Raw genomic sequence first — 144,179 nt, 5'->3', positions numbered from 1 at the left:
AGGGGTGATGGGCTCAAGCTACATCAGTGGTGCTTGGACTACACCTGAAGAGAAACATTCCTGCAGCAGTGAGGCAGTAGGAGAGGTGGTGGGGATGTCTTTAAGAGCAAGTTTAACAAACCTTCACTGGGAATAATCTAGATACAGCTGAGTCCATCTTGGGCCCTGAAGGCAGACTTGATCTGCTGTCTGTCCTGAAAGACTTGCTTCCCTTTTAGTAAGGGTGCCAGCGAGAAGTGCAACATCTGAGCCATTCGAGATAGGAACAGTCGCTAGACTTAGTTTGGAAGTCGTTGTCAAATATCCCCTTCCCTCCCCCACCGCCCCCTTCTGTTGGATAGTGTTGGATATACTGTGCACTGTGGAGCACAATACTGGTTTTGCACTCATAGAGCTGCTTTCCTTGGCTTTCTAGAGACCACCATCACAGCAAGGGTTAGCTTCATGCTGTGACAGCAGGGCCAAGAATGTGGCCATTGTCCTACTCTGAGTGAATGACAAAATAACAGTAGAACTTAAACGTGTGGTGATCTCCTTGTTCCTAACAAATATACCTTTTCTAGAAACCCATTGATTAGGAGAGGTATTGTGGGTAATTTGTCCTTCCTTGCAGGAGAGCAGATGAGCACTGTGTCCTGTGCATGAAGAGCTGGAGAGACATTTTATGTTCACATAACCCAGGATGCAGTGGCAGCAATTCTCTTGGGTTAGAAACTGCTGTCATGAGGGGACTCACCAAGCTGAACATGTTCAAGTTTCTTACAGTGTCATTACCTTGGTATTTAATAGTGACTCACTAGCAGTGTGGCAGTGATGGCAGCTGCGTTAATGCCTGTGGCTTCTGTCACCCAGCAGCACAAATATTTTTACCTCTGCCATCTTGAAAATAACGTATGAAATACGTGAGCTTTGTCTAGAGAAGCTGTTGTCTCATTCCAGGTGCCTTCTGCAAAAAGCGTTCTAAGTTTTCCTGATTTGATGCGCTGTGCCTATCAAGTGGAGATAATATTGCTGACTTCCCCAGCAACTCCTTAATGCTTGAGAAGCCTCTTGCAAGATTCATTTCTGCAAGATTTGCAAGGAGGCAGGCAGGTGATGGCAGCAATGCTTATGCCAGTGCTCTGCTGATACCTTACAAAAAAGCAAACTTGACTTGAAAAGCACTTCAATGTCTAAGTGCAGAAAGTCCTTGACATTGTTCTGCTTTCCCTCTCACATTCCTTGCTCATTCCAGCATATCACACTTGATCTAGTCAGTGCTGGAGCATGGAGACCATGTCCTTCTTTTTTCTCCAAAAAACATTTCAGAAACTGCTTGTCCAGGCCAAAAATAACAATGAATGCATGAGTGTCTTTCCCTGGTAAAGGGAGTCATATGGAGCAACCAAATCTGTGGCACCCTGGTCACATCACCTCCATGATGAATTCCAGGAGATGATGAGCTGCCACAGCTCCACTTGTAAAATCTTTGAAGCTTTGTGGCACCTCTCACAGAAGTTTGCAGCCACAACCCCCCTTCTTCCACAGCTCCAGCGGGGTTGGGAGCTGGCACTCGGGCCTTATGGCTTGCTGCGTGGTGGTGCCAGAATACCTCATGAGCATGTTTCCTCAGAGTGTGCAATCTGGATATGAGTCCTCTAAATCACCTCTTTTTTCAGCACACAACACAGGTAATTTATGTTGCTGTTACTAATTCATTATGGATCACAATCCCACCCAGAAGTGGGATTCTACTGATGCATTCTTTACCTTTTCCAGTGCAAAGCCTTTACAGCAAGATAAAAAATACAAAAAGTTGGAAGGTTTTTGTTTGTTTGTTTTCTGGAAAACAAGCAAAATAACATAATTTTTAAAAATATTCAGTTTTGTGGATGCAAATCTGGTTTTAATTATCAAAATGTCAACTTTAAAGTAAAACATCTGATTTTCTATGTAACGTCAATCAGTTTTCAGTTCTCATTCATATTAATGCAAAGTGTGGAGGGTTTATTTTCATTTTTCTCAACTATTACAGAGCAATGTTTAATTTCTCTTCAAAGTTCTGCAAGGGAAAAAATACCTATATCCACCACATCTATCAAGGACTGATCTAATTGTAATATCAGCTGACTTTTGCATTTGTATGTTTACTGCATTAAGGAAGCAGTGATTAGCAGCCCCAGTTCCCTCAGGGAACTGTGAAGTATTATTGCAGTATAAAATAATTAATTTGTTGTTAATTAACAATAAGCTGGGGCCAGGTCCCCACAAGTGCAAACCCCATGAGGAGCCAGCAGCGAGCAGGCAGGGGCCCCCCACGGCCCGCAGCAGGGAACAGCTGCCCACAAACACCCCTGCCAGGGAAGCCCTGCTCCCATTTTGGGGTGGGAGGTGGACACAGTCAATACTTTCTGCCTGAGCATAGGTTGAAAACAACCCTAACATGTTATATAGAGGCTGGAAGAGTAATCCTTCACAACAGCAGTGCCAAAAAAGGAAAAGGGAGGGATGATATAGAAACCAACATTGTGCTGTTTTGTTCTGCATTTTATAAGAAGAAAACCCCACACCTGTTTGCTCATGGAAGTTTCTCCTTGCTTTTGCAAAAACAACACTACCACACACTGGTGATTGGGATTGTACTGAGACAGCATGACACATGCACAACGACGCACAGTGTTTCAGTGTGTTGACAAAGACAATAGGGAGCAAACATGCACAGGGTAAGGATCTTCCTTACGAATAAATTGCAGGGAGTTTTGTTCAGGAAGTCAGCAAGTCAGTATCAGAGTGAGCCTGATTCTCACTTGTAAACCAGTTCCCCCTCCTCATCTCATCTTGCTGTACAGCTAAAGAGACCCTCAGTGCTATGAGAATTGCATCCACCTTGAATGAAGAACCTGCCAAAAGTTTTGAGCTTACTGTGTTGGGCTGACCTTGCCTGGCTGTCAGGTGCCCACCAAGATGCTCTATTGATGCCTCTTCAGTGGACAGGGAGAGAAAAGTATGATAAAAAATATGATGAAAGGCTCATGGGTCAAGATAAAGACAGGGAGATCACTTAGCACTTACCATCATGGGCGAAACAGAGAAATTGATTTAATTTATTGCCAATTAAACAGATTAGGATAATGAGAAATGAGGACTAAAAGACTAAAAGGACTAAAAATGCCTTTCCCCCACTCCTCCCTTCTTCCCAGTCTCAGGCTTCAGTCATAAAGGACCGTCTTCCGTGACTGGGACCCCACACTGTACATTTACTAAAAGTACTGAACTGTCAAGAGAAAATGGGCTCAGGATATTGAGAGGTCATTAAAAAAAGAAAACAAGTCTGAGAGTTTAAATTTCTGCTTCAGATAGGATAATTCAAAATCTTTCACCAAATCAGGACAATTAAAACTTTTCCTCTGAAAATCCAAAACCTCCAATACACAGACTGATAAAATAGCTCAGGAAAAGACAGATGGTGTTCTCTGCTGTTGTAGTTAATAATATGCTGTGAAGCCTAAAACCGGTAAACAGCTCCAGAATCGAGGCCAGCAGGATTTCTTCTAAACCTCTGGATGCAAAACAAAGTGTGACAGGACAAGTGCCCTGCTTGCTTTCACTTGGCTGTTTCCCAGCTGCTGCCTACTGGTGTACCTAACACCCCCCCACCTACCGCTGATTCACATGCAGTGAAGACATGACCCTTTCACTGTTTTATTCCTATTGAGCTTTTTTGGAACATGAATGTAAAGAAGCTTATTATTCCAGATTGGGAAAATTGCCTGGTTTTACCTCCATGACTCAGAAACCCTTTAAGTCACAGATTAGTGGCATGGCTCAAGGTGACACGGTGGAGTAGTTTTTGGTGTTCGTGGCCCGTGTGGGTGTGCTTATGTCTTCTTTCACACAGGTCACAGTCAACAGCGCAAGGCCTACCCTGATATGACATTTTGGTCAGGTGAAGAGCAAAATCAACAAGCTTCGAGGAAATGTCAAACAGCGAAAAAAGCTGTCACCGGGCTTGTGCTTTCCACTGAGGAGCACAACCAGTACTCACACTCCTAAGCCTCCATGGAGAAATACTTTATGCCATGTTCAGCTATTCATGTACTGCAAAATCCAGAGGTGTGTTTAAACAGCGTTAAGATTTAAAGGGAGAAGAATACATTTTGTATTCTTTTTATTTGTCTTCTGAATATTATTGCTGTATCCCCTAGCCTTTACCTGTACTACCTGTCTAGGTTTACACTTCTCCACCTGTGTGCTGTACCACAGTGGGAACAGAGAGCACAGTAGAAAGCATCTCCTGTCTGTCCATGGAGATGTGTGCTATGATGAAACCTGTAAAACCAGTAAGTGACTGTAATGTAACACAGCCTAGGTTAACAGGACTGAAAAATCCTGCTTTAGATTAAAAGCCGTTCAGGGCAGCACATTTCTCCTTGCTCAGGGGTGTAAAGGGCTCATCTTGGTGATACCATGGTATTGTTTGGGACCTTCAGTAATACTGCCATAAAGGTAATCGGTGGTTTTCGTTCTAGTTTTGTACTGTTCAAACAAGCAGCTAGGAAATGGGAATTAAAAACAAGAAAAAAACAACTAACCAGCACCTAAAAAAAAGGAAAACACAAAACCCACTGTAAATCTGGGAAGCTGTGCTGAAGTAAGACAAGGATGAAACAGCTCTCTCAGAGCAGGAGCAAGTTCATCTGACACGCTCTTCTTTGAGGCTCCTCCAGACCTAACACACCTCCCTTTCCACCTACCGCATTGGCAGACCTTCCCAACCGTGTGACTAGGAGAAAGGATGAGACAGTCTGCTCCACCTCAGCTGGACAAGAAGAGACTGCACACAGAGCAAGCTTCCCACACAGCAGAGACATGGACAGGGTTCAGGAGGTCTGGCCACAAATGTACCTACATTTAACAGCAGAAGGAAATCTCTTAGCACAAATGTGCACAGCCAGACTCCAGCCTCAGTGTCTCTCTTGAGAGTTGCCTTCCCTAAAACTCCATGGGGGCTTTGCATGTATAATTTCAGCAACCTTCGGCACAGGGAAATCCACTGCAATGTAATGCTCCCTCTGTCTTTGATGTCTTTAAATGTACTTCTTTTCTGCTACATTTCTATTTCAATATTTTGTTGCTAATTTCTATTCAAACAGTAACAGAATAAAAAATGGCTCTTGGAATTGCACAATGGAAAAATCCAAACAAGATCCTTGAAATGGATTAATCCAACATTGACGTTAAAAATCTATGTAGATGGAAGCTCCTATAGTTTTGGGGTTTTTTAATGAGGATTTAAATATAGAATACTTCAAATATTTGAGGATGGGACTTTCTCTGCTACTCAAGTGACAGAACTTTGTCTTCTTGTATGTACAGATCAGATTTTCTTTCTCTGATATTTGAACTTAACATTGTCTCATAACTATCCTGATTAATGCAGTGGCCGACTAGCAAAATCCTATCATCACCCATAATCAAAGCACTTTAAGTATCTGTCCCCTTTGCATTTTCACAAAAGGCATGATTAAATTTCATTTCTCCTTTTTTCTCCTCTTTTGGAGGAGTGCCTTCTAGGGAGTCATTGGCTAAGCCTGCTGTGTGGGTAACCCTTCCTGATTTTGGGGTGTGGAAACTTCAGAGGCTTAATAGCACAGTCAATCGCTGTTAAATGTTGCCCTTGTTAGCGCTTGGGGGAAGAGGGGCTCGAGGAAAACAGTGGTGTGTAGGTCCATGACTTGAATACTCCTGTAAGTCTGCATGGGCATCCGTTTGGTGTATGAAGGGCACTGAGTGTGTAGGGCCCTGCTCCCACCTCATCTTCTTGCAGCCTGTGAGGGAGGGTGACAAGACCTGTGCCCATTTAATGTGCACCCAAAAAGCCCAAGGGGATCTGGGGAATAAGCCTTCAAATTCTCAGAGGTCTTCTGCATGGCATAGTGGAATACGCCACTCCCCATGGCTCAGCCAAGCAGAAATAGAAAATGGGTGGGAATTACAGCAGGATTTCTGGGAATGCCACAATGGGAAACAAGGGAGTGAAAGAGCAGAAAGCATGGGAACTGTATTTGGGGTTTCTTTAAGGGTTATGGTAGATGAGGAGGAAAAGTACAGAGAAATGTGCATTAGGAGCAGTCCTGACCTCTTCAGTCTGCTGTGGGACAGGGAGACCAGAGGTATCTGCTGGTCCTCCCTGAGCCTGTTTTTAGATGTGTACAAGCCAGTGGAGGTGTGTGTGTTTGTCGGAGCCTGTCTGGCTGATTGGAATGTCTACAGCAACATTAGAGCTACCCTAAACAAGTACCTTAAAACTTCTGCCAAAGCAGGAGCTCCTTGCCTCCCACTGAAGCCAGTTTGAGTCTCAGTGGACTGCTTTGAATGCAAGGGAAAGGGGAGTCAACCCTTAAGTCCCAAAGGAATGACTGCATATCAGCTTTTTAGGGCAGGATTATCCCTTCTTTGCACACATGGTCTGAAGCATGTCTATAAAAACCACAGAGAAGAACAGTTTTTGAGCACTGCAGAAGGGAAGCAAGCAGACTCAAACATTAGAAATGGCTGTACGCCACAGAACTATAATGAGTCACCTGTCCCACAACCAAATGGCACGAGGAAACAGTGAAGGCACAGCCAGGCATAGCTAGTCATGACCTCAGATCTGCAGGCACATGGAGTGAAAAGCCTACTCCAGACCTCACCCCAAAACTTGAATGCAGGAGCTTTGTGGCCCAGAAGGGGAAATGGCTGACACCATACAAGCACTCAAAAAGGACCATGTAAACATTTTGTTCAAGGAGGCATGTACCTTGCCTAAGTCAGGGTGGTGGGACAGGGCAGACAGCAACAACTTTCTGCAGTGGATCTCTCTCTGGGATGCTCTAATACATTGAGACAGTAGAGAAGCACCATTTCTCTGCATCACGCAAAGCAGGAGACATGCAGCAGCCACCTACCAGCAGCATCCAGAGCTCCACCACAAGTCTGCTCCAAGATCTCAAAAGAAATAAGAAGGCAGAAGTTTCTCATGCTGCCCAAGTGGGTCTCAGCACGCTCCTCACCTCACCACAAGGAGCTTGCTGTGAGATAAAGAATTATATCGTCAAATGATGGAAGGTGAGGCAAGACGAGGTGAGGCAACACAAGGCAGAAAATGAGAGGAGGGGAGAGGACTGTGTACAGTCACAGAGAGGGGTATGTAAGGCAGCCCCAGTGCTCACCAGCATTTGCCCAGGAATCGTGAGTTTTATCTTAAGGATCACCATTTGCCAGGGATGGTTCATCTGTATTGTCTCATGTGTCAGAATGGTCTCTCCACGGTGTGTCTGACAAATGAGAGGTCTTTGTGCAGGACCCTGAGCCTCTCCTGCTGCAAACTTTGCCATTTTGACACCAAGGTGAATTGTGAAAACACATATCCTGAGGTGACCTCCCTACATGTGTTTAGTTTAATTACCAGTCTTCATTGGTAGAGGAAGAGGAAACTTGGAAATTCATTTGTAAAACACCTGCAGGTTGTTGGCTGATGCATTCAAATTGATGTTTCGATCAATCAGTCCAATGATTAGGACAGGAACATGTGAGCGGGTACTCAAAGGGTTAAATTTCCTGAGATTCATGTGTTTGGCAGGCAACTTGGATAAAAGGAGGTTCCCTCTCCAAACAGATTTTTCCCAAGCTTTTCCAGCCCACAGGACAAAAAAGGAGTGAGTGAGATGGGGAAGTGATACAGGCTGAGCAGGGTGGAATAAAGAGGTGGAGGCTGGGAGGCTGCTGCTGAACCACCCCCAGCATCTTCTTTCAGTTGTCAAGAGGCTTTAGGGGTGAGGACTGGGAAATGCAGCATGACTAACCCCCAGATTGGAAAGCCAGGAGTTTCCACCCTGGCAGCACGGGCTGACCTGAAGATTTTGAGTCTGGAGCTAAGTGAGTGCCTGATTCCCAGAAAGGAAGCTCCCGCACAAATGCCAAGAGCTGCAGGGACTCTGGTGACATATTGCATGGAAACAGCAATGAAGCAGAGGGGACAGGGTTTAAAACCAAGTAAGCCAGAGATTCCCAGTACCTGAATCATATGTTTAACATCCAAGTCTGAGTTGTTATTACTTTGTAATTCTCAGGCAGCTAACCTTGGCCCAGATGGTGTTCCTCCTTCCAGTCCCATTTGTACACTGGAATTAGAGGCTCAGAAAGCAGGGCTGTCCTGTTTCCTCTTCTAATCCCTAGGACACTGTTCCTACTAAGTAAGGAGGTCAGGTGGTGGACCTGAGGTTGTGGATGGATCTGAGCCAGGGTGAATCCAGGAAACGCAAAGGTACAGGTGTGGGGCCAGTGTGGGGTGAGAAGGCATGCTGGACAATGGCTATGGGGACAAATGGAAGAGCTAGCCCTGTGCTTTTCACACTTACTGATTCCAGAGAGAGGCAGGGAAAAATGCTTCAGGAAAGCCTCTCTCCTGTAAGAGATTTCCTCCTCGTGCTTCTCCCAGGATGGGACATAATCCTGTCCTACGCTAAGATCATCTACACAGATTGAAGAGGAAAGGATGAACCACATAGCTTTTTCACTGACCAGAACAAAAACTGGTGGAGTTCAAGTGCCTTCCACTTTCAGTCCTTTAGGAAAATGGATCCAAAGGAAGTGGAGAGCAGACCTTCAAATGCCAGGAGTTTCAGTCTAACTTTGATCTCACTGAAGTCAGCAGGAATTTTACTCCTGGTTAACAATGGGAACAGAACGAAGTTGGGGATGAGCAAAACCCATCTTTACAGAGCAGTAAAAGTTCTTTCCCTACAGAGCTAAGCAGAGAGAGATGTGTTTTGGATCATCAGCAGGAAAGCCTGTATTTAATGTTAGCTGAAGGGGAGAAAGTGTTAGTGTTAGAAACCTCATAGAAACCCTGGGATGTAGCAATGAAACAGGAGGCTGTGCTGAGCAAAGGATGAAAAGATAAACTGGGTGAAGGCAGTGTTCACACAGACTCTGACAAAGAAAGATGGAAGGAGGGAAAGAGGGAGCAGGAAAGCTTCTGGGACAAAAGAGCAGACTCTGCTCTTACCCGAGCTGAAATAAATCCTGCTGAAGTCTGTGATAAATGCATGTAGGAGCAAATCCCAGGAGCAAATCTAGGAAGGACAGAACACTTGCCTTGTCTTTTGTTTGTCACAAGGGAGTATATTTATACTCCTATCAGGCGTCATAGCTGGGTCACACGGATCCGGGTGCAGCAAATAACCGATCTCCTGGAAAGAAAAAAAAGATAAAACCCAAGAAGTGCCCATTACCAAATCAAGAGGATGACATTAGTAAGACCAAATTGCATACAACCTAAAAACACAGCGACACTCTCTGACTTAACATCTATCACTATCAGGCACCAGCAGCCATTTTACTTTATATAGTTATTACTATCTAAAGTTACTACTTTTCAATACTATCACTGAAAAGTAATTAAAAGAAGTAAAATCCAGGGAAGAAAATGCATTGCTTGCCTCTTTCTTTGTAGTATTTGTAGTGGTGAATAGACCTCTAGTGGCAACAGTAAAAATATCCTATATCAAGTATAAAGAAGTTCTTAGGTAAGAAAATATGCTGATAAAAACCATCTGAACAGAGGTGAAAGTGAGGAACAGGCACCTTGAGTAATCAAATATAAGATTTTTGCTTGGAAATAACAATATCATCATTATGCTTTGTGTGCTATTAATTGTCCAGTGGTCTTTGCTGGAGCAAATAATAGTGCTAGTTGTGAAAAACAGTGGAAAGTGTACTCCTAATAGCTGTAATTCATTTAGTGCCTCTTATAATGATTATTTTATGCAATTGCATTGAGATTAGCTTTTGTTCTTGAAGCTGAAATTTATACCTTTAAAATGTGAAAGTCTGAAACAGTGCAGAAGATCAGTGAAGGTTCTACCCATATTCGTGGCAGTAGGACAGCATTTCAGAGCTGTCCAGCTGAAAGATTTTGCGTACTTTACAATCTTAGATGAACGAAGTGGGGAAAAGTTTAGATAAAAATCTAAGTAAAAAGATTTCCAATTACTTCTTCTTGCCTATCATTGAAGTAACACACGAGTTTCTCACTGGGAACAGCATTGGCCTATGGATTCATATCACTTATGGCCCATTGAAGACAAGCAATTTCTGTGTCCTTTCGAAAAGGGAATAAGAAATTTAAAATCCTAAGTCTTACCCATTTTCAATAAGGCATAAGTTCGCAAGAGGTTGAATAAGCTTTGAAAATTATGGTGAAGCATATGAGATTTTGTGTTTAAACCTCTAACCGTCAAAAGTCCCTGTTTTGCAACTAAAGAAGAAACACAAGTATTAGAAGAGCACTGTTACAGCAAGGGCATGTGTGGACTAGGAAGGGGAGGCAGAATGAAAAGCAAATACACAGGGAAGATGGAAATAGATAACCTAAAAGAAATGTAAATACAACTATACATAAGTATACACGTACTCCAAATAAAATGTCCATTTGTGCCAATTTGGCAATATGCCAAGGGGTATTGTCTAAAACTAATATGAATTATAGACCTCTGTTTGGCTTAAAATCAACATTTTAGGGTCAGATTACAAACTGCCCCACACATAGTCTGGAAGAATGCACAGGGCTGTCTGTCCCATGGTAGGCTGGTGTCTTCAGAAGCGACTTCAACTGGTCTCCCCACCCTGCTTGTTAATGGTACTGGAGCAAGGTGGAGTAAGGGGAACCCAGATCCTCAGGGCTTTGTGGACAACAATGAAGAGGATTTTGGGCCATGGGAGAGCTCTCAAACTGTTCCTGCAGCTTCTCCTCCTCAAGGTCCCCAGCTGGGCTTCTCAGAACTACTTCAGTTTGGCTACAAAATCTTTGAATGTCAGACTTTTCATTTCTGATATTGACCTCAAAAAACAGATCCCCACCTGAAATAAGATTCCTTTGTGCTACCAGAGCAGCAAAAAGCAGCCACCAAATAACAGAAGAATAGGCCCAGATTGTTTCCATTAGATTACTAATTGAGATGCTGTGAGGGGTCCTATTGCAACATGAACAAGTCTTGAAGAAACTGTAATGAGCCCAGTTCTGCATAATACTACCGTGCCTCAATGGGAGGATCTGAATACCTCATGCTTTTCATCTTCCTTTCATTTTCATTGGGAGGGGGTAGTGGAAATATTCCTTTTTCTCAGGTGGAGAACTGCAGCACCAAAGGACCAAACAACTCCATATGAAACACCCACAGGTGGAGCATAGAGCTGAGTTGTGGTATTGGGTTTGCCCCCATCAACTGTCCTCCCCAACTTGCACCCCAGCAGGAGCCAGAGATGCATCAGCTATCCGTGGTTTAAGCACCACCACTTGCAGTGGGATTATGCAAGCACCCACAATTCCTTAAGTGAATAACTACTTGGCAGAACATTTGCTTGCTTGATTGCAGACACCGTCCTGCACAGTATTCTTTCACAAGAGTGAAGCTTTGGTGGTGGTGTCTCCATCCATGCCCGATAAAGTGCATGAGCTGGATCTCTTTTGGTGTGGGAACCAGCTCTGAAATGGGGCAAGTGTCTGGCTCTCTGAGTTCTATTAGTTCAGTTCATCTGGCTGTAGACACAAGGAGTCACCTTTGTATTAGAGATGCCAAGTTGTCTTTGCATCTAGAAAGGGCTAGAAGTCTCTCTTCTTACTTATTTCTCACAGGAGAATAAATCCAGGCAGTGTAACCTTACCTTTTAAAATTTCCTTATCCTTTTTTTTCTCATTTCTGCTGGAAGTTAATAATATCACAGTTATCATCCTCTCTGGTGTATTCTCCCACTTCTCACACTTGTCTTCTCACTGATGTTTAAATATTCAGGTGACAGAGCTAGCCACAGTGAATAGCACACACCCCTGCTCAGCTCCAGTGAGTGGTTCAGTATGTGCAATGACAGGCTGCTCTTCTCTTCAGCATGGCTTTCCCTTTTAACTACTCCCACAGCACAGACAGGTGAGAGTGGAGCATGGCTGCCCCATTAGTGACTCCTGAAGGATAGGAAGGTCTCTCAGCAGGCCCGTGGCTGCCTTTGTGGCAAGCTCCACACCTCCGTCCACACGTGTGTCAGGACTGGCACTTTGCTTAATCCTACTCCAGTCTTTACTGTGTCTGTATACTTGTGCTTTATTGTTGGTGTCCAGTTTTGCATTTCTGCTCAAGTTATCACAGCAGGAATAGGTTTCCCTCCTCTCCCTTATTGCATTTATTTGATTATCTGCTAGTGGATGACTGAAAGGGAAATAATAGTATATTCAAGTTTAACTTGTACTTAAAGTTTGCTCTTTGACCTCGAGGGAGATGCATCACATGCATAGCTCTGCCAGCCAGAGAGCTGCCATGCTCTGAAGGCTTCTGTTCTTCATCTTATTTCTGACTGTATCACTATTATCTAACTGTATCATTATTGATTAATCAATAGAGTAAAGTAGCCCAGACAGCTCTTAAACCAAGAACATAGAATCATAGAATCATAGAATCGTAAGGGTTGGAAAGGACCTTAAGATCATCTAGTTCCAACCCCCCTGCCATGGGCAGGGACACCTTGCCCTAAACCATGTGGCTCAAGGCTCTGTCCAACCTGGCCTTGAACACCGCCAGGGATGGAGCATCCACAACCTCCCTGGGCAACCCATTCCAGTGCTTCACCACCCTCACTGTAAAGAACTTCTTCCTTATATCTAATCTAAACTTCCCCTGTTTAAGTTTGAACCCATTACCCCTTGTCCTACCACTACAGTCCCTAAGGAAGAGTCCCTCCCCAGCATCCTTGTAGACCCCCTTCAGATACTGGAAGGCTGCTATGAGGTCACCACGCAGCCTTCTCTTCTCCAGGCTGAACAGCCCCAACTTTCTCAGCCTGTCTTCATATGGGAGGTGCTCCAGCCCTCTTATCATCCTCGTGGCCCTCCTCTGGACTCGCTCCAACAGCTCCATGTCCTTTTTATGTTGAGGACACCAGAACTGTATGCAGTACTCCAAGTGGGGTCTCACAAGAGCAGAGTAGAGGGGCAGGATCACCTCCTTCGACCTGCTGGCCACGCTTCTTTTGATGCAGCCCAGGATACGGTTGGCTTTCTGGGCTGCAAGCGCACACTGCCGGCTCATGTTAAGCTTCTCGTCAACCAACACCCCCAAGTCCTTTTCTGCAGGGCTGCTCTGAATCTCTTCTCTGCCCAGCCTGTAGCAGTGCCTGGGGTTGCCCCGACCCAGATGTAGGACCTTGCACTTGCCTTGGTTAAACTTCATAAGGTTGGCATCGGCCCACCTCACAAGCGTGTCAAGGTCCCTCTGGATGGCATCCCTTCCCTTCAGCGTATCAACCGAACCACACAGCTTGGTGTCATCGGCAAACTTGCTGAGGGCGCACTCAATCCCACTGTCCATGTCACCGACAAAGATGTTGAACAGGACCGGTCCCAACACCGATCCCTGAGGGACACCACTCGTTACAGGTCCTCATCATGCTAGGCTCTATATAAAGCACTCTCCTTCCCTGAATGAGCTTGAAGCAGAGGTGTGGGTGGCAAACGAGCCAGATTTCAGGCTGAGAGCACTTCACAGAGCCACATGGAGAATGGTGAAGTTCACACCAGGTGTTCTAGTAGAGAGCTGGTGCGGCAAACCTCTCCTTTTACAAAGCAAAAAGGGTAGACCAGAATGAGAACAAGCATTTTCCAACATCTTTTGGTAAGTTTCTTCATGAATAAGATCCCTAACAGAATAAATCTTTCAGGAGCTAATTCTCTCCACTGTCACCCTCATGCAAACTAGAAATGCCATAGTGCTGTAGGAGACAGTGGGGGCATGCTGCGGAAGCCCGGTTTCAGGTTCTGATTAAATGATTCCCATTCATTGTTACTTTCAAGACTTTCCTGGCATGCCTCAGGTGGCATGAAACTGACATCATAGTTGTCCTTATCCAAACTCGGCAAAGACATCAAAGAGGATGGATTGAGTGGACAGCCCCCCTCAGCCCCAGAAAAATCTCTTTCTCAGAGGGGGCAAGAAGCGCATCTGGGCAGGTCTGAGGAAGCTTACACTGCTGCTGCTTTCGCTTTGTAGAGGATGGATTTGACCAGTTTGAAGGATGTGGTGCAGATTGAATGCTCGTTTCTGACCATCACAAAGTTATTATTAGCCACGGTGCTCTAGCTGAGCGGATCTCATATCTCCCGCCTTATCACTGAAAATGCAAAACCAAGTCAGGCAAAGAGTTTAGGTCTGCAGCACGAGCTTCAGATGTAACTCACTACAAGGAAATTTTTAGAAGGATGAAAGGGAGAGCAAGCAAAATGAAGCGTACTTTTGATCCACTACTGACTAAATATCACATTTTGACGTCTCATGTCAAAATGACATCTGCTACCCAAACTCTTTCTGCTTATTTATTTGCTTTCAAAACTCGAGTCTCAGATGAAAATAAATGTTTTAATTCAAGACTAAACATTTGGTGTCTCTAAATGAGTTTTTCCCACTACTTCCTGTTTTATAAGGGAACAGTCAAACAAAAGTTTTACAAATTGTCACACAGCCGGTAAAACTAAAATAAGTGTAAAGACCTATTTTTCACAAAGTTTCAGGCTTACCAAATTCTAATACAGTTAAGACACTGCAAGTTTCAGCATCTCTTGTCCTCTCTTTATCTTCAACCACATAACTATTGTCATATGCTAAAATACACATGAAAGATCCACATATTCAACAGTGTCAAAGAGATGTAGGAGGATAAGCCACACTGAAAAAGAAACCCACTAAAAAAGAAGTGGATGTCAACCTGGATTTATATCTGCAACTAGCTGACTAAATGTTACTTGTAAACCTTATGTGGCCCTCCACTCTTCAGAAATTTAGTTGTAAGAAAATGAGAAAACAATCCCTACTTTTCTTTTCATGCTGTCTGCCTCACAATCTTTTATGTAAGAATATAGTACACGTTAAACAGCACTGTGGGGTTGGTGGTGTTAGATACATCACTGTATGTATCTCTAATACCCAAATCAGGCTTTTGAGATCTATTCAGGATTCCAGCTTCTTCAGAGATGTTAGAAAGAAATAAGCAAAGAGGTTTTCAGCCTCCTCACAGAAAACACCCCTTTTGGTATTTGTTTGCCCATAAAAAGTTCACTAAATGTTCAAGTGTTAATAAGATATTGAAGTCCATATTTGCACTGTAATAATAATTAACATACTACCAATGGGGATCTGTCCGTGTGTGAACAAATCCTTGTATGACAATTAATGTAGTAGTGAGGTTCGCTCCTACAAACAATTAGGATATAATTGGATGAGTTTATCCAGAAAGCATATGGTTTATTTATAAGGAGGCAGAGAGGAAGAAGCAGCTACTTTCAACATGGCACAAATTAGAGCACGAGAACATACTACACTATTGCACTCTAATTAATTGAACAGTTAATGTCTATTTTTAATTTAGTTTTCATCACAGGGAGAAAATCACCTAATCATATAATTTCACAGCCTCATTTTCACCTCTACTACTCCTTGTGCGGACAGGTGATGTCACCTTCAAAGAGATAACCAAAATAACCCTTCATTTGTTGTATGCAACACTGCCACTAATATCTCACTTCACCTTGTGGCTTCATTTGTGTGAGTCAGCTTCTCCTACCACTGGTACAAGTTAATGCAAGATAGAGCTCATCACATGGTGGCAGGAGTATGATTTGCACACAAGAGAGCCGGAGCTGTTGGAGATAATTTAAAAGATGCCCTGGGGACAGGCAGGTACTGGAGTACACACTGAGCCTTCCTTCTCTCTGCCCAGCCAAACGTTGTCTCCAGAAAGCTAACAGAAAGAATAGCCTGGGGATTAACCTGCTTTCCTGGGAGAGACACCGGTTCATCTCTTTTGCTATGCCACAGGCATCCCTCCTGACCAAGGGCTGGATTCACTGATTACCTTCTGCACTGTCTGTTGACTGTAAAGTAAGATGACAACGCTGGACTGTTAGAAATCCAAAGTTAGGGTAAGGTCAATTCCATCTAGGTCCATTATGTGATTTTCTTATTTATGAAATAGAAGGCAAAGCATTTGCATCTTCCCAGCAGTTTCTGAGATTAAGAAATTGAAAGAAATCTTATGATGTGCACAAACTCTGCTATAACAGGGGCTGTAAAGACACAACCAAGAAGAAGGTAGGTAAGGTCTCCAAGATGTCTTAGATAATTTGCTTGAGGATTGCATATATCCTGGAAGTATGAGGAGGTCCAATGAAAACACCCGTATTGCCAGTGCTAGGAGGTGATTGACGTCGTGCAGAGACAGTACTAGAACATGGCTGTAATAAGAAAAGTGTTGGTCTAAAAGACCTGCTAGACTCCCTCCCATATGAGCCTGGGCCTTTTGAACATAAGAACAGTCTCATTTCTTTTGGGCTTGGTGGTTATCCGAAACAAGGCAACACCATGAATACTGTAAAAGCACTCCTACTCTTGCAAGACAACAAGCAATCAAACACACCCCCGAAATCCCACAGTAAGTAATGGTCTGAAAATTCAAGGTAGCATTCACTGAAAAGAACAAGATGAGCTCACACCACCTGAAAGAATCTTTATGTTCGTAATTGGCAGAAAATAACTGGATTCAAAGAAATTCCATTCTCTTTGACATCCTGTCCTAACTGAGAAAATAAATTTCTCAGGTACCACGAGAAGTTAGGTCCACACCACTGCTGTGCATAGACCACCTGAAGCCTGTTGGCCTCCATCCCAGTCATTAGAACTGGTTTGTGTCAACCGTGCATAGGTCTGGAAACTCCTACAGGAGGCAAGCTACATTCACAGTGTGCTGATTTTGGCTGACTGGAACCTCCTGATACCTGACTTGGTATCAGGAGAGCAGACTTGTGAACAGTAGTGCATTTTGCCATTGGGCCCTTCAGCTACTAATTACTAATCTAAGTCAATTTTCTCATGGAAAGGAGCACATACTACCTCAGTCCTTAGTAAAGCCTGAAGAAAACTTCGGATTACTGCAGACAAAATATTAGATAGACCCTGTTTGTTCTTCACGTATTTTTAACGACTTCTGCCTGCTGCACTGGGCACGATGTAAAGGGGTTATGAAGAGTTAGCTATGCTGGCACCAAACACTTTTCCCAAGCAATGATATCAGTTACAGCTTCAGTGTAGTTTTCCAGCCTGAGTTGTTTGAAAGGACAGAAATCTTACCTACATGCTTTCCAAGGGTGGTTATTTTACAAAACCAGAGGAGACAAATTCTAGAAAACAACAAAAATGGAACTCTTGAAACACGTGTGGCTGCCTGCATGGTACACTTAAGTGAGTCAGTATCCCATGAGAAATCAGGGCTTAGCTACTACTGCATGAGAAAAATGTCCACGTTTTTCTATAATGAAATGTGTGCTTCAGAGCTGAATCAACAACACAATTTCAAACTGACAGGGTAAACTGGATCTTGGTGCATTCCATTCAAACAGTGAGATAAAACATAGGTACCATGGCTTAAAGAAGTTCTGAACTTGAGCAAACTAGTTCAAGTCCTGAAAAAGTTGGAGGTTTCTTATATAATGAAGCATCAGCTAAAAGAATCAGTAATAAATAGGTGTCTTAGGCCATATCTTTGACTGGTAGAATATGCAGACACATCCATTATCACCTTTTCTTTTTTTATATGAGCCCTTCCACCTCTGGCTGTTGCACTAAGAATGAATTCAAGAATCAAAGGAATTCATAGGAGCAGTGGGGAACATAAAGACCTGTATTATGCATACAAAATACTCATGGTAACAGATAGTCTTGGGCAATCTGTGTAATTACTGGTGAATATTATAGGACATTTTGGACCACTGTCAAGTAGTAAAGAGAGTGAAGGAATGACACTTTAAAAGTTTTGTGCCTTTTCAATGCCGAGTGAGTCACCATACTTTGGCAGCCTGTGAAAGTCACATTCCTGGTTATATTGCTTGGTGAGGAAGAGATTCCTAATTTCTTTAGTGATTTTGGTGAAACCCAAAGCCAGCCTGGAACCTCAGCTATAAGCCAGGTCTGCATCTAAACTGTGCCTCCTTTCCTTACACAAATCTCTGTTCCTATGATCCATGTCTGAAATTGGCATTTTCCTGCATGAGGCAAAACTGAGACATCTTTGTATGCTTCCTTTTAGGGAGACTATTCAGTGAAATGGAGATTACCTTGGCATAATAAAAAGTCCATTTGCAACAAGATTTGTATAAAACTATACTCAACATTTGACTATTCAATATTTTTACTGACTTGAGGGACTTGCAAGTAAGTTCATCAGCTTGTAGACGGTGAGAGGAGGGCCTGTGGGATTTGAAAAACAGGCTGTGGATTCAAACTGATCTTCACAAAATAGAAAATTAATCTGGAAAAAGGATTTTAAAAGTAACTTGTCTTAAAAATTAATAAAGAAAATAAGGCAAGAATAATCAACAGTACAAATACAAGATAAAAATACCTGGGTAGGTGGGGTTTATAGCTGGCCACAAACAATGTAAGCCAAGAGTCAGACAGAGAATATATGCCTAAGTACAGGAATACAGCTGTTATGTCAAAGACATCTGGAGTCATCCCTCTACTTCTTCACACTAGAAAGGCTTTATGCGTGTTTACTTTACTGAGCATTTCAGGGCATCAAATTTCAAGAAAAATGTGAATCTATTGCAGTAAATGCAGAGGAGATGGACAGTGTGTTTGAAAGGCTGGAAATCATGACCTGCAAAGATAGACTGAAATCATTGGTGGTTGTTCAGCTCGAGGAAAGCAAAGGAAGGTATAAGAGTACTCCTCAGATATGTCCCAGGCTGCTCTGACGAAGAATGGAATAACTTGTTTTCCGTTTCCATTGCAGATGAGACACAAAATTATGCTGTTAATTGCAGGAAAAGGTCTTTAGCTCCAGCTTCAGGAAACAAACATTCAAACATCAATAATAGCTGAGCCTTAGAGCATAGGAATCACACCTCTAGCATTGGAGAGATCAAAGAAGACACTAGGCAAACATCCATCTTGGTTAACTAGGGCAAGGCTGAAACAGCCTTGAAGCACAACAATAGAGTAGCTATATCTTCCAGGCCTGTATTTTGTGGTTTCCTGATGACAAATAGACTTTTTAAATAAATCACCTTCATCAGAAAATTGTTTTAGTCTTTGCTGTATGTATGAGTTACTGGTGCTCCGATTCTCCATTTTTCTCAGACGCATTTCTGCATTTCACATTCCAAGCAACCTGAGAGTAGACTTTCCTAGCTGTCTGATCACTGCAAGCATGTCATTTGTTTGGAGACTGGCACAGCTGAAGATGGTAGCATAAGAGGTGCTCACGATATGTAAGGTGGAGGTATCCTGAAGTCTCCCATTACATGGTGACATTACTTTCGCTTAATGAGTTGCTTGGTGTAAGCTTAACCCATAGCAAAATGGAAAGCGAGGGAAGAGATCTGCTGTGAGGAGTCTGAGCTGGCCTTGCTGGAACAAGCCAAGGGTGCTCTGCACAAGCTACCACAGCTCAGCTGGTACAAGGCATCTCCTTAAGCCATGGCTGGTCATGTGCTTGAGCCCTGACTGTCCTGACGTTACTTCCCCAACTCTATTTACTTATGAAGAGCTTGAAAACCCTGGGGCAGCGTTGTTTGGAAAGACTGTATTCCTCTCAAAATTTTGGTGCTGGAGGTCTACATGGAGGCAGAGATTTAAATTTCACTCTTATTTGACAGAGACTAATTTTAATTAGTGAGCCTTTATTCCCCTCCCTAAATATCCTCACATGATTAAACTCCTACTCCCAGTTCTTGTGAGTCTAGTAACTGGGAGTGCCCAACTGGGAAATTATGGCTTTGCTTGCCAACTGCAGGGAAATCAGTGTGAAATCAACAGTTTGAATCCCTGTGGATTGTGTTCCTGCAATGGATCATTTCCTCTGTGCTGGGCATTCAGATGCAAGATCACAAACACTAATTTAGATTAGAAGGAACTCTGCAGCAGGGCCATGTGATAAGAGGATTCAGAAACCAGTGATGAGGGGACAAGAACAGAGTCAGAAGTAGGAAGGGGTAGGAGGAATTTCCTGTTGAGCACAGAGAAAGAGAGGGGAAAAAAAAATAGCAGCCAGAAACTTACAAAACATATGGCTTACCCCAAAGCTGATATTCATTCTTTATGATTCCTTAAGTGACAGGAGGGAGGGATGCATACATTGTATGGAGGGTTGTCAAACCGTCACCCGATCCAAAGCAATTTCTGTTAATGGAAAGACACCTACCCACATTAGTAGTTGTGATGTTTTTAAGGGCTTGATCTGATTTGTGGCAATTGTTGGATAGGAAAACTTCTGTTCCATCCATCAGTCTGTGTGGATAAGGGCCCACATCCTTAGCTGCTGTCCAAAAGCAGTGTAGCTCATGATTGTCTGTACAGATATGCTTCCCCAACACAAAGCTTAGCTGGCTGCCAGCAAAGTTCCCTCATTCTAATTTTGGACTAGAGATAGGAGAAACATTCCCAACAGTGTTGATGTGGCACGTGGATCAAAATGAGTGTTATCAGGGGAAGGGGGAGGAGGAATCAAACAGCTTTTTCCCTAGCATCTCTTCTTTCTCCTTATCTTTTGGTTTCACAACCTGAAAAGTTATAGCTAGAATATGGAGGATTTTTTGTTGTTGATTGGTTGGGTGGTTGGCTTTTTGTTTGTTTGTTTGTTTTTTAAGAAAAAGATAAGCAGGAAAAAAAACCCTCCGAAACACTAGCTCAAAAAGCCTAACAAACTTTCTGCTTTGGGACTTTCTTCGGAAAAAAATTGTTTTTAGGAAACCATCCTTTTCGGTTCAGAAAAATATCCAACGACACCTTCTTTCCCTCCAAATACAGCATTTCTCATGGTCAAAGCAACTTGTTTAAAGCAGCTTGATATACATAAATATCAAGGACTATCCCAAAAGGGTTATTTCTTCTGAAGAATATCAAAGATTTGAAGTTCTTCTTACACCACATTTGATACTATCACTATTACTTCATTTCTCTGGCAATGGCACATAGCAACCTCAATAATTTTGGCAGATGTTAAGCAAATATATAGGTTCATTTACACATATCTGCATGTCAGCCACTGAAATCTTATGGTCTTGTTGGGACTTATTTGCAAAGCTGGTTAGTGTTACTAAGCTACCTGCCTTTCAGACACCCTTCTCTCAGCCAGATCTTTCAGAGAGCTTCTCTAAGTATAAGCAAGCCAAGACTTGGTTGAATCTCTCTTCAAACTGTGATACTCCCTGATACTGTTTTTTCAGTTGCCCTTAGGCTTCCCCTTTTCAAAACCGAATGTACCAATGCAGATAGATCAGAAGAGCTCAATGCTTTATAAGCACTTGCTGGGCAGTATGTCATTTATATTCCCCTCACTTTTAGAAACCCTTCTCATTGCTTTGTTTGCTTTTCAACTGCTGCCAAACATTGTCCAGATGGTCTTAATGTCACATCACTGTAGGCCTTTTATTTTCTAGTCTGTGTTCTGTTTTGTCCTTCCTTCTAAGCTAATGTCTCTAGGACTATTTCTGGCCCCTTACTTCATTTCCTCTCCCTTCTGTACATCAAGCTGGGTGAGTCACACTCATCCGTCCAGGAAGCTTCATCTCTTACCCCAATCGTTTTGGATTGAAAAGAGGAGAAGAGCAGACATCTCCAGACAACATCATTTGCATTACCCCAAAGTAGCTCACCAAGGGTTTATGTACTTAACACCAACTATTTACTCTCCACACACACAAGGCTGTCCTAGGGTATGAAACAGCACTGACTGCACCTCCAGGAATGTGCTTTGGAGAGGGAGCATCTTGCCAGGACCCTGCAGTTATCACATGCTGCTGTATTTTTTAACAGTACCAGGAGATCCAATTCTCACCTAAACACACATGCAAAAGGTATCCATGGATGCCAACAGAAGACAGTATACAAATGTCCAAGTGCAAGCATTCATCTAAGATTGCTCCAAAGGCAGAGTAATAAGGAAAAGTGTACACACAATCCTTAGATCTTAAAGTCAGACAAGTGGACACTTTTCTCTAGCATTTTTCTTACCAACATGATCATTAGAAACCTTAATTTCCCTCTTTGGTTTCTCTTCTGTATTACAAGGAGCTATCCACTTTAAGTATAACTCCATCATAATGATAACTTTTCCATTCCTTTGGTCCCATTCCCATTGTCAGGGAAGAAAACCTTAATGCTTTCTACTACTTCCAAATTTTGAGATACCATTTTTCTAAGCCTGTTGCTTTCATCGTTGTGCTTAGTTTTGATGCTGCCCTGTCTGCTCAGTTTTAAAACCAAATCCCTTCTAAATGTCACATTCCTCCAGGACAGGCAGCTCATTCTCTGGGATGCAATCATCAATATCAGCAAACATGAAGGCAAAGAAGTTATTTAAGCCTCAATGAGCAGCTACTACCACTCTTCAGAGGTGGAGCACGGGAGATTTGTGGGTTTTAGAAACAAGGCTATGCATGGTGGCAACCTAAAGTTGTAGACCCATTTGCAACCCTGATTCATGAAGGGAGTGAGAAAGATTTGTGTCCTGGCTCTCTGTTGAAGAAGAGCAAGGCCAGGTCTCTCACCTATTTGCTATCAGGCTCTGAATAATCATTGCCACACTCTACCCCCAGCCTCTATTAACTGAAATGTCAGGTACAATGATTTGTACTCAGTCATCTGAACTTGATCCTACTCCATAAATCCACATATTGAGATGAAATGGCAAAAGGAGGATGCAGATTTTCATTCAATACAATCAATACAGTGTGAAACAACACTTAGCACCTCTAGCTGTCATATTTTGATGGCCAGGTGAAGCAGTGTATCTTAGTGAAAGCGTAATGCTCTGCAACTTTAAATATTTGGAAGATGAGGCCCATTGCATAACTAGGTCTGAACTTGCCATCCCTCTTGCGGTTAGCTGGCCTCTTGCACTGTGACCAGTTGTGTGAGAGATGTCAGGTTTGCTGAATAACCAGTTGGGTGCCATTCAGAGATGTTCAAGCCAGTACTAACCAACCTCGCTCTGGCATCAGAATAACTCCATTAGTGTCATATCCAAGCTAACATAACTAAGGGAGCTGAAAACACTTTGTAAATAGAACAGTTGATTGACACCACCTCAGGAATCCCCATGTTGTGTTCAATTGCCATCAGACTTTGTATGAGCCAAATTCTCATATTACTTATCTACCAGTGCAGATAAAATCCCCTCTCATTCCAGAGAAATTCATTTGGAGCCACATACTGCTATACTAGATAGTTCCCAACAGGAGAACTTGATGTTTGCTCCATCACCCACCAGCTCCAGAATTACAAAACCAGCCCAGAAACTCTGCAGAACTTTCAGTGGGAAACAGCCTTTGTGTGCTTACCAACTTAAAACATGCAGCAAAAACTTCTGCAGCCAGCAAGCTAACAAGGTAGCCGCTGAGGATTGCAAGCCCCTCATACAGATTAATTTTGATAAAGAAAGAAGTTCTTTCCTTTCAATCAAAAAAAAAAAAAAATTAAATCTACTTCACAGAAACCCCAGGCTGACCTGATTTCTAATGAAAGCACCCAATTCCCATAAATCAAAGGCACCTGCAATCATTCAACACCTCTGTGAAATCAGGACAAATCTTGGGCTTTTCTTATTTCCAAGAATAACATAGCACAGCAAATGCAAACCAAAGGATCCCTCCCAGCTTACCTGGTAGTCTCCTGAGAGCCATCCCATATATCCTAACACAATGCTGTCAGCTGGCTGATGGGATCAAATAGCATCCAGGTTAAAACTGGCGCAACCTAGAGAACAACGGTTTCAAGCTCAGTGGACTGGGAAGTGGAAGCTATGGTGTTCCTTTCTTCTTCATGCATTCACAATGTGACCTTAGGCATAGTTTTCATGCTGAGAAAATGAGAGTGGAGGTCTCAAAGGTCACACAGCACCTGCCCTGCCCTGACCCGCAAGGAGACCTGGGACCTATCAGCTGGAGCCAAAGAAATGGCTACAGGAGCTTATCAAAGCTGTATTTAAACCAGAGAGAGATTTTACAAAATTTAAAGGAAATGCAAAAATATATCCTTTTTTCTTTTTTAACCTCTCCAATCCCACTCCCCATTTTTCACCAGGTTGTAAGTGGCAGGGAACTACAACAATACTGGCTTGAGACTGCAGAAACCAAAATCTCCAGCATAAAAATTGGCTTTGGATTTATCAGTCTTTCATTTCTAGAAAGTAGACACAGCAATCCTGACAACTTTGGTAAGATCGTTAAACTCTAGAAACTGTACTGTGTTGTACTGTTTGCATCTGGAGCCTGACTCAGGGTCCTGGATCCAGCCATCCTGGATCTTCTGCAAAGGTTGCAGATATAGCTGTCCTGAAGAAATCATCAGTATCAGTGCAGGTGTTCTATGTGAGAAATTCCTCAATGGGTGAGGAAGAGTACAGAAACAACAAATCCATTGGTCAATATTGGCCAGCCTCTCACTACAGTAGAAACCCAAACACTCTGAAGGGGGTTTTAGAGGACTCTGTGGCAAAAAAAATTTAAGGAAGGATTTGGAGGAGAAGAGCAGCTTTGCAGGCTGTGCAGCAAATGGGAGAAGTGTGGCAGTAAACATCAGGTGTCTGTTTAAAAGCCTCACAAGCAGGAGTGTGGACTTAATGGGGTGATGAGCAGAACCTGAGAGTCAGGGTAAGCAGCAGTCTTGTGTCTGATGCTGGGGAGAAAAAGCAGCTAATGAAAAGGTGCAAAATCGATTAAATAGCTAAACAGTCACTGCAGGATGGTCTGGACAGAAATGAGTAAGGCAAAGTAGTGTTTGTTAAGGTCAGAGAAATGTTTTGGTAGTAATTGGAATGCAAGAGTTTTATTTGCATGGGTGTGTAGAAAAGGTTGAAGTGCTATGCAGACTGAATAGGCTAAGTCAGAGCACAGCCTGAACACACAAGTCTGGTGAGAATCCCAAATGAAAAACTTACGCATGGTTTTCCCCCACCCCTACTATTGTTATTGTTGTTATTACTGTTGTTGCTAATACTATTATTATTATTGGTAGTGGTGATTTTCATTGGTATTATTACTTGATCAATTCTAATGGTTACATTTATTCTCCATCTGCCAGGCAGCTGCTGCAGATCAGGGATCCGCTGTGTATATGCATCTACTTTGGTGAGCCAAGTAATTATAGCAGTTCTTCATAGCTTTTTTCTTCCTTAGGCATCCCTGAGGCAGCTGGGTCGGGGTTTGGTCTTTGTCTGTGGGTCATCACTAAATTGTTTCCTGAGCTCCTGTCGCCACTCTGTAAAGATTAATGGGAGTGGAATGAAAAGCAGTTTTCCTCTCAGACCTTTCACTTCTGTTGCTTACAAAGGAGAATGAACACATCCCACATGGACTCAGCACTTGAGGTAGAGCACACAAGCCGGGCAGGTAAGAAATAAGGGGCATGCCATTGGACGTTCAGGCGTGCTGGATGGGAAGGTCACCAGCAAACTGAACACGCAACTCCACAGCACACTTCTCCAGGCGCTTTTGAGAACAGAGCCATACTTCAACAGGGCAAGGCTGAGCCTTGGTCAGGGATATCTCTTTGTCAAGAAGTATGTATTTCTTGTTTTCAAACCACCCAGAAGCAGAACACAATGCAGGTGCCGCCATTCTCCTACCATGAGTTGAATCCTTTGCACCAAGTAGCACTCAACCTCAGAAGCCAACGCTTAGATGCAGCTGAGTCCATACTACTCATTCCACTTCACATACAGATACTCAGTACTATTACACGAGGCCACTTAGCTTAGCAGAAGCTCCAGCAATGCTCTATGCTTTTGAAATGATGCATGCAGCAAGCTCATGGAAGATTCTGTTTTTTGCATTCCAGATACTAGGAGCAGCGACTCACAGATCTCAGATTTACGAGCCACAATTTACTTCACTGCAATCACCGTTAGGAACATTAAAGAGCTAGATCTAGCTAGCTATTTATAGAGCGACATCTGAGTACCTTCCAAATCACTGAAAAATCTCCAGGCTGACTCATTTTGCCACTGGAACCAAAGGGTGGAATTTCAAAGTACCTGACCATGCAAATCTGCACCCTTGTATAACCAGCAGGGCAGCAAAGCGTAGCGCATGCCGCTGGCTAGATTCTTGGGGGGCACAAAGGGAAGTAAATCCATCAGAGTCAATTGAGAGGTGCTGATTTATTCCAGTGGAAGAGCAGATGCCCTGGGGGAACTTCGCAAATGCTTTAGTCACACATTCCAGTTCATCAGGAAATTTCTCTTGCAAAGACATTGCAAGATGCATGTGTGTGCATGTGTGAAGATAGCAAAGTCTTTTTTTTTTTTTCTGTCACTGGATGGAAATAGCTTTTTCCAGGCTGCTTATGGACTGCATGCCAGCTATTCAAAACCAAGGTCTTTCCCCACCTTCCCGTTCCATGCTCTGGTGTCCCCATCTTTCCATGTTCATGACCCCTATTAAGCCTGCTCTTGCTGGGCCCTCACCTTTCTCATTTTTCCATGACCAATGCATCTTCTTAACCTCGTGTTCTGCACCACCTACGTGCCACATCTCTGTCACGCAGTACTTGTCCTGGCAATATCTCAGGCACTACAGAACATGATATGGAACAAAAACTTAGTGCCACAGCTGCCCACATCAGAGGTCAGCAGCTTCTCTGTCACTGCTGTAAGCTGGGAAATATTCAGGAGGTGTACAGGCCTCGTGTAATATTCCACTGCATTGTTCTTTCTCTTATTGCAAAACTCTCTCAATAGTACTCAGGGGTTTATTGTTTCTATTCAATCCTCCTGGAGATACTTTGACAGATCTCATAATCTTCTTTTTGTGCACCATCATAGAGTACTGGAGGAGGTAAGAGCTGACCAGTATGGGTGAGGAAGGAGATGCTGACAAAATTTCTGGGTGTTTGTGCATTCTCCCTCACTGTGAGGAACAGGCCACAGACATGCAGTTGAACAAGGTATGTGTCCTTGTAAGGGAGCATTGCAGTTCTGGGCATCGTGTGATCCTCAGCCCTTCCTGAACAAAAGAAACATCTGTGTAACAGGAAAGAATATTTAAGAAGACCAAGTCCACTGACAGTTGAAAACTCTATTTATTGCCCTTGGTTATATCTCTGGCAAGGCACAGACGGAGGAGAAGACTCCAGTTTTCAGGCAGGAGTTGGTAGTAGCAGGCAACTCCTGTGGGATGCTTACGTGTCTTATAAGGCACGCTCCAACTCTCTGACACATTGGTATTTTTCAGCAGGAGAGTGTGACGTGCATGCACTTCTTCAGGGTCCACTGTTTGTGTAACTCCCTGGTACACTCTCTGGGCTTCAGAAGGTGAGAAACTGACCCTAGTGAGGTCATGGAAAAACACCAGGGAAACGATGCCTGACATGCTCTGCCTTTCCTCAGCCTGCGCTGTTTCTGTAATCCTGACCTCATCCTTTTCTCTGGTGTCCAGCCTGGATCCAGAGATGGTAACAGAAGCTTGTCATCTCAGTTGCCTGCCACTTTACCAAGCTTCAGAGAAGTTGTCAGTGTGAAAGCACTGACTCCCTGCTTCCTCTGTTGCTGTGGCTGAAACACCACCAACCTTTAAAGCCTCCTTCTCCCTGAGCCTCTGTTCCAGGTCTACCACAATGAGATAATACAGCTTTACTCCCTCTTGTTCCCTCTGCTCCCACTAGACACCCACACCCTCTGCACTACCTCTAATAGAAATTGGAGAACATGGATTCCTACTGGAGAGTATCTGTTTCATTTAATTAAGTCTTGAGTTGTTAAAGGGTATCAAGTGTACAGTGCACTGAGACAGGCAGATTTGTGGGACTTGGTGAAACAGGAATGCACAAAACTGGAGAGATCTGTTTGGTCAGGGATAGGCAAGAGTATTGACACCAAGCAGGTACTGCCAGAGGACCTGCTTAGATAAGACTCTCTGCTCCCTCTGCGGGCATGCTGTAGGCTGTGACACCTGCAAGGAGTAGAGAGCACCTAGAATTTGGGGTCATATTTATCGCATGCACAAGGCAAAATGTGATCAGATCCTGCTAGCCTGTGTTGCACCTCCTCAGTCTCTCCACAATGGGGACCAGGACCATGCCCACAGCAGGCAGCGGGAAGGAGAAACTAGAGTCCACAGTCAATCTGAGAATGAGTGCCAAATCCCAGCACCAACTCTGTGGCAGGTTGAAGCCATCACTCCCCACCCAGTACCCTGCCAGTCCAAGCAGCTGCTGTGCCGATGGGAGTTACATGCCACACATCCACAGAGCAAATCACTGGGACCACTCCTAATCCTTCACCACCTTGAGGTTGAACTTTGGTTCCTCATACATGCTGGCAAACAGCTGGAGCCAGTGAAAAGGTGACGAGGTGGAGGGGTCACTCCCAGAGAGGAGAAAGGAAATAGTGTATTTCAATAAAAATTAAAATCTTCCATTTCAAATGGCATTTTCAGCAGCATATTTTCTACGAGCAAAGACCTTCCGTTTCAGGACTTCAAACAATTTAAACCAATTATTTTGACTTGCAAGGAGATTCCAGCCAGAGCAATGCTCTTGCAGGGCAGGTTTTGCATTTGTTGAATCAGCAGCTCCCAGCAGAAAACTTTGCCTTTGGAAAGTTTCCAACCACCTCTGCTTTGGAAACAGTGTTTAGGGCAAATCGCACTGCCACATCAACACTGAATCATAGCTCAGATGGAGATAGAAACCTAGAGGATTTCGAGAGCGTTGTTTCACCGCACCCTTGCTGCAAAATCTTTTTGCCACTTCCAGTTCTTTCAAAGGGCAACAAGCATTGTTTTAAGTGTTTACATTGTTGCTCTCTGTGAAATTAACATGATCATTCTCACCACCATAGGAGCTTCTAGGTAATGCAAATTACTTGCAAGAAACAGTCTTCAAAGCTGTAAAAGCAACCAGAATAAATGCTTAAATTTAACTGTAACCCCAGTGACAAACTCTATTCTAACAAACAAGCTTAAATTGTACATTTTGTGGCAACACCCGAATATCAGATATTTCCAAGTTTTGTAAAAGCAAATTTTTTTGAGCACGTATTTCATTGCTCTTTGCTCTTTCATACAGCATTCCATGGTCTCTGCTCTATCAGAAGGTAGTTACTGAGAAGTAAGCAAAGAACTACCTAAAATAACAGTTGTGAACCAAGTTTATACAGAGCATTTGTTGATCATCTGCTCTTCAAAAGTCACCCTTTGCCAGCCTTGAACTTCCTAAGGAATTCACTTTGACCGTACTCCTGCTCCATAGGATAGCATTGTCTCCACTGACTTCAGCATGAACCATGGTGTGGTACAGAAGACTGAACACAGTTCATCTGAACCTTAACCCCCACACCTGATCTTTAAGACTATTTTCCCTCTTTCAGTTGTGTGCAGCAAGTCTCAATATATCATCGTCAGTGGGAAACATGTAACCGCATTGAAGGAGGAAAATAATGGGAGACATGCAAGTAACTGAGACAATGCAGAACTGCCAGAACCATGGCAGCTGCTCAGGGCAACTTTATGGTTCGACATTATGCACATCCAGGTAAATTATCATTTTCATATGCATTTTCATGTTGGCACAAGAACTAGCTCAAATACACAAGCCATTCTTTTTATTATCATTTTGTGGAGAAAGTGTGAAAACTGCATTTCACTAGTGACTGTTTCTGGACGGGGAAGAAAGCTAGTGGAGCCCCTACCAAACTCTCTAAAGTGGGTTAAATGAAGACATTCCTTCAAAAATGTTGAATACCTCATGGTTACATAAGGTATTATTCAACCCCTTAGCCTGCCTAAACATCTTTTAAATTAGCTTTTCCAAACTCTTCTAAAAGCTTCTATTAGCTTTCAACAGCAATAACAGGAGCCTAGACACAAAGTATTTTTTTTCCATGCTGAAGAGATTAAGGAAAAACAAAAACAAAACCAAAAATGAGACAAAATGGGGGAAGCAGTTTGAACGCCAAAGTTCCACCTGTTTCTGGGCAGGGAGCTCCTTGTGCTTGTGCTTGGCCTGAGCGCCCCCTGACTTCAGCAAAACTTTGGATCAAGCCCCGAACTCTGTCAAACAGGTTTTTGGCTGGTCTCAGCCCACACTGCTTTGTTAAGTCTTCAGCACCCTGTAAGAGAAAGGACTTTGCCTGCTGCCTTGAGCTGAGTGACTTCCTACAGCTTAGTTCAAGCTAGAACAGCATAGCCCTGAGCCTCTGCTGAAATATGCAGTGCTGCCTAAGGGACTGAGTTTCTTAAGTCTTGTTAAAATCAATGTCTCAATATCCTCCACGCTGCCTGAAAAGTTTTGGCCAAGCTTCATCAGTAAGATAGGATGAAACATACCATCTTGTAGTGGAAATATTAATTAGTTACTATTTCTGAAGTGAAAATCTTTCATGTTACTGTATCTCTGTCTTTTCTTATCTGCAATATGGGCTTTCTGGCCCTCCTATCTACCCCAACCAATATTTAATATAAACCTGGAGTGCAGAGCCTGCACTGACATCTTAGAGGATGAGCCAAGTGACTATCATTCAAATATTTATTTCATGAGAAGTTAGAACATTTTGCGTTTTCCTCCACAACTCTTTCAAAAGTAGCTCATTTCTTCTTGCTGGAAGAGTGCCCATTGTTCATTTGTTGCTAAAGATAGGGCTTTGCTGTTTTCTTTTAAGTCAGCAGTTGGAGGGTGGAGAGCAAAGAGGGAGTTAAGCTTTATTATGCTGCCTTGTCAAAAGGATACAACATTATGCAAAAGGAATGATGTGGAACAAAAAATTGCTTTCTTTTCCATGCACTCTTACTGGCATACAGATTTCAAACTATCTTTTTCCTTTGCTTTGCCTGGTAGATTGGATTTCAGATGGCTGTGTCAATTAAATGTCAGGCACTTTGTGCGCCTTGCTGCCTCAGTCATTTAGGAAGCAGCAATCAGTTTTCTGTTGCCCTCAAAATTTCTAAATTAATGGAGCAGGAGGGTGGTGCTGTTTGTCTGGTTTTAAATCTGTCTTAAATATGTATTTCATCTCTTTAGTGTTGGAGTCTGGAATGAACAGTATTCCCTCAGAGTAAAGACAGGCAGAGTGTTACATCCACAGAAGGGTAAGTGGGGCACAGAAGCACTGAGTGATTTGCCTGAGGTCACACTGTGGTTGCATGGAGAAACAGGGACTCAGGCTTACAGCTTCAGTATCTTTGAACTGGAGGCAAACACAGGGGGACTGTGTGATCTACCAAGAAAAAAGAGGACATCTGTTTGCTTTTCTCTGTGGCTTCATAGGATAAACCAGAAGGCACTGAGTGATGCCCCTCCTGATTTGTTTTTCTTACAGTGTGTCCCTATCTCCCAGCTGCTTGCCTCACTGCAGCACATTGTGCAGTGAAAGGTCTGGAACACAATTCTGATGAGGAGCGGCTGAGGGAATTGGGGTTGTTTAGTCTGGAGAAGAGAAGGCTCAGGGGGGACCTTATCGCTCTCTACAACTACCCAAAAGGAGGGTGTACTGAGGGGGGGGTTGGTCTCTTCTCCCAAGTAACAAGCGATAGGACAAGAGGTAATGGCCCCAAACTGCACCAGGGGAGGTTTAGATCGGATATTATGAAAAAATCCTTCAGTGAAAGCATTGGAACAGGCTGCCCCGGGAAGTGGTGGAGTCACCATCCCTGAAGGCATTTAAAGGATGTGTAGATGACATGGCTTAGTGGTGGACCTGTCAGTGTTAGGTTAACAGTTGAACTTGATGATCTTACAGGTCTTTTCTGATCTAAATGATCCTGTGTGTCTATAATAGCAAATAAAGTGTTTCCTTATGTGTTTTTATCATCCTTGAAAGTGGAATCCCTTATGGCTGAACAGAGCTTGCATGGTGCACAGTGGGGAATGCCTGGCGGACTTCTAGCGAATTCCAGAGTTGAACATGATTAGCTTCCCTGTACCTCTGAGGAATTGTACCAGGAAATTGCTAACACTGTAAATTGTCTCAAATACGCACTTACTAAAGCATTTAAAGAGCAATTACTGTATGTTAACTGAACACCCATCAACTGTAAAAACAGCAGTTATGTAGGTTTAGTAGGTGTATAAAGGAGAAAATCTCTCCACCCTGCAATTAATTCTAAATCACATAAAAAGTGTAACTTGTACACTTATTGCTTATTAATACATAAAACATGTACAGCATGTTAAAACATTTAATTAGCACTTACACAGGCTAAAAGTTAAGTATCAAATTATCACTAAAATACTGTTGAGCTCTTCATTAACCATGTGAAATAACCCCCCACTAAGCAGTGTTCAAGTTGTTCTAGCAATTAGGTGCTTTCAGTTACTGTTCAGTGATTTTGTAACAGCAGTGTCCCATGCTCTGTCATGAACAATCATCTATTATCCAGTTTCACTGTCTGCAGAATCACTTTTTTTATAGTACAGGACATTCCCAAGAAAACTGGCAGACAAAGAAGGGACAGAAGGAAGAGATGCTCCTGAGCAAGGTCTTCAGTTCTCACCTCTGTTGAGCTCTATTTAAAGTCTGTCCAGTAAAAGCTGTGTTTATAGCAATTCACAATACAGAGAACTTCATAAGTAGCTATAAGCAGATCAGAAAAGAGAGGAGAGTAAATCTGCAGTGAAAGTCCGCACATGGAAGAGAAGATTAGTGTAAATGACACCAGCAGGCAGGCTTGTGGCAGAGGCCAGGAAGAGGGGAGCTGAAACTGGAGAGATGGAGCCCTCCAACACTGAAAGGAGGAAACAGAGTGACGAGGTATCACTAGGATAGGAGTTTGAAGAAGTACAAAAAGGAGCTGAGGGGGCACCTTAGACTTGCAGTCAAGATGGATCCTTGCTAAGGATCCCAGAGGGAAGGAAAATAATAGCCAACTGGGAACTTCATCCAATCACCCAGTCTGTTGACAGAAGGAAACCACAACACAGAATTACCCTTTGTTTAGTCTAAATGAGCTGCCAGAATGCACATACGCCACATGAAACGCGAAACCTGAACACGTTCCCAGAATGTCTTCCTGAAAAAACCATCTGCTGCCCAAGCTAATGTTACCGTCCTCCCCATCACAATGAGTTTTGAAAGGATAAATTCCATTTTCCAGGCAAGATAACATCCTCACCTCAGCAACTTGGCAGCCTTAAGCAGCATAGCTTAAGGCTGTCAAGTGCAGTCAAGAGATGGTTTTCTTCTCAGAGGCTCTCAGCTATTGCATACAGGCTCACAGAAGCAGCACAGGTGTCGAAGAGGTTTGCACGCAGCCAGCATGGCCCATCACTCTTCTGGGTCTGTGAAGGGTAGTGGACTTGTACTACAGCTCCAGAGAAAAGGAGAGATCGCTAGTGGTCAGCACAGAGCTGCCAGCAAGCTGGATGGGTTATTGGAGAAAGACCTTTGCTGTTGTGTTTCTCCGCTCACAGAGGGATATGGCAGAGAAAGGACATCCAACCAGCCACCTGACTTCTGTGGGGCAGGTGTGTAAGTGCCTAATCAAGGTGAAGGTCCAACAAGAGAGGGTCATCTCTCGGCCCCAGACACAAATGCATGGTTGCCTCTCACTAGAGAGGGTAGAAAAACCTCCCTTTCCTCAGAAGTGTCATCTAACAGACCCCAAGGAGGTTGGCAGATCTGTTCCCCCTCAGAAAAAGGGTGTCCACTCACTACTTTTGCCTAAATTCTTTGTATTTGGTTGCATTCTTACTCATCTTGATAGTAAACATGAATTTATGGTACCCCACCAGATTCAAAGATGGTCGTACAAAACCCAAAAAATTATGTGCCTTTCATGAACAAGTTTAACTTAAAGCAAATATTTAACTTAGAGAATTTTCCCTCCTGATATAATGATATCTGTGCACTTACCAACAATTCAGATTTAAGTATGAGCAGTTGTGGGACCAAAAGATGGATAGCCCCTTGTGGTGGGTTGACCTTGGCTGCTGCAAGCTTCTGACCAAGCTGCTCGGTCACTCCCTGTGCTCAGCAGGACAGGGGGAGAAAATATGTCAAAGAGCTCATGGGTCGATATAAGGACAGAGAGATCACTTACTGTCATGGGCAAAATGGACTCAACTTGGGGAAATTCACTGGAGACCCACCCATGGGAGACAGTCCTCCACGAACTTCTCCAACATGGATCCTTCCCACAGGGTGTAGTCCTTCACGGAGAAACTTCTCCAGCATGGGTCCCCTATGGGGTCATAGGTCCTGCCAGAAAACCTCCTCTCCGTGGACCTCGGTTCCTGCCAGGAGCTTGCTCCAGCATGGACTTCTTTCCATGGGCTGTAACTTCCTTCAGGGCACATGTCCCTGCTCTAGCATGGGGTCCTCCCTGGGCTGCAGATGGATATCTGCTCCACCATAGATCTCCACAGTCTGCAGAGGCACAGCATGCCTCACCACTATCTGCACCGTGGGCTGCAGGGGAATCTCTGCTCCAGCACCTGGAGCACCTCCTACCCTCCTTCTGCACTGGCCTTGGGGTCTGCAGGACTGTGTCTCTCACATGTTCTTATTCGTCTCTCACAGCTGCCGTTGCACAGCATTTCTTACCCTTCCTTAAATATTATCACAGAGGCATTGTAAATACCACCGATGGGCTCAGCTTTGGCCAGCAGCTTCCATCTTGGAGCCACCTGGAGCTGGCTCTGTCTGACATGGGGACAGCTTCTGGTGTCTTCTCACAGAAGGTGCACCCTCCACTACCAACATAGTGGTACATAAACCCAATACACTCTTAATCCCTGGAAACTGATTCACGTCTTCGATAACCATCAGCAAAAGTATCAGCAGTCTTCATATAATCTAACTTGAAAAGTAACTAATTTGTGTCCTACCAAGCGTTTGGACAATACAAAACTGCTCAAAGGAAACAAATAGTTTGGGTAAGGCATGCATTTCTCCTCTCTCCTGGATCTGAATATGTCTTGAAAGTCATTGAAGAAAAATCATACAATCACAGAACCATAGAACGGTTTGGGCTGGAAGGGAGCTTAAAGCTCATCTAGTTCCAACCCCCTGCTATGGGCAGAGACACCTCACACTAGACCAGCTTGCTCAAAGCCCCGTCCAACCTGGCCTTGAACACTGCCAGGGATGGATGGATTTTTTATTCTATGACACAGCATGTCAAGTCTACATTCTTTGTTTGGGGAGTGTTATTCTTGTCCTGCCATTTGTTGCCAAGTTCTGAGGTGGGTTTAGTGTCCTTCTATGCACAGGAGCAGATGTTCGATGCATTTTTCAGAGCTGAACCAGTTTTACGATTAGCTTCATCTAGCAGGATCCAGCTCCATCATGCAGATAGTCCCTTCTGGTTTTACATTCTTATGTGAAAGAGAAGGGAAGGTCTTCAGACTAAGCTCATGGAAAAGGATTCTACTTCCCAGAATTCCCAGTTAAGATAGGCCTCCCCTAGACAAAATAATTTCCCCTTCTTCCTATACCAGTTCTTCATCTATAAAATGGAGATATTAAAACCTCCTTCTGCTCTGACAGTAACCCACCACTTGTTTGTCCTTTGGATGGTAAGAGGGTAAAGGGTGAAGTGTTTGTGCTCTGTTCATACTACAAGCTCTTCAAGCACTACAAAAATACTTGTGTGACATGACTTCTTTATGCTATTGTCATGTACAAAAAGATTAGTGCCTTGTTCCATTTTTTATTCCATTCTCTAACTCTAAATTACTCTTTTTGAGAGAGCATTAGTGACAAAGGATACTAGCACAAAATACTTCTGGGCTCTTGCTCAAATTATGACTACCATTAGTGAAAAGAAACATAAGAATTAAAATAATTGAGGTACTTCATTAACAACAAAAGCCTTCCTAGAGCTACGGATCCTAACACAAAATACTAATGGCTCTTGCTTAAATTATGACTACCATTAGTGCAAAGAAACATAAGAATTAAAATAATTGAAGTACTTCATTAACAACAGAAGCCTTCCTAGTGCTATGTATCCTCCATGAAGAGGAGCTTGAAATAGTGGTAGGAGACATTTATTTTATTAAGCCTTTGTCTGTCACTGGAATATAAACAGGAATTAAGATTTAGAAATTTTGAGTGGAAGTCTGTACTACTGTTCCTGCTTTGAGAGGATTCAAAATCTAAATATTATAGATTTAGTGAATGTTATTTATGACACTGAAAAGTTAGTCAAGAGACGACTATCACTACCTTTAAAAGAAAGAAATCCCAGCCTGAAATTAGGCACAACCGGGACTAACTAATGCTGTGCTGAAAACCTGTTGTTGAAGAAGCAAACAAGATTCCTTACTGCTGTGAGACAGCTAAAGATGTCTGGAAAACTATACAGAACAAAGCAGTCCAGCAATAAAACAGCTGCACAGAGAGGTTACTTAGGAGCCATCAATTTCGATGTTCAGATTCGAGATGGATGTGAGCCATGAAGTTTTGATCAGGATTCAGACATGGTGTAAATAAGTTTTCAGTCTGACAAGACCTACCAGGACTGGGCAGTATTCAGCTCCTGACTTTTCCAAAGCTTATTTACAATTTGGATCTGAGAGGATAGCTTGCACCAAGCTCCAGCTCAAAGAGATAAGACATGTCAGTACTGAAAAGAAGTGCTTGCATTGTACCTCACTTCATCCTCTGCTTTGAGGTCTGTAAGAAAAAGCAGTATGTCAGCATGGATGGTAGTAAGATAACCCCATGGACAGGAAAAAATTAGGAAGAAATCATATACCACGTCTCTCTGGTTTCACATTTTCCCATTTCCATCATCAGCTTTCAGATGACATTAGAGATCTGGAAAATATAAGCATAATGGCCAGCTTTGAGACACTTAAGACATCTTGATAAAAAGACAAACCATCTACATGTGTATAAGAACCAGACATGAAATGAAGTTATTTGCAGAAAGAATGACTAAAACACAATAAACTCTCATAAAGCAGAAACTCACCTGAGTGCTAGAGAACAGCTTATCTGTATTACACCCTTGTGATTTCATTTACAGTATTTGCTAGTGTTCATATCAGGATGGAGCTCTCTGAAATTGAATCTGAATATTTTAATTGAGAAATCTTGAAGGCTCATCTTAATCAAGGTTCCCCTTTTGCATGAAAATCAAAATGATCCTCTCTCCCTGAACAGATTAACCACCTGTGAGCACAGCCCTTTTCCATTCTTGACTGATGGTGATACCCGATCATGCTTCTACTTGAATGCAGAGCATGTAATCACAGAGTTTGCTCTCAAGGATGACACTGAAAAGAACATCTACTTTTTTTCCCAGGCAAAGACTAAAAGATCTGCAGCAGATGACTGAAGTTCTCTGCTCCAGGTGAATGGGGATATCCCATGAGACTCTTCCGTGTCTGAGATTAGAAAGAAGGTTCAGGAGATTCTGTTGGTCACCAGCACACCTATAATATGAACTCCAATATTAAGTTCTAAATCCATACCTTGTGCAATAGAAAGCATAATTTTCAGATGTTTTCAAAAACACTGAGGCGCTAAAGGAAGACAACAGGCCCCCTGAGGCTTCCAAAAATCCCACACTGCCATTATGATTGTTGAAGGGCAAGGAGGCTGCCAAGGAATTAATGCATTTTCTTTCTTTTGCCCCTATGTGTGTAAACACCATATTAGTTTGGAGAGCTTTATCCTTTATGCCTCTTTTCCATCTCACTCTAATGCTTTGCCAGACTGCACAGTGTCCTTGGGAACAGCCCACGCACTCAGGGACAACATTCATTTGATATAAATTAACGGGAAAAGCGAATCTTCTAGTCAGCTTTCCGATTAAATTACATGGAAAGAAATCTAAGTTGCAGCACGAATCCCTGCAGAATAAGGTCCTAATTGCTAAACATGTACGTTAAATGGATTAAATAACAACATGCATTTAATCTGATAAGAACATAATTATACTTTTGTTGCTGTTGTTAGTTGAGTTAATTATATGGGACATGATATCTACATCTACATGGGATATGATATCTACAGGATAGCCTGTCCTTCCTGCTTTTGGTGAACAGGACAGAAGACCAACCAGTTCCTCAGAGAAGGATCAGGAACATTTCAAGCTTTTTCCTGTGACTGAGCCAAAAAATACGCATCCTTTTTACACCTCCCCTCCAACAGATCATAAGAACTGATGAAGGCAAGCACAAAGATACTCTTTTGATCGCCGGATGGATTATGTCTGGTCCCAACCAAAGCCTAGCAGACAACTCTGTTTTCTTGCCTTGCTGTATGGTCTTCCCTTCCAGGAAGGGACAGGCTCAATCTTGCATGTACATAAGCCTGAACTTCCTCTAGCACCAACAACCATGATGTTGTTCTCAGTCTATTAAACATAATAGCCCAACTCCTACCAGCTCCAGCATGGCCGGAGTTTTTCATCTGGTTATTGCAAGTAATCCTACAAAGGAAGGTGGAAGAGGTGATTACAGGAGCAGCTAAGGAATGGGGAAAGCAAACATCAGTTTCTAACCTGGAGAAGGAGACTCCTATGGTAATAGCAAGAAATACACCACAGCTGCAGCAAAGTGTCTCAAAGACCTTGCTTCTTTCTGCAGGCAACATGCTTTTAGTGCTGTATATTTATTGACCTATGAGAAATCAAATCCTTTCTACTTCTGAATGACTACTTTTACCTAAATCATGTGGTTTCAACAATTGCATACCTGAGGTCCTGAAGCGACTAAGCAGAGGAAAACATTTCCTCTGGGAATAACAGATCAAAGACTCATTGCTTTATGGAGCTTGCCTTCTAATTATCTACTAGTTCACACAGACCAAATCTACCACTCTTTTTACCACAGCATCTCTGCTAGGAGTCTTTTGGTGACTTAGGTCTAAATGATTCCACAAAGACTTGAAGCATCTTTGGCCCAGTAGCTTAAAATGATTTCCTTCAGTTGCAGAGAAAAGTTAAAATTTCAGTCCAACGTTTTCAAGACAAGCTAAATTAATTTGAGGCATGGCTGGTAAATACATTTTTCTCTTTAAACACTACTGAGAGCACAACAGAACAGCTGCAAAGAGACACATTTCACTTAGATTTGGAAGTCATGCATGTACAGTTGGCTAGACTGAGCTAAGCTCTTCAGTAATAGAAGTGTAAACTCAATAGAGAATTAAAGAATCAAGCTGAGGCATATTCGCTTTTACACCAACTATTCAAAGAAGCAAATTATTTGAGTAGAAGAGAAGCATGTCTTTTCTCATTCCAGCAGCTGACTTCATTTTTTCCTAAGCATCCTAGCTGAAACGAATCAATTGGAAATCTCAACAGATTATTTTATGTACATAAAAATGCGTTTAACAAACGACGTAAGAATTACAGAGATCACACAACTAACTTTTAGGAAGCATTTCTTTTTAGGATAATAAAATATCAACTTTGTTTTAACACAAAAATATTTTACCTTTCAGTTCTCTTCAGAGAAACAAAGTTCAGCAAAATTTTAAATGGAAAGTACTGTAATTTACATTACTATAACACAAAATGAATGTGAAGGAGGTAGGATTCCTTCTGCTTCTGTGATTAAAGCTATCATCAAAACAGATTAAGGTGAGACTTTCAATAGGGACAGAGTATTCTCTCCCTGCTCACCATGGGATTTCCTTTTTGCTTCAGGAGTCAAGACATTGAACTGGACAGGGAGCAGACCTGATCTGATCAATTCCAACATTCTACTAGAACAAAATAGATCTCAAACACAGTAAAAGAAAAACAAATAGTGCTACCTGACATTTAGCTGAATACTCCATGTGTTGCTGCACAATGGAGTGCATTTCATGAGAAGTTATTTAATTTTGCTTATTTTCTATGCTGTTTTGCTCATTTTTTTCCATTGTTGACAGAACTTTGGATTGGATTCCTCCAGTTGTAACAAGAGAGAATACTGGCTCAATCACAAAAGCAGAACAAAACCAAAACCCCACCACACTGACATTATTTTGTTGGGTATTTCACTTGATTTGTAGCATATTGTGGGAGTACAGGAGAAAAGGAATTGTAGGATTCAAGTCATAACTAATTAAATAGTTTGGGCCAAGATAAAATGCAGAACTACAAATCAGTATCTTCTCCTACATGATAGTTATTTTCTACATCTAAGAGCTGTTTGGTGCAGTCCCCTGCTAATGATGCATATAAACCCATAAAGAAAGTCTGATAAAACTTGCTTTGATCCTGCTAAGAGATTATTGCCTTAGGAAGATTGTGTCACTGAGCATACATTTAGATGGAAGGCATGCCTTTTGGTCAAAAATGATTTGACATAGGACAGGCAGAAATGTTGCTCAGGGAAGAGTCTATGAGTCAGTGAACACTTAAAGTGCTTACAGTAACTCATACTTCACCAAAAAAGTGGGCTAGCACAAAGTCAGAGGCAAGTTGGAAAAACTGAAAGTTAGGAGACCAGAGAAATAGCAAAATAGGAAACCGAAATAGGAAATGGGCCTGGGAGGGAGTTCTGGACATCTCTGGTCCAACCGCTTACCAGAAGCAGGATTATTGCCCACACTAGACCAGGTCAGTCATGGCTTTGTCTGTATGAGTCAAAAAACCCGCCAGCAGTGAAGATACCACACAGTCATGTGTTGACCTGCCCAGTGCTGCACCACGCTTCCAGTAAAAGAGCTATCCTTTAGTATCCTTTCCAATAGAAAAGTTATCCTATTAGGTTGTTCTGTCAGAATGTTTTTTTCCCTTTATAGCCTCATACACGTATGTCCTGATGTCTAATGTACCAGTCTTCCTTCTCTCCCTCTACACTTGTAGTTCCATACACAGGTAAGTAACTGCAAAAGCAGCAGGAAAGACAATGCCTTCAGCTAGGCTCCCCAAATATCAGCTGATTCCAATAGGCATCAGCCTTCTACACCAAGACTTTGGCCAGGTTGACTCTTTGACTTATGCCACCCAGCCTCACCTTTGGTTCACAGGGTATTTGCACCCTCTCATTTATCTAAGGATGGTTTGGTATGTGACAGATGAGAAGACAATAAAAGGTTTACAAGTGGCATCCTGGAAGGACTGTAGCCTTCAAGGCTAAACTTTGTACTGCAGACTGCTCAAATTGAAATCCGTGTTTCCAGCAGTGGTTGGTGTGGGGGTATGGAACTAACCGTGCTACAGAGAGATTTCTCTAAGATCTTAAGCTTATCTTGGACTAAAACATTCCCTTTTCCAAAATCTTCTTACCCAGAATCTTTCCTATTCAGTAATTCTGCTGCTTTGGAGCCAGACAGCTGGCTTTCATGGTGTAAAAGTCCTGTATTATCAGAAAAATACTGAAGAAAGACTTCAGGGTGAGGAAGAGTGAAGAAACTTGGGGAAGTTTTCATCGAAATGTACTGAACATCTGCAATGGTATTTAGATATTTTCTTGGAGCCTGGAGACTGACTTTTGCTGTTCAAGTTCACATAAAGTTTTCTGTGTGGCATCAGTTTCCAAGATAATTGGGCCACAAGTATCAATGTTTTGCCTAGTCCTTACCACTTCACAAGAAGAGGACTTTCCACTGGAAACCCTACAGTTCCAGACCTACAATTCTTTCTTACTGTGACCCTGCCAATCCCTGCTGTTGGTCCCCGAGTCATAGGGTAACTTCAACTGCTCAGCTCTTCTCCAGGGAGGGTGCATGTTTGCAAGGGAGGGAGACAGCGATCTCCTTTCCCATAGCAACTCCTGCAAAGCCTTTGCATCAGTGTGAAAACGAATGCAAAATCTTTGCATGGAGAGCAATCAGGCAATGTACCTCTAGGCCAAAAGAAAATGCCAGCAGTCAGCCAGCAATAATGTGGCAAACATTTACCCAGACTTCTTAAGAAAAGGAAAGGCAATGACCCTGGGAAAACAGTGTATGCAAAACACCAGTTGTCCCACGGCACAAATGTTTCATGTGGCGCACAGGGCTCCCAGTTACGAGAAAGGGAATTGACTAACAAGGCAGAGAAGTAATGTGAGTAAAGGATCACATTAGTAACTATTTCCTTGGTCTCTTCCCTCCCACCCCCTTGTTGTATTTCAATTCTGCACAGGAATATCAAGGCAGATGATCCAGTCACATTCAGTCAGAAACCAAAAACTGGGAAGATCAAGCGCTGTCCTTCACACTCACAATCCTGCCACGGAGGTGAATGGGGTAATGCAACTGTAGTACTCTACAAATCGTCCCAAGGTCTTTCATTACATCAGTTACGTCATTCTTGTTAGTGATGTACCACTGAGCAACTCTTTCTCTTTTTAAATTTGTGGAAGTGCAGGTTAGCTCTGGGCTATCACATATGACGTACAAATGATTTGTAGGTCTCTCTCATGAACAAGTATTTCCAGACTACTGAAAAAGGGCAACATTTAACATCCTAAATCACATCTCCCCCCCCCCCCCCCTTTTTTTTTCCTCCTCTGTAAACACAGGATAAAGAATTGAGCATTCTAACAGAGAAATATTTTGACTCTTATGGAGCAAGGTGGAAGCATGTAAAGCTACCAGGTGATCAAAGCTTTCATATTGTTTAACATCCTACACATTCAGTTGAGATCCAGTTCCAGTAAAACCAAAAAGCTACTTAAACTGGAAACAAGATCTGATTAAAAAACACCCAGAAAAACACCTCTGACATCTTCTGAATGAGCGTTTAAAAATATATTTAGCAAATAAAGACTCCAAGACAGCACCATGAGCACCATTTTAAGGTTTCAGTTGAGAAAGAGGAAAAAAATGCCCTGTGCTCCATCTTACTGGATGTATGTTCAACTTCAGTTAAGCACAACCTCAGTGCAGGATCCAGTAGGTCATCAGATATTGGATCATACAGTATCCCTACTCATGAAGTGACTTGAGTTGATAATCTAACTACCAGCCTGTCTCTATCTATTTTGATCTTTCCAGACAGCCTGCAAAATTCCTTCATTTCTATGTTTGGGTTCAGAAGGAGTCAGCAGACCTTGGCAGTGTGCCCTTGACCTCTAATGGATGTTGGGCTGGTGGATATTCAAGGCATTCTTTGGTAGACCCTAGACCTGTGTGAGCTAGAGGAATTCACTCCTTCCATTCCACCACCCCCTTTTACCCCCCCCCCCCCCCACCTCGTAAATCCAAAATTCCCTGTAAAATAGAAGGGAAAATGTGAGATTTGCTCCCTCTGAGAGCTGCCAGTTGCAGCACCCATCACTTGTACAGAACTACCATCAGAGTACCCAATACAAAACCACTCACACACGAGCGCACACTCTTAAAAAGTTTTTATTAATTTTCATTGTTTTTTTTTTTTTAAAAAACAAACCCGTCAGTGCAACAGTTCAGTATCCCCTTCCTATCCCCCATCAGTAAGCAGTAATTTTAAAATGAGGAAATACCGAGTGCTGAAGCCAATGGGTTAGCATTTTGCTATTATTTCCTTCTGTCAAACTCTGAAAAAGTCCTCTGTATAAATTAAACAATGAAAAAAAATGTTATTTTCAATTCTATGTCATTACAGTCAACAGAATCATAACAATGCATCTAAAATGTGTGTCCACAATATATCAGGTATACATTTTTGGGAAAAGAAAAAAGGAAAAAAAAATAAAAATATGACATTCTAGACTTGTTAAAATGATAATGGTCCCATATTTTTTATTAACAGGTTAGCAAAACAAAATCCAATGGATTACAATATTTACATGTTATTTGAAAAATTAAGTAGTGATAAAAGCATGTCACAATCTTTTTTTTTTTTTTTTTTTTTTTTTTTTTTTCATTTTTGGTAACCATTACAAACAACCAATCCAGGTATGGAACTGTTTAAATACATTTGAAATGAGGCCAATTAAAAAACAAATACAGACACAAAATGTGTATTTATACTTGTCCCTCCAATGTTTTTCTATGACCTTCCCTCCCTACTTTGAAAAAGAAAACAAAAAAACCCCAACAAAAAGATTCAAAAGTATCCCCCTAACACACAACTGATGAATCCCCAAAAGCAAAACACCATGCTTCTCAAGTAGCACTTATTCCACAAATGCAACATTTTTGCCATCAATTTTATGTGAAGCTCTCTAGGACACCCTTTCCTCAGCAGCTTCCTATGTTCCCCCCTCCCCCTCCCGCAGATCCCCCCAAAACAAAAAAAACAAACAAAGACACATGCATTTCTAAAACTAGGTTTCAGTCAAGTACTTTCTACTTTTTGGAAAGAAACACTTTTTTTTTTTTTTTTTTTTTTTTTTTTTTGTTCACAACCAGAACATACCATGGGCACCAGATCCTGTATTCATTGCTCAGGCAAAATTCCTGTTAAGTTTGGTAGGCTTTCCACCCAAGAAGTGGTGCAGGATCAGCCACTTTGGTATGCAGGTACCTGTTCATTCTACGCTGCTCCCCTCATGCTAAAAGCTAAGGAGGAGGGGAAAAACTTAGCAACTCCATCTTGAATCGAGTAAAAGTAGTTCTCCAGGCTCAATGTCATATGTAACTATTTCACCTCCGCTTGCAAAAGGATGTGTTAACAGACACCCCTCCCTCCCACCACATCAAAACAAAAAGAAAACACGCACACCACAGACGGAAGAAAAAAAGGCAGCCAATCTTAACGAAAAGTTACTGGTGTGAGACTGATAGATGTTAATATGACAAGCAACAAAATGGTTATGAGGACCTATGTGTTTGGCCCGCGAGCTGCATAGCTGTGCCGTAAGTTTGGTTCTTTAGTTTTTAAAAAAAAAAAGTTAAAACTTCTTTGTTATTTCCATGTTTAAAATTAACAACACAACAACAGCAACAACAAAAAGTTCTATTCACAAGATCTAGTCTCCTTTCCCTGTCCCCCCCTCAAAAAAGAAATACTCATTTTACATGAGAAACTTAATTGTGCTGTATTTGTAACACCTCAAAGACTGACAGAAAATAAACATGTGGCAAACAAAACTGCACAATCAGTCACATGAAATCTATCAAATCCTAAAATTATAACTGAGTACTAACAAACAGCTTACCTGGAATAAAGGATGACAATTCACAAACAGTTATCTAGGAATTAAAGTCTCTCTTTTTTTTTCGTTTTTTTTTTTACTAAAATAATTAAAAAAATCACAGTATTTTAAGAAATAAAACCCACACTGGGATTTTAAGCACAATTTGTTTTGTTTTCTTTAAAACTTTTTTTCTTCCTCCATTCACCAACTTGCCCAGCAGTCTCTCTACATTTAACCACAACAACAACAGGTAGTACTGACAAATGCAGAGATCTCCCTTGGTTAATTCTGAGGTACTAGGAAACAGGTGACTGTTTTAAGCAAAGCAGTTTCTGTTTTGTTTTTGTTCTCTTTTTCTTTTTTTTCTTTTTTTTTTTTTTTTTCTTTTCTAAAGCAGTTGCATTTCAGTCTGGAAAAGCATTATGTATTAAAACTAGAAAAACGCACACAAACTTGTGCGTTGAAGAGTTGTCCCCCTCCCACTTCTTCCATGCTCACGACGCTTCCATTCACAAACAATCCAAGTCTCCACTGCAAAGCACGATGTGTAATGTAGGAATACCGGGAGTTGCTTCATTAGTCCAAGATGAATGTAACTTCCCATTGTCAAAATCCAGAAGAAAAGATGCAGTGATGTAATGGAGCCACTTATTCCATCACTTAAATAACTTTAATATACACACACTCACACGGGTACCAGTGCTTTGAAAATAGATCATTCAGTCCTAAAAGCAGCTTTATTTCTTCCTTCTGCCCACCCCACCCACCCACCTCACCCCATTCATCACTGTTCAAGTACGTTGTATAGAATCACACCAAATGCTTATTCGTTTTTGGCCTCCGAGTTGTCTTGGAGAGGTTTGTCAGCAGCTACCAAGCTGACTGCTGTTTCACTGGTGTGGGAGTAGTCCACTACCATTTTCTCAATGCCTTCTTTTTCTTCTGGCAGTGTGCTGACAGTTTCTTCTATGTCCTCCTTTGGCTGGCTGTCCTCACCGGTCCTGTGCTTGTTTTCGTTTAGTGCCCTGGAAAGCCAAGCAGCAGAAAACAGAAACACAGTCAATATGGAGAACAGCAAAGACAATCTGTGCATATCACACAAGTGAGAAAAACAGTTCACTTCCTAAAAAGGTAGATGCAAGCAGCCCCATCATTGCCACCTGTGTTAGATGGCTCTAATACTGTGGAATTGGTCCGTGGTGAACCACCCCAATCATCTAGAATGATTGTGTATGGCAAAGGGCCGGCAAGGCCAGTCCTCCTGGCACAGACTGGCCCCCTGCGTTAGAACGAGTGTGCGTGGGAAAAAGAGCCAGCAAGGCCACTCCTCCTGACACAGGTTGGCCCCCTGCGTCAGGATGAGTCTGCACTTTTGGCATTTAAAATACCCGGGGTTCCAGGGAGATCGAGAAAGAGGCGGATCCAACTACCTTTTATGGTCGACACTACCTCTGTGGGGACGCCCTCTAGAAGTAGTGCCTGCCACCCCATCTTGTCACAACGCACCCCGGAGCTGGCCTCTTGGTCATTGTATCAGTGTGTGGGTCGGTAAGAATCTGTGCCTAATCTAGCTTCTGGTAGCCTTTAGGTATCTCTCTTCCTAGCTGGTAATATCTCTGGATTTTATATCCATTCTGGATCTTGTAATAAACTTTCTAGCAGTTTGGTGTGTGTGTGTGCGTGGTTTACGTCCTTCTCCACCCGGAATCCTTCAAACCCTGGAACACCATCTCACACTCAAAAGGAGAGGCAGTGGAATGAATCTACCAGTGGGACCCATAACATCCTAGCTTTGAAATCAAACCTTTACTTGTTCTACACTGGGACTGATATGAGACACGAGGGAAGAACCCCAACTGTGACTTTTAAATATGCATTCCCCTTTCCCCAGTCCCTTGTAAATAATACTTACAGGCACCAATCAAAGGCACAGGAAGAGAGTACTTTTCCCAAAGAGTTAGTGATCCAATAGAACTTTTTATAGGTTGAAACATTTCAAGTACTTATATTTAGGAAAACAAGATTAAGGAAAATATAAGTAATATTTCCCATCCCATCACAGTTAACCTACAATATTGTATTTGACTGTCTTCCACATGTCAGAAACCTCAAATGAAATCTACTCTTTGAAGAAACCCTGGCCAGCAAAAAGATCTCTGCTACCAATGAGATCTTCATCAAAAGAGGAAAATGATTTCTTCAGAGATACGTATCTCATCTGTGATGCATATCATCCCACACTGTGCAAACTTCTATACAAAGATTTTCTCTATGAAGATGTACTCATGAAGTTCACTATGCACATTTTAGAGGCGTTCATTTTTTTCTGCCCTTGAAGATCATGACATTTCTCTGCTCATAATTCTTTGCACTGTTCTGCAAGTTTAGGTACAAGCATGAGATATAACAATAAAGGAGAAAAAAAACCCCAAACAGTTCCCTCCTAGAACATTCCATATAATTTTCTGCCATTTTTATGCTGCTCTGCTGGCTGGCAAAATCAGCTTACACTCAGGTAAAAGTTAATCCTGGCCAAGTGGTATTCTTGGGACAATCTCAAGTTTTAGAATCACAGTCAAACCCTACAATCTACAGCCACCGCAGGCAGCAGCATTTAAAAGGATGAACAGGAACTTCCCATGCAGAAACATCTGATGATTGTATCCACACCTGTGATAACAGAATTGTTCTTTATAGAATTGTGTTTGCTTTCATCACAGGGCTTTTTGGGAGGTAAGGAATGAGGTGGGGAGAATGCAGAGTAATCTGCTGTTACCTTTGGTTGTCTGGCAAAGGAATGTAAACCAACTTACATGCCATGTCTCAGCACATGTCGCTCCCACTCAGAGCCTTCTGTAAATGATCGGCCACAGAACTCACATGGGAAGCGTTTCTCTGGACGACCGCTGTCAGGAAACATCATGGGATCTGGAAAAAGACAATACAGCCCATGAATTCAGAAGAGCCAGGGCAAGAAGGGACCACTGTGATCCTAATCTAACCCCTCTGCTCCACCTTCTCATCCCTGAGAAGCAAAAGGACTTATCTATCAAATAACTGTGTGTGTGAAAATGTCACTCCTCCAAAGCAAAGTGACAGAGCAAGTGACAAATCATAGAATCCCAGACTGGTTTGGGTTGGAAGGAACCTTAACGTTCATCTAGTTCCAAGCCCCTGCCATGGGCAGGGATGCCTTCCACTAGACCAGGTTGCTCCAAGCCCTGTCCAACCTGTCCTTGAACACTGCCAGGGATGGGGCAGCCACAGCTTCTCTGGGCAACCTGTGCCAGTGCCTACCACCATCTCAGTAAAGAACTTTTTCCTAATGTCTAATCTAAATCTACCCTCCTTCACTTTAAAGCCATTCCTCCTTGTCCTATCACTACTTGCTCTTATAAAAAGCTCTTCCCCACCTTTCTTGTAGGCCCCCTTTCCTAAGTCTTAAAACACATCTGCAAATAAGGGTAAAAAGTTTCTACTCCCTGATCCTGTATTTCAACAAATGGCGTGATTGTGGAGTTTTTAATTCATCAAACCTGAGAATTTTAGGGCTGAAATGGCTTGAAAGCAAAATAAAAACACTAAGCCTTTCTATAATTTTTAAATTGGTAGCACAAATTTTAGGACACAAAGTCTTAGTGCATTTAAACATGTGTTCCTTATAATAAATAGATATTCCTTCATCATGAAATCTCATGGGTTAAGTTCTAAATCTTAACTGCATAGGTGTTTCAACCCATCCTAATCTTTTATACAAAGTGCTTGGGGCCTCATTTGCAGAAGTCTCAAGCACCTAGTAATACGAGTGAAGTCACTGGCAGCTCTGGGAGCGGTATTTCTGAAAGCCAAGCTCTATGTGAACGCAGCCAGCTTTAACAAAAGATGAAACATTTTCTGACAAATTAAGAAGATCACCACACAAGCCATTAAAAATAATTGCATGGACTATCTCACTTGATTCTTTTGCTGGAAATGAGACAGCACCATCTGCTCAGAGTATTAATACCTTAGCAGGGATTATCTTGAGCAAGAAATCAACAGAATTTCTTTCTGACTCCTCCCAAACTGCATAATAAAAGAAAAGGGATTTTGCTTCATTTTGGTTCTGATCTCCGCTCACTTGATTTCTTCACTCTCAGATTTACTCTGTTCAGGATCAGCCTACAAACTTAAAATGCCCACACATTCCCTATTATCTGTATACTAGTCCTGTAAATGTATCTTTAGGACACACTTCTCACTAGTTAACCTTTACTAATGTTCTATATGGAATGGTTTTTAAAATAATTTTTTGCCTCTTCCCCCTGAAAGGAAAAAAACCCCCAACCCTGTGTATTCCTTTCTGTCAGTGATTTATTATGTGGTTATCACAAAGCAAGGTGCTGTGTCAAGAGGAACACCAGAAAGTAAGTTCAGTTTACATATGCATTTTAATACCTTATGTGTGATTCAAAGTTATACACACACTGCAACACGCAGACTAGTCATGGTACAGGGGCAAATATTTATGGAGGATAAAAGTTTTAAAGGCAAATGCTGTTGTTCTGTATAAGAACCATACAGTACACAATAGGAAGTTTATTCTGGATCTCTGCAGAAAGTTGATACAGAGGCTGCTCTGCTCAAACAGGCAGCTGGGGTTGTTCGGTCAGAAGAAAAGAAGGCTCTGAGGAGACCTTGTTGTGGCCTTTCAGTTCTTAAAGGGGGCTTCTAGGAAAGATCGAGAGAGACTTTTTACCAGAGTCTGTAGTGACAGCACAAGGGGTAATGGTTTTAAACTGAAAGAGAGTAGATTTAGATTGGACACAGTGAAGAAATTTTCTAATATGAGGGTGTTGAGGTACTGGAACAGGTTGCACAGATAATGTGTGGATGTCTCATCAACAGGGAGTCGGATTGGATGAGTCTTTCAGCAACTGGATCTAGTGAAAGATGCCTTTGCCCATGGCAGAGGGATTATCTTTAAAGGTCCCTTCACATCCAAACCAGTTCATGATTTATACTTGCAATTCCCATTAAGATTAGCAAGTGCTATTCTAGTAAATCCATCTCTTCAGGAAACACTGTATTTATTGTTCACCCTACTTCCCAATCAGTTTTCATAGAATCATAGAATCGCAGAATGGTTTGGGTGGGAAAGGACCTTAAGATCATTTAGTTCCAACCCCCTGCCATGGGCAGGGATGCCTCACGCTAGACCATGTCTCCCAAGGCTCCGTCCAATGTGGCCTTGAACACTGCCAGGGATGGAGCACTTACCACTTCCTTGGGCAACCTGTTCCAGTGCCTCACCACCATCACAGTAGAGAACTTCTTCCTTATATCCAGTCTGAACTTCCCCTGTTTAAGTTTAAAAACAGTGGTTTAGTTTTGCTTCTAGGGATGTGAATTTCGACTGCTTCTCTGGAGGACTATCAGAACTGCTCTTCTCTGGGGCCTGCAGAAGAGAGGTAACAGATTGCTCAGACACCTAATCTCTCTGCAGTTTTCCTGCATCACACACACAAGCACTCATGGACATTTATTTTTGTCTACTGTGGAAAAACACCTCTCAATTCCACTTTCTGCCAAGACCAAGACATAAAGGTCAGTAAAGACAAACAGTCCCTCTAGGCTGCAGTTCTACCAGGAGGAGCTGTTCTTTCCATGCTGTATGCCAGACATCCTCTTCCTGCCGCCCCATCTTCTTCCACCCAGGTCAATAGCCTTTCTACTACCCTTTACTAACAGACAACAACTCCCTTCCTTTCTCATCCAAGATAGCAGTATAGCTCTGCTGAGCTCTACTGTTCACATGGGCAACAGCCCTTCTTTGGTTCACTGTCCAACAGCCCATCTGGAGAAGCAATACATTCTTTGCACCTTCAGTACTGCACATGCCAGCCTGAAGTCAAAGTGCTGAATCCAGGCAGCTGCTTGACTCATGGGAAGAAATCCTGGTTCTGACAGTCACAGACTTCAGAGAGTTCAGACAGCATTTGCTTCCAAATACTCAGAGCACACAGAGGCACTCTCAGCAAATCCCACTTCCTGCTAACACCACAAAGGTTAGAATTGTCAAAAGCAGCCAAGTGGCATACAGGATTACACAGTTTGATGTGGTTTGAAAGCTGTGAAAGCATTAGCCACTGTGACAGGCTATATTTAAAACCATAGGTCGGGTCCTCTGCTAACAGGGCAAACCATTTCTATGTTAAATCTATCTTCCTAAAATCCATAGAGGGATGTCAGCATACAACTCAACATTCAGCAACCACCACACCTTCAGTTCCTGTCTCACTGGGATATTTTTTGAAAGTGTACCTAGCACCTTGCACCTTTCGTAGTAATCCAGAACTTCTCTAGAAAAATACGGCCAATACATCTGGATCTTTTTTAAATACCCTTGCTGTAGTAGACAGAAGGGCTTTCTGCATTTTCTGCCTATTTTAGTGTAATGTATTGCACATGGTAACAACAGATTAGAAGGGAGAAAAAGTAACAATCATGAGACACTGACCCTACTGGCCAGTCAGGAAAGAGTATCTGCAAACCAATACGGAAATATGCATGACTTTTTTAGACTGGTCATTTGAACAAGCATGCAGAAATCATTTTAGCCAGTCACAGATCAAAAAACGCACAGACACAGGTGGAAAAAGTACAAAATAACAAACAGAATTAAGACACTATCCCTTGCTTAATTATTGATCATATGAGACAGGGAGATAACACTTAGCTATTATCCTTGCAAATTTAAATTTCTAGCATAGAAAGTGGTATTTTTATGTTTCACAGTGTAACTTAAAGCCAATTTAAACACCGAACTTCACCTTGGGCTGTCGCACTCCCCGTAGTGCATTTTACAGGGATTTGCAAGGCTTGGCAGATAGCACCTTCTTCCCCTTGATCTAGATACCATGGCTTCTAAGGTCACTTCAGCACCTGTGCTTGTATGTAACACTAAGGTAATCACCACTAGGACAGCTTGACTTTTCATCCCCTGCTAGCTGTGGCTCTATACAAAACATTAATCAGCCTGCTACATCTGCAGCTAAGGTGAGCTGGTCCTTTAGTCAAGTCATTACACAATCACTGTTCAGGCCATGAAGCAATAAGGGTTGAAGCTGTCCCCGAACAGACACTCAAGCATGTTTCCACATGAGTTACTAATGTTGAACTTTGAAATAGAACAAACATTTCTTTAGGTCCTCCTCTGATTTTTCTACTGTTACACCTAAGATCTTGTGAAGGATATTTTTCATTAAAACATACATTGTTGCCTACCCAACTCACTTCCTTTCTCATTTAAATAAAAGCTATCACTAACCACTCTTCAAGTCAAGTGCTGGTGCTAAATGCAGATTGAATTTATGCTGCGGGAATGCTAAACAAAAGCCAAAATGCTGGGGTCTTGCTATTAAAAGGGAAGAAGCATGACCTGATCCCCTCCTATTCTGTAAACAACGTGTGAATTCAGAAATGTGAATTCTTCAACATCTGAAAAGATGTAATGAAACACATTTTCTTTTGTGAGTTTGAAAGCTGAAAATTCAGGAGGAAAAGGATAAACATGGTAGCATACCTTTAGTTAAAATACATAGAACATGGCTAATTGTGGGCATCAGAATCAAAAGGCTGAGTGACTCTAGGAACCTGACATTCAGACATCACAGGACTAAAGCTTTTAAAGACTTGAGAACACACTGCATTTGACTGATGAACTGCATTTAACTGATGAATTGTGCACTAGAACAGACTAGACAACACACACTTTACACCAGATACTGCAATAACCTAGTTTTCAAGGGGGAAGGTTGTTGGAAGGGAAAGTCAAGAAACCCTTAGTTCAAAAGGATTCAACTCACAGAGAACGTTTCCCCTGCTGATCTAACTTTGACCAAACCAAAAGCATTAGCAAGCACATGGCCTAGCCTTGCTGAAGTCAGTGGTATTAGTCTTAGGTATGAACTTAGGCACATATTTAAATATACAATGGTACAGGGCGTTCATGGAAATGCCCTGGCTCCAGATCTTCCAACTGCAGCAACTGCAACAGGACTGACTCTGTCTGACAAGGAATGCTGGGCACAGTTAACAACAGCCCATAAAAAAGTTTGGCCATGACCCCTTCTATCCTTCACATGAACAATGCTGAGTGAAAAGATGAAATTTGTTACCAAAACAGAAAATGTGACAGACCACTAAAATACTCCACTTACATAGTTTTCCAGGCTCTTATAGATGTTATCTGCATGGTCAGATAAGTCACAGATGCTATCTGTGTTTTCTCATAGTACATATTTTCTTAACAGACAGAAAACTTGTAATAAGGATTAGAAACATGAGATTCCCCCAGGAGCAGCGTCTTCAAAATAGCCCCACTCTGCTCCTGTTGCCATGTCTGCATGGCTCTACAGGAACATGTTGTAGAGTCAACAGCTGACCTTGCTTGGTGAGAGTGGTGGGGCATGTTGGAGTGAGAAAAACCCAAAACTAAACCAAAAAAAGTTGCACTGACCTCTCTCTTCAGTCTTGGGGCTTAACTCTTCTTCTTCTTTTTCTTCTTCATCGCTGCTGGAGCTCTCTATTTTCCCCTTCATTTGTTCCAACTGGTCCAAGTTAACACGTCCAACCAGCTCAAAATTACGACTCACCTTTGAAAGATACACTTTTGTCAGCAATCAGCACAATCCTCAGCTATTCAGAAAAATCGTCACATATACAAAACAAAACTGAGTTCACCCCAAAGCCTGTTCAGCTAGAGGTGGCATACAGACACCTACTCAAATTAACACTCCTTTTTTTTTTTTTCCCCCAATTATTCTTCTTTTGCTGCACTTATCGTTTTTGGTTTTCAAAAATCAATGACATTCAGCAAACACCCTCCCTCCTTGTTTTTTCCTGGTTTTGATGCATTAAAACAAGACAAAATCCAAGAAATGCAAAACACATTTAAGTTGCATCCTCTTTTTGTGTCATCATGCAACCACTGTGATCAAACACTACTATTGTATATCCACACTTCTTTGTGACTGGTTCATTCAGCTTCATTCATGAGAAGCTTTTACTTAGTAAAAGATGTGCTTTTACTAAGCACATGGCTGCTGTGTGCCACATACACTTTCACTCATTAATAACAGATTAATTTTCATTACGAAAGGCTGCAAAGTGCTTTGCAAACTGATGATACACAGACTATAATGGGAACACTTCACCCAGCAGTCAAATTCAGCTAACCCTAGGGTGAAACGCATCAGCTACTTAACAGCTCACAGCAGCAGCATGAAAGGAGCGGCTTAGGGCACGGAAGTCAGGAACTCCACCACATCCAACAGAAACAGCGGAGGAGCAGTCCAGATTTACAGCAGAGGCAGAGAGCGTGGAGCATGACCAGGACACTAGGGCTAATACCTGGTGGATGACGAGCGCCCTCTGAGCTCATTGATCACTGCTGGGAAGGATTTTGGGTTCATGTTTCATGCAAAAAGACAGCCCTCCAGCAGCACAGGCACTGAGCCACAGAGGCAGAGAGGATGGAAACGGAGTGCAGTACAACACCTCTTGCAAGATGCTGAATGAAATATCAACACCCACTGCCTATTTTTTATCCCTCTGTGGGAAAGGGAATGTGAATGAACATAAGGACCATGTGAATCAGACTGCAGTATATCTCCAAATAGCAAGCTATCCTGGTGTGCAGATTCCTAGTGCTACTCCATACAGGCAGCTGTGATGAGGTTCTCTTGACTTAAAACGTTACCCACCGAGATTTAAACAAACAAGACCACATGCAAGGCACTTAATTCAAATCAGCTATGCACAGGAACTCTTTAAAGCGCAATATAATACTTGGGTATCTAAGCCCAGAACGTGGACACAAATTAGCGTGATATAAATTACCGAAGACAAATGGGGAAAAGATATCCTGAACTACTAAACACCATCACTGCGTGTTCAGGTTGGAAGGGAGATCCAAGTGAGGGAATAATTTTCCCAGCCTCATGTACTGTGTCAAAAGAATGAGGAATAGTGCCTTCTGGATATGTCAAGCGCCTTACTGTGGTGACTAGGAGGTGTGGAACATCTCATGTTAATTGCAGAAGACTCTCCAGAAGTAGTAAAGATGAGGGCAGATAAGGATAGCAGGTCAACATAAGTTTACAGAGTTTGTTTTTATAAGACAGCCAAATATTTTTTAAGCATTACAAGTTTTGCTGGGAATTCTGCTGCTAATTCTGTCAACATAAATGTATTTGCCTGTGTCATTCAGTCAATGAAGTAGGAGTGAGTTTTTAGGGGGGACCTGGGTAGCTCAGCTCCCTCCAACAGGTCTAAATATGACAAGGAAGCAGTCTAACAAATACTCCAAAACACATTTCAGTTCTATAATTTAAGTGTCTCTCAGCTAAAATCTCACAGCTACAGAAATTTAAAGCTAACAGTCTGTGAAAAGCCTCTAATGACTTCTCAGAGACTGTACTAGGTCTGCACTCAGGCACTCCACAAAAACTCCAAAGCAGTCTTGACTTAGGACCTGGTTATACTTGCTGTTTATCTTTCCCTTGTTAAATATAAACAGGGATGTATTACCCTCTTTGTTATTAAAATATGCATGGCATGTCACTGCTGCTGAAGTTGCCAGAGCAATCTTATGTTGGAATCTCCTGCCTTTTAGAGAGGCCGAATCACACAGCCATAATATTGTTTCACAGCCTTTTCTCTTCCCCCTTTTTAAATAAACCTAGCATGCACAAGGGCCTTTTCCAGATAATCATACTCTGCAAACAACACTCTGATAATTCTGGTCAATCTGTACAGCTTTAGAAATCCTGAATTTTGAGTTTCCAAAGAAAAAAAAAGAAATAATAGAAAACAGAGGAAGAGAAGCCCAACATGGAATTAGTTTCCAGATTTGGGGAGGGAGAGGGGAAAAAATGCAATGTCAAGTTGGCTACTCAGAGTTTACATGCAAGTAAATTAATACAGCATTTGCAAAGAGTAGACTGCTACAAGTTAAAACTATTTGGATGTTACCTTGTGCTCATCTCGAAGGTGAGCATCCAGCTCCTCTGTGTGTTTGGTCTCATAGTAGCAGAGTTGGCATTTGTAAGGTTTCAGTTCATTGTGCTTCTCTATGTGCTGCTGCAAGCTCTCATCACTGGAGCAGGTAAAGGTACACTTGTCACAGCGGAAAACAACTCCCTGCAAGTACTTCGACAGTTTGGAACGGCAGACTTCAATGGGAACAACCCGCTCTTCTGTAGGGACAGGACAACATTCACTTAACAAACTTTATGAAATACCACCTGTCAACAGTTTGGGAACTACCACCGACACAAAGAGGAAGATCTACTGTATGGATATGCACGCCATCCTACAAAGGAATGGGAACTAAGCTGGACCAACACAAAAAAAACCAAAATACAACAATTCTTTCTTCAATGACAGGGTTAATCTTCCAAGGCTATAGATGCAGATCCTCATAAGTGTAACTGCTTATTGGGCGAAGAAGTTTGGAGTGCAGTTCTGGGGGCAAATGAGGCTCCGCCTGTTAGTCAGAGTAGCAAAGCCTGGGAATACAAAACCAGCTGTAAATCAGCCAGACCAAAAGTCCATTTTTTATTTCAGTACTTGACAGCAGCTAGAAACGTAACAAACAGGGAAGCTGCAAGGTGCTTCCCAATGCATCACCCTGCTGGCTCTATAAAAATTAAAGCTGGTATCCTCACCATCACACCTAAATCACTTCTGAAGTCCCTAAGGAATGAGAGGGTAAGCAAGGCAGCACCTTTTCCTGGAAGAGGCTGTGCAGTTCAGCCTAGGGCAGAAACCTCCCAACACACCCACAGCTTTCAGAAAGCTCGGATTCAAAATCTGCATACATGATGTACTGAAAATGCTCTTGCTGAGTTTTGAAACTCTTCACTTCTCAAACAAAGCACTGACGCTAAACAGAGCAGCAATTAATTTCATTCATTTGATAGAGCCAGAATCCGATGTGCATAACACTCACACACTGCAGTTCCCCTAGCTGTACGTGCAAGAGAAACCCTAAATTTGATCCTTCAGCTAAGGGTCACCAAAAGATCCTCATTTATGGCCTCCTGTTACTCAACAGACCTTTTGAACTAGAACACTGAAATTTAGTATTGTTACTGCTTATGAACTGCAGATTAAAGGAGGAGTTTGATTGCCTTCATGCAGGTTCATCCCTAACGACAGATTAAAACAAACAAATGAAAAAAACAGGCCTGAATTTCAGACTGTAGACATGGAGGCTAGAGGAATGTGAGACGCAGCAACCCACATATGGATCTGAGCCAATGTGTTCCTTTCTTTAGTGAGGAGGGTAATAGCATATCCAAGGACAACTACAGATACACAAATTTCCTTCGGGTTTCTAGAAGGTGGCAAAAGCTCCACAGTTCATTAACTTTTGGCCAATCCACATGCCACCACTGCTCACAAGACTTTTACTACAGCCTAACAAAATATTCCATCCTGCTCAGCTTCTCCTGAACACAAAAGTTGTCCTATCTCATAACTTCCTCCTTGGCCACTACAAAAAGTGAAAGTTTTCCCCAAAGCTATGCCTTTGAAAAAACCCTGTGGACTTGTAATTCTTTTCTACATCAACAACAGCTTCCCTAGCCATAAAGACACCAAGTTGTGGCCGCTCAGGGTGGTAAAAGGGGAGGGGAGAATAGGGTCTAAGAGACAACAGAATTTAAAGCTATGATTCTAAGGTCATAAGGAGACTTTTTACAAGATTTTTGCAGCTGTGCGCTTTTGAACTCACTGAAATAAGTGACACAGCTGGTTTCAAAAGTGAAAAAGTGAAGTTTTCAAAAAGAGAAATATTAATTAATATATTTGAAAATTCACTTTTCCTCTAGCACCTGGCACTGATTAAAAAACCTAAAACACGAGATGGTATAAACCTTTTTACCTACCAGTCTGGAGTAATGCAACATTCCTTAATTCACATTAGCAAAACCTATTATCTCACAATCACACACACACTCCCCAAATCAAAGGCAGCACAATAACACAAGAAAAGCAAAGTAAACATAAACATCAATTCTAACCCAAAGATGGCTTCTGTAGCCACTTATTAAGAGGGAAATATACTTTCCATTCAAGCACATACTGTTTCACCAAGGGTTAGGAGTGCAAAAACTTGGAAGTAATGTAAGAGTCATGTATCTGTAAACGTGTCTTTTTACACAGGAGGAACATTAACTATGAATGGATCGAATCCTTCACTCTTCATTTTACACACTGCACCACTCCATCTATCTCAAAACTAATGTTCCTAGACCACAGCTCAGGGCTATGCCCTTGTTTTACCAATGAAATGGCTATAAAAGAGGCAGGCTACCTCAGACTACATTCACCATCCCACAGTGTTTCTTTCAGTGTATGCTAAATCTTGCCAAAACTGTCTGCTTCAGCTGCCACATAATTAAACACAAGAGTAGAGGGGTTTTTAGCTGGATATATGCACCACAAAGGACTTCGAGGATGGACCCTATTTCCTTTATTACCTGGACACTTGATGGCAGAGAAAATCCTTGCTCTTCCTGCAGTTACCTTTGAGATTATCAGCTTTACATTAAAACTTCTTTTGCTCTGTTTTACCTCTCTATTATGTCCTTTGCTATCAGCTTTGTTTCAGCAGCACAAAGGCTTGAGGTTTGTTTTGTGCAACTGAAGCAACAGCTCTACGCAAGAACAGATCCACTGTTTCACTTACCTAGGAGGTAAGCATCTCCTTGCAATTGGCCAGAAACACCTCTGTACAGGCAGTACAGTTGCCTGAGCTCACGAAGTGCTCTTCCGCTTCTGCAACTGGGTATTTCCAGAGTCAGGTCTATGCATGACGGAAGACTCAAACTAAGCCCATCCAGTTCTCCCTCAGCCTGTCTATATGTATTTTAAAGGTCTGTCAGTATCCACGGGAGCCCTGGCACAGCCACAAAACAGAGCACACCTCGGCAGCACTTGGAACTGCATGGTCCCCGGCACAGGGGTTAACTAAATCCTCCACTCCTCTGAAGTGAGCTAATTCTGGAGTATTATCCTGAAGCTGGGCAAAATTGACACAGCAACACCTTCAAAGACAGGAATCAAAAGCTAAAGCATCTGCCAAACTCTTAGAACCAAATAAGGCAGCTTTGTAATGTGCTTTCTGAATCACTGACAGGTCATTTTTCCCAGATGTTCCCTCAGAATAAACCTGCTAGCAGATAGAAACTTAGGTGATCTCTGCCAACCTCACTGCTTTGGTACATGAAGGACTTTAAGCTACCAGCGTTGGAAAGTGGTATGTTACAAGAAATTATGATAACGCTTGTCACACCAGGATCTCCTCCAGGAAAAAGATGGCATGCAAAATTTGTGTTTGCTCACCACCCATACCCTACTGTGAAACTCTGCCCAACCTGCGAGCAGGCAGAGTGCCATCCCAACACATGGGTTTGGATTTCGGCAGCCGACAGACCATCTACAAGCATCAAGTGTGATAGCTATGGGCAGGAATCCCAGCTCAGAGAGCCCAAACAGCTGTCTCTTCTAAGCTAGCAAGCCTGCAGTTAATAGAAATCCCTAATCCTACTTCTAGCTGTCTTTAAAAAAAGGAGAGGTAAATATAGAAAAGCGGTCTTAAACAAAACCAAAAATATTATAATTCTTGTTTTGATTCAAAGACTGCTGAAAAGAAAAAATTCAAGTAAGTATTCAAGGGATATTTTGGGGCCTCTATGGTTAGTGATATACATTGTCACAGAGTTTATGATAGCAAGGCCTTTACAATAACAAGAACATAAGCAGGAAACAACTCTGGCCTAAATCAGAGTTGCAACTTTGGGCAACTTTTGCTAAACAGGTGTTTGATGATTGTTAACTTCTCTAGAGAAACAGCTTAAAAGCCATTTTAAAGTTGCACTGTTTCAGCACTGGCTGTGAATTTTACAGTAAATAAATAAGATACATCATTTAGCAATGAAACAAAAGATATTCAAGGTCTGATGACTTATTCAACATACTTGTCCTTGTGTACAGAGAGAGGAAAATTTAATGAAACCAGTCTGAAAGACAAGGGTGTTGTTCAGCAGTCCCCTCATCAGATACAGACGCAGATATTGTTACCTCTGTGCAGTACTATATGGTCAATCATGTTGCGTTTGTATTTGGTGTGATATAGGCAAAGAGGACAGCGAAGGTCTTTGGGTCCTTCCTCAGGAACTGCTGAATGCCCAGCTTCCACGTGCATAGTAAAAGCAGATCTGTGAAACAGGAGAGAGAGATGGAAGCAGTCAGAAGAGGTGTGCAGGGAACGATGAAGTGTCACAGCTCTATAAGAGATGTGTTGTGTAAAATGGTACAGATAGCTCTCAGCCGTATCTTCACAGTGCCACATGGCATTTCAGCAGGGCTACTCACATGAGTAACACATGAGCAGAGGTATTTGCAGGCTTGTATCCTCAAGTAACAAACACTGATTCTGACAAGATACTCTTTTGCATGAGTTGCTCTATAGTCACATTGCTATAGTTAAGATAGCAAAACAATTCCCATCTTTCATGCTCATTATTAGTCTTCAGGCTGAAATATTCAGTGTACTTTCTCTGGCAAAGATTAAATTTTTAGCAAGTTGAACAAAACTTATCAACTGTTCTGGACTTGTAGAAGTGAGGATAGACTTATTTCTGGAGGCAGATAACATCCTTAACCACCTCTGTCTTTGCAGGAAATGTCCAAAATCAGCTAAAATGTTAAGATCTGGGATACAAAACAGACTTGGGTTCACAGTAAGTTTGGCTCCGAGTAGTTAATTTTTAAAGCATCACCTATAAGGATCTGAAAACCCAAGACTAAGAATATGCTACTTATTATTGTAGAGGAATGAATGAATACTCCACAGTACTTTTACACACACAAAAAAAATCATGCTGGCATTACACTGGCTTCACACTTAAAAGCTGCAAGAGACACGCAAACAGAGGAAATTAAGTGTACACCTATAACCACAAGCTCAACAACTGAAATGAGAGGTGTCTGTAAACTTGGGGTGCTTGGTCATTTTTTCCTAAAGCAGTGGTAAAGCTTGCAAAAGCTAAGGACCTCGCCACACTGAACTAGAGTAATTAGTCTCTCTGAAGTTCTTCAAGACTCTTAGCTTGAACACAAAGCAACTTACTAAAGCAACTGGCTTTGGGCCCAAACCAGTGATCACTGAATTCTACAGGTGTATTTCTATCAACTTCAGTGAATCCTTTCATGCATTTAAGTTTCTATGGTGAGTTGAACAGGAGATTGGTATGGGCTTTTTGCCCCTCTCCCCCTTCTTAAAGACAGAAAACATGCTGGCTTCTCTGAAAGAAGCAAGACTTAATTCCTGAATGAGACATCACATGAAAGAACACTACTCCTTTATGCAACTATGAATACTTCTAAATATTGCCTGATTTCAAATTATTTTATTTCATCCAGGTAGAAGAAAACGGCATTTGCCAGATACGAACAGATTGAATGGACCTCGCAATTTCTAGATAAATAGCAATCAGAATTGTCCTGGGTTCAGCAGTAACAGTCATTTTACTGTTACAATAGTAAATTTCACCATTAGGGTAGCAAGGGCCTGAAGCAACAGAGCCTAGAGAAATATAACTAGAGGTTCCTCTTCTGTAGATTCTCTCAGGTTTGTGCTCAACATTTTGTTCAACAGAACCACTCCCCTTTATCCAGCCTTACTGCTTACTGTCACCAGTCTCCTAAGAACTTGGAGACATCAAACGTCAGCTCAGGGTGTTGTGCCTGGGTGTCCAGCATATCAGGAGGAAATGATGAACAGCACAGGTGCATATCCTTCCCTTACTGAACAGCAGCTAAAAACATGCACACACACAAACACACACGGCACTGAGTTTTTAAACTTTGCACATCTAATTGTATTTTCTGAAATGTCTCTATATGTCACCAGATATGCCAGAGAATACTTTCCATTTAACCTAGATAGATGGTGGGAGAAATAAAATTACATGAGAGAGGTTTCTTCAGAAAGATGGTATACATTCTCCTGTCTCCCTAGGACACCTGACTGTCCTATGCTTCATGCTGGTTGCACTATTATCTCTGCAGAGAAATTTTCACACTTGAGGATAAGGATAGCACTCTTATTGCCTATACTGAGGAAAAAGTACTACCTGTACCATTGCATTCAGCAAGTAACTTGGTGCCCTGCTGGACCTGCTGTTTGCAAACAGAGGTGGACTTGGGTGACGTGGTGGCTGGAGGCTGTCTTGGGCATAGCAGTCATGAAATGATTTGTGTTCAGTTCTTGGAGAAGTAAGGAGGGGCGTCAGCAGAACTGCTGCTTTGGCACTTCCAGAGGGCAGACTTTGGCCTGTTCAGGAGACTGGCTGACAGAGTCCCTTGGGAGGCAGTTTTGAAGGGCAAAGTGGTACGGGAAGGCTGGATGTTCCTCAAGAAGGAATTCTTAAAGGCACAGGAGCAGACGTCCCCATATGCCAAAAGATGAGCCAGAAGGAAGAAGACCAGCCTGGCTGAACAGAGACCTTCGGCTGGAACTCAGGGGAAAAAACAGAGAGTTTGTGACCTTTGGAAGAAGGAGCAGGAAACTCAGGAGGGCTATGAGGATGTTGTGAGGTTATGCAGGGGGAAGATTAGAAGGGCCAAAGCCCAAGTAGAACTAAATGTGCTTACTGCCATAAAATACAATAGAAATGTTTCTATAAATGTATTAGCAACGAAAGGAGGACTAAGGAGAATCTCCATCCTTCACTGGATGCAGGTGGAAACACAGTGACATAGGATGAGGAAAAGGCTGAGGTACTTAATACCTTCTTTGCTCCAGTCTTTAATAGTAAGACTAGTTGTTTTCTGGGTACCCGGCCCCATGAGCTGGCAGACAGGAACAGGGAGGAGAATGAAGGCCCCATAATCCAAGGGGAAATGGTCAGTGACCTTCTACACCTTAAACACACACAAGCCTAAGGGACCAGATGGATCCACCCAAAAGTACCGAGAGGGCTTTCCATCATTTATCAGCTGTGCTAGCTAACCAGAGAGGTCCCAGTTGACTGGTGCCAGAAAAGGTTATCGCCCAGATCATCCTGAATGCCATCATGGGGCGCATACAGGACAACCAGTTAATCAGGCCCAGTCAGCATGGGTTTAAGAAAGGAAGGTCCTACTTGCCCAACCTAATCTTCTATGACAAGGTGACCTGCTTAGTGGATGAGGGAAAGGCTGTGGATGTTGTCTGCCTAGACTTTAGAGAAGCCATTTCCCACAGCATCCTCCTGGAGAAACGCGCTGCTCATCACTTGGATGGGTGTGCTGTTTGCTGGGTAAAAAACAGCAAACAGCTGGATGCTGGTGCCCAGAGAGTGGTGGCAAATGGAGTTAAATCCAGTTGGCTGCTGGTCACAAGTGGTGTTCCCCAGGACCCAGTATTGGGGCCATTTCTGTTTAGTGTCCTTATCAATGATCTGGACAAGGGGATCGAGCGCACCCTCAGTAAATCTGCAGATGACACTAACTTGTGTGGGAGTCTTGATCTGCTGGAGGGTAGGAAGGCTCTGCAGAGGGATCTGGACAGGCTGGATCCATGGGCGGAGGCCAGTGGTATGAGGTTCAACAAGGCAAAGTGCCGAGTCCTGCACTTGGGCCACAACAACCCCATGCGATGCTACAGGCCTGCGGAAGAGTGGCTGGAAAGCTGCTTGGTGGAAAGGAGCTGGGGGTGCTGACTGATGGAGTTGAACATGAGCAGCTTGTGCCCAGGCAAACAAGAAGGCCAAGGGCATCCTGGCCTGTATCAGCAATAGCATGGCAGCAGGGCCAGGGCAGGGATCATCCCCCTGTACTTGGCACTGGTGAGGCCACACCTCGAATCCTGTGTTCAGTGCTGGGCCCCTCACTACATGACAGACATTGAGCTGCTGGAGTCTGTCCAGGGAAGAGCAACAAAGCTGGTGAAGGGTCTGGAGCACAAGTCTGATGAGGATCAGCTGAGAGAACTGGGGATGTTTAGTCTGGAGGAAAGGAGGGCCAGTGGAGACCTTATCGCTCTCTACAACTACCTGAAAGGAGGTTGAAGTGAGCTGGGGGTTAGTCTTTTCTCCCAAGTAACAAGCAATAGGATGAAAGGAAATGGCCTCAAGCTGAACCAGGGAAGACTGAGATTGAATATTAGGAAAAATTTCTTCACTGAAAGGGTTGTCAAGCATTGGAACAGGCTGCCCAGGGAAGTGGCTGAGTCACCATCCCTGGAGGTATTTAAAAGACATGTAGATGTGGTGCTTAGGGACATGGACTTGGCAGTGCTAAGCTAACAGTTGGAGTTTATGATCTTAAAGGTCTTTTTGAACCTAAATTATTCTATTTCAGTGATTCTAAAACCTACCGCAAGGACTTGCTCTGCTTTCGTGTGCAGCAGATGGTACTGCCTGTTGTAGGAGAGAGGAAAATGGATTACATGGATGCTGCTGTGATCTGGCATGGTATTTCCTATGTTCCTCTCCCTGGTCTGCAGTGGCCATGTTTCTGCTAGCTATAGCCAGCTCTCAAAGATCTCAGAAGTCTTTTCAAGTGCTAAAAAACCCTTTTGAGTTCAGTTTATCTGTTTTGCACAGTACTTACTTAAAGCCTGTATAAAAGGAACAATCTTTGCACTTGAAGAGTTTTTTCCCTCCATGTTTGTCACGGTAGTGACGCCGAATGCTCTGTATATAACCCGAGGAGAATTCACAAAATTCACAGTTAAGGATGGCTTCCGTTTTGTCCAATCCTGCAGCACTCCCAGAAAGTGGGATTGGGCTGATGTTGTTGTTGTTCCTGGCCAAAGCTGCAGACTGGTAGTGGTTCAACTGCTGCTGAACATCAGGAGGCTCAGAGTATGAAGAGTCTGTAGAGAAACAGAGGGAATTTGTTATTCCAGGTGGATCAACAAATCTAAAAAAGATTTAAGGCCTGCTCCAGCACCTACTGGCTCTTAGAGGGAGTTGATGAAGACGGTTATTAAATCTGCCAAAAGCTTTCTGAAGGGATTAAGAAAAAGAGGTGTGGCACCCCTTAATCTTATCTGATTGTGTTCTACAATTTAAATTGTGATGAGTATAAATTATGCATTTTAGATCTGATTTGGGGAGGAAAGGAATGACAGACCTAAATTAAGAGTCTAAAAAGAAGTCTGGGTTTAAGATACTTTTAATTTGTGAAGGTAAAGCACGTTAATCATACTGCCAGGTGTTTATGTGTTTGGTACATAAATTAGACCAGAGATTAAAAAAAATTATACTCTTCCCTATGCATTCATGCAATTATTTAAAAATCCCACATCAAAAATTAACTTTAGGTAAATTATACAATTTTACTTTATCACATTTGAAGCAGCCTACAAGAGGTAAATTCACTAGTTGATGATGTTTGAAATGAAGTCATTATTGGGAAAAAAAAATAAAATTTAATCATAAAACCCATAAAGCAAACTTCTAAACCACATTTCCTTAGAAGATGCTAAATTTTGCCATACTGAGAAAGAGATCTCTTTACATAAATGTGTCTGTAGACGTATCTCTTCAACAACCCAGCAAAACTGTCGCACCACTTTAATGGCATGTAGAGAGGCACACTCCAGAGATGTCTCAGTACTGAAACTGAAAACTATAATACTTTAGTTGGATTCCCCCCAGTCCCCAAAAAAAAGGAGGAGGGAGGGTGGTGTTGAACCTTTCCCAACACACTACTTGAATGTGGAGGTTGGGAATTCATTTGCTTTGTCCTATAAAACCCACAGCTGCCGATGAATGGCGCAAATGAAAGCAGACAAATAAAGCGCAGATGAATTTCAGTGTAACTTTCCTGAAAAGAAGACAAAAGGCTCTTGTCTTAAGCTTTCTGGAAGAAAGCGGGGGGTGGGGGGAACAAGGGGGGTTTTGGGGAGTTGGGATACAAACTGTACCAGCCACCTCCTGCTTTGATGGGTACTACATTTTCCAAATCTTAATTCCCCAAGGCTAGATATGTAGGAATTCTCTAACAGACATACTTGTGGGAACTTAGCACCATCCATTCTAACCAATTAGTACAGAGACACAAAAGGCAAACAGGCCCATATAGCACTCAGTGTGGGGACTTCTCCACCTGTCTTCAAGAGTAAAATACTTGCATTCTTTTCTCACCACCACAGAAGGGGGTTATGCATGCCTGAGAAATGAAAAACAATCTAAAAAAAACCAACAAAAAAAACCCCAAACACATAAACAAAACTCAGGCAGGAGATAAATGTCTCTGGGCTCCCCTGGCTTCATCACCTGGTGTGATGAAGCAAAGACAAAGACAGAGATATGAAAGATTTTGATAAAATGAATGCAATAGGTTTTGTTTTTTCCTATAAACTGAGGCTGGATTACAATGCAGCATTTATCACCTCTTGTGCATCACTCCTACAGCAGGTTTGCTCACCATGAGGGCTCACAGTGAGCTCCACCTGTTCAAATGTCAAGGCTTTCTTCTCCTTGTGTTTGAAACAGGATCCCCACTTACTTTACTTTGGCACTGGACAGGCCTGAGGAGATGCAGAAGTCTCTTCTCCCTCTAAGGCAGCAACTGTACACTCACCCTCTTTTGGAACAGGACCTTGAAGGCCAAAATGATGCATGGTTCAGAGCAGATTTGCTGACATGTATATCTGCAGCCTGATGTCTGGGCTACGGGGTTCAATGCTTCTAAAAGCTCAAAACACCATTAGAATTCCTGACAAGGACATGACAACCTAAAATAAGTTCATAGCACTGGAAACAGTACTTTTTGTATATGTACTATAAAAATTTCTTGTGGGGCACTGACTAAAGTCTAGTTTGTAGTTTATTGTTCCTTTTCTCAGGAAGAAGGGATCAAAAACTTCCATCACATGATCAAGGTTCCTAACCAAAACTTCAGTAATGCCCATTGCTAAGAAAGTTACAGGTCTAAAAATTACTATTTTCAGAACAAGTAAGTTTTCTCGTTGATTGGAAGATCTACTATACTTCAGGTTTTCTTACTTCTCCTGTTATCTGGTGTTTATTATTCCAGCTTTCAAACATTCAGATATTTACATACTTCTATGGAAACGGTACGTGAAAATTGCAAAAGTAGATAGCTACATGTCTATTGCCACAGACAAAACAAAGTACACGAAGTAGCTTTCCTTGTCATCAGGGACAGACAGAAACAAATTCTACCTTTAATATTTGAATTCTTACTTTCTTTCAACCAGGATTCATGCTGGTCACCTTACAATTTTTAGTACATTGCTCCATTACAATTAAGATAGTTAATTGTAAAAAGCCATGTGAAGAGCTCATTCATACAGAAAGTCTTACACTTTAACAATGGTAGCATGCATGTCCCTACTTCTGCCTGTGTATTCTTCCCCTTTTCCCTTGCCAAATGCTTTCATTATTTTGCAATCCTTCTGGAGTGCAAGATTTAGCACTTCCTGAAGAAAACCACCCAGGATTAACACATGTGTATAGGCCTTCTGTTGGTTTCTGGGAATCAGTTTGCCAGACAGCTATCCTAGCATGCAGGTGCAACGCAGCTTCACAAGGAACACTTCGGACAGAATCCAAAGCCGACTAAAGGCATGGGAGGTTTTCCACCGACTTCTGCAAACCACACTTTTTCATCTCCCCTCCAAAACCAGTGAAGGCAGTGGAAAGAGAGCTACTGACTTGAGTTTGCTTCCAAATACGCATTTTAGCACACAGCACAGAATGCACTGCCAGCAAATAAGAAACAGATGATGGGGTTGAGGTTTTGGATTTTTTATTTTTCAAAAGCAGTACCTAAAAGAAGGACTAGGGAGACAAATCCACAGCCAAGGAGCAACAGCACTGCCTTAAACTGACAGAGTACTTCTACATGGGCACCTTCTCTAACGCTGTTGAAAGAGTAGGCTGAAGTTTCAAATGGCTCTGCATGTACTTCAGTGCTAGGCTGAATTTGTATGTTGCTGTTGACTGAGTATTGTACTCAGTCAACTCAGTATTGTACTCAATTGACTGAGTATTTTGCACTTATGCAAGCCTTGAGCTGCTGTGCACCAAACTGCTGGACACCTTTTGGCGGTGTTGCTGCAGCAAGAGGATGCCTGGATGTAAGAGTAGAAAAAGAAGGAGGAAGAGAGCAGAGCTTTTCCCTCAGAAGTGATCAACAACTGAGTCATGGCTGTACACAATGCAAGTTCTAGCTCAGTCTTCTTCCTGCACCCCAAGCATAGGCAGTTGGGAGCACTCTAGGAAAGCGTCAACCACCTTGGCCTGGAGCAGGAACGGGGTTCTAACTATTCATGTCTGAAAAAAGTAAAATGGCCTTAGAAGCCTACTTCAAAATCAGAAATCAGAAGAAAGACTTTAAAATAAGCAAAGGGAAGAGATAAGAAAATTTGTGTTATGTAAAACAAGAAAACACAAAGGTGAAGAAAATTAGGAAAAATGAAACACCAGGAAGTACTGATTACACGTTAAGAAACAAATTGGCATTTTTTTCTTTTAACTGTCTTGAGATAGCACAAGAAAATAAAGCATGTTCATATATGCAATGCAAGTAAAGAAATCAGAATATTTATCCCTGACTGATTTAAAACAAAAAAACAAAAAAAGCCCACACCAAAAAGACGAAGATCCATTTTTAGAAGTAATTTTGTCCAAAATGAATGGAATGACTTTGCTGTTCAACTCCAAAAGCAAGGTAACAGCATGGAATGATCTGACACAAGAGGTAGGACACCTACAGTCATGCTAAGAGGCAAAAATTAACAGTAACTGATGTAGTAAAGCCTGGAAGAACAGCACCGATGCCGCGAATGTCAATTTTGAAATTTTCACATAAAACATCTACCTACAGACTACCTGCAGAGGAAGAATAACAAGGCTAGCAAGTAGTAATATCTGCCAGCACCTATGGATTTAAAAGACCACAGAATCTATGCTCAATATACAACAGCATTCCCATATCCAAATGACTAGCTGAAAGGAAAGCAGTAGAAATGACTGTCCACATGGTGAGTCACCCACACAGCCCTATCTAAATTACTATTGCAGGCTGATAATAATACATAAATAAGTCTCACAGTGTCTCTGCATGGAGTGAAAAGAGACAGTATTTCCTGAGTGCCTAAAACACTTAAATGCCTCGTAAGTGATGTTGCCACACTGAAAACTTTTATTCAGAGTACAGACATAAAGCCTGGCACAATGAGTCTGTAGACAGTTTTAGAAGTTACTACCTCATTCAAAAGAGCATTCACAGTCTCCACTAAAACACAATGCAATGCAATGTAACGATGAAAATGCAGCTTGATACACACCTTCATACCCTGGGATCATACACTGGGGAAAAAACGTACAATGAAAACCAACTACAGAAGCAAAAACCAAAATCCAAGTTTTCACGGATGCTCTGCAGCATGTAACAGGTTTCAGACATCTAAAAGAAGAAAACTTGGGATTTTTTCAGAAGAAAAAAGTAATTAAAGATTCTGATCTGGATACATAAATTTACTGAGAAATCAAATGTTTTTGTTATTTGTAAGTATTTTCAGAGCTATCAATAAACGTATACACAACAGAAAAACACACTAAAACAAGACATCTAAACAAGATGACAAGAAGTACATCTGGACTCGTCTAAGTAAGAGACACGGAGCAGCAGTTCAGAAACCAGAGGAAAAAGTACCGATTAAAAGAAAGAAATCAAACCATTGCTTCATCCTTTTAGAGTGAACAGAACTAGATACATCTAATAGATGTATTTGAAGGCCTGCACAATGACGGATAAGGATGGAAGGAGAAACACTGTTTGCAAAAAGCAAGTGTTTGAGTACACTGGAAAGCAAGCTTGTTGCATTTGCAAAGTGCTAATAAATGAATAGGTCAATAAGCTGAAGGAGACAGGGGGTGATAAAAATGAAGACACCACACTTTCCTGTACGTCCATACTGAAATATCAATCAAAGTCAAAAGAGAAGTGCATCTGTAGGACAAATGAAATCAGGAATGGGGATGTTTGGCTCCTAAATCAGAAAAAACCAAAGAGAATATAAAAATAAAATTAAAAAAAAGGTTTAAAAATGCCTTGGGGGGGGGGGGGGGGGGGGAATGTAGTAACAATACAGGCCTAAGACATTATGAATCTGTGAGAAAAAGAAGAGATTAATAAGAAAATATTTGGAGTTATATTTAATTTTCTCTTAAGTCATTCACATAAAGAGAAGATTTCTATTAAGAATGACAGAAAAATTCCAAGCAATTAAGAAAAGAAGCAGACAAACGGTTTCCTCTGGAGAGAAACAGATTTGTGAAACCAAATCAAGATGCAATACTATACTAAAAAATATCAACAAACACAAAATATATGGCCAAAAGCACAGAGGATTGAACTAATAATAATTATCATTTTTAAAGACGTAAGATAAGTCTAAGAGTGGAATCTACGAGATTTAGGAACATAATCACTTCTGAAATTCAATGGGACTCAAAATTACTAGCTCACTGAGTTTAGGATAGCATATAGTCATGAATGGCAACAGCTTGAAGAGTGGGAAGGTGGCAAAGCAGGGTGTCATACAAAGATTGTCAAGACTACAAACATTTGTTCACTTTATGCCATGCAGCACTGACCTGGAAGGAAGATATTATGTGGGAGGATGAAATGTTCTGGCAATAAATTAAGCTGAGGGGAGGGGAAGACAGAAGAAGCCAAGATTCAGAGGGTTGCAACAAAACGTTCATGAAGAAGCTTAGGGAATGATACAGTATAAGGAAGTTTTATTCATTGCATGTTTAAAAACAGAATATGAACCTACTCCTCTACCCAAATTCTGATTTCTACTAAAGAACCTTTACATTGCTAGGATGTTGTGAACAAGATGTAACAGAAACAAACTTTGTGCCCTTGTTCACACACTCCAAAAGACAAAAGAAAAGAGTAATCACAGAGGAAAGAAAATAAAGCCCTAGAATAAAATTGCCATTTAAAAGATTTACACCAATCAATCAACCAACTGACCAACCAATAATCCCAAAATCTAAAAACCTTGTTGGAGGAATTTATTTCAGCAATATCTGTAAAGGTCATTTTTTAGATCATTTTGGACTAGCTTTTGTGAGAAAGATATTATGTATACCTAAGGCTCAGAAGAGGGCAACCGGAAAGATATATGGACTATGCAATCTTGTTTATTTAAGAGGTGAGAAACTATATCCATGTTTTCTAATAACTTTGAATTCCCTTTTGAGTTATGTGCACACCTATCTCTGAATGGAACTGACACAGAATGTCAGTTCCACTGTGCAGCTTTTTCATAGAATTATGGAACGTTTTGGGTTTGAAGGGATGTTGAAGATCATCTAGTTCCAAGCCCCCTGCCATGGGCGGGGACACCTTACACTAGAGCAGGTTGTTCAACCTGGCCTTGAACACTGTCAGGGATGGGGCAGCCACAGCTTTTCTGGGCAACCTGTGCCAGTGCCTCACCACTCTCACAGCACGAAGTCCTTAGTACTTCTGTGCTAATACCAACACTAATTTCAAAGTGACATAAATTTCATTGAAGAAGAAAACGATAAATAATTTTATCATCTGAATTCCATAACACAGAGAAAGTCTCATACTAATGCCTACTGAAGAATCTTCACAGCTGAGATCAAGGAGAAAGTGGCTATAATACTCTGTAAGATGACACAAAGGAAATCAGTATGAATTGTGTAAGACTTAGGAAAGAGTAATATAATTAGTGAAATAAGTTATACTATATTATTTCTATCAGAAGAAAAGTATCAGTCCAAGATCTTCCCATGCCTTCCTGGTTTTGAGTATCCAACACTACTAGGAATTCCTATTAGCATTAGCTTTCAAGATAGGCACAACATGGTCATGAACATTGCCCAATTACCCTGCTCTGCTAATACTATGATTTGGAAGTGTTGGTTTTTAAGGGTTGAGAAACACTACATCATATAGCCATTTAATTTCTAGTTATCCCTTCTTTTCATGTGTCCTCCCCACAATAAAGTTTTTGCTGGCCTTCAACTCAATTTAGCTTTCTTGAAGTTCTTTAGGTGACTGGGTCACTTATTAGTCATGTTTATACCGCACACAACCCTCTCACTATGAACTAGGCTCTTTCAGTAGCTGCTCTACCACTTGCAACCTTTGCAACATCAGTGCCAAGCCACTAAAGCTTTTTAACCCCACAGGTTGCTTTGCCCATTGCTGTTTTTTCTTATAATACAAAGATGATGCATGGAAATGCATCATGTTTCCCTGGCTCTGGCATTCACATGATTTCACCTCTGTTTACCCACTGCCTTCTGTGGTATTGCAAGCTGAGAATCTGCTGCCATGCTCCCTGATCTCCTTCTCATTTTTAAGAGCAATTAATTTTTTGGGAGCACTCCACATTTCCTTCTCTGTTGCTCTGGCCTTTTACATATTTGTATTAATAAACACACAGAGCCACAAATATGCTGCTGTCACCTAAATGCTCACTTGCCTCTGAGCTTGAAATGAAGAGGGGAAAGAAATACAGCTTCATCAAGTGCTACATTTTTGCATTCTGCTTTAAAACTAGCCCTAAAATTTCAGTGACGATATATGAGTACTGAGGATCCATTCTAATCATAGAGCTCAGGAACTTATAGTTTGTTCTGGAGATCTCCAGCATTCACCTTGACATCATTCTTCTCTTCCTCCTCCTCCTCCTTCTCCTTCTTCTTCTTCTTCTTCCTATTACTACTGCCAACAGAAAGGCCTCATCTCTACCATCAGCTCTGAGCTCAGATCAATTTGGGCAGTATTTTTAAGCACTGGTACCAAAATGTAGTAACAATGTCCCTCAAAGAAGAAATAAAACCAGCTACTTAAACACCGAACTTTGGGCCATCAACTATGATGATGACATATGTCCACTTCAACAGGGCGAAAATGAGCAGAAGAGTTTTACCTCTTCATCAAGCACCAAATCCCTCTAGCAGGTATTAGATCAACAGAAAGTAACTGGAGTCTCAGGGGACAGGCAGAATATCAGTTAGCTTACACAAGAAGGCTACTGACTTGTGGGAATGATAGCTCGCAGAAATGCTCTCTTGCACAGCACTGGTCAAGCCCTACTATGTATCCCTTTACAGCAATAGAATCTTTTTTATCTGTATAGAGTGATCACAAATTCCAGGGACAGCAGTAGCACATGACAGCTAACAGAGCATCCCTACCACTTCATCCTCTATACTGCACACAAAAATCAGAGCCCAAAGCAAGCAAACACCTCAGGTAAAAAATCAACAGGAGTCTAGATATGCTTCTTTCTTCCCCCTGTGGATGCAATCAGATCATTCCCATCTGCCCAGAAGGAATCCAGAAGATGTTTCTTCCTTCATTTATTACTTTATCTACCCAAACAACTTATTCTGTCTTCTCTTCACCCTAGGCAAGTCTTTCAGTATCACAGCAATCCCATCGCAGCAGGCTGGCCAAATCCATACAAAGACTGACAGCAACCTTCTCCCAGCTGCATGAGTTCCTGTCTCCACCCTGCTGAATCTCAATTTTGTGATTACCCATTCAGTTCAAGCACAAAGAACTCAGGAGCAGAAGAAAGCACAAAGAACAGCAAGCTGAGTCCCGTCATCCCTGCCCCGAGTACAGCCAATGACAGAATAAACACCTCCCTCTGTTCCACTAGCCACAAAACTCTTCTCAACATGCTGTAGGAAAAGGCCAGAAGCCAAACAAGTATACACCAGTGGAAGAGAGCTGCCGAGAACAAGGTCATCCCCAGCGTCCTAGGTCCTTGAAACAGTGAGGAGTTTGTTCAGTAAACTTCGAGGTGAACAAGCCCTGCACTTGTTCCACCAGTCCCTGCCAATCTGATGCAGGAGAAAAGTTCTCATCTGATCCAACATCTGATAACTAGTTTAACACTGACCACAAGAAGTAAGGCACACCAACAAATACTGTAGAGTTTTAACAAGCACTGGCAGGCAGTCTGGCCACTGTGAGAAGGAAAGATAGGCAAAATCTCAGTAGAAAGCAGAAACCTGGTCTAGGTTAAAGAAAGAAGGAACACAGGTGGGGAGAAAGAAAACAGCCTGCAAGGAAGAAGGGTTAATCTCATACTTCAAAGTTAGCATGCAGCATTTCTACTATGGGGCACAAAAATAGAAAAACAGGCAGGACAAGTAGACAGCTTTTTGCAGCCTGACTGTAACTACAAAAGCAGAAGCATCTTTTGTTCTTCAGTGTGCAGATCACCATCTTGCATCCTTCCAACTCACCTTGCAATTAAAGCAACTAATTATTGAAGCTTTGCCTGAATTTGCCCTGCAGTCATTACTGGCTCCCTGCCTCCCCCATTAAAAAACAGCCAAATAAAAGGGTCTCAAACTTCAGAAGAGTGGGGTTCAAACCCCGCTCCCCAAAAAAAGCTCAAATGCCAAACTAAATATATTCTGCTCCAATACAAGATTTCTGAACTGTAAGGATTCTGACCCCTGTGGTCTTCCCCAAACATGAACAGCCATAACACACTAAGACACAGTAGCAACAGTGAGAAGGAACCAGCATCAAAGGTGAAGAGGACAGTCTTAGGAATTTTCTGCCCTGATTGGAAGGTGAGAAGAATATCCCTTAATCAAGAGCAACAGTGCAGATGAATAGAAATAAACAAGTCAGCCACAAACTATGGTATGGATTAAAAAATAAAAATAAAATAATCGGGGTAGTATGTCTGAGCATACGGAAAGTTTGATTCTCTTCTGAAAGGTGGAAGGAAGAGGGAGATGCGTGGATCACTTTAACAATCCTGCCTCATTGGCACCAGCTGAGAAGATTTTGTTGAAAAGGCTCCTTGCATCTCTCTGTTCTCCTCTCATTCTGCTACTACATGAAGTTGCTTTAGTAAACCTGCTAAATGCCCTCTGCACCCCTCAGAATTTCATCTGTCAAGCAGTACAGAAAACACACATCCCGTTAATGCATTATCCATTTTGAAAAACTGTACAGAAAGGGGAAGGGATTTACAATTATTCAACAACAGTCCCAGAAAACAAGACTTAATCAAGCAGTTTTGTACCCAGCCTGACTCTGGCAAAGCAAGCAGATATATTTATATTTCAGCCTCTACATGAGGCAAAGTTCTTTTCCACTGGCAAAGACTAAAGTTCAGAAAAAGCTGGAACAGGGCACTGGGTGTTTCACTTAGCAGTTTTCAAAACATTTGCTGCTGCAAGTAATGAAATTTAATGAAGATGTTGACATACCATGTACTGGGAAACTCAAAAAATCTTCTAGTTCTGACCCCGCGTGTGTTTTGTGATGTGTGCTGGTATTAATGATAGATCCCGTTTGGTTTGCACAACAGTGAAAAGCATTATTGAGCTTCAAGGGCACACACAAAGTGTGCTGCTTTTTACATTTCAGGAACTGGTTACCACTAAAAAGAAATGAGCTTGTACCATACCAGCATGACTGAGAAGACATTAGAAGCCACATCCAGGTCTGTCTAATCTATCACTTGCACTTCACTGTTTTGACAATTCAATAATCTTAATCAGTAACATTAAAAAACTATTATTTCAAATTAGTGCACACAGTCATGATCAAACTGTTTTATGAGGCTTCAAATCTGCCAGCTATATGACTAAAGAATAGTACTTCATTCTACAATACAGTTAGGCCAAAGGGATTATTTTCACAAAATAAAGAGTGACTCAAAAAAGCAGTAGTACTAGCCAGAGTAATTTAGGGCAAGTATTTTACACACTTCCAAGAAGTTTTTGCTGAGAGTGAAGTCATAACATGAAACAGTTTATCAATCTATTGAGTTGTTCTGCTTCATAGTCTGTATGATGATAAGCTGCTCTCATAGATTTCTAAGTTTACAAGACGAAGGCAGTCTACCACCTCCACAGGCTTTGAATACAAGCAAACGTGTAACACCAGGAATTACACCAACAGTGCCTGTGGCTATGTGCTTTCTCCTTAGCTGATGATCACTTTGCAGATAATGACTGCTACTTCTATTCCTGTTTTCTAATGTTCAGTCATGTAAATTTTGTGTCTTCACTTTGCTTCCAACTCCTCCTTATTGGAAGAGACAGTAGTCTTTCTATGTTACGCCTAGACAATGGATTGTGGGATTCCATTGTCTTGCACTCAAGCCATCAGCAACAGAGCTGACCCTGCACAGCGCAACACTGGAAACCCTTACCTGTGTCACATACTGGCCCACAGGATGACAGTGCCATCAGTAAATCCATAAAACCTTTCTGGGCAGAGATTAACATGAAATTAAGTTCTGATTCTCATGAAGACTGTGAAAGGACATCTTGTTACCGGACTCACCCAATCCTTCTAGCAGTTTGAGATATTTCAATTTACACTGTATTTTTACTGTATAAGTAAATTATCAAAAGTGTTAAGCCACATTTCAGTGTAAAGGGCAAATAAGTAAGTAAATCCAAACAGACAAACAAGCCAACTACACAGATGCAAATAAATAGTCAACCACCACCATTTCTTTCTTGCAAGAAGAAAAATACCTGTAAGCTATTGGGACAGCAAAAGAACATTGTACCACAGTGGCAGCCTTATTATTTCAACGAGAGCTGGACACCACAAAATATTCAGCGCTTTTCTGATACACAAAACAGAGAAAAGTTGCACTTGTGATTAATATTTGCTGTTTTATGTGGCTGTTTGTTTGTAAAATACCCCCCCAAAAAAGACATCATCATCACCCCCTCAAAAAGCAAGTGCTTTGAGTCTAATTATATTAGGATACACTGAAAACAGGTTCCTTACTTGCCAAATATTGCCTAACACTCAAAGAGAGGTAGGATACAAAAAGCAGCATTTTCCAATGATGTCTCTTACACCATTTTCCAATGATGTAAGAAGGCCTTCTCTGCTGACTCACAGAGACTGACACAAATACCTTACACTACTGTGCTGAGAGAGGCATACATACAAGCACTGAAGTAGTTATTATGCTTTCTAACAACAATATGGTTGCCAACGATGGGCCCATCTAAAATGTTCAGCACCCACTCTTCTTTAACTTCACTTCCACGAAAAGTATGTCAAGCAACCAAAACATCTCCAGGATACACAGTTGAACACTTCAGATATGCTTGCTCCTACCAACACAGAACTAAAAGAGATGACTCTCAGAAATTTAAATATATTCACATCTTTTAGTGAATGGATCAATCTAAAAGAACAAAAGAAATATTCTAAGAAAGGCCCCTCAGGAAACATTTTCTGCAGGGAATAAAAGCATCAGCAGACGTTCTACTGGGCTGTTGTCCCAGAACAGTTCTATTCAGACATGCACTCCCTACTACGATTCGGTACCCTTTTCCCTTTTCTTTTTACAGGGTTTGACAATTGGCAAAATGAGTTCTAGCTCCTCAAATCTCCCCCAAGTCATCCTGCTCTATTTCCTACTCCAACCACAATATTCATCTGCAGACAAGAACAGAACCCTTCTGCAACCATTTCAATTATACTAGCCTGCTGCATACCTACCAACCTAAAAATCAAATTCATAACAATGTGACACAGCCTTTTGCCTTTCACCACAGCCGTAATTCAATTTTGCATCCCCAGTGAATTAACTTGATCACAGCCCGTGCTGAAGGTTATTTGTACACATTAACACATGCAAAATCCAACTACGCTACATTATGTGAGCCCCACTTACTATTGGCTCCAGCTAGACATAATAGTGCCCATCAAACAAACCTGCATTTTCTATTATTGAGACCAGTCTTTTATCTAGTCCTACACATTACCTGTAACTTGCATGTCTAGGGCACAGGGACATTGATTTATTCCTTTCTAAAACCCAAAAATGAGTAATGTCGTAAGAGCACCAATCATTAACCTGATCTATGGCCAACTTCCTAATGTAAAAAAATTACTTAAAAGAGGTTATTCCTTCCTTAAGTAAGGCTGAAAATGTTAACATGATTATTATAACACCTGTACTCTTCTGACTAGCTCCCCAGTGGGTGGCTTCTATTATTGTCAAAGTGACTTAAACATTAACCCTGTTTAAAGATGATCAAGCTAACTGGGAAAATTTCTGCCTTGGTTTCAGGCTGCAATACAGATCTAGGTAACAGAGTCAATCTCATGAAATACTTTTGTTAACAGAGTCATCATTTTATGTATTTTTAGGAGGAGTTCCTTAAAGGCTGTAAAATTATCTTCTACAGAGATCTGCACTTGAATTTTAACTCCATTAATCATGACTTTGAGCTTCTGGGATAAGCAAAAAAAAAAAAAAAAAAAAAAGGGAGAATAAATAAACCAGTCTTCCCAAATTCAAATATTGTCCTTCTGTATCTTTTAACACACTCAGAAAGACTAGGACAGCCCCTGAAAATTATTCTCTACTTCTTAGTCAGTAATGGAACTTTTTAAAGAAAAAAAAGCAATAAAAAAACGGCAAAATGCATCACAAGAGGTACTGTGCTTGCTGGATTAGTTAAAGCTAGCATTAGCAAAAATACAAGCTCAGTTAGTAAGTCTTCACTGCACTGTTGCAGACAACCCTTTGACAAAAGGTAGTGTGAGAGCAGCTGGCCAAAATCTTTTCATCAAGATTCTAATTCTGACCCCAGAAATGACTTGCTGAACCACAAAAATACTATTCACGTCTCTCTCTTCCTTCAATAAAGTATTTCTATGCTGATTTTTTTTCTTTAAATTCCTTCCTGCCATTTTCTGAACTTATTTCTTATCTTTCACTCTTTCTCAATTCACACATTTTCTGGTGAGAAGGGAAAGAAAGGAAAATGGGAGGCCAAAAATGCTGCAAAATGGTTACTGATAATATTTACCTCCCATCCTCAGTTTGCCAGTAACCTAAGCAAAACAGCAGCAACAAAAAACCTTCAGAACATTCCAAAGTTCAAGAAAAAAGGTATTTGTTTTCCTTCTTCTAACATGCCCTCCATCCCTCCCAGACATCTGCGGGTCTGAACCTTTTACCTATAGTCACCTACATTTTCCTCCTATGTCAATGCAACTCATCCAGGAAGGTTTTTTTTTCCCCAAAGACTAGCTCTTTTCTTAATTGGCAGAAAACGTCACCCAAAACATGTCTAATCAGTTACCACTTAAAAAGGCTTAAAGCTTGCTGTGATACCATCCAACACCTTTTCTATGAGTCTGTATTTTCACTATCAACAGTGTCCCTTCCTTCAGTTGTGTTCCAAGTATCTTCTGCATAACCCTCCAGCACAAAGAGATTAACAGCTTTCAAAGAGAGCATGGAAAAGAAAATGGTTCTGAGATTCTCCTTCCTGCAGATGCAGCTTAATATCTGAAGGCACTTTCGGTGTCCTCTGTAGCAAGGACAAGAAGAATGATTACTTTTACTATCATTACAGGTTCACATTTTAAGCTTAATCATGTGGTTTCACTGAAGTACTCTACTAACAAGATAAAGGGGTGTTTTTCAGGAGCATGGATGGAATTAGATGATCCCTTTCCCACTGGCTATCAATAGAAATTCTGCCTTTGAAAATTTTCTACAATTTAAATCTCTGCTAAGAAGCAAAGCCAGCACTGACATATTTCAAAGTCAACTGGTGACAGGACAAGTTGACAAGTAGTATCAACTCGTGAGGACCTAAACCAGGTCACTCCCTACAATATCATGTTTACTCTTGGTTTTGATGCAACTTCTCTATTTTCTGGATGATCAAATGAATCTGCCTTTTTGGCAAGCTGTCTGCTGTATTTTTTTTGCAATAAAAGTATTAAGTGGCACCTTAGACAATTAAATTCTTGGTTTGAGGCACCTCTTACCATTAGAGTCCTCCACTTCTTCAGCTGGAGTGTGGTTCTTGGAGGTGTGATGGGCGTGTGAGGCTGCAAGGTTGACAATGCGGGGTCTTGGTAGGGTCAGTGCTTTCCCATGCACTTTCAAGGAGTGCTCTTTCAGCTGGCTGATTGTCATGGTGGAAAATGAGCAGGAGGAACATTTGTAGGCATGTTCACCTGGGTGAGCGAAATACAGGCAAGTCATCAGCTCACAAAAGAAACAAAATGGGGCCCCCATACTTCTCTTACTGAACTTGGCAGTGAAACTCCCATGGATTCTTCAGCAAAAGACTGATCCCAAAGAGAACAAGCTATGCGCATTTCCTTGTTGGAACATTCTGGAGTACGTGGGTAGACACCTGCTTTGGACCAAAGTATTGCTTTCTGACAGCTGTAGATCCTTGTAAAGTGAGTGATGCCAAAAAACAGAGACCAGACTCTTAGCATGCCTGTGTTGCGTGGTATGAGAAGAAAACAGACTCTGGGATGAAAATGGAGTCACTTGACTATAGCATTTCCAATTTCTTTGGGAGCATAGCAACTAGAGGGAGTGAAGTCATCAGTTTCTGCATGCAGCACATCCAACGTCATAATTAATGAAGCAAGGAGGACACTCCAAAATGCTAACAAGGGTCCCTACGAAAAAATAAAAAAAAGCGGGGGGAGGGAGTGTCGGAATTTACATTTGGGAAGGTCGCATTTTCCTAATGAAAAACCTGATATTAAGCAGCAGTAATCTTCAAAGAACTGGTAATCAAGTCAAGGTTGGTTTACTACAAGAAGTAAACATGGCAATACCAAGAACAGTGAATATCTGTAAGGCTATGTGAAAGTGTGTTATGAAAAAGCACTAAAAGAAGTGAAAGAACAGAAGTAATGAACAGTAGTGAACTTAATTTTGAATACATTCCAAGCCAGAGACAGCGAACAAGAGGAAACAAATCCTGAGACAAGATTTGTTTTGCATTAAGCATGGAGGCAATTGGAACACCAAGTGAAACTGTCCCAACACAAACAATACGATATTATACAGGTGCCAAGTTATTGTTTTAGAAGTGCCACTTCCATGTACGAAAGTAACACTGGCCACGTATGAGTTGTACATAAAGTGCCAAAACTAATATAGGAGTGAAATATTCATGAGTAGTAACAGAAGAACAAGAGTTCTGGTAATGAATGAAGCAGAACATGTTTTCCATCTCTCAACAAATTCAACAAACAAGTTTCCCAAACAGCATTGTTTCTAGACACCGGAAAAAAGTGAACAAAAAGAGAATGTGAAAACACATGTATTGCAGCAAGTCAGAGTAAGCACACCTGAAAAGATTAGCAACCTAATAGCAATCCTTCATAAAAATAACTCCTGCCCCTTCTTCCAAAAAAACTATGCCAATCATGAGACAAAATACAATCTCTTAAAAACCTTCTTTTGATACATCTGAAAAAGTATAGGTCACATAATCTGAAATGATGAAACAAGAAATTGCTCCATGTTCTTTCAATGGCATTCATCACCTGCATATCAGTTATATATTAACTTTTTACAAATAGAACGAAAACCTTTTTTGTATATAACATAAACCAAGTTGCTTAATGGAACAGGATAACATAAGGACAAAAGAAACTCCAAAGTATAAGATACTCGTGAGATACAGATATAGACCTTCATAGTTTGTCCATACAAGAGAGTCCTGTACGACAGTAGGCATCAACCGTTAACTTTAAAGCACCACAAGACATTAGAGCAAACAGAGGATGGTTACATATTAAGCAGTCTAGACACAACTAATAAATATACCCACTATTCAGCTACAACAGTTTAGGTGGACATCGGCATGAAAGGATGTGTTTGATTGCAGAGGAAAGGCTACAGTTTGGCTTAACAGAAGCCTTCTGCACTTCTTTGACTGCTTCTTTGAAGCATTTCATAGAATGGTTAATATGCATACATATAAATAAACCTAAAAAAAAATGTATGCAGTGCGCCTCAACACCCAAAATGTACTCAAAGCATTATGTTCCAGATTACACAGAAACAGAGCAGGGCTCTGTCTTACAGTTATCCATTTGTGCATGCAGTGCATTCAGTGTCATTACTAATGAAGCAAGGACACTAGAAAATCCTAACAAAAGCCTTTCAAAAATATAATAAAAAAAAAAAAGGTAAAAAATTCAGATTAAAACAACAGGTAGCCCATTTGGAGATACTGTAAACTCTTCTGCTCCATGCCAAAGGAGATGGCACATACTTGATGAAAAACAAATGCCAGAAACACTGAGTAGTACCAGCTGTTAGGCAAGAACGCATTTTATAGTGTACTGAATTTTCATCCACCCTCAGAAAATAAGGGAAAGGCAGACTGAGTAAGGTACCTCAGGATTCTGGATTTTACTGAATTTTAAAGATCTCCAGGAGACTTCAGAAAAAACCTGATAATTAGATGATTGACGAGACCAATCACTGTGTTATTGAAAAACTGGGGAGTCTGAGGGAAGGTCTTCATGACATGTTTATTGAGTAGTATAGATTTCTGAAGGATTGATTCAAAACACAACAAAGCAAAGCTTTGCCTGAAAAACATACAAGCAACTTGTCTGTGATGTGAAATGGTAGAAACGGACTGAGGCAGAAACAGGCCATAAGCCTTTGGAAACTTTGTTACACAAGTAATTGTGCAAGCACTATCTAGAAAACCATTAAATTGTGTTCTTGCACATTGAGAAATATGGTCCTTTGAGGCATGTGCACTAACCAAGTTCAAGAGCATGAATTCATAATAAATAAATCAAAGACTTACACGAAGAGGAGTGTGAAGTAAATATTAGTTACATGCTAACTTTGACTCTAAAATCCTGAAAGGTTCAAACAAGGTAACACAAAGTAGCCCAATTCCACATTAGCATAAAGAAAACATTATCTTATGGTTGGGAAAGATAAAGAACCATGTCACCTCTGTACAGGATGTGGAACTGTAAACTGGAACTGCTGCATACAGTTGGATTTCCTAGAAGGGACAGAATGCCATGGCCCCAGTATGACAGGAGATTGGCAAAAATTAAGCTAATCCACAATACCCACCTAAGTACAGAAAAGGGTCCTGGCACAATCTCTGTGAAATCTGAAATCAATACAGGAAACAAAGTACAAGCGACCATCAATCCCTCCTACATTTTTGTAGATGAAAAGTGCCTTTGGATCAATGGTGACAACTACTTTTCTTTGTCTTCCCCCCCCAGCAGACAGACATAAATTCTCCTGCCTTTTCTCCCCATTTTCCCATCTTCCTTCTCCATCCCGAGTATATGACAAAATGTAAAAAAATAATAAAGAAAGGAACATACTTCTAGCCCTTTTGTCATCTGTTCTAGGAGTTTCTCCATGCAACATTTTAACAACTGGGCTAATTTTCAGGTGTTTAGATTGGTCAATATTCTATTATTTGCATCAGAGTGCATGTTTGGACTGTGGTTTGAAGGTTGATTTTTTTTTTTTTGTGCTTTTAACCACAAAGATGAAGTTGTGTCAGCTACATCTTTGTGGAGCCAGTGACTCAATCTTCTGATAACCTTTCAATTCATGATGCACGATGGTGCCAAGAGTCTAGGGCCATGGAATAAAGCTGAGGAAATTCCGAGTCTTGAACTTTTTAATTATCAAAGGTGCAACACTTTGAGATGACCTATCCTGTATGACACATCACCTTCCCGATTCCCGTTTAGCAGAAGTGTGTCTATTTGTCTTGCAATACAGAGATTTGCAAGACAAATTTCCATGTACGATAATGGAATCATGACATTCTCAGTCTGCTGCAGACAGACCTGACCCCCAAAGTTTGCAGTGTTTGGTTTTAACATGAAAGCTAGTGTAAAACTCTACCAAAACCAAGGTGCAATCCACAGTCCTTTCCCTAGAGTCGCCTAAAGCACGAACATAAAAACAAACATAGTGGAGTAAAGCTCACTACCAATCTGTTAAGACACCGATGGTATAAGCGGACTGATTAAATTCTTTTGGAAACAAGCCGAAATAATAATAAGAAAAAAACCACATTCATAGAAAACAGAAAAATTAAGTTCTTGAAGTACTCATCACTGTTTTAATTCTTGTCCTTCCAAAAACATTATCCAAACTGCCACTGATTCCAACAGGTGTGTAGGCTGGCCAATACTGACTTGACTTCAGAAAGCTTACCCAACTTTGGTGACAAAACACGTGGTTCAAATCAGCATCTCTGATCAGCAACAAGAATACATGGGCCATTTCAGCTGCTGCTCTGCAAAACTGAGAGATAAAACTTACCAGCATGAGCCTTGAGTATATGGGTTTTCAGGCGGCTATTGTAAGATGACTTGAATGGGCACAATTTGCAACGGAATGGCTTATGGTGTCCGTGATGGGTCTGCATATGACGATCCAGACTTGAAAAGAGAAACACAGAAAAGGGAAACACAAAAGAGTAAATAATTTCAACTATTCCTTCAGATGCAAAGCAAAACACTTAACAGCAGTAATAAATTAAATAAGAGGCAGGCCAGAGTCAACTATCATTTCTCATACTCTCTCTTAAAATTCAATAGGTCTGCTTACAGAATAAAATAGAATCTAATCTGAGGAAAAGGAGCAGAGCTGACACCAATTCTGGCATGCATAAAGCAAGACACTTAAATAAACTTATAGCACAAGATTAGTATAAATTAAATTGTACTTGATCCAGACTCAAAGGACCAGTTGAAGAAACAAGAAACAGACAAGAACAGTAAAAATGTCATTACAGAAATTTTCTCCTGGCAAATATTTTTGTAAAAATATGTCCCCTTTTGTCCTGTTGATGGGGTGAAGAGTATTTTTGACCAGCTTTAGTGAGGAAGCCTTCTTTGGGTTACAGCAGCAAAAGCAGATTAGAGATCATGCTCTGGGGAGGGTGCCAGCAGGCTGCAGTTAATGAGTTCCAGGATTAAAAGGTAGCAGAGTTTCAACAGAGGCAACAGTGTCGGAGATTCTGCAGGAATCTCAACAAGAGATGGAGAGGTGGCAAAGACCAGCCTCCACTTTCCTCAGGGAAAATGGAAGTTACCAACAGCCTGAACACTGGGGGGTGATCAGAACCTGCTCTCTCTCCACAGTTTCTTGTAACAGCTCAGTAAAGTTTGGAAGGGAAAGAAAGATGTTTTCCAAATTTTCTAAGAGAAGATCAAATTCATTCTGAGTGAGTCCTGCAGAGCTCTGCTGTTCCTACACTGTGGCTGACAGCCATGAATTCAGAGTCTCCAGGTGGCAGGCAGGTACTTGTAAACATTTCCAGCAGAGCCTCTTCTTTGAGATCTAGTCTTAGTTTGAGTCATCTTGTGCATGGTGATGGAACAAAAGCAGGAGAGATACAGCACAGTGGACGAGTGGCAGTTTGCCAAAACAACCCCCCACCTGACACCTTAATTCTAGATGTATTTCATGCATATTTCCTTTTATTTTCCCTAAATTGTCCTGTTCTTTTTTTACTGAATATCAACACATAGATCAAGTGGCAGTTGTTCCAGCCCTCTCACACTACACAAGATAGTTATGGGATCTTTAGTCCCACACTGACAAGAGTTTGAGCCAGAAAATACTTGTTTATGAGAGCTAACACTGAAGTCTGTGTATTCAAAGATCTGATGACAGAAAAATAATAAAAAAAATATTTTGCCGGTCCTCACAGGACCACTTCATACAAATACAATTTAATAGAAATCTGGGATGGGGTTTGTGGCAAGATCAGATGTACAGTTTTCTGAGATATATGAGATAAAAAGTCTCCTAAATAAGACACTGAACACTTGCAGTGAATACTTCAGAGAACAAACCCTGTTTTAAATAGATGAAAAAGCATGAGCTTACTCAAGAATTAAAGCAGAATGCCAAAGATGTATATAATACATATCAAGTTATTCTAAATATATACCTCTAGGTATTCTACACAATAATAATTAAAACTATATTCACATCCACATACTTTGTAAGAAAAATTCTTCCAAAGGCAGTTTTAGTCTTGGTCAGATTTGGGAGAACAGTGAGCTACTTAAACATTTGGTTTGGTTTCTTTCACAGACTTTACTTCCCAAAAGAGTAATTGCATCAGACACGAATGTAAGATATGAAGCAGATAACTTCAACAACAGTGGCAACACCTATTATTAAGTTAAGTTATACTTCCAGAGTTCTTCCCTGCAATCCTCACTTTCTGACTTACCCATCCTTCTACCTGTAGAACATGACTTTATTCACTTCCTAAGTAGGAAATACAGTGACTAGCGACCAAACTGCATGTAAGTCTGATTTTGGAAGCATTTACTAGGCAAATAGAAGGTTTTGTAAGCTACGTGAGGGAGGGACATCCTCCACTGTCAGACGTGCCAAAGCAGGGTGGGATACTCCCAGTAGCGCCAAGTCTTGCTCCAGTCCCTTTCTTACTGTTGGCTACTCAAACCCATGGTCCTTTCCAACAAGGTAGACCAAACTGGCATCAACTTGCAACGATGCTACAAAACCCAGCAGGAATCCTACTTTTTAACATAAAGAAAATGCTTTTTAAAATGCAAAAAATGTTTTTTATCATGCTTTTTATCATGCTTTCTCTCCCATATGCCTTTGGTTGCAACCCAGTGACATCTTCACCAAATTTAAGAATGCTACTGACAGTGCTATGAATGCCTACATCAAATGAGCACCTGGATCTCTCTTTTGTTAAAACAGTAAATAAGACGCTCTCTCCCCACAAAATTAGAGAAAACATATACCTGTGAGTCAGTCCAAAATGCTAATAGAACGTATTCCACAAACTCCATTTTGGGGGAGTATGCCATATATGTGATTATGATTTAAATAATTTTTAAAACTACCTAGCTTAAGGCAAAGCCAGTCTTGAGGAAACAAACCACAAAAACATGACCATTAATGATGACTATGTATTTTCCATGTGCTATATCAGACAAGGAAACAGCCTTAACGAGTCATTAGTATACCACACTGCTGTGAACTTGAAATATTCGTAGATTGGAATTGCACACCATAATTAAGAAATTTTTGTAAAAAATCTAATTTTAAGGTAAGTTTATGACAGTTACTTAATATTAGAAAAGAAAACTCAATCATCAAAGAGTTACAGTAGTTATAAACAAGGTAGTTATGTGCAGCAGAAGTTCCTTAAACATGAAAGATTAACAAGGAAAATACTTTCCTCTTCTTCTTAAAAGCTTGTTAAGTCTCATACATTTGACAAGGTTGCATAAGTGGTGGGCTTCACTGTCTGCCTACTGAAAGAGGTCTTACTCTTTTGCTTGGATGCTTTTACCCTACATGCAAAAAAAAAAAAAAAAATGGCTTAAATAAATTCAAGAAGATACAAAGATGCAACCTTTTATAAATAGCTGCTCATAATGGCCAAAGATTTTGCAGCATGGAAAATACCTAAATGCTGAGAAAAGTGTTGCTCAAGATCAAGTTGATTGCTCTCTTCTTCAGTGTCAACCTACAAAACAACAGTGCTAGTTTGTACTTCTTTTGAAAACAAAATTAAAAGCAACTTACTTGTGCCTGAAAGCAGAGACAAAGGAGCAGTACTGGCAGCTGTACTTGTCTTCCCGGGTAAACATGGCCAGAGCCAAGTGACTCCTCTCGTGAGATCGCAGACCCTGCATAGACATCAAAACCCGGTCACACTGGCTGCAGTGGTAGCCCCCAGGCCTGGTTTCATCTTCCAAGGATGCTCCAAATTCAGCTTCTGTAAACTCCATAATGCCAGGGTCTTTGGCTCCCTCAAAACCCTCCATCAAAGTTGTGTTTGAAGAATCTTCAGCTTCCTGCTAAAAAACACATACCCCCCCAAAGCCATCAATTCTCTCTCCCTTCTGCCCCTCAGTCTTTCCCATGTGTTCATTATAATGCCTAGGTTTCCCACTGCCTTATTTTTCTAAATATATCCCTACACAAACTCCACATCAATGGCTTTCTGGAAAAAGAAGACTTACTTTCGGGAGAGAAAAATGTTATTATATCTATTATATACACACATGCATATGTAAAAAAAAATCTCACTCCTTGATAAATTTGAGTCAGATAATGAAAAAATAAAATAAACTGAACCAACTTTCAATAGTCCTGATATGAATCTTCTAACCTTGAACAGATAAAGATTAGCAAGATAGAGAGCAAATTCATTTTAGTTTATTTTGCTCTAGCTTACAGTGTAGCTACTCTGCAGACTAATACTGTAGTCTAGTTTACAGTAGACTTTGTCCATCAGTGTCAAACAATAAAAAAGTCAGTACTCTAAGACACTTAAAGTGTCTCTTTAAAAATAAAAAGCAAATGGAACAAGCCTGGTTTTTACTGTTTTTCCTAACTTTCCTTTCCCTTTTCTAACCTGAGCATACATTTTCTTGGCAACTTTAACAGCCCACAAGAGTATTTCCATCATATTCTTTTGGCCTGGATTTCAGCTTTTGTACCCTACTGCAAAACTTCTATTTACTCAAAAGAATGTATTGACGCTATGTAAAATTCACTTGAGAAGCAAGGAGAAGAGTAAATGTTCTGCTGGAAGTGTCTGAATCTGTCAGTATACTGGGTAAGCTAAAGGAAGGTCAGTGACAGGGCAATGAAAAGTTTCTCAGGTAGGATAAGTCAGGTTATGAAGGACTTGGCTTCCTCACAACAAGCAGACGATGCTGCCAAAGAAGCACCTTTAGCCAGGCAGCAGGAGTCTTTGCCAAAAGCCCACTGCAGAATGAGCAGGAATATACAGCTAGTCCTGGCAGCCTTGCTGCACTTTCACTACCCCTGCCAATATCCTAGAAACCAGGCTGTGGAGAATGGCCTATCCTTGAGGTGTCCTAGAAGTCATCTCCTTCCACCGGGAGAAAGGAACAACACATGTACACCAGATCACCTGAAGAGGACCACTGGCTCAGCTGACCACCAAATGTTTTGTTTGGAGCCAGTGTGCAAATGCATATGCACAATTCCTCTTCTTATTTAAAACAACCCCCCCCACCACCCCACCCCCAAAAAAAAACCAAAACCAAAAAACACACAAAAAAAACCCAACCAAAAAAACCCCAAGCCGCCCTTTTAGGGTTTAACTAAGCACAAAAGTAGCCCAGAATAGATGAGAGAAAGAAAGAAAGCCTCCTGCTCATAAACCAAGTCTTTTGGTCATCAACGACATCAACTCCTTTGTGGCTGAGAAGAAATGAGAATTAAATAGTCTTCATTCCCCTGGATCAAGAGTGGAAAAAAGTTAAAACATCTTTAAATAAACCAAATGCACTTCAGAAACTTAGTGTTAGATTAAAACATCATGCTGAACTGGAATACCCAGTTCAAAATCCATTCAACTTCACGAGACATCTTCACAGGTTTTCAACAAGCCCTTTATTTTAACAGTGCAAGAAGTTCACCTTCAGTCTCCTTTTTACAATTCTTACCTTTACCGTAGCTGACACAGAAGAGACATTCCCATACTGGACATGCTTTCGGAGGTGATTACAGATGGCTCGAAGTGTTGGATGGACTTCCACACAGAATTTGCATTTGTAGCCAACCACCTTCCTCTCCTTAAGTTTTGAAACCTCTTCCAAGTGTCCAAAAGCCTGTTTGAGTACACAAGCATAAGTCACTGGACTATGCTTCGTTACCTCATTTTTAGGAACACAGGCCAGGTTTTACACCTGAAGGGAAACTACACGTAATGTACATATGTCCTGTTTTGCAGAACTGCAAAGGTTAGTTTTTGTTGACATCTTTAAATGCCTCCAGAATAAACATACAAGACATCTGTGCAGTTTCTGCCTAACAGTGGTTCTCCAGAAGACCATTCAGTTTGGCCTGAAACTGTGCTCTTCCATGACACCACAACTTCCCCAACAGCTCTGCAGAGCTTTTCCACAGCAAATATATTTCAAACTGAAGCAGAACGGGGTAAGCAGGCAGGAAAAAGAGCACAATTTGGTCCTCTGCTTGTGAGGCACCTGCCTAAATCTTCGGTCACCAGATAGATTCATATCATGTTAATACTGAGTGCTTAACCAGAGAAAGAACTGAGAAAGAGAGAAGATGGAGCAGGAAACTGATGCACTTTTCAGAAGCATGCTGAAGAGGGAGATGCGACATTTTGCAAAGAATTTGCAACAAAGTACACAGCAGCCTTGCCACAAAAGAACAAGTTAACTGTCACATACAGATGGCCTTCCAGAAGGCTGGGAAGAAAGAAAGAAGGTAAAGAAAATACTAAAGAAAGCAGTAGGAAGGAGCAGGGCAGAACCTAGGGAGATGTGGGCGATGGATGAGGAAATTAAAGCAGAATGTGTAATTGACTTATGGAGCTCACTAGCATGCTGAGTCATTCATTAGCCTGTGGTCATTTGGCTGTCAAAAAGAACATGCAAGCAGGCAGTAGTGGGCTCCCTGGCAGAGAGTTGGGAGCAGGGAAAGAGACCAGACACAGATCCTTACCCTTTCTTGTTTGAAATCTGCAAAAGCACCATCTGCATATTTCTGCTTGCTCAACAGCTGCTTCCTCCTTTCCTGACGTTTGGCACGCTTCTGGAATTCCTCGTTGTGACCATTCAAGTGTGCGGTCAGCTCTGCCGTGCTATGCAACTTCATATCACAGTGCTTGCACTGGTAGACAGGGTTCTGGGAGCGTGTGCCACTTCCCAGTATGGTAAAGTCCCTCTTCAAATCCTTGCTGTGGTGGTCGGTGTAATGCATGCACAGCAACTCTGCTGTGCTGAAGGATAGCTTGAAACATTTTATGCACCTAAAGGGAAGCCACTCAATTTCCTGGGCCTCAGTCTCCACCTCCGGCTTTTCAAAGTCACTCCTCTCCTCAACTGGGGTTGGCTTTTCATGCTCATCGGCATAGACAGCCGTGAAGTAACCCCCCAGCTTGCTCGCGTGCTGCTTCTTAGGGAAGACACCAGGGTGACGCTTCATGTAGTGGGAGACAATACCTTTTTTGCTGAAGGACTGAAAGGAACAAAGCGAGCATTTCTTCTTCTCTACAGCCCTCCTCAGCTCCTCACTTAACTGAGGAGTGTCATCCTTGGGAGGAGATGGAATGATCACTTTATTGGGTTTGTCGCTAACCGTCCTGGAGGCTGCTAAGCAGTGAGTGTAGTAAGCATCAATGTCATGTCTTTTCTGGTAGTGTGCCGCAAGCCCTTTGCGGATAGGGTTGGTGTATGAACATAAGGCACATTTGAAGAGGTTGTTTTTGCCCTCTGGCTGCGCCCGGACATTGTTATGTTTAATGCGGTAGTGCCTAGCTATCCCCTTTCTGGTGGAACAGAAGTATTTGCAGAGCTGACACCGGAAAACTGTGTGAGACACCAAATGAGAACTGGAGAAATGAGGTCCTGACATAGATACTTCTCCAAGATCCTCAGCAGCAATTTCTGGTGAGGCCTTGATTTCAGTCACCAGATCTGGCTCCACTGAAGCAGACACCTTTGGTGGTGACTGGGCAAAAACATCAAACTCAGGTTGATTGTGATATTTCTCATAATGAATTTTCAGCTTCTCAAGTGTTCCATGGGTGTAAGGGCAGAGTTTGCAACGATAAGCACCATAGCCTTGCTTGAAAATCCTACTTGTCTCTTCCACATCATTCTGAGCAATATCAGTTGACTGCTCCACATCATGCACAAAGTCTTCAGCAGTGACCTTTATTGATGGATGTCGTTTCTGGTAGTGTGTGAGAACGCCATGAATACGTGTATTGATGTATGGGCAATGTCTGCATTTATATACAGCCCCTGGGTTAATATCTATATCCTGAGCAAAGTCCGCAGCTTTCACTTTCATGCCAGGATGCTTTTTGCCATAATGTGTCAGGAGGCCATGCAAGTTGTTGTACTCAGACTGGCAAACTGTACACTGATACGGAGTGGAGGAGATGGCAGGGTTTGCAGAAGCCAGCTGCACAGTTTTTTCCTGGGAAAGGCTGGGATCCTCTACACACTCTGCATCCTGATCCATTTGTGATGTTATCTGGTCTTCAGCATCCATCCCGACCCCAGCTTCATCGGGCTGTGGGATGCATTTCTCTGCAGCATCTTTCTCCTTAATGATATCCAACAACACAGATTCATCTCCATTCATGGCCCAAGGGTGAAATGCTTGGTAGTGATTAGTAATATCCCAAATGGAAGATGCTTCAAAAATGCAGTCTCTGCATTTATAGGTCTTTATCTCCATTGGCATCACTAGAGCAGGAGGGGAAGGATCAGGACCTGCCCAGAGTTTAGTTGCCATATACGTATAGTCAACATAATGCTCGGGATGTCTCCTCTGGTAATGCACAAGTAAACCACTTGGCTCTGTGTGTGAATAAATGCACCATTCACAGTGATAACCAGCTTCTATCAAGCCATCCAAAAATGCCCACCTCAGAATGGATGTGACTGTGGCCTTCAGAGTCGGGTGGTCTTTCTTAATATGCTTCCTCAATGCATAGAAGTAAGGTGTTGTATAGCTACACTGCCTGCACTTGAGGGCTCTCAGCTTTGACTTGTCCCGTTCGGTGCTGGAGGTGTGAGCAGGCAGGCTGCCAGGCGATTTCTTCTGGCTGCGATCGCAAAGGCTTCTAATGGTGGCTGTATGCTGCCTAATCACATCTGCGTTAGCTTTGAAGTCCCGGTGCTTCTTTTGGTAATGAATGAGCACGCCTTTCACTGTCCGATTTCCATAATCACAGTGTTGGCAGAAGAACATTTCATTCTCAGGAGGATTCACAGATGTCTCAGTTCCACCTCGGCTCAACTGCTGCACTGACATTGGTGGCCTCTGAATACCAGGTGGCAATTCACCAGCCCTCATCATGGCTGCAGTGGGGGGTGCCTGCCTGATATATTTGGCAGTGACCTTTATCTCTGGGTGCCTTTTCTGGTAGTGGACAAGCACCCCTACAACTGAACGGTTGCTGTATGAACAGTGTTTGCAATAGTAGAGTTCAGTAGAGAGGTCCGGGGGTGGTGGTGGTGGAGGTGGAGAACCCAAGTTGGACAATTTTGGGGAAATAGGTGTTCCTAACTCAAAAGACATCTGAGCCAGGGCAGAGCCCCTCTCAACAGAGACTACACGCATAGTCTTCTGAATTCTGAAATATGATGCTTTTTCTTCAGGGTGCTTTTTCTGGTAATGCACCAGAACTGAATGCATGTTAGGGCTTGCAAATGAACACACGTCACAGTCATAAACAACCACACTATTGACTGAAAGTTCCTTCTGATTTTCACATTCAGGACTAAAACTCTTGGCAGCACTTTTGTTAAAACCAGCTGGCACACCAGCTCCGCGAGCCACGGGGGTGGAAGTTGCCATAGTTTTTGGAGCAGAATTCAAGATCTCTCTCAGCGTCTGAGACTCTGTGTTCAACCCTTCTTGCTGCTCAACAACATAGCTTGAAAATATCATTGCATTGTTAATTTTCACTGTGGGATGCATTCTTTGGTAATGTGGCATCAGGCTTCTAACATTCGGGCTTGTATAAGAGCAGAAGCGGCAGCGGTAGATCAGATCAGAATGATCAAAGTTCAGTACATTCATAGCTTCAGGATGATGCTCTCCATAATGCTGCTGCAGGTCTTCAAAATTTGTGTAGTCAATGTAGCACTCAAGACACCGGTATACTGCGCTGTGATCATTGGGATCCAGGATATATCTAAAGCTGAATTTAATATAGGGATGCATTCGCTGGTAGTGGGTGCTAACACTCCTGGCAGATTTGTTGCTGAAATCACAGTGCTTACAATAGTAAAGTCTGCCAGAGTCATTAAACTCTGAATTCTCATTGTTCTGATCGGTACCATATATGTTCGACTGGCTCCCCAGAACAGAGGCATTTGGGCTCTGATGGTCCTTCATGCTGACAGAAGAGTAATAGTCTTCCTCGTCTTCAGATAAAGTGAGCTCGATCTCCGCTCCATTGGTGGAATTGTAGTCATGCTGCATGGTTCTGAAGTTTGTTTCCTTCTGGGAATCATTAGCCTCTCTGCCCCACATTTGTTGGGGTGCATAAGAACTGGAAACATCTATCATTGGTTCTGTTTGCTCTTCTTCTCTGTCTAACTCCACTTCTATCTCCACCTCATTGTCCTCCTCCTCTTCCTCATCATCCTCCACATTAATCACAGCATCTTCTTGCTGTTTGTTTTGGCTGATTTTGCTCTGCAGGTTGCTTGCTATTTCATCAATTCTAGTTCTCTTTTTCACTGGCGAGAGATCTAAAGGGAAGTCATTTGACACTTTCCGAGGAGCTTTCGCCACAAAGTTATTTTTAGATGAGAGCCCAAGGATGGAGGTCTGGCTCTTTTTTACTGTGCTGGCAGAGGGGTGAGCATCTGCCTCACTTTCTTGTGGTGTGTTTGATGGTGGCCCATCATATTTTGGCAAGTTGTCACAGAATGAATGCTTGTGCTGCTGATGAACTCTGAGGCCTTTCAAAGTCGTGGTGGAATAGTTGCACATTGTGCACTTGTATGGATGCTGTGAATGAGGCTGGGGTGATTGCTGCTGTTGCTGTTGCTGCTGTGGCTGCACTGGTTCTATCATCCCAGATGACTTCCTGCCATTTATATTTCCACTCTCGTAAGACACCGTGCTGTCGTTCAAAGAAGAGGCGATGCTTTCAGTCTGAGAGTTCATAGTGTCCCAGTCTGATGTTGTTCCTGTGTGACATTGCTTGTGGGCACCAAGCTTTAATGAACTCTTGCAGGTGAAAGGGCATTCATCACACTTGTACACAGCTGTCTTACCAGACAGGTGTATGTTCTCAATGTGACGGGAAATGCTTCTGCGGTGCATCGTCAGAAAAGGGCAAAAAGGACACTGAAACCTGTTCATATACCTTCTAAAGGGAATTCCCTTTGTTTCCAATAGTTTATTGCCATCAGATCCCATCAGCTGCTCTGCAGACATTCCTGAGTTCTGGTGATCCATGGAATTCAATCCATTCTCACTGTCCATTTCATTTAGCTCTTCATCTGAGCTGGAGTCATTTAGCATACTGCTTGTTTCCAGGTCAGCAGAAGAATTTGTCATATCAGCAATTCCATAGCGGGATCTGTCAGACAAATTAACCATGCCCGAGTTGTGAGGTGACTTAGGCTTCATTTGAGGGTAAGACACAGAAGAAAACTTGGAAGATGTAGAAGAGTTGGGCCTGATAAGGGAATTGCCCATAGAGCTCCTGAAGTTTGAGACATTAGCATTTGACATCTCACGTCCTGTTGTATTCATGGACATATAATTAGAGTTTGGAGAGGCATTCTGGGCACTCTTACTCTGTACATCAGGTGCACTGGTTCCATCTTGTTGCTGCCTCAGGCTTGACAGTATTTTTACCATGCTACGGTGCTTCTTCATCATGTGGTCACACCAGCGCTCCCTTCGAGGTGTCTGGTAGCTGCACCATTCACAACAAAAGTTGCCCCTAGACTTTGTCAGGGGCTTGACCATGGATTCCAAAATGCTCCGCTCCACCACCTCTGCAGGCAGCTCCTTGCAGGGTTCCTGCACTGGCACAGAAGCAGATGTTGATTCAGACACAGCAGCAGCAGCAGTAGGAGGAGTTGAAGTCTCTTTCAGGTTGTTTTTGTGATACATTTTCTGGTGTTTAATAATCCTTGCGCGCCTGGGTGACTTGTAGGTGCAGAACTGGCAACTGAAAACTTTGCCAAACCCTTCATGCATCATGATGCTGTAATTTAGGGAACTAGCTGTTGGTGGCCCCACTGAGGTCCCCCCAGCCTGTGCTCCATGAACCTTGCGTGTGTGCTCTATGAGGAGATTTTTGGAACGAAAGTAACGCACACAGAACTTGCACTGGAAAAACTTGTTGGTTGGTTTAGGATTTGGAGCCACATGCTGACCATAATAAGCCTGGCTCTGGCTATAGTAACTTCCAGTCCCCATTTGACTTGCTGCATTTTGCCCTAAAATGAGAATTAAGGCATGTATGTTAATAAAGTAAACCAAATAAAAAGGCTTCTTCTCCACCCACCCTGTATGCATAAGAATGCAACCACATCCTCATAGATAATAATCACAGTAGGATTCTCTCACTTACTTACGGTGAGATCTACATATCTGGCAATGATCATAAAAATTACTGTTATGCATAATTTGTACACATATATGACTGTGGTATACAGTTTGCAATAATTTCCAAAGCAATCTTCTTGGGAAAAAAAATAAACCTAGTACACTAATAAAGTTGAAAATTTTGAGGTGGTTCATGGTAATGAAGAACAACCCAAAAATCTGAAAACAAAAAGCAGTATTAAGAACTACATGAAAAGCAGCTGGGACATAAAACCATCCTCCATGCTTCCATTTATAGAAAATCCATGGTCAGAACCAATATGGCTCTGAAGCTAGACATCTGCTTTGCTGATGTAGCAATAAAGATAACATGAGTTTTTCAAACTAAACTAAAACATACTGACATAAGACACATGTAAAATACGGAGTTAGAGTTGAGATCTTAAGAGTTGAGGTCAGTCTTAGAGTTGAGACTCACCTGCTATCTCATCTGCAATTGTAAATTCATCCTTTACAGAAGAAAATTCGACCTCAGTCTGGTTGCTAGCGTTCATGGAACCAGACCTTGGCTGGCTAGGACTTTCCTCAGAGACATCTGTTGGCTGCAGAAAGGCAGTGTGAACATCCTGAATGTGAGCTTTTAGGTCTTCATAAGATGGAGCTCGAAAATCGCAGCCATCACACTGCAGCACCTCCATGGTTCAGGGATGATCTTTTACATTAGAAAATTCTGCAAGAAAAACAAGGAAAGAAGAAAATAAGGAGACATAGTCTACACCAATGCTATCGCAACAAATCCTGAAAACAGGTAATACCAGATTTGTGATGACTCCGTAATTTCCAGAGATTCCACAAATACTGTGTTGTAAAACTCAACCTTTGATTATCATATTAAAAGACATAAATTCAGATTCACATGAAGTCCTATCTAGGTAGCTCACAAGTTGCTCACTCAACTTTCTGACAAGAGACTATTGATTTAATGGTCTTTGCCCCCTTGGCTTTTCCATTACAGAGGATATGACTGTTGTTCAGAATTTTGCCTCTTTTAAGACCATAGCCCATATGCTAGAGAAAGAGCCCATTACTCCCAGCCATGCACTGAAATTTACAATCTTATGAGACCAACTCTAACCTTCCTGGAAGTTGCCAAGTCCTTCCTGGTTCACCACCACAGAGCAAAAGCCTTTACAGGAAGAAACGTGCCTTTCTTCTCAACATCCTATCAGTCCTGATGTTGGTGGAAAACCTAGACATAACTGCAAGGTGAGATGCAGCTACACGAGCCCAAGGTAGAATGCTTCGCTCTGCCCTACTTCCACCAAGCTTTGTAGAGGCATCTCCATTCGTTGTTAAATGTCTACAATTTCATTTTAGTTTATTCTGCGGAAATGAGCTTTGCAGTCTGGGGGACGGAGAAGGTTGAAGGAAGAAAAGGACAGCAATAAGAACAGGAATGCTGAAAAAGTACAAAGAAAACAGGAGTTCCAAAGACTCAAGAGACATCATGACTTCCTTGATTTATCCCACAGCCTTGCATACCTTGAAGAACAATGCAACGTAAGATATGGTAACACGAAGTGTGGTGGTTCAGCTTGTGACCAATGTATGTTTATGCACTGCCATGAAGGAAAGTAAAAGTACAAGCAAGACAAAAGACTTTGACACTGCTACACTGTGCAGTATTTAGGCATGACAGCCACCTTCCTATGTTAATACAAGAATTATTTCTTCAAGCTTCCATGTGCTGGGAAAGGATGACAAACTGAACATTCAGATGTCCAAGACAAAAGGGCAACCTAAAACACCAAAGAATTCCACGTGTTTATTGTATGTGGAGTGTGAAGCTACTTCCACAGCAAGGAAAATGCTCCAAAACATTAGGCCACCGAAATGAGACAGGGTAATACATCAGGATTTTTATATGAAAGAATGCTTCTTCAGATAGCCTGCTAAAATAAACTTCTAGCAGGTCAAATTCTGGACAGTTTGAGCACAGAGGCTCTCCACATATTTACCTACATGACTTTGCAGGCTGCACTGTGTCCTGTCTCTCCCTCCACTCCCTCCCACCACCAATCAGGAAAATGAACGCTGCAGAAGCTTCTTTTCAGCTAACAAAGTTAGAACAATCGAGATACTCCAGCTTTTATGTGCAAGCACCAGACCAAATTGTGTGGAAGAGGTTGCTATCTGCTCTGGATCAAATTACAGCAGTGAGTGAAGCCCCACCCCACGTCTCCTTTAGCACAGTCCATTAGACCTGAAAACAAATTTTTCCATGGAGCAGACGACTCCTGCATTTAGAGCACTTCACAGAAAAGCAGATCATCCAGTTTTCACTACCCATCCCCCAAGCTTAGTCCTTTCATCTCAGCCAAACAAGCCACAGCTCTGCTGAATGTGTTTATCACACTTTCAAGAGATATGAGCCCCTGCGTCACTGAAGCTTTAAGACTCACTAAGCTGCCCTAGTCCTCTGAGCTTTGGGAGCAGCCATTTTAGCTCAGACAACTCCTGCACTCCGAGGCTCAGAGCTTCTCGCCTGTGCACAACATGGCCTCACTCATCTCAGCTTCATCTCAAGCACCAGCCCTTTTCTCCCCGCCCCCCCCCCCCCCCGCCTTCTCCTCCTCCTCCATGGGTGATGCTTGAAAAATCAGCATCCCTAGAACACGCCTCCCCTTCTCTTGCATGACTTGTCCCCCAAATCATGTCCCCCTGCACTGCCCAAGCAGCACCTTCTTTCCCTGAGCAGATCGCCTATAACCATCTCCTAGGGTTGGTTCCCCTGTCCCATGGATGACAAATGTGATGGTTTGTTCCAGAAACAATGCATTACAGCATTAAAACACTAGTCCAAGCTGTCCTACAGACAGAGGCAACACACAGCTGAGCTTCCCAGAAGGTGAGGAGGGGCGAGAGGCAGGCGGGGGGCCTCCCGCCTGCCCTGTCTCTGGAGAGCTCTCCTGCTTGGCGCAGAAGACACACCACCCCACTCCCCTGCCAGATTCCAAAGTCTAATGACCTTTGTTAATCACTAGCCAGCCTGTCTGCATCAGCAAACCCTGCCAGCAGACACACCCTTCACACAAAGGCTGTAGCTATGCCTTTTAAGAGAGGTTCTCTGAAAGCGCCATTGTGTAGAAGAGAGGAAAAACAACACACACACACACACAAATCTGCTCTTCCCCCCTTACATCCCCCCCCCGGAAAACTTTAGACCCTTTAGAAACACCACCGCAAAATGCTTTCAGCCCTGTCTCTTTTGGAAACTTCAGGCCAGCTTACGAAGTAGGAAACCAGGAGGGAGAGCAAACCTGAGGTTCTGAACAAAGATAATCTTGGCAGCTTCAAGAGCTGAAACCCACCCCCATCACCATCTCCAGCAGCCGTGATACACTGATGCTTGGAGAAGGTATGTCAAAGATGCTGGTCGCTGTCCAGACAACCTTAAACCAACAGTACCCTTCTGCTACAAAGCAGAAGGAAGAGTTCAAAGAGCATTAATAGATGCTGATTACAAAAACTGACGGAGACTTTGTAATGGGTTCCAGCTTGAATCTCAGCAAGGTCTGTATCACAAAGGCAGCAGTAAGTCAGAGAAGAGGTTAGTCTTACTGCAGCTATGAGGAACGAACATCAGGTACAGCTGAATGGACTTCAATTATATGTTTTCACCATGCATTACACTGGAAACAGGATGAAGCATTCCGTAAAGAATTCTGCTTTACCATTTCCACTTTTTTTTTTTTTTTAATTCAGGCATTGCACAAAGGTGGAAAAAGGCAAACTGTTATTTTGAGCTCCTATATATATTAAAAAAGAAAAAAAACAACCAACCAACCAAACAAACAAAAAATCCCACCAATCAACCACACAAAACCCCTGAAACACAATGCGTGTCTTTCTTCTTTTTGGTCTGCATGGTACACAAAACAAAAGACACCCACCTACCCAGCAGGAAAGAGCATTTCAAGTGCAGATGTTGACACACTGGCAAGAAACACATCCCAAGCAAAGAAGAGTACACAATTTGCACGTTTCCATCATGACCAGCTAAGACAGCACATTCCATAATCCTTTAAACTTTCAAAGAGCACAATAAGAAAATTTAGAGGAGAATGGAGGTGGAATGAGAGAGGAGTTACCAAATCCCTAACTCAACACCAGGACAGGAAGTCTGGGGAAAAAAAAAACCACCAAAACACTAAACACAACCACCATGAAATGAATCCATAAATCCCACAAGCTCTCTAACATACTCGCAATCAATCTCTTGAGACCACATTGCCTACAGATAAACACCCTTCTAAAACACCCTTACTAATCGGATGCTAACCTCACCAAACAGATTATTAAAATGCTATTGTCTGACTAATTTGCATTTACAACCTCTTCTTAAAAGATATGGTTTTCATGTTTAATATGGAAGTATTCTTGTTTTTCTTTGAGCAGAAAGCTTCCAAAACACTGAGTAAAAGAGATCCTCAAAGCCACAGTTTTAAAGACCCAAGGTGAAGTCTTGTACTGTCTTTGACATCCTCCTCTACACTCATAAATGCGTAAGAACATCAGATACACAGTTGCATTAGACTTCTAGGTTTTTAAAAATCCAGAAGATAATTGTGCTTGTTTAACAACAGTCATTACAGAACTTGGCAGCAGCCAAAGTAGTACAAATCATTACGTTTAAGTTTGATTTTAAAGCTTCAAAATGCAAAATTAATTGTCAAGCCCAAGGCACTGACCTCAGAATTGAGCTTCTGTGGTTTGACTACCCATCCATTATATTTTGAGATGGAGTCAACGGAGCTTCTAGAAGTTAAGAATATGCACACGCACAACCACAACTGAAAAAGTCAGTCAGACCACACACACTATGTGAACTTCCAGTTTAGTGACAGTTTAAAACAAAGAAATCTCTCACTCTGAAAGCCTTCCTCTGGTCACATGATCAGGGGCATCCTCACCCCTACCTCATACACAGAGCCTGTGCACACAGCTTTCATTTTACTCTGTGCCAAGGTGGAGTTGAAAGAAGCTTCTTCACCAAGAGTTATCAAGCACTGGAACAGGCTGCCCAGGGAAGTGGTTGAATCACCATACCTGGAGGCATTTAAAAGATGCGGTGTAGATATGGCAGTTAGGCACATGGTTAGTGGTGGACTTGGCAGTGGTTAGGTTTATGGTTGGACTCAATGGTCTTAAAGGTCTTTTCCAACAGAAATGATTCTATGATTGCATGACTCTGTGATGTTACACACCCTATCACACCAGCAGAAACACTGCCAAGTCCCCTTCTGCTGGACAAAGTCCCCCTGGAGATGCAGCATGTGTCAGGCCCCTGAGGGCACCCACAGGCCTTGCTCTTCCTGAACAGCCCTCCTGGGGCTCCCCCACAGTCCAGGACACCATTTCACCCCCTTGGCACCATCAGGCCCAACCCAGCACTGCCAGCCTGACCAGGGCTGTGCTGAGCCAGATTCACGGCCTGGATGGTCCTCAGGGAGGTTCCCAATGCCAGGGGCTGAAGCTGCCCCTGGGCCTGCCCTGCTCTCTGCAGGGGCTGTGGGATGGGCCCGGGCTGCCAGGCGCAGACCTCCCTCTTCATGGGGAGCCTGGGCAGCTCCCACACAGTATGTTGGGTCAAAGCAGATCAGCATGAACAAAATATCTCTTCAGAGGCTGGTATCATGCACCACAGTCATCTTTATCCTTCAAAATATGCAGGAAGCTTCCCTGTTGGTCTAGTCTCCCCAGTATCCTTTTCTTGCTGTTGGAGATCAACCTACCAGAAATGTAGGTTGTAATTACCAAATGTTTGGTAATTACCAAGCCCTATTGCAATTCGATTCACAAGCAACTCATTACAGTTATGTGAAGTTTTCAAAATTCCCATGAGTAACACCACAGGCATTTTTCCCTGCCAGAGAAACCTGAGGTTTACAGGACAGCAGTGCCAACAGCTGTGGTGAGGACCTTCCAGACATGTCACCTGGGCTTCTGACCAGGTTCAGCTCATATATGACAGAGCTGCTGCCCTGATGTCCTTGCGTTTAGGGTTGTTTCACTTTTTCTTTTTAAACGCTTTTTATAACATAAGATCACAACACGGAAAACAAGGACTAAACAATCAAAATAATCAGTAAAATCGCAGAAGCAGTGCAAAAATTTGTACGTTTTGAGAAACTGGAAACCTGATGGCTATTCTAACTGGAGGAAGCCAGCCTCATCTTTCATTTATGAAAAAAAGCTTAATTAATGAGGAATTCAAAGAATAAATTCAACTCTCAACTACAGTCAGGCAAACCTACTCAACTTTAGGTCTTTTTCAATGACCAAATTCCAGTCAAGCTATTGGGAATCTTGGTCCTCTGAGGGTTGTCTTTGGAGTTACTCCTCCAAGGTGGTATCAAAACAAACTAAAACAAAATACCTTTTTTTTTTTTTTTTCCACTTTTCATTTTAATTTCATAGAACTGGATTTTGGTAGAACTCCATGGGTTGAGTGGCAACTGTGCAGTCCAATATACTTACTTTGTGGTTCGTATTTTCATGGAGAGGACCTGTGGTAAAATGTTATCAACAGTTACAGCTTTTATTATTAAGATCCCCATATTAATGTCCAGTTTTGGATCATTTATTATATTTTGATACTCAACAGTTATGCCCATGCTGATATCTGTTATCCTGTCACCCATTTCTTCCAGTAAATATTTCTGTTGACCTACATGGAAATATGCATTACAATATAGGATATTTTCAGGAAAGAATGTGTATTAGAAATTTTTTGCAACTCAACAGTAAAAACAATGATCTAAATAGAGCAAAAGCAGACACGTTTTTTTCCAGCCATCTGACAGTCTGAACCCAAAGTGGACTCCAAGTCTGATTCCACAAAAGGAGGTCTTCCTAGTACACATTCATTGTACATTACATTCCAAACTTCCCAGAAATGTTCCAGTCACAGGCAACAGGACAACCAACTTTCTTGATCCCTATACAGTTACTATTTACTTATGCTCCTGAATACATGCATTCATTTAACATACCTGATACCATACTATGCATCACTGTAAAGTACCACCTAGCTAGCAAAATCTTCTACATTTTAAAGGCAATATAAAGCACATTACCCTTAAAGCTTGTGGAAGAGAGGCTACAAGAGGCATAGATGGGATTTTCAGTTCAAGAGAATAAGGATTCACAGAACCTCTGGTTATTTTTCTTTTGGGGAACTTAATACAAAAACACATAAGTGCCCTGAAATGAGTCCAAATGATGAATACTGTATCAGCTCAATTGGTTCTCCAAGACAATGACTTTTCAAAAAATGGAAAAAAACCCAACCAAAAAGTAAAACTGCAACAAACTCACAACTCCTCCACCTCCCCAAACAAACAAACAAAACAAATAAACCAAAACAAAACCAACCCCTTCCCCAAAATAAGAAACAAACAAAAAGAAAACAAACATGGTTACTGAAGATAAATGCATGATAGCCATCTCACTGTAAGACCCTAGCAGAAAAAAACACAGACTTTACAAGAAGTATGAAAGAAGGGAGGTTCACAGATAAGAGCACGTCATATTCTGAGAGCTACCTTGAGGAAACGACTGCAGTCCCCATTCTCAAGCAAACTATAATAGTTGTCTCACTGCGGAAAACGCAAACTTACTAGCAAGGAAGACAAAAGTCCAAGGTAGAATACTTGATCTTACACCCAAGTGTTATTTCCAAGGAAATCAAATCAACAAAGACAATTCAGATATAAGTAACCAAACTACAAAGAGCATCAGGCTGGGGCTTTACTGATTCAAGCAACCTAAATGCTGATCACTCTTTTTCCAGTTCTCACAAATTATGTCTTGTCTCTTTCTTTGGGCTTCTGGTATCTTTAAAAAAAAAAAAAAAAAACCAAAAAACAAAAACAAACAAACACCAAAACACAAAGAGATTATCTAAATGCCTAAAGGATACTTTCAAACTTCAAACTTTTAAAATAAAACCGGGGGGGGGGGGGGGAGGGCGGGGGAAGGCACCAAAGCACCGCAACTTAATTAGAACACAAATTGAGAATGTCATACAAAGTATGATTCTGACATTTTTTTGTCTTTCCTTCCCAAAGGTTAGTTGTGAGGCATTGCATGGTACAAAGCACGGGCAACTGACTCTTAGAATAAATAACTTCATCTATGAGAAGGCTCTCGAATATTAAATACTCTTGCTCCAAGCAAGACTAGGATGGGGTTTTCAGAACTTCTGAATTACTTTCATGGCAAGTTATTAATCCCTACAGAAATCAAAAAGACACTAAATATATGTGAGAATCTGAACAAGTAAGTGGTCAGAGTAAGACTTTTTCTCATATTAAGTGTGTCAGGTATTTAATTTAATGCACAAAAGTAGTTGTAGAGGTGCAAATACAGACATACAGACAATTTTGCCAAGTTTTCCTGTAGTTCACCAGAGTTAAGGAACAGAATACTGCCTTGGCCATGTGTAAGAAGATGAAACAATAATTTTACTACAAAGGGGGGAATTTTGATTAGATCTGCCCCCATTTTTACAGAATAAACTTAGTTTCCTTTCCTACCAGAAGGTGAAGAAGAGGAAGAAATCACAGATAAAAAGCATTAAATCATTTTCCAAGTCAAAACACCTTCAAAGAAAATATGTTTAAATCTTCCCTGGATTTAAGAAGAGTATGTTACAGCATAGGGCAAAACTCTAGAGTAGAAACGTGGTTTCCCTCTTGGTTCCCATACTACATAGTCACATGAAATGCGCCACGTTATTCACCTCACTGACACAACTCAACCTGTCAACACCCTTCGGCATAGACATACATGTTCAAGAGGCAAGTGGGCTGATCCAACCTCGGAAAACAGATATCAGAGCCAAGTAACTTTGCTTTTGTACCCTGCTCCTTAGTGCTCCCCATATGGCATAATGCAACTGAAAGCAGTGGGTCTGAGATTTCTAATTTCCAGCCAAAAGCGTTTTATTAATCACCTCAAGAAATCCAGTTTCTGCTAGTTAAGAGAAGTGCACTCCCTCGTGTACATGGACTTGGGAAAGGAGGATGTCAGTAGGTGGTGCTGAAGAACACGACTGCACTCTGCCTGGGTGCTCCAGAAACAACACAATTCCTTCTCATGCATTGCAAATAACATCTTCTGGAAGCTCTTTACACAAAGGATGCATTACCAGCCTCACCCTCGAAGGAGCAGGGGGAGGAGCAAGCTCCTCAGCCTGGCATAATTCCAGAAAAGATCTCTTTCTTGCCAAGAAAAGATCTCTTTCTTGCTGTTATAAAGGGAGTCCTGCCAGTAGCAAATCGGGTATGACAAACTCAACCACATACCCTACTAGACCATGAACTGAAGTGGGAAAGAACAAAGCTGTGACTGAAGATAGGAAAGGTTATGTCCTGATGGCCATCTGCCCTTAAAACAGACAGTGCCTTTAGATAGTCTTACCTTCAGAAGTAATCTACTCAGATGTACATGATCCATTCCACTTGCAGTGCTGTAGCTGGTGAATTGCAAAGATGCTCAAGAGAAGACCAATGTTAGTTTGCAAGGAGCACTGTGTTTTTGCAGAGGCTAAATACAGCTTATAAACTGGTGACAGAGCTAAACCATGGCGACCCGTAAACTGCTGAAATATTTTAGGGACAACAGAATTTTGATCTTAGGAGATCTGAGATTACACCAGTCAACACAGCTAGTTTAAAATGCAGGCAGGGATTCCCAGTGTAGTCACAGAGGTGGAAATCAAGTCACTAGCACTCAGAAACCACAAATATCAAGCCCCTAGTTTGGTAGACTTTCAAGATTCTCTAAGTAAGAGAAATTCACTGGGTGGTTGAGAAACAAAGAAATGTTGTGTGGATCAGATCCAAGTGAGCCCAAGCCCATTGCCTGCCTTTCACACCATAGGAGCTCAGCTTTGTAAGGACCCTGGGGATGATGCAGCTCTCTCCCTCAGTCCATCCTGACATCTTACATGCTCCAGAGCTACTCCTTTAAAAAGTTAACTCTGTGCAGAGGGCATGTGGAGAGGATGAAAAAGGGCATCAGATGAATGGGTTTAACTTTATAAAACCAAAGCACCATAAGTCATGTTCTGTACCAGCAAACAAAGCTGCGTAGAACAGCACATCACCTCATGCAGACCCGCACCTCATGCACAACTCTATAAAGAAGCAGGATCTGTGGCTGAAACCCTACTGAAGGACAAGAAAACACTGCTGAACAATGTCTAAAGATTGTTCTACTTTCCCAGTCTACTCCTCAGAAACACTTTGTTTGAGGAGCTCCACTGACATTCTAGCTATTTTAACACTGCCTTTGTCTCCAGCTATCCATCCCCTTCCCCCAAGCTTCCTGCTATATTTGACATTTGCTGGGCTGTAAGCAGAGGCCTCTCTGTCAGCCAGTTCATTTCCTCAGGTAATACAAATCCGTCACTCACCCATTTATAATGGCAGGGAGAATACACAGTTTTATTTGCCCACTGACTCATTTGCAGTATGGCAGGCAGCATCTAAGCCCCAGGTAGAAGAATATACACTTTTTCAGTGCCTTGACAGATCTCAGACTAGTGATTACTGCATGGCTGCCACCCTTCTCTCTAACGACCCTCCCTAAAGATCTTCTCTACCTGTGCAAGTGAAGATCCTCTGTCTTTTTGGGCTGGTGGCAGCAAGATGTCAGTCCTATCACTGATACAATACTCCTGAAGAGGAGGAACAAATTGCAGCTAACACTTAGGAGAACCTTGCTTCTTTTACTTTCCTGTCAACATCCATCTCCATCTGCTTGGTCCTTCCAGGATGGAAGTTTTTGCAGTCGGTATAATATATTAAGCCCAAGTATAAAATAATTAAAATAGCATGCTGGCTCAATTTATGGTGATACACAGATAGCAGACAGCCTCTAGAATAAACTAAGTGGAACATCTACAATGCATTTCAGACTGAGGGAGGTGAGGTGGTGCAGAAAAATTCAGAGTGATCCTAGGACTATGGATCACGATATCTATGAATTGAGTAAGTTTAATGGAAGTTTTCCAGCCAGAAAGTGTTTGGATCAAAGAGGCATTAGAAACTATTACATTAAACCAGGAGAAACGTGATATTCCATGACTATACAGAGAAACATACTTTATGCAGGTTATAAAGAATGATCTCTCTACAAAAATTAAAAAACCAACTTCTTTTTAGCCTTATTTTTCGTCTTTCCAATAATAAGCAGTCCTTTCCCCTGACTACTCTGTACACACTCAAATTAAGGAGAAAACTATTATTAAAACTCAGTTGAATCAAAAGTGATAAGATGTTGAAGCTCCTAATGGAATTCTTCTGTCCTAGTTTAATCCTTTTTGTTTAAATAAGCTGTTTGAGGGTCAGACACTAAGGCCCAATTTCTTTTTCTTCCTCCTAAGAAATACCCAAACAGGAAATGGACTATAAAGAACAAAAAATAACTAAGCCTTTCTTTGTAGTAAGGTCCATGGCTAAGAAGGGCTGAGATTATAACCAAATGCATCCTTCAAAAGCTACAATCCTTGCAAGTATGTAGACATTGCAGAACTATTGTGGCTTTTTTCTTTTCTGCAAGTCTATTACACAAGACCTTGGTTTTTTTCTGCTGTTGTAAATGCTCTACATTTAATCATTTAAAACTGAAAAATTGTCAAGCATTTTAAATAACAAGGAAGGTAATAAAATTCAATTTTAGAGTAAGATAATCAGTTCTTATAAGATTACTCTCATTTTGAGGAAAATGAAACTATTCTTTCTGTACCCTAAAGATACAGGTGAAAGCTGATAAAAGAAAAACTAGTTGCCAAAACTTTATCTCAGAGTATCTAAACAATTCTTAAACTACATATAAAATAAAAAATATCTCTTGTTGTAAGGACAGTTTAGTTCAAGACTAGTTCATCAACATTAAAAGTATCTCTTTGGGAAAAAAAAATAAAGTGAGACCATGAACACCCTGTTCTTCTATTTTCCAGCCACCCAGTCCTTCTATTTAACCCAGTGAATTAAACTAAGAACTTTGCTTGATTTAGAAATAGTTCATTAGAGATTTTAGCTACCTCAGGTCACTACAAATTTGAAACCTGGCCACCATGTTTTATTCAAACACTCTGAAAGAAGATGGCATATCTTCATTATGAAACAAGAAAAGCATAGGAACTAGAAAAGTCCACTCTGGAGAGAAGGGATAAATTAGTTTCCTTAACCTTTGGAAATATGTGTAACCTGGAAACTGAACCCAAATGCTTAATTTCTGTTAGAGGCAGGACATAGAAAACTCAACACAGGTCTCCAAAGAGCACCCTGTCTAAAGCAAGATGAAGACTGGAAGAGATTTTCAATTTTCCTGGCCTAAGAGAGGAGACTTCTTGGGTAAAATCAAGGCAGAAGGATTTTTTAGAAAGTCCTGATGTATATGCCTAGTCAAAAATGGAGCCTTCTCCAAATAGGAAAAAAATATCCTGATTGCAAATACAGGTATGTAATTGAAAATTCAGGGGACAATGGCTCTTCAGGACAGACATTCCTTTTGGCTACATGCTTTTGGCTACAACCAGAAGCCCATCCACACTTGGCTCTAGGAAACCAGTCTGGGCAAGAATTTTCCTCTATCCCCATTGGTACACTTAGCCACTGCTTTGCCTGCAGAGAGAGAACTGCTCCAGGGAATATTAGCTCTCTGGAATGGAGGGGACAGAACAGCTTGACTGCCAACAACTGCACAAACAAAACAGAAATGCAGTCAGGTCGTGTATCTGCATATGGAGCAGATCCATTTTACTGTGAAGGCTCCTCTTAGTGTTACTGTTCTCACTAGAATCCCTCTGCAACTGACCTTAGCATGTCTTCCTACAAACACTTTCATCAAGCCTCCAGGTCATCCTGCCTGTCACACCAAGCTATGTGCGTGAGAAGAACCAGAAGTGAGGTTGCACGCACAATTGGGACGTGCTTTTGGACTTAAGAAGGGTTCTCTAAAATGCAGTAGCTCTGTTTAAAGTAACTCATGGGTAGACAAACCTTGACATTTACTCTGTGCAGAAAGTAGATGGAAGTGGATAAGAACATTTTTAGCTAACATTTTTTGAGAATTTCAAAAAATACGCAAAAGAACACAAGAAAATTCAATCCCTGTGATGGTTTAAAACACGCAACAGAATTTTCAACCTGATGAGATACACATGCTATTTTCTACAGTTCCAAAGCAAAGGAGTACATAATTGCGATTGGTTTTACTGATGATTATAGAACAACTTCAAAAAGGAACCAAATTTTGACTTAAAGGGAAGAAACTTACAAACTTCCCAACTTACTGCTTTTCCAGGAGATGCACATAAATACTTTCAGTAGATCAAGTGTCATTGAATCCTCCAGCTCAGGAGGTTTTAAAATAAAGCAGGATTACTTCAAAGCAGAACCATATAAAAAAATTCCTTTTTCTTTTTTCTTCTTCTTACTAAAGGAACAAAGATGGAAACAAGCAAGAGAGGGGAAGAAAAAAAACCAATAAAAACCAAAAACAAAACCAAAACAAACATGCAAACAAACAAACAAAAACAAAACAAAACAAAACAAACCACCACAAAAATGAAAAAAAAAAATAACCCCAACAAAACAGAAAACCCCACAAAGACCATAGATGCAACTCTTATAAAATTGTGTCCCCTCAGATTTGTGCTGGTTAAAAGGACAGGATGCATCTTTTCAACTGCTCATGGAAAGGAGACATGGACATTCACAGAGATAACCACCACATGTCTCTTTTCAGTAAGGGTTCAGATAAGTGAACAGTCCTTCAGACACAGGATTCAGCAACACTACTTGCCAGTCAGGTGAACCTCTTCCCTGTTTTTTCATCCCCAAAGAGGCATACATGAACCTTATGAGACCAAAATACATACAGAGTGTATTTTGAGGTACTTCATTTATGTTAGCAAATGTCATTTTACACTGGGGGGGGGGGGGGGGGGGGGGCAGTAAAAATGTGGTTTGTAATCTATTCTAGACTTTGTTTCCCTTTAAAACTCATTTGAATAAAAGGCATTTGTACTTTTTGATTTGTTTCTTGCACAAGCATTCATTCAAGCGTGGGTTCTTGTTTGCAGGAATGTATGCAGAGTGGAAGTTTCACATTAATTTAGGACTTCATTGACAAAAAAGTCTATGCCAAAAGTATACAATCCATCCTGCAGAAATTTCATTTTTCACTCTGCTGTTTATGGAACACCAAAGCAAGACAAAAAATAATATATATTTCAGGTTTCCATTTATTTATCACAAACAAGCCATCTAAGTCAGCAGAAGTGACTTGCTCTCAGGGAGAGAACAGACTGAATTATTCCCCTGGTTTTCAAAGAGGTTCAAATTAATGAAAAAAATCTGAAGATTCACAATCTCTAGGTAACATGTAAGGAACAAAAAGGCAGAATTAAATATATCAAGTAATACTGACACTCTATTCCATGCAGTTACTACACATTTATGGAACTCATGCAACCTCAGACCATACTACATTGTTGTAGGCTCCCTCTGTGCGAAAAGCAAGGTTAGTGAGTCTGCACCATGGAGAACCTTCTTCCTTTACCTGGTAATGGAGAAGCCCAGGGAAGTGAAGTAGCCTGGCTCCAGGTCACAGAGCTAGTATATGGCACAGCCAGCAGCAGAAAGTGGGTTTCCAGGCTCCAGCCCTTCCCCGTTACACCACATCATTACCTTTCTGTGCCACTGCCCCTGAAACCCCAGTGTTAACTTCCCACAACAACTACAAACGGAAGGTTCTCCAGTACACTAGAAGTTAAAATTTCAGAAGCAGGGGTAAATCATACACCACACACAAGGATATAAATAACTGATGCTCTTTATTTATCTTTTTATTTACTTCTTAACTGGAGTTTCCATTTCCAGCTTTCTGCACAAAATCCAGGCCTTTCGCTGAAGAATTTAGGTCAACTCAGCAAAATGTCTGCAGAGTTGAGGAGAAGAATCCCAGAGGAGAGAGAGTTTAGGGATGGTGAACATGTTCTAGCCCTCATATTACTTGATATCACAGTGGAAGGAGGGACATGGAAAAAAGGGTGTCATCCAAAAAGGGAGCTTTATGTGGGGGTGAGGAAGGATACTTTTTTTTGAAGGATTGACAGTTAGAAAAACTGAAATTCTTATATGGTCTGAGAAGCTTTCCTCTTAATAAGATCTTGCCAAAACTGCTGAATCCTTCTACTCTTTTCCCAAACTCTTGTAAATAATGAGTGATGATTCTTTTGTCTAACAAATGTTTGGAAGAAAAAAACCTGTCAAAACTTACTGGAAGTCATCAAAGGCAATCTTCTTTATGGCACCGTTATAAAAATACCTGCAAAAGGAACACTCTCAGTCTTCCTCAATGTCTTCTGTAAGCAGGAGGTATTCATGACCAAAGAAGAGGAAGTTTGATTTAATCAAACCTCTCTTTCACAGGTGCTAGCTGGAGCCCCAAAGCATTTGCACACTTCCACTCCACTCTGGCTAACAAAATTTATGAGAACAAAAAAAGCAATTAGTTTTCACATGCTGACAGTTGCACCTACCCTTCATTGTTAGGACATCACCACAACCAAGAACCAGATATTTTATGGATTTTTAAAAAAAGTGTTCAGACTGTAAAAGAATCAAGCCTACAAAACCTTAAGGCTACAGCATCACCTTCAGTGGATGTTCAACTAGTACGTAATGCTAAGATGTTTCTTCTGAAAAACTTCAATAAAATAAGTGTTCCATTTTGAGAGACTGGATGTATAAGAAAAACATAACTTTCCAAAAAAGGTCATTAGTCTGTGCTCAGAGCCATGCACAGCCTTCCAAGGACTCCTGATCCCATTTAATGTGAACCCAAACTCTGCAGAAGGAGCTCACAGACACAAAGCAGTCTGTGTAGTAATCCAAAATACTGCTGGCATTCCTGCTGAAGGAAGCATACTGAGCATGCTTCATCCTATGTCTGCACAGCAGAACCACCCCAAGATCTGCCAAAAGCCTTGTCTGTCATGGGTAGCTGTGACTGTTACTTTGCTTGGGCAGAGCTATGAAATGGTAACACCTCTTCTTTGTTTTGGGTTTGTTTTTTTTTTCCCCTGTAGCTGTCAACTGAGATATAAAACATGCTTGCTGCAGCTGGAAGAAGCCTAGCTAAAAACCCAGTTTGCCTTTACTGTGGGGTACATCCGTGGATTGGGGTGGGTGAGTTCTGGAAACTACATCTGCCCACTCCATGCAGTCAAAAGTGTAGGCTCCAGTCTTTTAGCACACTAGCTTGAGACAGCATACAGGCAGATAAGACTGTGCACAGCTTCCACCAGCACAGAGTTTCTCTCATGTCACCTGAGAGAAGCACACTCCCTGCTACTTCACACTGAGCCACTGGAGAAACCCTGACTTCCCACCCTTGTCAGCCCAGCTCACAATTATCAAGCAAAGTTGATATGACATCAGCCTTTTGGGGAAGCAGGCAAAAAAGGTTAAAACTTTCACATTCTTCATCCCTCTCTACGTTCATAAGTGATCAAGAATTGTATCTTCCACTTTACTTTGACTGAGTAGTGTCACCTTTTCTTTCAAAAGATATTCCTAACACAACTTATCTCACCTTCTAAGCTGTGTTCCTGTCATTAAATCTTCATTTTTGGCTTTTCTGCCATAAATAATTCTTCCTTATCTATCTATTACCTCCTCTGTAAGCCTCTCCTTCTCCAGGTCTTTTACCAAGATGCAAACTGATCATCTGCTATTTCCACAGCCGAACAGAGAATGATGCTCATGATGAGTATCTTTAAGGTAGCTCTGAAGATGAAGGAGTTGGTCTTTCCTTTCTTCTGAAGATGTTTGGTGTGCTGGTCACTCAGCATTCGATATGAAATAAAAGCCACTGCTTTTATCTTTTAAGAAAAAAATGATCAAAAAAGACCACTCCGCCCAGAACCACTACTCAGAAGGGCGGAGAAAATGAGGGAGAGAAAAGGGAAGGCTGGGAAGAGGTTACAGCAGACACTACCAGGAATGACTTGACAGTCATCTGGTCTTACAGTCTCTCAAGCCTGCTGTTCGTGAGGGCCCTCCCATGCACTCCAGAAACTGGTATCTGAGGCTGCAGAGGTCTTACTTTTCTTCCTCTCTCTTTTTGAGGAACAAGTTTGTCATTTTGGTTCTCATTGTCTGTTGCTCTGAACTCAGTAACTGATATAACTGTGGTCAGTCAAGATATTGTGTATGTGTGTGTGTGTATGTATGCTATGTCTGGATCCTCAGGAAGGCAGCCTGGTATTTTATTTTTAAACTTTGGCTCTTGTTGCACAGGCCCACATATAATGGCTCCACTCCTGAAGGTTGGATAGTCTTCTGCTATCAGTTTTCAAAGAAAAACAAAGCCAGGCAAACCAATACCACCAAGAGAACAGGAGCAAAGTCCTCTCCTAAAGATTTTCATTCCCTTATAAAAAAACCAGGAGATCACAGAAAGATTAAGCCCTCAGTGTCATTCCAACTTCCTGATGCTGTATTCTTACAAGCTGCAGAATATCATGTAAGTCCCAGTGACTGCCGTGGTTTTAGAGATTTCTCCAGGTTTTTATTTCTAGAAATTTGCTAGACTTCTGCAAATTTTCCCCAGCTGAGGACCAGACCTTTATGTGGATCAGTACTTACTACAGCCTTTTATTATGATGTGGAGGGTCAAAATATGAATAAGTTTCTCTTCACCTGGAAACAGAACCTGCAATGGATCTTCAGGGTCTCAGAAGCTGAAGGAGGCAGAACCAGACTTCCTAATCATAGGACTAGTGCTATGGTTCACCCTTCCTGAAGATCCTGTCCTTCAGATGTGTTGCAAAGCTGACAAACTAACTTATATCATGTGCCTCTAGCCACCTGCAGTACAAGATCATTTTGGCAGTGAAGCTTCACTGTCAAAAAAAAGAAGTGTTTTCTTTTCTGCTGAGCACACAGGGGCTTTATCTATAGGTTTGATTACTAGAAAAAAGGAAATGTTCAAGTTAAAGACAAGAAGACTCCTTTGCACCTATCTCTGGGAGAAAAGATTTTACTCAGAATATGGGAGAGAAATGGAGAGGGAATAGGTTGCCAAAAGGAAGTTACTTTTTTATCTTTACTTGCATTTTATGATGGAAGACAGCCACTAATCTCATCATTACTTACAGGCTAAAATAGTCATTCATTCCAAAACCAAGAAACAGAGGAAACAGCTCAGTCCTCTTTCTCCTTCTTCTTTCCTGAACTCCTTTGTTTTCCCATTGTCTTCTAACACCTCCAGAGACTACTGCAATAGAGAGTTCTGAATCTTGAAAGCAGTCTTCAAAAACTGAAACTACAAATTAAGAATTGAAAACAACTTGTCAATTAGGGAATCAAAACTGTCCTTCATCCTGCTGTAGTAACTGGTTTATAAGGTTAAAAAGAAAAGCATTTACAGTGAGACCTCTACTGCAGCTTGACCTTTGAAACCAAGCTAATGTACCATTTTTCAGAGAAACTGACTTGTTTGTGCATTAATTATCAAGATGGTCTAATGATAGTGCTTACTCTTAAAATCTTTGATTAGCACAGAAGACAAAAAGAGTTAATTTCTAAGTTTCCTAAATTTGTCATCCTTAACAAATTAAAGTCTAAGATTTTGAGAGTGATAATAAAAAAGTGAAACAGATTACTACTGAAAGGGTAATCTACTGAATCTACAGACATGCTTTCATACCTGATATCTCTAATAGGTTACTATAGGAAACTGATGTTAACAAATTCAGATTGGGTTTTTATGCCACAACCACATCTGTGGTAACTACAGCACCAAAGTCATTAGTTCCTGTCTGTAAAACCCGGACTAAGGTTCTGGGTGACTGAAGTGCTGGGTTGAGAGTCCAGAGGAAACCAAAGGTCTTCTCTCCGGGGAATTTACTAATCCTTTAGAAACCACAATGTCAAAGTCTATAGTAGCTCTGTCAGGACTACAGAAACCCTGTTCCATTTTTTATTTTCCTCTACTGAGACAACAAAAAAAATATATCAAATTTTTAGAGGATGGCAGCTTTCACCAACTTTGTGCACAGATTCTGCTCTGAGGACAAAATGTAAATAATTTGCCCATAGTTTTAAACCTAGAATAGAGAAATGGAGGAAAACCCACTATCAAGCCTAAACTGATAACTACAAAACTGCAATCAGCCTTATTGTTTCACTTAATTTGGTTATTTGCTTCCCTTTTCTTTGCCCGGTGAGAAAGAGTCTTCCTGCAAGTTCTGGTAAAACTCAACTCTCCTCCTTATACTCCCTACATCTCCAAGTTACAGCATTCGCATGAGCTGTTCTTTAAGATAATTACTCTCTAACCTGAGATAATGGCAGTGGGAGTTCTCTTGCTGAAAGTTAGCCTTCCACAACTAGAGAGTTGTCCACATCCAGCTCAATTGTAACAGTCTAAAGCCCGTCTCCCACTACAGCACCTGAGGAGAAACTACACTTAGACTTGACATTTTAGGACTTTCTTCAGAGTCCATTAGTTATCCCAATAGCTCTTTTTCCCAATATTATATTAGAAATAAAGAACTATTTATGTAGCAAACATTTTTTAGTCTTAGATTCCAGTCACTGCATCTTGTTACAGCTTGGTACAGGTTCCAGATTCCTCTAATATTTGACATAGTCTGTCAAGTTAACTGCTGTAGTCCTCTAAATGTCACTTCTGAAAACCTGTGAAAGGGAAGGATGGACTACCTGAAAGCAGTCACTGTGAAGCACAATTTTCCAGGTTTCAAATCATGACTGTCCCCAGTATTTTCACACTCATCTTTACAGACATGCCAACACCAGGAATGGATTTAGTATTCCAAGAGTGGTACTTGCACAAATCAGCAAAGAGATGACAGTGTCTCCTGTGTGTATACATCTAAATACCATCCTAGTCCACTTAGCTATTCTAACCATTTTGAATTATATCTACTACTTTTCAGGATCACTGTTTTCTCATTCAAAAGGAAGACAGGACTCTTAAAATCCACATAGGCTACAAAGCCAAGACATTTCTTGAGGGAGTCACAGAGCATTTTCTATTCCACATTTTCTATCCATTACAGATATAAACTGAATGAGGAGCTTTTAGGTTTGATATATTTTTAAATATAAGTTACTGGTGTAGAGAACAGAAGGAAAAAGGAAAAGACTCTTTAAATCCTGTCAGATATCCTTCTTGTCTGACCTGTGGGATGCGTTTGTTTGCAATGGAATGGGTCCAAAATAAAAAGGAAAACTCTTGCTTTTCTCTTTGGGATCAAGGGCTCTCAAAGGTAGAGCACTGGTGTTATTTGTTTGATCTATCAAAGCAAGGTCATAATTTGCTTTGGTCACAGAAAGCCCCAACAGTCTTTTCTGATACATTAGAAAAGCCAATGGCCAATGAGACCTATGATTTCTCTGCTCTTTCTGCATCAGGTTTTCCCATCCCACAGTCCCGTTCTCCCAGAGCTGCAAAAGCAGCTGGATGATCCCTGAGGAGCTAACCCAATTCTCAATCCCTTTTACTTGGAAAAAATAAAGCACAGAAGGTGTTAGACTTAGATCTAAAGACTGTACATATAGATGTTTTGATGATTTCCCTTCTTCGGCCTGACTGCTTTATGAACATTTGATGACAGCCCAAAAATTTGCTGTTGTCTTTTAAGAATAATGGGTAAATTTAAAAATTCAACATTTGGCCACAGGAATTTCAAACATCCACCTTGCTTGACCTGACGGATGACTAAGAAATGAAGCACAATCACTCTTGTTCAAACTTTCATGCCAGCTAACCCTTCATGGTTCCTCTTTTGTCTAGGCCATGATATAGCCTTTTTTTGTGAGACAGTGCTCTGACTTTTCAGAAAACAGTGATTGGTCCAACTGTCTTATATCTCAAGGAGTTCTATTATTAAGAAAATAATAAAAACATCCCACTACACAAAGATAAGATCTGCTTAATAAAAAGTTGGGAAATACAATAGCTTCAAAGGATGCTTTTCTGAAGATCTCCAAAACTAGTCAAGATCCTCTGCTGTGCCTCCTATTTCCTGAAGAGGTGAGTAAGCAGAAGATAATAAGAAATTCTTTTGCAGCCTTATCTGTACTTAGCACCAGAAAGCACTCACTTTCAGACCCAAATCTTTATCACTTGGGAGACTGCTCCTTGATCTATTTGTGAGATTTATGTCCACTCTGGAGATTTTTCCTCTTGTCCTTACTCCCATGTATTGCTTAAAAGCTCGCTGAACTCCTTACCATTAGACATTTTTAGAGTATATGCATTTTTTATCACCCTGTCCAAGTAACAGAGATTTAGCTTAGACATGGTGTAACTGTGGTTGAATAAAGGAGACAAGGCAACTCGTATCACTATTTCCTCTCCCCAAGAGTACTTCCTGTAGGTCAAAGGAGCTGCAAACTCATACTGAAGGTTCTGTTGGGTCAAATTCAGCATCACACATTCTCTGGGATGGGTTTTAACCCTCTCCTAAGAATTTCACAATTGCTTCTGGTTCTAAATATGCAGTCATGGCACCCCAGTTGCCACATATTTAAAAGTTTCAACACAGGTATTAACTCAAGGAGTCTGATGACTTTGTGATGTGCTTTTATAACTGAGCTCCTAAAGCAGCATCTTCATCCCCACTGCACACTAGTGATAGATTCTGTCAGCATCCTGTGGAACTAAATACTTCTCTTTTGAATTGACATAACCTTCTAGACCATATATGGGAGAACAAATGCTGGAAGGGATCCCATGGATCACCAAGACTGGTTCTGTTATCACAGACATAAATTTAATCTCCATTAACTTGAAAAAAAATAAAGATAGCATGCTTGCTAAAGAAATGACAGCTATGGGACCCTGAGCCAAGGAAAGTTTCATTTTAAAGAAACGAAGTACCATATGAAAATCTCCTGATCAAGAAAAACCTAACTGCTAGCAATTTCGAGTCTCTGTGGCCATGCAAACAGGTAATACACAGAGATCTAACCAGTTATGATATTGATAGAACTTCTACACCCCTTCTTTTAAAGGATTAATTTCTCAGTGGAAATCCCCCTTGAGGCTGGAAGTAAGTATTATAGTTCTGAAACGTGAAATAACCTTCTCTTCTGCCCAGCTTATCAAAAATCCCTGTCCTCTTCCACCTTCTTTCATATTTCCTTGGCCTCAATATACCATTAAAAGAGGTGCTTACCACTAAAATCACATTTGGGTTAATTTGGCTCTGACAGCTTGGCAGCTGGAGCAAGAGAAACAGAAGGATTCTCCCAAGCAGAAGATCCTGACTGTCCCAGTAATTTGATAAGCCCAGCTCTCCCTATGTAAAAATCACATCAGGAACATAACTGAGAGGTATACCAGAAGACAGGTGAGTTATTCAGGGGAGACAGGAACAGAAAAAAGGAAAAAGGAAAAGAGAAAAAAAAGAAAAAGAGAAAAAAGGAAAAGAGAAAAAAAGGGAAAGAGGAAAAAAAAGGGAAAAAAAGGAGAAAAGAAAAAGGGAAAAGAGAAAAAGGGAAAAGAGGAAAAAAAGAAAAGAGAAAAAAGGAAAAGAGAAAAACTAAGTGAAAAAAATTTATTTCCTCATGCACAGAAAAAGTCTTAAATCATTCTTTAGTAGGAGGTCAGAGTTAATTGGATCTATACCCACTGAGCTTCCTTCAAGGTAGTCGTGGTACTGTATTCCGGTGCGGAACATTTCATCAGCTTCCTGATAACGGTTAAGGTTTTCTAGGCAGGCTACAGAAAAGAAAGTACTTTTTCAATACCAGTAGTGCGTTGCCACACTTTCCTATCACAAACTGTCAGCCTGCCAATGCAGAGAACTTCTAGAACTCCTGCTTTCTCTCTTCCCACAGAACACAAAGCAGCGTATTCCTTCAGAAGCTCTATTCAACCTCCCTTTCTTCTCTATGAGTCTGCATCTTTGAGACAATGGATAAGAGGAGGCGGACCACTTCTTCCATTCATTTGCTTAGCCTGCTGAAAAGTCAGATCTGCCTGATCTTGCACAGAAGCATTATCCTTTGTTCTGATCAGGTTGCACAAATAGCTGTGCTTGTGACAGTCCCCAGAGCAGAGATTTTTTTCATGACCAATATGATTACAGCTCACACAACACATTGTGTCCTACTAAAAATGTTGCAGCTTGTTTGCTACCAGATCCAGTTCTCCTACAAAAATACGCAGTAAGGAAGAAGAGGAAAATGTGCAATGCTGTCTCTACAAGTACCCTAGCCAAAAAAAGCCAAAATATTTCTAGCCTCACTAAACAAGCCCGAAGTCATAAGAACATGAACGGCCTTGAGCTGAAAGAGTTACATGGGTACAGGATGATTATGATTCTCAAGATATCCCACCACTTCTCTGTAGGTTAGGCACTCCCCATGCTGATCGGCAACAGCTGCCTTTACAGGTCCTGACAGCTTACTTCTTCCCACACAGACAAAGTGGGCTGGCCCCAGCCACCCCCACCACTGTGGTGACATACCTTTGCCCAGAATTCACACCTGGACTGCTTGCAAGCCATCTGCAACTGAAGAGACACAGGTTAGCCACTGCCAGGTTATATGAATATTCAAAGTGGTATGTCTAGTAAGCAGTTCAGTTTCCCACACTGACAGAAGAATAATAAATCACCACATCTACTGATAAGAGTCATGAGCTCTCTAAAGGTTACAAAGCATGGCTTTAATTTTCCCTTCCCCCTGTTCTACCATAATACACACTACTTATAAAAACAGTTGTTATCACACACCCTTCCTTTTCCTAGGGCAGAAAATCAAATTAACCAGAAAACACAGCCTATAGGTTCTTCAGAACTTCAGCTTGTTGGAAAGTACTCATTCAGGTTGGAGGATGAACTTTATCTAGTACTTCCAAATTTCTTACATTTTTGCCGAAGTGTAAGTATGTATGCCATGTCATCTCTCATACCAGGTAAAACCTTGAATCCCCATTTCTGGCTTCTAGCCAGGATTTAAAGAGGAAAAAAGGATTGCTAATCCATGGTTTGCAATGAAACAAACACCTACCATGGCGGAAAAATCCTCCTGCCTTTAGCCAACTCTAATCTAATCTTTCCTCACAGCTATAATATCACTGAGTGCTTCACTCCCTAACTTCAGCTTCACATATGGAGCACAGGGAATCACTGATACAAACCTTTAGTACAAGGCCCGTCTGAAAAAAATACATAAGTGGGTCTGATTAACACTCCTGAGTTTGCCATCAGAAATCAATACAATTCTACGAAGATATTGCTATTTTTAGTAACTAAAATACCCTCAAAAATGCAACAGCATTATATGATTTCTGTTTCATAGAGGCTTGACTTTCCTTCTATTATCCCAGTCTTGCTTTAGCACATATTTTATATTAGAATGCGTTCCAGGAGGCATATGGCAATAGAACTAGGTCAACCATTAACCAAATAACAGGAAGCTGCTCTGCAGAGCACACCCTTCAAAGCTTACTTAATGAGCTAGCTCTTCAGAATGTGTCCTTCAGTAAGGTTGAAACTAACAGTTCCACAGGATTTTCTTTAAAGCCGCATGGTCACCCATGTTAGGCGGCCTCTGGACATGACAAACTCTGAACAGTCATCCCAAAGTGTAAAGGCATCTACGTCAGGTGTTATGAGATGAAGAACACTCCACAATCATGCATGGGTCATTGAACATCAGGAACCAGTTCAATTTCTTCATCTTATCTGCAAGCAGAACCCATCCCATCATTAATCTACTCCCACAATTTCAGCAAGGAACAAAGGAATTTGCCTTTGTAGAGCCTGGGGGGAAGGATACCTTCACTAGATAAAGAGTTACCATCTCTCTGCCTCCTTATATGTTTTCCTTTCAGAGGGTGGCAAATTACTTCACCAATGAATGTCAACTCGAAACACTTCTGGAGTTTGAAAAAAAGGGCTGATATTAAGGTTTGCAAGGCAGTGTCTGACTAAATTCTTCATGTCCCGTTTTCCCCTTAGTCTTGTTGAGATACATACAAGATTTAACATGATCTGTCAAATCAGGAAGAAAAGAATTCCAGCATCCTTCCTGATACCTTCATTTGCTCCATCTCAATGTTATCAATTGCTTCCACTAAATATTTTAGGCAACCATAAGTGTGCGGGCTTGAAATATAAGTTATTAGGACTCTCATAAGCATCAGGTGCCAACAAACGGAACATACAAGTAACATGGAGGTTAGAAAAAGTTCTGATTCATATTACACGTTAACAAAGCAGTAGAGGTGGCCTGATCAAATTGTTTCTAAACAAATAAACATGAACACTTGCCAGCACTCCACCTGAAAAGAAGTTTGCGTACAACAGCTACTGACTGCCATCACACAACGGTTGCAATAACATGGTAACTCAGCAGCTACGTACCACAAAGCAGTATCAACTTTTCAAACTCAAAAAAGTCACCATCAAGCTATGTGACTACAGTCAAATCTTGACAGTAAGCATATAGTAATTATAAGATTATTATTATTAGTTTAGTGTATTAATATTATTTTTTTCAATACCCTTAGAAAAATGGATACAGCCTCTTATTTATCACAGTCTTTCTTTTGAATGATATTTCTACAAAACAAAGCATCCAGATATCTTGAAGTCATTATTTATGCAAAGAAAGCCAACACCAAAAAAATCCTCTCTACACCACCACCACCACTTATGTTTCTCTATAATTTCTAATAGGAGGCTGTGCTGCAACTATATATATCTCTCCCAAGAGTTTCCCCAGTAGCTCACATCTATCCTTGTGACATCAAAAATAAAACAAAAAAAGCAAAAAGCCCCCCCAGGAATGTCCAACAGATGTTCTTCTAGTGCCTCCATAACTGAGAACTTCTCTGTAACCTGATGTTTGTGAGATATGAACTCAAGTCCATCTTTCTGGTGCGACATCCTGCTGGTCTACCAGATAATAATTCCAATTCCTAATTATCAGACACAGGAAATGATGAGGCATCCATGATGACAGAGAAAACAGTCAGTATGTGTGATCATATGTCCCTGCAGATTGCTTTGTATCTTAAGCGACAGCTCCTTGCTGAAACAGGCTAACTCAGTGGAAGACTGCCAAGCATGCTGTGGTGAGATTATCATCTTAGTAGTTATTTATAATAAACTATCTAAAGCAAGTATCACCTTTTTTGGTAGGAAAAAGTCAAGGACAATGTATTTTCTTTGCAGTATAGAGATGTTCTATGAGAAAAAGTACAGACAAAAATCTAGAAGCATTATTCACTTGCATATGAAGAAACACTTCTGATAAATGTTCTCCAGTAATGTGTTCCAAAAACTGTTCAACACCACTACGAAAAACCTACAAAATTACAAGCTTCTAGAAAATACAACCTGCAAGGGAAATTACGGGGACAGACATGACAGAGAGAGCATACCTCAGAAAAGGTCTCTGGATTTGCCTACATCCTTAATACTTCTGATGCTGAAACAATTAGCACAACCAAGAAAAAATTCTGCCTTGAGAGATGGTGTTTGAGTTTCACATAATTCTTCAGTGCCACTTCTTTGCAAGTGCCCCATAGAGAAGTGCTAGACTCCCATAACTTCCACCAAAAAATCTCCTGAATGGGGTCAAAGGAGCAAGGAGGAGGAAGTTACTGCAGAACTGAACAGTCTTCACACAGAAGCCATGCTTTATATTCACCCCCTCCTCCTCCCATCACCAAATTGCAACTGGGAAAACATAACTGTGGGTTGACTACTCCCACACTCCCACTCCAGTTCTTAGGAACACATGAAGAAAGTCATACGTTTGCAGGGCTACCACAGAACAGCATCTAAGACAAGGATTCATTCAAGGGGAGCTGTAATATTATTCTTTGAAAATCCTGCAGAACAGGCAATAGAAACCATGAGAACTCTGATTATGGAGTTCAGCTCTGCCATGCCCATCAGGAAGCAAGCTCTGGTGCTCTAGAGCTTCCCAGGCTGCAGCTGCAAGAAATCATCTCCAAATGTTTTTTGGGGGAAAACTCAACAACAAAAAACCCAAACCAGCTGTCCAGCCTGTGACTGAGCTGACAGTAGACATATCACTAGATATGTCTTCATATCTAGTAAGTCCATATCTATGTAAGTCCACAGAATGCTTAGCAAGCTTATTTAGAAGTTATTTTTCTGAATATTTAGATTGTCATATAACAGTATTCGGCTCTTTAAAATTGGAAAAAAAAAAAAAAAAGGTATCATGGTAATTTGCCACTACCTTTAACCAAATAAGAAATTCTAATAGGGCATTCTTGATACAAAGAAAGCAGAAACAATTACAATAGCTTTCTACGGTTTCTTGTAATTAGAGAGTATTAAAGTCTACACAGTATCACTTGCAGTATTTCATACCTTTCTGTATTTCGCAGCTGCAGTACAATGTTCTCAAATGTTACAGCTTTGAACAAACTGTCTTTGCACTGAAGCCGAAAGGATCTACAATGAAACTTCATCTGAAGCTCAGGACTTTCACATGACTGAACTCCTGTCTTTCTCCAGATCTGCTTAGCCCTTCAGCCTCCCCCCAGCCTCTTTTATAATCCATCAGACATGCTTTTGGAGTGCACTTCACTTGCTTAAAAAAAAAAAAAAAAAAAATTAAAACCAACAAACAGGTTCAAAAAGAGAAAGAAATGAAGCCCTGCTGGGATGAAGTTTCCAGATGACAAAGCAGAAGGTAATCTTTTAATACCAAGTATGAAAGCAGCATAAAAGGACAAGACACAGAGGGGAAAAATCTATTTAGGCTTCCTGCACTGGCATGAAATGGCTGCTTTCCTTCTTACTGCCAGCTCCCATGCTTCATGTTGACATTACACATCCTGTACTGTAGATCCACCCCCATGCTGATGCTTGCCCAACAGAATTATCTTCTGCGTCACAGCAGTGGTAACAGAACTGCTGGCTCTGCAAATCTGAAAGCACCATTTCAATGCTTGATACATGCAGCAACTGGACACACTACCAGCTATTCTGGGTTGGTTTGTGACACTGTATTACTTGGCCTAACCTTCTGTTAACCAGATGGTCTGTTCTCCCCTTGGGACCAAACCATTAAACTTTATTTTATTAATTTCTACCAAAATGCAGGGACAATTTACAGCACTTGTGTCTGGTTTATCTCCAGCAGGGTTGCTAAGATGAAAATGACCTAAAAATAACTGGAAATTTGCTTCACACCAACAGAGAACAAGGTCTTTTGGAGTAAATATTTAAATGATCTGCCAGATGAACTGCCATAGCAGTATGAACCACATGGATAGTAACTTGTATTATTTACACATATGCAAAGGTTTACCCTTCTGTCATTGTAAAAGAGCCTAGGTTGCGTTTTCCCTGATCCAAAGCGCCTCTGTTTTGAGCAGACAATTACCATATTAGTATCTATTCAAACCAATCCCTTAATCAAAAATAAAGCGTGAAAAAACATGGCTTCCAAACCCACCACAGCTAGTGATGAGACTCCAGAAGACATGAACGTCATCTACAGACAGCACAGCAACATGAATGTTGTCACTAGAACACACTGAAGCTCATATGCAATCATATTTTAGGGACATGCCTCCATTAACTGAAGTCAAAGTTGAGTATTTATAACATATGTGCTCCCCCTGACAAAATACAAAGTGAGAATGAAAAACAAGGAGAATATGAATGAAAGTGAAAGAATTATCTAATGAATAAGCTCCCGCTGGCTCTTGCAAATCAGCTACAACCAGGCCTTCACATGCAACCTCAAATGAACATCTCATGCATGTAGGTGGTAGTTGTTAGGAAGCAACATAAGCTACGGGCATCTTCTATTCAAGATGTAATTTCCTACATCTCCCTGAAAACTCCACAAGAATTTGTCCGTGCAGCTGAGGATGTGATCTTCAAATGTTTACTCACATGAGTAGCTGCAGTGAAATTCAAAATCAAATCACAGCAATAATTCACATGAATTAACTTTTACAGTACAACAGCTTTAGCCCCCATCTTCTATTATCTGCCAAATGTAATTTACTCCAGTAACAAGAAAATGCAAGGGTGTCTGAGGGCTGACCTATTAAAAAAGCCTTTGTTAATGTTCTTAACAGTGGCAGTGAGGATTTATTAAATAAATAAATAAAGTGTGCATGACTGCACACAAAACAAAATCCCAGGAATGTTAGAAGAATCCTGTAAAAGTTGCAGTTTTACTGCTTTCCAAAGAAAATAGGAAGCCAATCCACATAAAATCTAACCATAATAAATCATTAAAATCTGTTCAAGGCTACCACTACAGTGCAGTGCTTCCAAAGCAAGGCTGGATTCACTCTTCAGATTGCTGCACACATGCATTTGTATGAAGCAGTCTTCCCAACCTAAAGCTCCAAATCTCTGCAGGCTGGAGTGTCAAATATATTTATATAGGACATCACTGCTATTATCCAACTTCCCACATGTGACTGACTTCTGATATGGAAGATCACAAATCATCTTCACACCACTTGGCAACTAAAACACTCCTTTGGTCACCCATTTCTAAAATTCTTACTCAGACATGAATAAGCCTCCAATCTGGATGTCAACAGATCAGTAGGCATTGCCTTCAGCTCATAAGCAGACTCTTTATTTCACCTGTAAAGAGGATTAGATGTCTTCAGCACATCAGGGAAACAAGCATGAGAACAGACTGTGTGGCATTTTAGCTCCATCTATCTTTAAAATTTCACCAAAGAGTAGGTTGTTTTTTTTAATGTCCCATTTAAGTTACTAACTCATCATCATATGACTGGCCTCCACTGCCATGACATACAAAACTTCAGTATATGGTGACAGGTCCCCCAGAAACTCATTCCATAACCTGAAACATCATCTACCCTTCAAACACACTAAAAATAGATTCCTCACCCCCTTGAGGTCTCAGCAGACCATCTGATATTACAGTACAGTATTAACAAACCTATGTAGACATGAATTCTTAAAATAAATATCTTCAGAGATAAGACCAGAATACCAGCAGCAAATTCTAGTCCTGTACACCACTGAAGTAACATGGGTGAACTCGTGGAAGCACTGAAGAACCATGGAGGACAATGAGCATTTCATGTTCGTTTTGCAAGAACACACCACATGCAACCTTTGGTCAACCTGTCTGTCACCTTGCCAAGCAGCTTCTGACTGAAGGCTTTTGGTCTGCAAGACATTTTCTGAGTGTGACCTCAGCAGTTTTTATGTGATTTCTTGGGAGATCAACACACTGAAAATCTTGTATTCCCCCCTCTGCTCCACAGTGGAAGGAAAGCAGCACATTTATAGAGGGCGTGGAATGGAAAATTCATTTTAGTATATTATCACCCCTGTAATCTGGTAATTTAAAAATAATTCAGGTTTACTCATTTATTCAAGCAGCTGGGAGACCCAAATATATTGACTCACTCTCTTTCAGCAGCTCCAGTGAGTAATACAGTTATGCCCTTGGAGCCAGGGATTTCAGAAGGTCTCACATACGCATAAATGACTGGCAGGAGAAATCTGAATGTTCTTGAGGAACAAGTTTCTTCCCAACCTGCCAGGTGGAAACACACCAGAGGCTAGCACCACCAAAGAGTTAAATACACAAATGCCACAAGCCCCAGCTGAGACCCATCATATATATATACTGATTCACAACATGGCCTTCAGTCGTATTTACCTCCAGAAGGCCAGATAAAGTCCTCTTCTGCTTAGGTCCTAGTGCTATTGCACACTGGGCTGTTTTACACAACATGCCTGATCTCGGACAAGAGAACTTGACCTCTATATGACCTGACATAGCTGAAAACTGATATGCTTTCTCCCCACTGCCCTCCCCCAAAGAAGATAAAAGGTCATTTAGACCAAAAGGAACCAGTCCACAAGGACTTCAAGTTACATGAATTCAATTTCTGAGATGCACTCCTGGCCAGGAACCCAAACCCTTTCTCACAGGGCTGCAAGCCACAGCCATATGAGAGGGCAGGAACAATTCAGCAGTCAAGAAGCTAATTAACCAGGCTGAGAGCTGTCTGGCTGCTCTCAATTTTCCATCAGCCATTTGTTAACATTTTTACACTTGTCAAGTTATTTAGCTGAGTAGGACAGAAGCACAGTTTCAGAGCCCACCAGTGCTGAAGGTTCTAAATCCTGCAGCCAGAGCCACCCAGATGTAGACAAGGAAGGGAAAAACTAAAATGCTTCAGAGCTTCCAATCAAATAAGGAGAGAAACCATTCCAAATTTGTTCATATTGACATTTATTTATTTTTCTGACAGTTGCACTTGTCACACAACACAGAAGAAAACAAGATGACTCCTTATGGCCATTGCCTTCTAAACTTTGCTGCATTACCAACTAAACTAAGTAGATATAGTACATGTATCTAGTATATATAGTTCTTCCATACTCACCACAAGCAGCAGTACACCTGAGAACACATGATCAGACAGAATGGCAGCAGTGATATGGAAACAAAGTGGCAGGTAACTCTAGTTCCCATCTCTCAAGTGCTTGCAAACAGCAGAGCAGGTCTGCTCCAGTCTCACACACCACCACCACTCCCAAAAGGAGATTTTTCTTTTCTTATCTACATACTGGTTTGTTTCAACACACACAACAACAGAATCCAGCACCAAGGTCTTATTTTCCGATATCCTGCTAAATCCTAAGTATGTCTATTTTACTGGGTTAGAGGGATGGATGGTTGAAGGAGTTTTAAAAAATTAAGACAAAGATTTCAAGGGCTGAACACTAATTCTTTGGTCTCTTTAGTTTTTGGTCAGAGAGGCCTAAAACTCCCTTATAAAGAGCAACATGCCCATCGATCTAGCTGAGTCTGACTGGAACTGAAGAATCCAGGTCTGTGTTAAAATAAGTATTATGGGGCCTCCTTAAGTCCTCTGTAGAAGCAGTTTACTCACTAGAGATGAACAATCATGACTTATTCACTTCATCCACCTCAAGACCAGCACTCCTCCAAGCTATCTCACATGTTTAGCCCAGACACTGCACTGGGAAAGGAAGGGAAGGAGAATGGAAGGGAAGGGAAGAGAAGGGAAGGAGCACTGAAGGGAAGGAGAAAAGGAAGGAGAACAGAAGGGAAGGAGAACGGAAGGGAAGAGAAGGAGCATGGAAAGGAAGGGAAGGAGCATGGAAAGGGAAAGTGAAAAGGAAAGAGAAAGGGAAAGAGAAAGGAAGTTTGCTAAGTAACCACCACCAGCATAAGCCACCTTGAACAATCACTCTAGAACTTCTAATCTAGGATCTATTCAAGCTGTCAATTTAAGATCAACAATAGGGAGGCAGAAAGGAAAAAAAAAAAAACCACCAACAAACCAATTTTCAGCATCATCAGACAGCTGAATTCTGTCATTTGGACCATAGCAAGGCCTTTATTGAAGATCCCTTTCCCAGCTAGACACTAAATTAGTCTTCAGCAAGTCAATACCATTACAAGTTAAATACACCACCCTGCATGTCACAGTCATGCTGGACCAAAATCTTCCAGCATATGTAGATGTTTATTTGTTAAATATCCCTTACCCTGTTTATTTGATAAATAAGAAAACTTGACATATGGGCTGCTGGAGCACAGGTTCTCTGTGTCACAATCCCCCATTCTGCTCTTTGCCAGCAATGAGAGAGGTCTAGGGACAATGTGTGGAGGAATGTGTTTGCCTGGCTCCTATGATAAGTAGCTTCTGTATTTTGAATCCATTTACATGACAAAAGTCCAATCCAGTATGACCCATCTTCTTCCCCAAAGAAACATCCTGTGATGCCTTCTTTCCACAACGACGACACCACCCTGAAGCAGCACTATTTGAACCTTAAGAGCTGCAGGCGGGAAGGAAGAGTTTGCTAATTCACTCAGTGCAAAGAAGCCCCTATTGTCCTACAAGGCCACGGAAACAGTGACCACATGTATATTAGAAGATTCCATTTTTAGCATCTTTCAAAACAAAGTCTTCTCTTTCACATTATCATGAGCACACTGAATCCCCAGTCTTCCTATATCATTCTCTGCAATGTCTGCTTTGTTTTGTCTTGAAAAATCATTCTCCTGCCTCTCTACCCCACGCATTTGCTCTATTAGCAGCAAGTTTCCACTACACATAATTATGGCATGCCTTAGCCTACTTTTCTGTTTGCTGAATAGCTCTGCCTATTTTCTACTTGTGCTGATGCCACCATTTACTTTTCCTGACACTCTAATCCTTGTGTCCTTTGAAGGCCTGACTTCCTCCACCACGACAGCAGCTTGGGTTCTGAGGCCCCTTTCCAGAGCTTTTTAATACCAGCAGTAATGCCATCACTGAACATCCCACTTCTTAATCTTCAGGTCAGCATAGAGCCTGGCCAGTACCTGTAACAAGTGGTGTAAATACACCAATACACTGTTCAGTGCTGCTGACCATCCATTATGACTAGCAAATTATTAATTGCATATTCCTAGCATTGAAAGAAGGAAAAACACAGGCACGCCATGCAAACACTTAGCTTTTTCTCCCAAAGGCATGAAATAACTCTCTATTTTTCTGCATAATCCAAATTAAATTGTTTTATCTTCCACCAAGTAGTAACACACAACACGCTTTAACAACTGAATTCTTAATTTAACTAGTTCAAAACTAATAGAGCAGTCCAGTGAATCAAGTGTTTTCTCAGAATTATTTGTCTTCAACACACTGGCCTTGCAATAATTGCTACCCTGATAAGCTCTCAGTAAGTCCTTCCTAATCACTCATGACATTGATGCTGTGCCTACAGCTCTTTATGCTGACAATATTAAACATGTATGCTTAAAGAGACTGTATTTGACTCCACTCAAGACCAATGACTGCACATCCTGAGATGTCTCATCTCCATCTTCTTTAAATTACCGAATAAACATAAACTGATTGCTTTTCTTGAGGGATCTTTCCATCTACTACCCGAAAAGCTGCTTTTAGCACAAGCCAAAAACCTGTTGTATTCTCCCTAGACAGCAGCTGTGGAGGTCCATAATTATATCACAAAGACCAGCCAAAACCAAAGAGACTTTTAGACCAATGGGAAATAAAATGCACAGCACTGTTGCTAGGTCTGGGTCTGATGTTCTGACAACCAATGTGTCTCAAAAATTACTACAGAGCAATCACAACCAGTAATGAGTGAAGGTTCTCTTCAAACACTGCTTAAAGTTCCTTCAATTAGTGAGTGATCAGGCAAGGATATTTTGAGTTAATGCAGTAACACATGCTGCCTCAAGCTGAACAAAATAACTGTAGCAAGATCTTCAACTCCTGAGGAGCTGAAGAGAACACACACACACAAAATTATACATAAGACCCTGTGTTTCAAATATAAGACACCAGAAGACTCTCCTTTTCCCATCTCAACCCCCCTTTTAAACACCTTCAGAGTTGTGTTTGTACTGCAACATCTGGCACGGCTTCATAAAACTCGAGAGATGAGGAGCAGACTTTAGATCTTTGGTATTATTTTTAAAGTTAAAAGAACAAGATGGAACGAAACCCAAAACAACCTCATGTGACTTTTTATTTACCTATGAGTTCAATTTCCCAAATGCAAATTGAAAGCAGAGGAATACTTCCAAAACTCAGGACACAAATGAAGACTGCATTCTATTAAGTCTAGTCCCCTCATTTGGAAACTTCTACTAAAGTGTTTTCACTACAACCAGCAAGATAATTATCATAAGTTGAGCTATCTCCCTTCCTCCCCCCTTTTCTTCTTTCAGCACTGGCATACAAACCATGCTATTTTAACTTCTTTCCTGTTCTCCCAGTTCTTCTGGAACATTTTATTTTCAACAGTCAACTCATTTGGAGAAGTGCCATGCTGAAGTTCAACCGTTTACAATGTTAACTGTGTCTCTGCCAGCAGCTGAAGACTTGCATCACATCACCTTCTCCAGCACCTCTTGATTAAATAATTTGACTTCCTCTCTCTGAAAGGTTAGCAGATGTTTAAGCAACCTTCATTCTCATCATACTCTTTCTTTGTTTTCGTTCAAAGTTATTCTTACTCTTTTTAGAGTAACATGGAATTTCTCATCCCCTCCTCAATTAACACTTCACAGACCTCCTGCTCACGTCCTATGGGCCCATGTTGTATTTGAACACTACCTGTATTAAAGATTTCCATTAAACAAACTCTTTTGGATAGATAATTTAGTACTCTAGATGAAAAAATTGTTTGAAAACTCTAGAATGAAACAACTATTTGAAAAGCAAACAAGCATTTGGACTGATGAAGTTCAACATTTTTACTGAAGCCAGCAATTAGAAGCTCATACTTGATCACATCTCGATCAAGTATGCAAGTTAAGCAAATCATATAGTTCTGGTACTAGCAGCAGACTGTTTTCATCCAGGACAAATTCACAAAATACATTATTTAATTTCAAAATAGAGAAATATTTGTGAAGAGAGCACTTACATTATTTTTCTACTACAATGGATTGGAAGTATAACAAAGAGTAAGAGAACAAAACACCTGAAAAGACACGAAGACATACTGGCCTTCGTAGGCTTTTCCTCATCTGTCAAAACAGGATCTCCTTTGTCTATCAACATGCTTCTTCAAATCACTTTTTTTTCACTATTTCACTGGAGGTTTGGGGATACTACAGGTTTTGTCTCTAAGTCAGCTTCATAGGAGAGCAGTGTTGGCTAATGAATACTACACAGCTTCACCAGTTTCACACTTTTAAGTCCTTTTTATGCAGTTTTTTGACACAAAGCAGTGTTCTGCTCAATCTAAGAAATTATCCACAACACCATGCAGAGAAAGTGTTACATCAAACTGGAGTAATCTCAATTTATATTGTAACTCTACATATGTTGTTTGGAATAATGGAAAACTCAATGGGAAAAATTCATTTAGACATGTTTCTGGAAGTACCAAATTTCAAGAGGCATCTTTGGGCTTTTCTGAAGTAACCTTCCTCAAACTGTAAGTTGTACTATTATAAGACTTTAGTTCTTCCCATTTCCTTTTTAAGTCTAAAATTAAACTTGTCCATTCCTTGGGGCCCAGAGTAACATCTGCCAGATGTCCAGACATGTATGTTGAACACAGTTCTTCTCCAATACTTGTCTACTTATCAACTCTCTTTTCAATCACTCATGTCTTCATAAAAGTCAATCCTCCTTTAAGTCAAAGTTCACAACACTAAAGAATTTCTTTTAAACTTTACTGAATTGAAATGATCATTTTTTTCCCCCTGCTTCTACTTGCATTTGTTCTACTTTCCATTTCCAGCATCCAATTATGCACTCATATTCTTTGCAGTCGAAGCGTATACAACATATTTTTAGTTTTCCTCTTGTAACAAAATAATTCTTTAAAATTATGGAAGGAAATTATAAACATGACATTTTAAATTTCTCAACAATGTAATCCATTATGAACCTAGTAAAACTGCATAAGGAAATCAAACCATTGCTTAAACCTTTTTAAAGCAGTGTTCCATAGGCTGTGTCTAATGGGGTTGAGAAAAGTGATTAAAACCCCAAAGTTTATATACCAAAGAATAAGATATGAATACAGTTTCTGTTAGAGCTTGCACCATGAGGAAGTTCTGGGTACCCACAAACCAAAAGCAATTGAAAGCCATTGTCCAAATGAAGAAACTTGTGCCTGATTGCAAGAAACATTCAAGTCACCAGCATCTCATGAATTAAGATTATATTTCTAGACCTTTAAAAATCAAGTTTTGGTTTGGTGGTGGTGGTGTTGGTGTTTGGTTGGTTCTGTTTATCTTGTTTGTTGGTTTGGTTTTGGTTGGTTGGATGAGTTTTACTGGCTTTGTTTTTAAAAATTAAGTTCCCCTTACTAATTAAGCTAGTATTTTAACAGCAAGGTGAACTTCAGTCTGTCTGGGCACAGCTACAGCAAGAAACATCACTGAAAAGAATATCATTCTCTAAAGGTGTTTTGGTCTCATAGTAGAGAAACTCCTCATACAAATAACACCATTCAAACTATTGCTATGATGTTTGGTTTTTGAGGGCAAGAGAGGGACAAGAGGCCTTCCCATAAACATCGTCAGCTTAAATCTCAAACTTGTTTCTTGGACTGCACCTGCTACTTTTGAGAACAATGTATCTGCAGGGCACATTGTAGTGCAAGCACTGAGTTGACCTCTCAAGAAGTAAGAGGAGATTCACAGTTCTGAACTGTGAAATACAAGCAGATATCCAAGAAGACTGCATACAGTCATCTTACATGGGGATGGATATTTAGGATCTGACCCAAACAAATAAAAGTCAGTGGAGACTTGTTCTGTTTCTTCAGTGTCTGTTCATTTAGACCAGTGCAGAGATTGCAAAATGCATCAAAGAACATCACCTCAGGAGGCAAAAAAAACCCCAAACCTATAAAAAAAACACCACCCAAAACCTAAACCAAGACCGTTATCCTCCCTCTTTGTCAAAATACCAGATTAAACATACCTGAAATAGTATGTTCCATGGCCCAGTTCTGAAAGATGGAGACAACCACAGTATCTCAGTAATTTGGGTGACATATCAGCAACCAGAACTCAAGAAATGCACAGCTGATAACAATATCCTTCCCAAATATATTAGATTACATATGAAACCATTTCTTCCATAGCAAAAATTCAACAAGGGCATTGATGTTAACTGTGCAACAGCTGGATCTCAAGTTCATCACTAGTCACTGCAATCCTCAAATCTTTCTGTTCTTTTTGCACATTTGGGAGTGTGTTCCAACTCAGATTCACTGGTCCCCTACCTGGTCACTTACACCTCCCATATGAAACACATTCCTTCTTAAACTCTTCAGAGTAACTTATGCATGAACATTATTGATACCTCTTTATGGAGCTGTGTCTTCAAGCTCTGTAGCATTGCATTTCGGTATCCCCCTCATGCGTTTCAGCATGTAGTTTGAATTTTTTGAGGAACTGCATCTACTATGCAACCGATGTGCAAATTTAGGTTGGTGGGAAAAGAGTGAAGCCTGTTTTGAGTCTACTAAAAATGAATTCAGATTAAAAGGTGGGTTAAAAAAAAGCACACAGATTCCTGTTCAAGTGCTATCTCACTTTAAAGATCTTACGTTTCCATAATGACATTAAAATTATAACAAGAATGTTGCCATAAGTTTTCAGGAAAAAGATAATTTAAGACACCAAAAAGACAGCTGTAAAAATTGTTTGGGTTTTTTTCCAAGAGAAATTAGGTGTTATGATGCTCTGAGGAACCTACTAAAAGCTTGCCAATATCATTTTAATGCAACCTTGTGAGTGGGGAGAAATATTCCACCTTAATTTAAAATACATCCAAAAGAAGGAATGCTCTTGAAAATCAGATGTTAAAAATCCAAAAAATCAGGCATCACCATCATCACCTAGAAAAAAAATGACATTTCATGATGTTCTGTGGAAGAATCTGAGCAGCCTCAAGCTGTGTGCACTTACCTCCAAATGCTTTCAAACATCTATAAATATACGCATATATACACTATTTCTTTGGCCAACTGATCAACCTCCTAAATTCTGTGGTCTTTAACCAAAGAAAAATATCTAGAAAGGTGACCTCCGCATGAAAGCATAAGAGCAAAAAAGCCTGAGGATGTTTCTCTGTGTGAAGGAGAATCTGAGCAATTTCCTCCAATCCTCATTTCCTGATAGCATGAAGTCAGAGAGAAGACCCATCACAATGTTGTACATTGAGAAAACTGAAAGAAACCTTAGGGGAAAAAATCATAATTAAGCCAGCTACTGCCAGCAAAGCTTCAAAACATAGAGAGACATCCACGATGTTAGGAGCACTTCCCATCTCAGCTTTGTCTACTCTCTCTCTCCTCCATTTTCTGGTGGAGCTAGAGAACATGACATGGCTTACCTGACTCAGATCACAGCTCTCTGCCAAACTAGTCACTTCCTCTTAGACATGCAAGCAGCTTCATGAGACAAATAGACCCCCACAGACACACACACAAAAGCAGCAGCAGAAAGCACTCAAAAACTTGAAGGTCTTTCTCCTTCTAAACACCAGAAAAACGAATGAAACTTTTCCCTTTTCTCCCCCAAAAGAGGGAGGTGAGGGGGGAGAAATCCTCTCAGATCACAACTACATGAAGCTCCAGGAGGATCTGCGTGGAGAATAGAAACCACAATGCTAAGAGGAGCGGCGGGGAGCGGGGGGAGAAGAAGGTTACTCCAGAAGACATAAAGAGCCTGTAGACTGTGTGTGTGCATGTGTGCGAGAGCGAGGAGAAGCTTTGTGTTGTAGAGCCTGGACTGGAACCAAAGCAGACAGCTTGCAAATGGAGGACAGGGAGATAAGGAAAGGGAAAGAGGGGGAGAGAGAGGGAGAAAGCTACTCCGAGTGGTTGAGAAAGGGGCAGGGGAGAAAGCGCCTTCTCCCTTGCCTGGTTTAAAGGTAGGGACATCGGGGAACTGAGCAAGAAGAAGTGGGCTCCTTCCCTTTCCTTTCTTCCCTTCTCACTCTCTTTCTCTCAAAGGAGAGCACAAGCGTGTGTAATGGCTTCTGCTCTCCAGCTGAACGCTGTCCTCCTCCAAGCAACCTCCTGCGGGCACCACCAGCCCCCCAACCCGACGCTGCCGGGGACCCCCGCATCCTAACTCCAGGAGAGCCGCGGTGGGGGCACCACCGCCGGGGTGAGGGACCAGCCTCACCAGCGGCGAGGAGGAGGAGGGCAGAGAGAGGACGAGGAGAAAGAGAAGGAAAGGGGGAGAGAGAGGAAGAAAGAAAGAAAGAAGAAAGAGAAAGAAAGAAGAAAGAGAAAGAAAGAAGAAAGAGAAAGAAAGAAGAGAAAGAAAGAAGAGAAAGAAAGAAGAGAAAGAAAGAAGAGAAAGAAAGAAGAGAAAGAAGAAAGAAAGAGAGAAAGAAAAGAAAGGAAGAAAGAGAGAAAGAAAAGAAAGAAAGAAAGAGAGAAAGAAAAGAAAGAAAGAAAGAAAAGAAAGAAAGAAGGAAAGAAAAGAAAGAAAGAATGAAAGGAAGGAAGAAAGAGGTCACCCGATTGCCTGGGTCGTGCCAGCACGGAGCTTTTCTCTTCTCCGTGTCTCTCCCGTCTCTGATCCAAGTCCACACGCACAGCACCATCCAGACCTCGCACACACACACATATCCTCCCGGGCACCCCCCACCCCGAAAGCTCGGCTGATATCTCACTTATCTCCCCATATTCCCCCCCCCCCCCCTTAATGCAACAACAAAAAATTAATTAACCGCCTTCCTCCTCCTCCTCCCACCACCACCACCACCACCACCACCAGCACCTCCTCCTCTTCTCCTCCTCCATGCAAGACTTCTCTCTCAAACAAAACACCCAGCTCTTGCTCCCCTCTCTTCTCCCTTTTTTTTTTTTTCCTTCCTTTCTTTCCTCCTCCTTCCTCCGTTGACCGAATGAATGGATTTCAGGGGAAGGTGGTGGGAAGAAAGAAAGACAGAAAAGACCAAACAAATAAATATAAATATATGCACACACACACGAGAGATGATCTCTCCAATGCCAAACCGGAGATGGGTTTTAATTGCAAGAACTTACGGGAGCGTCCCGGCGCTGCTGCTCTTCCTGCTGCCTCCTCTCCTCTTCCTCTCTGCCTAGCTCTTCTTCTTGTTATTGTTGTGGAAGTTGTTTTGTGAGTCTCATGTGCTCCTTGCCAGGTCTCAGCAATGGAGGATCGCCATCTTTCCCTGCTTTTCCCCCCCTCTCCCTCTCTCCCTCTCCCTCTCTCTCTCTCCTTCACTGGTTTGCTGCAGCTGCAGATGACCTGAGATATCCGTCTCTCTCTCTCTCTCTCACTCACCCTCTGTGTCTCTCTCTGAATAATGAGCAACCAGAGGGAGAGAGAGAAAGAAGACAATCTCCTCTCCTACCACACAAAACGCAAGAGCACCAGGGGGTGCAAGAATCCTTTCTAACAACAACAACAACGTGTAGGGGAAGAGGAGGAAAAAGAGAAAGAAAAGAGAAGAAAAGAAAGGAGGAAAAGGCAAGAAGAAAGAGAGGGAGGGAGGTGGAAAAGGAGGGGGGAAAGAAAGCAAACAAGAGAGAGATCCAGGAGGCAGACAGATGGAGGAGAAGATGGTAGTGATAGAGGAGGAGGTGTTGAAGATGAAGGAGATTAAGAGGAGGAAGGTGGTAGCAAAAAGTTAAGGTTTGGGACACCGAATCACTCACTGGCCAGGCAGGAGGAGAAGAAGGGGGAAAGATCTGAAGAGCTTCCCCTTCCAAGCTGTTGCCTTCACAAAGCTTCCTGTGCAGGAGCGCTCAGCAGCTCCTACGATGCTCGGGGAGCCGCTGGGATAGAGTGCTCTGCTAGGTCATAGCTCTCCTCCAGTCATGGCAAAAACCGGTTTCTGCATGCAGATCTGCCCCTGAGGTGATCCCTCAGACACATCCATCTAGAGGCTAATCTTCCCTGAGCAGGGTAAAGAACATAAATGGAGCTGGAGGTTGCAAAGTATAAAACCAGATCTACCACGTGGTTGGTTTTTAATCCCCCTTCCAGCTCGCATTTGATGTGGAGAAAGGACACTCGAATTGTCCATTTCTGGCACGTATTTTGAAGTCTACTCCCGGAAATAAAGACAGTCATCTCCAGGTTTTTTTATTTCTCACAAGCATTTAAGAGAAAAGAGAGCTTGTACTACTGAGCACCAAAATCACTTCCTATGTTGGTGAAACGTTTTTGGGTGCAAAATAAAATAAATATTTCTACTTAAAATAACTTTTATGCCTTCCAACACCTAGTTGTCTGCTCCTTTGTGACTGATTATTTAAACCATGGAAACTAACGATCAAGGCTCACAAAGAAAGATATCTTGGTGATGAAGGCAAGCTGGCAAAGACAAAGCAGCTGTAGCCTGCATTTTTATTTGGTCTCGTTTTTATTAAGCACTGTGCTGAGCTACTTCTTTTGCTCCATACACCACCCCCCTCTCTCCAGTCTTCCTACAGCACCAGGTCAGATTCTTTCTAGGGTTATGTCTTGCACTGCAGGGGGAGGAGGGGGGAAGTGGGAGAGGAGGATTAGGGGTTATGTGCAGGCTCAGTAAATCAATACATGGGAGTGAGGCAAAATCAGTTTGAGCACAAGAGCATGACAGGTATTGGAACATCACTGGGCTTTCCTGAGCCCTCGAGCACTGCAGTTTGCATGGGTGGAAGAGAGACTAGAACCACAAAGCTCTGGTTCAGATGAAGGGGGAGATCTGTCCCCTGATCTGAGGAAGTTTTATATGAGCAGTAAAGCTGAGATGCTCTTCTGAAAAGAGTCCAGATTTTACTGGCTCTGGGAGAGGTCAAGGCATGTTAGAACTTCATTGTCTGAACTCTCCTACCTCAGCTAAGACCAAATGCAGAAATGCTAACAATAGCAATGGAATAAAATAACCAAAATTGGTCACTCAGGTTCTAGTCAAATATTAAAACCATGCACTCTCTGATATTCCGACCTGCAAGACTGCTGTGAGTACAAAGCACACAGGCAGGATCTCTCCCATTAAATCTTCTCTTTCTTTGAGCTGTGCAAGTTAATCACTAAACAGGAGAAAGACCTTCTCCCTCCTCCTCTCCCCTCTTTCCGCTCCCCCCCTCTTCGCCCCAAACAAGTGCTGTGAGAAACAGGAGGAAGGATAAAATCTGGGCAGGAGCACTGTTAGATTTAGAGAATCCTTCTTAAGAAAAAGGGGAAAAAACATCAGAACTGTGGATTCCTACTAAGACTACAAGTTTCATGCAGACAAGTGAAGCGGGCACCTCTTAAGAAGCTGATAAAAGAATATTAAGGAAAAGGGAGGGACTGTCTTTACGACTGCCAGAATGTGCATGTGTTCTGCCTGCAATTTTCTATAAATCATCCTCTTCGCAGGAAGAGAGTGCCTGGGCTTTGCAATCTTTGACATACCATCAACGCCAAGGCAGATAATTTACCTCTTTGTCTCTCAGTATTACTTTTTTTTTGGGTGGGGTTTTTTTGGGTTGTTTTTTTTTTTTGGTTTGGTTTGTTTTTTTGTTGTTGTTGTTGGTGTGGTTTTTGTTGTTGTTTTTTTTTTTAAAGACAAGGAAAGGAAAATAGAGCAACCCCAAACCCCAAAACACCTGACTTACGATCAGCCTCCCTCCAAGAAAAAACAGTCCCATCTCACAATGTAGGCCCTTGGAAGCAGTGGGCATCAAACCTTGGGGGGGGGGGGAAGAGAAAAGAAAGCAAGAAAAAAAGGGAAGGAAAGGGAAAGAAAGGGAAAGGAAAAGAAAAGGAAAAGGAAAGGAAAGGGGAGGAAAGGAAAGGAAAGGAAAGGAAAGGAAAGGAAAGGAAAGGAAAGGAAAGGAAAGGAAAGGAAAGGAAAGGAAAGGAAAGGAAAGGAAAGGGAAAAGAGAAGAAAAGGAAAGAAAGGGAAAAGAAAAGAAAGGCAGAAGAACAGAGAAGAGAAGAGAAGAGAAGAGAAGAGAAGAGAAGAGAAGAGAAGAGAAGAGAAGAGAAGAGAAGAGAGAAGAGAGAAAAGAGGAAAAGAGGAAGGAAGGAAAGAAGGGAGGAAATAAAAAAGAGAGAGAAACAAATGAAAGAAAAAATAAAAGGAAAGTAAAAGGAAAGAATCATAGAAAGAAAAAGAGAAAGAAAAGTAAAGGAAAAGAAAGAAAAGAAGAGAAAAAGAAAAAGAAAAAAGAAAAAGAGGGAAAAATAAAAAATAAAAATAAAAAAAAAAAGAAGAAAAGAAAAAAGAGAATGGAAGAAAAAGAAGAAAAAAGGCAAAATAAAAAAATAAAATAAAAACAAAGAAAGAAAAAAGAAAAAGAAAAAAGGAAATAAAGAAAAAAAAGGAAAAAAGAAAAGAAAAAAGAAAAGTAAAATAAAAGAAAGAGAAAGAGAAAAAGAAGAAAAGAAAAAGAAAAAAAAGAAAAAGATGAAAAAAGGGAAAAGGAAACAGAAAAAAGAAAAAGAAAAAAGAAAAACAAGAAGAAAACAAGAAAAGGAAAAAGAAAAAAGAAAAGAATGAAAATAAGAAGAAAAAAAATAAGAGAAAAGGAAGAAAAAATAAAAAGAGAAAAAAGGAAAAAGAAGAAAAAGAAAAGGAAAAACAACAAAGCAAAGAAAAAGGAAAAAAGCAAAAAGAGAAGTAGGGAAGGAAGGAAGTAGGGAAGTAGGGAAGGAAGGAAGGAAGAAAGCAAGGAAGGAAGGAAGGAAAAGGAAGGAAGGAAGGAAAAGGAAGGAAAAGAGGAAAAAGGAAAGGAAAAAGAAAAAAAGAAAAAGAAAAAAAGAAAAAGAAAGAAGAAGAAGTATCTCCATGGAGGTAGCCTGGAGATGTTTTCCCGCCCTATCCCTCTTTCTTTGGCGCATGGGGGCCGAGGGGGAGCCGGTCCCGCGGGGTATCCCCATGTTCAGGCGGGGAGAGCGGGTGTCCAGGTGGTGCCGGGGCAGATGCCGCGCGGACAGCGGCACCCCCGCCGCCGGAAGAGCAGTGCGGGGGCCCCGGTCTGGACCCTTGTCCAGTTGCGGCGAGCGGGCCAGGTCCGGGGGGTGCAGGACCCTCCACGGTGGTGGCCGCCGGGGGAGGACTTTCGCTGCCGTGCCCAGCCGTGAAAGGGTTAACAGTGCTGCGAGACCTCTGGTCCTAATTGCCCCTGCGGGTTAACGGTCCCATTACGGGCAATGAAGATAGTTTGCACCTCTCTGAGTGTTGGCATTCGGGTCGCCGGAGAAGCCGGGATGTAGACAAAGGCGCCGGTATCTCCTCTGCCCTGGCAGCCCGGCTGCAGGACGGCAGTGGGGAAGACGGGACACAGCTCACGGTGGGGCTCAGAACTCCCCGCTCCCCACCCGGCTTTGGCGGGGTACTGGGGGGTGGGGGCGCGGCGAGAGGGAATTTCAGCTGCTGTCCATCTTGCCAGCAGGGGTTGTGTCCCACCGCGGCTTTGGTTGAATCCACAGGAAGGGGATGTTCTTGGTTTTAAACAAAAACCGAATGCTTCCCCATCGATCATGGGTAGACGGACGATTTTCCACCAGGTAGGCAAGGGATGGAGGGCATGGGGTGGGGGAAAACACATTTTCCAGCCTCTTGCACTGGCTACATCTTTCCACACCCAGAAAAATCTGACCAACCTGGGCCCAAGTAGTTCGTCACCAGGCAAGGTCTTTGCTGATGTGCAGTGACACAGGTTTGCATGGTGCTGGCTGACACCTGCAACCTGTTCCTGTAGCCAATGGAAGCCCATGGTGGGCTGCACAGTGAGCCCCATGGCAGCAAAGCCAGAGGCAGAGGGGTGAACAAACTGCAGAAAGCTCAAGATGGTGCTATTCTGCATTCCATTTTTTTTTTTTTTTTTAATTTTTTTATTTTTCTTTTTTCAGCCAAATCCTTTTCTCCATGAGTTCTAATTATCTAATTCTCAGGATGGGAAACTCTGGTGCATTTAGCATGGACAATGAACACAGCCTTAGTGAGCAGGAGACATGAGGAAAGCAATGTGGAAAGTAAGACGCTGAAAGCACACTTCTTTATACATGATCAACAGTGAGGCAGTGTTTTTAATGGCCTCTCATTGAACTGAAAGTGGCTTCTTTTATTCCTCCCCAGATTTGGAAGAGTTTCTTCCTTTCTGTGCAACAAGTTAGAATGAGCTTGCTATTTATTCTCCACATCTTTGTGGCTATTTTATCCTACCAGAGCAAGGTTTCTCAGACCTTATGCAAGAGGCAAGCATTGTATCAGGTCACTGGAGAACTAAATACCACTCTTTCTCTAGAATATTATGTTCTGCAGCTATTGAAAGAATTTCACTTTCCTATCTAAGAAGATTAGAAATGTGCTGTTCTGACCTTTACCCTGGCAACTCACTTATTTCTTTAACCTCCAAGGATTTCCTTATTGTGGAGGACTTTGAGGAGAAACTAGTTGGTTAGAAGCAGAATGTAGCATTGCAGACCCATAGAAAGATAAATTTTTATGTTGCTGGGGATGCTTAAAAGAAGTATACTAGTGAGGACCAGGTTGGGTACTGGAAATTGTCTCCTTATTTGACAGATGTATATGTTTCAGCTGTTAGAAATAGTTTTTTCTTCTTTGACTCTTTAGCATTCAATTATTTGGGTAAACTCATGGTTATGTTTTATACCTGTCCCCATGGTTCCTCAGAAACTCTACACCAGGACCAGGAGCCAAGAAGTCACTTTACAAGGAGAACTAGTTCAGCTCTAAAACCTTTACTTTGAGTGTGAGTCAAAAGTAACAGGTATATGGTGTTGGAAGGCCATGGTACACTTCAGGGTCGATTTGGTGAATACCACAGGTCATCACTTCTCTAACTTAAGAACATGCCTATAAAGTGCAGGCAGCAGAAAACCTTGTGTTTAGACCCCAGTCAAACTCCCAGTGGAATTAATGAAAAAAAATAACTGGGTTGGAACGGAGCAGAGCACATCCATAGTAACTGAACCATGAAACACAAATGGCCCTAGATCTTTAGTAAGTAATTCATCAGTATATATCCTCTTTTCAATGATCAACTAGATTCAACAAAAGAACAAGATGTAGTCTAGTCAAAGGGGTGTTTTATCCATCATCAGAAGACAGATAACAAACTGATTTTGGGAAAATCCTTAATTGCCATGATAAGGATTTGCTAAGCAACTAAAGGCACATCCTGACTTCACACCTTACTGTTAAAAAACAGTGACCATGAAGCTTAATTAAATTCACTCTGCACTTTCGAAATCTTTAGAAGCAAAATACTCTTTGCAGTAAGTGCAAATGAAGTTTTATGAAATTCAGTCCTTCCAAAGACAGCTGGATTTCATTTAACCTCTGTGGTTTTAGATGGAGTCAATAAGATTGAAACTGCAGTCACTTTACAACATCTGACCTTCTGGATCATGACAACTGTTTGCTGGTTAATACAGGCACATTATATTCCAACATTATATTATACTTGCTACTACTTGAAGACACCAAGAGAGAAAGAGTTTGATTTTGTCTTCAGAAGAGATAGATACTGAGTGATTTGTGAAATAGTTTTGAATTTACTGGTCAGATACAAATTGTTTCTGGCTATATTTACTGGTAATTTTTCAGTCCCCCCGTCCCCCCCATATTTAACTAGATTTATGCAATTCAATACAAAGCTATTCTTACTTGTATACCCTTGAAAAATCCATCTTTTCCTTTTTTTTTTTTTTTTTTTTTTTTGTTAGGCTCTAATGCAGCACTTGCATCTCTTCATCTGTCTCTCTAACACCTCAGGGTTTTTTTAAAACTTAAGCTTTCAAATGCCAGTCAAATAATTTTTATTCTGTATGTCCTAATCGACCCATGTAATATACAGCCTCTGATAGATGTCAGTTCTATTCCTGGCCAGTTTTTCTGATATCCAATTTTTCTACACCCACCATAAAATTGAACAAGACCATCTTTGGCTATGTAGGGAAGCGCCTGGTACTGCTGAATAATCTGTCTGATATATGCAGTTTGGTGACATTTTTATTGATACATTACAAATTTAGTCCAAGTTTCATTTTTTGAAGCAACTCCAGTAGGTATTTTCATTTCCCGTGGAAGCATTTCAGGCATAGTTGATTTCCCATCTTGCATGTCTTTGAAGATATAAGAAGGAAACAATGCATTTTATCTCTTATTTTTGAATTACTTCAGCTTACAGTTTATTTCCTAATGAAGTTGTTTCTTCTTCAGCTTTTGCTGAAGTCCCAGTTGTATACATGGATCAATTCCAGTTCAGTTTCCCTGTGAGCATTGGGATGCACACTGCAGAAAGTTGAACACTGCTGAAGCGCATGCCAAAATACTATTCTCCTAATAATGTCATTTGTTTTGGGCACTTTTCCTATCTGTGAGCTTTTCACTGCTACTGCTAATCTGTAGATGTTTGAACAAATGCTGTTGAAGACTTCTCTCATGATCTTAAGTTTGTGACCAACATAAAACTAAGGTCTTTACCATTCATCTGCTGTCCCTTTATCTCTTTTTAAATATTTTTTTTTTTCCCCAGTCCTCTGTATTTATGGCACTTTTCTTTCCCTTTTTTTTTTCTTTTTTTTTTTTTTTTTAATATTCTATGTCTCTACCTGATCAGCCAAAACCTCAGCTGATGT

The 144,179-nt window shown here is 41.4% G+C and overlaps 1 protein-coding gene across 8 annotated transcripts; it reads right to left on the bottom strand.

The window, feature by feature from the left end:
• Positions 1–43,259: 43,259 nt before the first annotated feature.
• Positions 43,260–137,492, bottom strand: ZNF462 (zinc finger protein 462). Of its 8 annotated transcripts, none has more exons than XM_030512509.1 (13): positions 137,252–137,476; positions 96,437–96,688; positions 90,367–95,849; positions 89,340–89,504; positions 87,442–87,716; positions 84,178–84,296; positions 79,863–80,054; positions 64,638–64,902; positions 60,120–60,256; positions 56,004–56,227; positions 53,488–53,623; positions 47,801–47,915; positions 43,260–46,012 (listed from the first exon to the last, which is right to left on the bottom strand). In XM_030512509.1, the coding sequence occupies exons 2-13, from the start codon at positions 96,654–96,656 to the stop codon at positions 45,811–45,813; spliced, it is 7,533 nt and encodes a 2,510-aa protein (XP_030368369.1). In that variant the 5' UTR covers positions 96,657–96,688; positions 137,252–137,476; the 3' UTR covers positions 43,260–45,810. The 8 variants fall into 8 exon arrangements, with proteins under 8 accessions (XP_030368369.1, XP_030368372.1, XP_030368373.1 ...); XM_030512512.1 differs by having other exon boundaries at positions 87,442–87,713; XM_030512513.1 differs by having other exon boundaries at positions 87,442–87,545; positions 137,252–137,474.
• Between the last annotated feature and the right edge of the window lie 6,687 nt (positions 137,493–144,179).

The sequence above is a fragment of the Strigops habroptila genome, chromosome Z, assembly GCF_004027225.2.
Source record: "Strigops habroptila isolate Jane chromosome Z, bStrHab1.2.pri, whole genome shotgun sequence".
Classification (NCBI taxonomy): domain Eukaryota; kingdom Metazoa; phylum Chordata; class Aves; order Psittaciformes; family Psittacidae; genus Strigops; species Strigops habroptila.
This window is presented reverse-complemented; position numbering and strand designations above follow the sequence as displayed.

What these genes read in the sequence shown, in the direction of transcription:
- ZNF462 (XM_030512509.1), bottom strand. Translation starts at nt 96,656, where the DNA reads ATGGAGGTGCTGCAGTGTGATGGCTGCGATTTTCGAGCTCCATCTTAT. An exon ending in CCCCAAGACTGAAGAGAGAG is followed by an intron (nt 47,916 to 53,487) that starts GTCAGTGCAACT and finishes GTCTTTTTCCAG; the next exon opens with ATCCCATGATGTTTCCTGAC. An exon ending in CATGTGCTGAGACATGGCAT is followed by an intron (nt 46,013 to 47,800) that starts GTAAGTTGGTTT and finishes TTGGCTTTCCAG; the next exon opens with GGCACTAAACGAAAACAAGC.